This window comes from Pecten maximus, chromosome 3, assembly GCF_902652985.1.
Source record: "Pecten maximus chromosome 3, xPecMax1.1, whole genome shotgun sequence".
In the NCBI taxonomy this organism is placed as follows: Eukaryota; Metazoa; Mollusca; class Bivalvia; order Pectinida; family Pectinidae; genus Pecten; species Pecten maximus.
The window spans coordinates 30,304,566-30,448,744 of NC_047017.1; the positions used below are offsets into that span (position 1 = coordinate 30,304,566).

Consider the following 144,179-nt stretch of genomic DNA (forward strand, 5'->3'; position numbering starts at 1 on the left):
TGATCCTATTTAACCCCATACATCTATGACTGTTCTAGGCTGTGTCTGGGCCCTTCCACGTCGTCCATCTCTCAACGCACATACAAACCTAAACAGCTCCTTTCACATTTATTGCAATGTAATCCTTCTCGAAATCTCAAGCAAACAATTTACGATTTTATTTGATTACATTGTGGGTATCAAAGACGGAGATCCGAACACGGCGTGGTGATTTGCAGTGGTCATGCAGTGATAAACCTCTTGTTAGCTAAGGTCAAGAATCTTATAGTGTTCACAGCCAGACCGTAATGCCATCACATTGGTCGACAATGCTAGCGTATGTGGACAGTACCATTGACCCCATCTGAAATTTACCTTTTCGACATCGCCTCACAGTTATAGATACATCTATTACGTCGCCAATGACAACACAAATATAGTGGTATAACAGTCGTACAGAGCGATGCTGTGGCAATCTACCGGTAGTTATGGTTTTATGGTCGTATATATAGGGCTACAACAGATGATGTCATACTTTATCGACAATAGAACGAGGCAACGACAGCATTTAAATGAAACAACAAGAGCTTGGTGGAAATGAAAATACTGCGTTAGTTGATTTGTACCTTATGTAATACTTGTAACTCAACGAAATAAAATAACTCTGTCTTCTATATAAAATATTGGTTACGCTTCATCAACCTTTAACATTGTATTGCACAAAAACTGTTTTCAACTCAATTATTATTTGGGAGAGAATCCCCAGTATTACTGTCGTCTGTCAGGCGTTTACCAATAGATGTCCCCAGGCGGACACACATGGATAGAGCTACATATCATGCTGGCATTTGTGTCACCTCTGGCTTGATTTAGACCCATAGTTTACTGTGACGAAATCCTCCTATCAAATTACCGAGAGGCATGTACAGAGCCGCGTCTGTGACTGTTCCCGGAGACAGAACAACCGCCCTGTCATATGAATATATTGTATCTATATGAATAAAGATGAAGACGCGATTTCCACTATCGCTCCCCAGATCACGGTATCAGCGAAGTGGAAATGGAAGCCTTAAACGAGGATGAAAGAGCTATAAAACGAAATGAGTCTGAATTTTTATGAGTTTGGAAATACGCATTGGCATATATGGCGTCGTTGTAGGTCAGAACGAGGCTACAGGCACGACATTGTGTACGGTTAACGAGTGATGTAGGTGTACCTAGGGAATACGTACTGTGGTTTAGGACACCCCAGACGATCCGCATGTTTATGTACTGTACATTTACATTTGTGTTGTTTCTGATTTGTACATCCGAGATAATTAGGGCTTAGGATGTTCTCGTTCTGTCTCCAGAAATGTGATGGGGTTACTGTATCCTGCTCGTAAACATGTCCGTACCGCATGCCAAGAACTCCTTATTCAATTGTTTTCAATTTATTCCATCAGAGCAGTAGTAAAACAATACTATTTATGTGGAGAAGGAATACCAACGATCTTTAGGATCTGGTTTCTGTCCAATGGAGACTTAGAATAGGTATATTCCTCTACGACTGTATGTCTGCCAATGCTCCTAGTACAGTACCAAGCACATTACGAACATTCATAATGGGTTCACGATTTTGCGAATGCAAATCTATACAACAACAACAACAACAACAACAACAACAACAACAACAACAACAAAAACAGCCGTGAGCTGTTCATCACCAAACTATGAATAAAGGCACCATTTCCCGAGAAGACACCTCCTCTTTAGGTTTGCCGGATAGTCAAACGTACATTACAGTCGTGCGTGACTTAGAAGGTGTGACAACCTTGTGTCGAACACGGGTGTCTTGAAGGAATGAACAGAAGAAAAATACACCGGAAGTGAAGAGCAGACAGGACAGAAAATAAAAAGTTCCTGCGTGATACAATGGGACAGTGGATCAATATTGGTCTCATAGAAGGAACAACAACCGATTAAACAGGGATTCCCTCATTAAACGTCTATAACGATACACTGTAACGGGATACAGTCGTATTATTGATGTCTAAGCCAACCCAGTCTCCGTCTACTGTGATCTTACAGCATACAGCGACTTTTAAACAGATATGTCCCTTCCCACTGTTTTATGGGTTTAAGAGACTACATAAAGTAACTGATGAAGTCACGAAATAGACTTTAATTCTACTATAAGCTCAAGTAATTCGACATAGTGTAATAAAAGTTGAATTTGCCAATGTGGGTTAGAGGGACGGAATTCAAATTCTTTATTGCATTTAGCTTTACAGCTCATTTGCATTGTACAGATGTAATAGTACAAAATTCAGTTGGCGTACATACGGGACACTGCACATATAATTATATCAATTAATTAGAGAATGGACAACATCATTACATCAGAGATTTTCTCAAATTATTTGCGTCGTACACAAATTTACTTAAAAGATTTAGCTCTTTTACATTTGTTGTGCTTAATAGTTGGACAAGCTTAAATACACATGGCTTTTTCCAATAATATTTTTTTTTATAAATTTCTGCCTTAGATATTGATAAACTGGACATACAAGGAAAAAATCATTCTCATGATCACGATTAGGATCACAAAATTTACAGATACGTTCACTCCTAACTATATTAGAATAACGCCCTGACTCAATACACAAGTTATGTGCTGATAACCTCATTTTTGTCAATACAATACGATTTTTCTTTGGTATATATTTAGTCAAATAACTTTGTAATACAACATCACTTACCAAGTGTCGATATAAATGGCACTTAGGCGAATTTTCTAAAATAACAGATAATTCTTGATGTGCTATGTCATTAATCCTTTGCTTGATCAAAGGTAAGATATTTGAATTTATTGAATGTTGGTTTATCCATACTTCACCATAACCAAGACTGAACAACATATCTTTGACACATTCAACCCAGTTAAATACAGTATTTGATTTTGGTAAATTCAATAAAACATCATATGCGGTTTTCAAAATACAGTTATTAGAATTTATAATTTTGAACCGGTATTTTATCATTCGATATTTTCTGGTATAAAAATAATATCCTTTTACAAAATTCTAGGTGTATCTTTTCAATATCTGGCGCTTTACAGCCACCCCAGACTTCAGATGCATAACTTAATACACTGTTCACATATGTATCAAATAAATTCAAAAGTGTAACATAATTCAATTGCATAGATTTACATTTTGAAAAAAGGGCAAATACTGCCTTTCGCCCTTGTTCAGACAACTTTTTTTGTAATGTATTAAATTTATTATTAAATCTAAAAACAACTCCCAAATATGTAAATTGGTCTACAACTTTCAACTGTTTACCATCGTAAAACCAACAATCATCTTTATGTAATTTGCCACTTTTTCTAAATACAATTATTTTTGTTTTTTCCACATTTACAGTTAGACTCCATGTCTGAGAGTAGTCATATAGGTTATCTAACATATTTTGCAAATCACTCGCAGACTCAGCAAAAAGGACCAAGTCATCCGCATACATCATGAGAAAGAGGCTTAACTCCCCAAATTGGTAGTCATTTGTTCCTTGTTCAATAAAATAATTTTCAAAGACGTTGACGTATAACGAAAACATAATTGGGGACATAATTTCCCCTTGGGCGAGGCCCATATTGTTTACAAAAAAATCTGAACATCTTCCATCGACAGTAACACATGATTTCACCTGTCTATATGTCACACGAGTATTATAAATATGTGGATTATCTTCTTAAATTATGCACCAACGATGTTTAACATTTAAAACAGTTTATTGGACATAAAAACAGACACACACGGAGACAGTGACCTGAAATAAAAAGAACAATACCTAAAATACATACGGACACGTGTAAACGATGCCGACAATTACATTATTTAATACTTAACGCATTAAATATTCATTTAGGTATATTTTATATGTTTATATTATATTCTATTTTATTCCATAGTTACACTTTTACAATAAACAATTATAATACATTATTTTTACAATAGCTTTGACCCTATGGAGCCCGACCACGTGTATGTCATATGTTAAATATTTTAACATATTAAGGGCAAGATATTTAAAATGCAAATATATTAGGTCAATGTATTTTATATATCAAATAGCTAAAATACATTAAATATGTATTTATATTATTATTTTAAATTAAATAAACTTACCTAGAAGCACTGTGGCCATAAAGCACACAGGCTTATACCGGACGTGTGGCTTGTGTGGGGTCTATAGCCGTTGTGGCTGCACTCACCTGGGCAAGGCCCAGGTAAGGTTTTCCACGTGCACGGGTATAGTGTCATGCAGGGTCAAAGTGACACACTCAACCAATCCTTGCGCTCACCTCTCATACGTCACCATAACAACTATATACACAGGTACATAGGACATTATATGACACAGGGACTTGTACAAACATTATACACGATACACAGCGCAAGTATCTATACACACTTTACATGTACAGGTGTTGGTCAGACTATTAAAGTTTGACCACCGTGACATTCTCCCCTGCAAAGGAAAATGACTCCTGGCATTTAAACTAATATATCAACCACAATGGTTGAATCTACTAATAATATAAAAGAATGAGCAGCTAATTATCTAATATCCAAGTGATTGGGGCAATCCCTACCTACGAGGAATACAAGATAACTGCTCATATAACACTATAGAATGAAAAATCTAAAATTAACATCTGTATAAAATGAAATTATCACCTTGGCCAGTGTCCCAAGGTAATATAATTATATATTCCATAACTACTTAGAGATTTTCTCCTCTGCCATGTGGAACAAAGCTTTCCTGATGTGAATATTAATCTTTTACTTTTTAATTGAATGTAAATTACAATTATGCTTCAGTTTCTACTTATTTAATGGTAAACCATAAGGTAATACACACAAGTAGCTGTAGAGATTAAATATTAATTTCACAATTTGAAGTAAACTTTGTCCACCACGACATTCTCCCACTGCTCTGAGTATCTAGACGTAGACCTCAGCTCCAGAATTGGACGGTACCAAGGTTCCCATGAGCCATTCCCCATACAAGTTAGGAGATTTACAGACTCGCCTGGGCCTTGCAGCTGGTATCGAGTCTTGTGTCTGACCTTCACTGCCTGCAGTGTTGGAATTTCGACACACACCCTTATTACCCTGTTTCGGAGAATCCCCTGAACCAACAGTATGTGGTTGCACTGGCTGTCGCGACTCAGCAACAGTGCGTCTGGGTCTCCTAGCAGGAATAACATATCTGGGTGTTTGACTCCCATCCTCATCTGAGCTATCAGAGTCAGTAGTTGAGGAGCAACTCTCAACTAACTCTATTCCGGCATTCTGATGATTTCGGGTTGTCTCCCTTGGTTCCTGGGCACCCGCTGTTCTGGGTAACCACATGAAAGGGAGGAGCAGGTTCCTATGTACAGTTTTTATAGGTCCCTTTCCCTATCATACCTATCTTTGTACCGCTTACCCTTCCTTTCACTTTCAGCCGAGGCAGCTTTGTAGGCAAAGTCTAACCGACGCTTAAGTTTCTGGGCATAATTCTGACGACTCCCTACAGTCTCAGAACTGGTATCGATGCCAAGAAATGCATCTACACCAAGTCTCGGGTGCCAACCAAACATTAAGTAATGAGGAGAATATCCTGTGGTCTCATGTTTTGTTGCATTGTATGCATGAACAAGAGGAGCCACATAGGATTTCCAACTGGATTTTTGTTCTTCCTCCATAGTACCTAACATTTTCAACAGTGTTTGGTTGAACCGTTCGACCATGCCATTGCCCATAGGATGGTAAGGGGTAGTTCTGGTTTTCTCCACTCCAGCTATCTTGCAAAGTTCTTTGATAACTTTGCTTTCAAAATTCCTGCCCTGGTCACTATGAATACGGGCAGGAAAGCTGTAGTGGACCATAAATTGTTCGTACAACACCCTGGCGGTGGTACTCGCTAATTGGTTCCTGGTTGGAATTGCTTGGGCATAGCGGGTGAAATGGTCAGTGATAACAAGCACGTTTTCGTAGCCCCCCTTTGACCTTTCCAAGGTCAAATAGTCAATGCAGAGAAGCTCCATTGGACGGGAACTTTGGATATTGACTAACTCTGCACTTGGGACAGTAGGGGTTTTTCTACGAACACACCTACCACAGCTTTCAACCCAACTATTCACCTCAGCATCAAGGCCTGGCCAGAAAAACCTTCGCCTTGCCAACCAGTTTCTACGGTCACGTCCCTGATGACCGACATCTTCATGCACTCCCCTGAGGACTTTCTCCCTATATGCCTTGGGAACGACTAACTGTTGAACAGGGTCACCATCTACTGTGGTGTTTCTATACAGAACACCCTTAAGTAGCCTCAACAGCCGCCACTCCCGCATATATTGACACACCTCCTCAGGTTCGTGTTTCAATATCTTTTTATCAGGTCGAACCCCCTCCCTGACAAAATCTATCACCCTCCTAAGATGTTTATCTAAGGACTGTTGTTTTTCCCAATCCACACCAGAGAGTTTTACATTCCCTATATTTAGGGTGTTGTTCTCCGGTTCTAGGGATGATGTATTTGAGAGTACCACAGTTTCTGCTAAAGGCAACTCCTCTCTAGTGGACAAAGAAGCACAGGTAACTGCTCTCACTACATCTGGGAAAACTTCCTCTTGCTGATACGGTCGTCTTGACAACCCGTCAGCATCCCCATTGAGACGGCCCGCTCTATAAACTAATTTAAAGTTATAGTTTGAGAGTGAGGCTAACCACCTATGACCTGCTGCGTCCAGCTTCGCTGTGGTCGTCACATAGGTTAGAGGGTTGTTATCTGTACGTACCTCAAAAGTGTTGCCATACAAGTAATCATGGAACTTGTCAGTGAGTGCCCATTTGAGACAAAGAAATTCCAACTTATGAGCTGGGTAGTTTCTTTCACTCGGACGTAAACCTCGACTGGCAAACGCAATCACCCTTTCATGGCCCCCTTGATTCTGGTACAGCACAGCACCTAAACCTTCTACAGAGGCATCTGTGTTAACAATGAAAGGCTTGGTGAAGTCTGCATATGCTAACACAGGTGGAGAAGCTAGAAGACTGACTATGGTATCGAAAGCCTTCTGCTGACTATCCCCCCATACCCAGGGAATCTTTTTCTTTGGCCCCTTCACATTTTTGTGGGTACAGTGTCCAACAAGAAGATCATTTAAAGGTTTTATGATTTTTGCATAATCCTTAATGAACCTCCTGTAGTACCCTGTGAAACCTAGAAATGAGCGTAGCGTCTTGACATTGACAGGTTCTGGCCATGTCTTCAACGCCGCAAGTTTATCTGGGTCAGTTTGAATTCCTTCCTCAGAAACAATGTGCCCCAGATAGCACACTTGAGACTTAAAGAATTCACATTTGGAGGGCTTTAGCTTTAAGCCGTGTTTTTCAAGCCGTTCAAACACACCCTCCAGTCTTTTGAGGTGTTCCTCAAAGGTGTCTGAAAATATGAGAATGTCATCCAGGAAAATTAAACATTCCTTAAGATGGCTTTCACCCATACAAGCTTGCATCAATCTTTGAAAAGTTGCTGGCGCATTAGTTAGACCAAATGCCACGCGGTTACATTCAAAGAAACCTAGTGGTCCGACAGAAAAAGCTGTCTTTGCCTTGTCCTCCTCCTTGATCTCGACTTGCCAGTATCCAGACCTCAGGTCCAGCTTACTGAAGTATCTTGATCCAATTAAGGAGTCCAAGGTTTCCTCCACCCTAGGTAGGGTGTAGGCATCCTTAATGGTTTTCCCATTGAGTTTACGCAAATCAATGCAAAATCTTAGGGACCCATCTTTCTTTCGAACGAGGACCACATTCGAACAGTAGGGACTGTGAGACTCTCTGATAGCGTCAGACTCCATCATCTCCTTAAGATGTTGTCTCACTTCCTCATACATCCCTGGTGGAATACGACGATATGGTTCCTTAAATGGAACATCGTCCGAGAGTTTTATCTCGTGTTGCACCAAGTCTGTCTTTCCCAAATCCTTTGAGGATGTGGAGAAAATATGCTGCCACTTGCCCAGTATCTGGTATGCTCTCTCCAACTGTTCAGGAGAGAGGTTGTCCTTGTTTACTGAGACCCCCAGTTTGTCCCACCATTCCCCCTCCACCTGATCCTTAGAGGATTCAGTATCATCTTTGTCAGAGGGTTCTGGGGACCACCTGTCCATTACCTTTACATCTGTTAGAGTACACAAAGGTGATTTTGGAGAGATAGTAATTGACTCTGTAGACAGATTACAGATCCGGACTGGTATACGTTTGAGTCTACCAGGTGCGCATTCCAGCGACACTACCCTTGGACATACCACCAGGTTCCCGGATTGCAGTGAGCTGTCCTGTTCTGTCACAGCTGTACTAAAGTTCCCCACCTTGCGTACCAACCCCTGGACAGTCTTTACCTGGTTTGGACCTATGGACACTGGGTATGTATTGGCAGATTTCACCACCATGGGATTATTGACACACAAACTGTCAACAGCAGACTGCCAAGCATCTGGAAAAGTAGAATCAGAGCTAGCCTGTTGTATATCCCTACACATACGTATAATATTTGTGCCAACAATAACAGGAACTTGTCTGTTATAGTTGGTCATCGGTGTTACCAATATAGGTACACACATCACGCAATCAGACAGAAATGGAATACTGACATCTGCCTCAATATATCCCAAGTATGGTAACTTGGACCCACCTGCTCCGAATACCTGAAGATCAAAATCTTTGATATCCATCAGAACAGGCCTGGGGTTCAGAGATTTATAACAATTCTCCGAAATGCAAGTGATCATAGAGCCACTATCAATGAGAGCAGAATGTGTCTTCCCCCCTATTATGATCTGGTCAATATTTGAGCTACCAACCATTCGTTCATACAGGGTACTGTCTGTAGCGGTATTGTTACTTGGGCCATTCCTACCTTCACCACCCCCCATTTGCCCTACAACAGGGGAGGTTACTCTTTTGGCTCAGACTTACCTGTTGAGGACTTCTGGGTATTACCATTTTTTTGTTTCTGGTAAGTATTGCCGCGTCCAGCATTACCTTTATCTTGGTATGCCCCAGACTTACCAGTACCCTCAAGTTTCTTTTCGAGAGACTTAATTTTGCTCATCAAGGCACTTACCTGCTCACTGAGCTTGTCAAGCTTTTTATCACTCTCCGAAACTTGTATAGGGCTGTGTTGGGCTTTAGCCTTTGTAGGCTTATTGGCCGCTTTCTGTGCTGGGTTGAGCTCTAGGTCTACCGCTCTAACCTCCCTCAACAGCAAGTCGTATGACTTAATAGAGTCATACTTGTGACGCGTCTGGCCTTTCAATCTGTCGCAGCGCAAGCCAGTCCAAAATTTGGATCGGATCATGTCATCCCTGGCTGAAGGGCTTACATGTCCACTGTTTATGGCAAGCTGCAACAGTGCCTCTAGTCTGCACCCGAATGCGGTGACAGATTCACCTTCTTTCTGTGTAGCAGAATAGAACTGCTGTAATACAACTTCATTAGAAGCTACATTACCAAAGAAGGTGTCCAACGTTTTCAGAACTTCATCCAAAGTTGCCATAGGACCTAAAGGTATAAGAGTCTGACGAGCGATACCCCTGAGTGATTTCCTTATAGCCTGAAGAACAAGCTCTTCGGACAGGGTGCTGTCAGATGCTAGACACCTGACCTCATATCGCCATCCCTCATATGTGGTTTCACCACGTTGAGGTGACTCATCTCCTGAAAATGAGGAGATTTTCGGAACCAGGGTAAAAGGTGTGTATTCCTATTCAGCGATGGAGTTAGAGGAACCCCATATCCTCCCCCAGACCCGAAAATGGAGAATCATTAGATATAGGAGGTAAAGGAGTACTGGTATTCCCCCCATCCCCAAGTCCAGCGAAATCAAATTTTAATGAACCTTGGGCCCCTACCATACCTTTGTCACTGCTCGCAGATTTAACATTAACAGGAGCTTGTGACACAGCAGGAGTTTTGATAGAGCCAGGATCTCTTACACTCAGCATGCTATCATACTCCATTTTGGTAAATAGGACATAGTCACTATTCAGGCTAGCCATGAGGTCATAGTCTGCCTGCTCCAAGTTGGAGGTTCCTGCTGGTGGCTTTGAGTCTGCCATCTCAGACTAAATACAAATATAAAAACTACAAATTAATATATGTAAACAATGAACTAAGCAGTGAATATATCAAGTATCCAAGTGATTGGGACAATCCCTACCTACGAGGAATACAAGACAACTGCATACAAGTATATCACCAGTAAACTCAAGTATGTAGAATTGTATGTATGATATTTACACACAATAAGTACAAATTGAAACAACAAGTCTTTTCATCCAACACCTAGCTAGTAGAGGACTAGGATGGATCCCATCCTTGTACAGACTAAAATTCAATGAGATCCGGGACTTATCCTGGTTTCTCGACTTCCTGTACCTAACTAAGTCTAACCTAAGATGAGGTGAACAGACTTGAGATCTAGTATTGACCTCTGTCAGGAAGCTGTTCAATTCCAACACTCTCTCATTTAGAATGAGATCTTGAGTTTGGAATGAATCAGGGTTTGGATGCCCCTTGGATTTATTCCACTCTTGTATAGAGTATGAGGGGATTTCCAAAAATAATAACTGTACAGTAGGAAATTGGGACACTATGGAAATAAACTTGTTAATTTCAAACTGCAAATCCGAACTAGCAGATATAGAAGTCTGATGTCGTAAACTAATGAATTTCCCTTGCTTTACTGTGAGGTCACATGTACCTAACCACACATATAAAACAATATTTGGATATGAACTAACCCTAATTGGAAGTTCAGTTTCCAACCAGCGAAGGAAATGTATAAAGCGACCACCTGGTTGGCAATGGAACTCAAGACTACAGTCTAAGTGCTGTAGCAAATCCAAATGCCTTTTCAGGTAAAATCCCTTACTACTAGTAAGAAGTATAGGTTTCTTCCTTATAGTAACATTAGGAACAGCTTTATCAATAAATTTCTGGAGCTTACTACAACTCATAACCTATTGCGGTTTCAGAGTATAAGAATACAAAATGATATTAAACCTACAACTGTAACTGCAACATACAAAAATAGTATGAGTAGGGACAATATCTAAGTTATTAGAATATAAAATACACTGCGCTGACATAAAACACAAAGGACACACACACACGGAGACAGTGACCTAGAAGCACTGTGGCCATAAAGCGCACAGGCTTATACCGGACGTGTGGCTTGTGTGGGGTCTATAGCCGTTGTGGCTGCACTCACCTGGGCAAGGCCCAGGTAAGGTTTTCCACGTGCACGGGTATAGTGTCATGCAGGGTCAAAGTGACACACTCAACCAATCCTTGCGCTCACCTCTCATACGTCACCATAACAACTATATACACAGGTACATAGGACATTATATGACACAGGGACTTGTACAAACATTATACACGATACACAGCGCAAGTATCTATACACACTTTACATGTACAGGTGTTGGTCAGACTATTAAAGTTTGACCACCGTGACATATACATTGACTTAATAGTTTTAAGTAATTTTCCTTTAATCCCAAGTCGGGATAATTTAAAACACAAATTATATCTATCTATAGAGTCAAAGGCTCTTTTAAAATCTACAAAGCAACAAAATAATCGTTTCTTATCATTAAAAGATTTGGTAATTATAGCATGAAGTGCAAAAATTGCATCGACTGTGCTTACACCAGGACGAAACCCAAACTGGGCATCCGTAACCACACTGTTTAGTTCAGACCATTGTATAAGACGGTTGTTTAAGATTGACGTAAAAAGTTTTGCCATACAGCTAAGCAGGCTAATACCCCTATAGTTGGTAGGGTCACTACGGTCCCCTTTCTTATGAACAGGAATAATAACAGCTGTTGACCAAGCTTCAGGAAAAATACCTGAATTTAACACATTATTGAAAATTTTCATTAAAACAGGGTTCAAATATGTACTGCATTCAATAAAGTATTCATTAATAATACCATCTAAACCATGAGATTTCCCTCTTTTTAGCCCACTAATGGCTTTTTTAATTTCCTGAACGGTAATTAGTTGGTCTAATTCATCAAACACAGTATCTTTATCCTCATGTTCATCTATTTGCTGTACTTGAACATTATTATTAACAGAGATTTCTTTAAAATGATTATAAAAATCGGACATTGTTGCTACAGGTTTGACTCTATTTCTAGAAGACATTTTTTTTATAGAAATATCTAGGGTTATGCTTTCTTAGAAAGAAGAGAGGGGGAGGGAGGGAGACACCCGCTATACAGATCTAAGTCAATACCGAGTTCAGTCACAATCACTCGTCACATCAACAACCATTAAAAACAAAGAATATTTTAAATGCTTTCCATGACTTATATCAACCTGCAACTCTCAAACCTTGCGTTGTTATTTTCGTCAGTAGTCAACATCTGTGACGGAAACCATGATAATAGAAACAACTCCTTGGATATCGAATGGTAGGGAAAGCAGGGATATTATCTATATATATAGAACGATATAAGCGGGCTGATGTTAAATTGTCGAGGATGACACACTGCCATTTTTATACAACAATACTCCTTTCATTTCTTACAGTAACTGTAAAATCGTTGCTTCCAGCTTTTCAATAATGGACAAACACTGTAACAGTTCGGTAGATATTGGACTACTGCTCTGTAGCATATTAAGTCCAGTTCTTCTCCATAAACGACGGCTTATCTAAACATGCAATAACCGACCCCATAAACATTTCCGAATTTAAAACTGCCAAAACTTCCAGGAAGGGTTCAGAGTATCGACAGCTTCCAAATAGATGGCGTATTCTGAGAAAGGCTATGAGAGATTGAGGGCTGGATTAGATCTACTTTTGGAACGAGTTAAATCAATGTCTGAAGTCCTAAGTGAAAACCTACCAAAGGCATATGTCTATACCTTACCCCGGTGTTGTAAAACCAGTTAGCGATGTGTATGTATAAGGAGTATGTTGTAATATGTGCTGAAAATCCTCGATTTTTTTTCTCATATTTGCGTAAAACCCCTATTACATTTCTAGGTTGCAAAAATATTTAGCTGGCGTGACTAACAAAAAAAACTTTATATCTTTTCGAAAGAAGGTTAATCTTTCAATCTTTCATAATCACATTTGATAAGAATATGTACTTGATAAAGCTGTCCACCTTCTTACTGTCGTTCTGGGAACACCACAGGTTATTGTAGTAATGCGATACTGTGTCATCAGTAATTGGAAATAATTGAGTATAGTTTACGAAGTCGCCTTCTTTTCCTTGTAATGATAATGTATCTTCCAAGCAAAGCGATTTATGGCCGAGAACTACACTTAGGAAGAAACACAAAAAGTGCAAAGCCGATGTAAAGTAAGAGAATTTTTCAATGGTTGGTTTTTTAATATCTTTTGTTGCGATTGTTAGCAATATTTTCCGAACAATCTGTGAGACTTGTTGACTTGCTAGACTTTGCTTCCATGTAATGCTGATTATTGTACAATATAACTCCTCGCTATTGTCTTTTACATGTTTATTTAGTAACATTTTTAATAGTTGAATTTTTCCTTAACTGTATTATGAAGATATCAATAATCAATCTCTAATTCAAAACAAAGAAAAAAATAATTATACACTATTACGAACTCATATTTAACATAAAAAGGGTTGCTCGATACCCAGGGTAACTCTCCAACACATATCAGTTTAGTTTGTATATAAAATACTGAGCAATCATTACAGTATTGCAGTCTTTTGAAATTCCGGAGTGTGAGTATCCGGATCTACCTCGTTAATACTGGATTTCTAAACATAATAAGAATCCTGATAAACACCGTTTTATTACTGGCTTGAGAAGTTGTGCAAATAAACCTTTATCCAAACTTCTTACTACAACTTTTTTCTAAGAAAGGCGAACGACGTTATATTAAGGGCATTGCTGTGAGCAATATGGGAACATATTTCCTAAAAATTACGACAAGGTCCAGCTGAAAATGCATTGAAATATAAGATGAAATCGTAAGAATGGTTGAATTTCTGATTGACAACATTGGTTTCGTTTCGTTTTGTACTGATTAACGTCCTATCATCAGCTAAGGTCATTTAAGGACGGCCTCCAACAGATTCATGTGTCTGGTGACTATATGTGTGTTTATCGTGACTGTGGTATATTCTTGTTTCGTCTCCTTGTATAGTGCTACCTCACTGAAGCATACTGCAGAAAACACCCACCAGGACACATCATCCTGTTACATTATACAGACAACAGGTGAGCCAATCTTCCCACTCCAAAAATGCTGAACTTTTAGAAGGAGTAGCAACTACTCTTTTTATAGACTCTGGTATGTCTCGGCCAGGAAACAGAACCCCAAGCCTTCCTCACACCGAACGCTCAACTAAAGGCCAAACGTTAGGCAGTGCCAAGGGAGACAAAAGAAAGAAAGAGAAGATCACAAATTCAGTCGCCTCTTACGATCGTGCCATGGGGGCAGTAGATACAATGCTTACGTCCTACCTACAGGGCGGTATCTTCGTTAAGTTTGGTTATCAGATCTTCCAACAGACTATTTACATATCCATGGAAATAACATGTCCGTCTTTTGGCTGACTTATTTAGTTTTATACAAAGCTGATTTTATTGAAGAGCTAATCAGGACATTAAACGGGGAATTTGCAATATCCTTCAGTTCCACTTATATATGTACATATAGAATTTGAAAATTAACAATTGTGAAATTAAAATCACCACGGTTATCATACAGCTTAGTTATGGGATATCCCTGTTAGTTACGTTGTAAGTAAAGATCGAGTTTAGCGGCCGATCAAAACGGCCAATGAAGTTTTTAAAGATACCACATCGTCATTAAATATATTCACAATTGTTAGTTTTCAAATTCTAGATAGTAACATCTACTTCCCCTTCCTGTGGTGTTTAATTGTACCAGTCGATATACACGTTGGGTTTTTTTTCATAATCACGGTTTTTATGACAGATGTAGACTAAAAACAGAAAAATCGAGACATGCAGGTTGGTTCTATGGCGACATCGTGATCTCCTGGTGTGTCCACATACGTGTTCGATTCGTGTTGAAATGTGTTGCAGCTCCGTTGTCATCACCCCTGTTCTTATTTTGCGAATGGGACTTAGCCCTGATTTGACCTAGATTTGTATGATTGGTGTTGTCGTGACCTGGATTTGTATGGTGGGTGTCGTCGTGACCTTGATTTGTATGATGGGTGACGTCGTGACCCAAATTTGTATGATGGGTCTTGTCGTGACCTAGATTTGTATGATGGGGGTTGTCGTGACCTAGATTTGTATGACGGTTGTCGTCGTGACCTAGATTTGTATGACGGGTGTCGTCGTGACCTAAATTTGTATGACGGGTGTCGTCGTGACCTAAATTTGTATGATGGTTGTCGTCGTGACCTAGATTTGTATGATGGGTGTCGTCGTGGCCTAAATTTGTATGATGGTTGTCGTCGTGACCTAGATTTGTATGACGGGTGTCGTCGTGACGTAAATTTGTATGACGGATGTCGTCGTGAACTAGATTTGTATGACGGATGTCGCTGATGAAGCAGAAGACGCTTTTTCTAACGGAACACCTGGTCGTATATCTTTGTACTCTTTGCAATATGCATGTACTATATACAAAAAAACTCCTTATAACGAATAACGGGGATGTCATTTTACTGATTTTTAATCTAGCTATAATTTATTGTACAATATATTGAAAACGATGTATTTAGTGGACCGTGACAGTTGTTACTATTCCTTCCAGGAACAAAGACTTAGCCTATAAATAACCATATCCTAATATCCTGTACAATTTCCTATAGATTCTGTTAGATCATTAAATCTATATGACAGTGTTAAGACTGATGTTTCTGTCTGAGGTACACTAAGTCGTTAGAAGGATGATTAATTTACTCTAAAGTAGACAGAACAGAAAGGCCAGAGAGGATAAAATATAAACATCGATATCGGATCACTGCCGACGGATGACCAGTGTTCCTTGTCGAGACTGGTCTTTGGACACTATATATTGAACCACACAAGACACAATCAATATCACAGACATGGGATGTTTTTTCTTTTCTGATCTTTTCATCGCCTACTTGCTATCGCGTGTCTTTATCGTCATCATTCCATACTTTATACCTTTTTAGTCAGTAAGCCTGGAAGTATGATAACAATGCGTTTAAATAAAGCGGATTTCACGAGCAATTCTCTTAATATTTCAGTGAATGCTACATATGAATTTTCCACATTTCTGTGAATGATGCAGAGACCATTTCCAAACACATGTTATGTTAAAATGGGGCCGCGGTGGCCTATGTTTATTAAGGCACCTCTTGAATTTGAAAAAAAGAAATTTTCACACTTCTTAGACTTTCCACTATTGCACTTATGGAACTTTCCCTACTTCGTTACTGTTGTAAAGGGGCGTTTGTCATGCCTCTGGAGGTTTGAATACGAAACTTTTCCATATCTCTTAGGCTGTTTTATGCAAAAAAAATCTTCTTTTTTGTTCTTAACCAGAAGTGATCGAGCGAATACAAAATAAATATGAAATAAATATTTCTGAAAGACTTCCGTTTATCGAAGACACCCTTCATGCAAATCTATGTCAAATCTAGGTTTTGTCACATTCCCGACATGAAAACATGGGCGGTGACAAAATAACAGTGCGTATGACGTCATATTGCACAAGTAAGCAAAATATCTCACAATGAGACCATAATGTCGATATATAAAATAAATCCCCATGACCTTTACTAACCCGCATCTCCCGAAACCCTGCGTTGACATCTTGAATAGACGTCGTGGTTTTGGGAACAAATCCTTAAATTTTGAATCAACCGTGACGTTTAGGCACTGTAGGTAGTGGACGTTACTGTTACTATCCAGAAATAGTAAGCGACAAGAGAGTACGAAGGGGACATTTTCAGTTTTTAACGAGGAATATAAAATAACAACTTTCTCCACGCTAGGAATTGTTCCACGTGTCTTAAGACTGTTTTATAATGATAAATCCCACGCGCTAGTGAATGCTGTTCCAGAAATGTTCACGCACTCCTACACGTTAAGTATAAGGACAGTTTCCACACCGTATGTTATATGTGCCTTGTATGAGGTAAATTAAATTTTGTGAAGCCAAATTCGCGCCTTTAAAGCATGTTGGTACATTTGACTTCAATACAAGGCCAAAGTAATATCGCTACTTTACATGCGACAGGAAATAATCACGGAAGCCTGTTGTAATGAGGATCTCGGTCTACACAGCGGCTTTGGCCGCAAACAATAAAAAAAAGAAAACAATGAATGTGTTTATGAATATGTAAAAATAGCCTGACCAAAGACAATTACTGTTGTTTTTACAACATCAACCGTCTTCGTTTGCGGAGAGAGGTACATATCTCATCCCATTCGGTTGTATAACAGCGGTCCGTTACCTGCCCCTCTTGGGAACAGAAACAGGTCCCCCTCGCGCGGGTTTGGGTCTCTAGCACGCAGCCATTAATACGCCCGTACATCTTTATAACCCTTACTCTTTGTTGTCACGCTCCAGTGCCAAATCTCTCCCGGAAAAGAATAGTGATAATCGACGGGGGTAATTAGATCTTAGTGACGAGGTTAATTCATCACGCAAAGCCCTGTCTACAAGTGATACTGGGTGTGGACTTCCAGTGATTGTCCTTGTAGGCCGCGTACCTTTCAATTACACATTACCCAATCCCTCCTCATTACACACTGCTAGTCCAACGGAACGCCTGACATTTCTTTATTAAAACACCGGTCCTATTCAAATCTGAATACACAATAAACTACTGTAACAACAACAAACAAACCCGTAAGTATCTCAGGATCGATCCAATATCACACGGACAATATACAATAGAAAAGGTTAAGGATTTGAATTCAGGGAAATGAATGGAGTTAATAAGACCAGACGTTAATCTTCACATTCACAAACATCATCCGCCTTCCCAACCTAGATTAAACCGGACTAACATTGCGTTCTTAATAACAGTGAATACCAACAAGTGAATGAAAATGTAATTTTCACTACAAAACAAAACAAAATATGAACAAGTAGAGAATAGTATGGAGAACCATGACAACGTGTATTAAGAATACATCCATGTGTTTCGGAATGATAAGTGCCCCTTCCTTGGTAGGCGACATCCATCGTTGGTAATTCTTACTCTGGAATTTCATAAAATGAGACACAAGGGTAGGAGTCCTCAGTTTTACTGCTGACACCAATTTATCAATATTTACCATTGTATGGCACTGCCACTATATAACCCTACCAATTCAGTTGCGGGTTCACCAGCTTTTGAACTACCAACTGAAATTTGAATTTGAAAATTAAAAAAAAAAAATCGCACGACAAATAAAAAATCGCAGATGGTAAATATAAGCATTGAACGGCTTTCAGTTGGCATTCATAGTCAATATGAATGCCAACTGAAAGCCGTTCAATGCTTAAATGTCATCTAAAGCGTCTCCTTAAACATGTTTCTTTCTACTCAGTATATCTAGGTCAATTGGTATACTACTCAGTATATCTAGGTAAATTGGTATGCTACTCAGTATATCTAGGTAAATTGGTATGCTACTCAGTACATCTATGTCAATTGGTATAATACTCAGTACATCTAGGTCAGTTGGTATAATACTCAGTACATCTAGGTCAACTGGTATACTACTCAGTACATCTAGGTCAATTGGTATACTACTCAGTATATCTAGGTCAGTTTGTCAACTTCTCAGTATATCTAGGTCAGTTTGTCTACTTCTCAGTTAATCTAGGTCTAGTTGGCAACTTATTTACTTGTGATCTCCGTATCATCCAAAATGATCAACTAAGGAAGGTTTTAATGAAATGTCCAAATTATGGAGATACTAGATCCATCAAGTAGAATACGAAATCCAGGACAGGTATGGATTCTGTCGAAGAATATGTTGGAGGGTGGGTGAAACAAGCCGTACAGGATTCATTGTCAGAGTGGGTTGAATCCATTAATGAATTAGAAGCTTCAAATACGGATGAAAACAAAACACAAATCTTTATCCCGATTCCAAAAACCCACTAAAAGATTAAGACAGATTAGCGGTTGTGCATGCAGATAAGGCATCTATTACTTGACCATTGTCTGCAAACACTATTACATTTCCTGTTTGTGAATGGATAACAAGGCAAACCCTACCTACACGATATATATTTATCACTAAAGACGAAATTCAGGCCAATCATTCTTCAGTATTGCAATCTTTGAAAATATCGGCTAATTATATAGGATCAATAAACTTACAATCCTTATAAACACAGTTCTATTGCTGACTCGAGATGTCGCTGCACTAACACTTTATTTCAACTTCTTACTAACATTCTTAGTGTTGTTAAGTCAGGACTGAAGGCCCATTGAGATACTATTGAGATACTATTAATAAATTGAACGTGGATTTTTACTGACAGAAAAGTAACAACACAAAGTGTCATGTCGATGACGACTGAACCCAGATTAGATTTACATCGCGGGTGTGGACGACGAAGCAGAAGACGTTTACCCTCCCGAAACAGCTGGTTATAATTTTCTTGTATTTTGTCCAGTATACCAATCTTTTTTTTTTTCGTACTTGCCCTTGTCATGTCAAATTTTAAGTTAGAATAATGGTTTAGTTTTAATGCGAGGATTCTCCATTGTATTTAAACCCGAGTTATGTCATGTCCTCAAAACAAAAACCAAGGTGGCGACAACAGAACCGGGCACCATGTCTGTCGTCATATCACCGAACATCACGCCAGTCGTCATATCACCGAACATCACGTCAGTCGTCATATCACCGAACATCACGTCAGTCGTCATATCACCGAACATCACGTCAGTCGTCATAACACCGAACATCACGTCAGTCGTCATATCACCAAACATCACGTCAGTCGTCATATCACCGAACATCACGCCAGTCGTCATATCACCAAACATCACGTCAGTCGTCAAATCACCGAACATCACGTCAGTCGTCATAACACCGAACATCACGTCAGTCGTCATATCACCAAACATCACGCCAGTCGTCATATCACCGAACATCACGTCAGTCGTCATATCACCAAACATCACGTCAGTCGTCATATCACCGAACATCACGTCAGTCGTCATATCACCGAACATCACGTCAGTCGTCATATCACCAAACATCACGTCAGTCGTCATATCAACGATCATCACGTCAGTCGTCATATCACCGAACATCACGCCAGTCGTCATATCACCGAACATCACGTCAGTCGTCATATCACCAAACATCACGCCAGTCGTCATATCACCGAACATCACGTCAGTCGTCATATCACCAAACATCACGTCAGTCGTCATATCATGTCACCAAACATCACGTCAGTCGTCATATCACCGAACATCACGTCAGTCGTCATATCACCAAACATCACGCCAGTCGTCATATCACCAAACATCACGCCAGTCGTCATATCACCAAACATCACGTCAGTCGTCATATCACCAAACATCACGTCAGTCGTCATATCACCAAACATCACGTCAGTCGTCATATCACCGATATCTAGATAATATCACTGTGCGTTTTATCGATATCTAGATAATATCACTGTGCGTTTGACCGATATCTAGATAGTTACACAGTGCGTGTTATCGACATCTAGATAATATCACAGTGCGTTTTATCGATATCTAGATAATATCACTGTGCGTTTTATCGATATCTAGATAATATCACTGTGCGTTTGACCGATATCTAGATAGATTCACTGTGCGTTTTAGCGATATCCAGATAGTTCCACGGTAAGTTTTATCGATATCTAGATACTGTCACGGTACGTTTTTTATATCTATATAGTTTAACGGTGCGTTTTACCGATATCTAGATAGTTCCACGGTGCGTTTTAGCGATATCTAGATAGTTCCACGGTAAGTTTTATCGATATCTAGATACTGTCACGGTACGTTTTTTTTATATCTATATAGTTTAACGGTGCGTTTTACCGATATCTAGATAGTTCCACGGTGCGTTTTAGCGATATCTAGATAGTTCCATGGTAAGTTTAACCGAAATCTAGATATTACATGTATCACGGTGCGTTTTCACGTAGTTATTTACTTGTATTTGGCAGAACAATTGTATCAATTGACTACACTCAAATATCAGACCACGCTCTAAATTTTTGTCAGCACCTATCCTTTTAATAAAGACAATAATAGCCACGGTATCATACATCAATGAAAACGTATTGTTGTTAGAAGGGAGACAACTATTAGCAGAACTTCTCAAAATACTGCATCAACTTAATGTCATCGTAGTTATCGTTCTTGTTAAAATACAACTGATTACTCTTTATTTTTATGGTTTGGTGGAACATTGTTTGCTTTGCCGCTTACTCGGCTCCTCATATTGCCGCCTACTCGGCTCCTCATATTGCCGCTTACTCGGCTCCTCATATTGCCGTTTTGTGTCAAATGTTGAATCCTGGTTTCCTGAAGTCCGATTTAAATCTATTTAATGGAAAGTGCATGAAAAGTTGAAGTGAAAAATAAGTCCGACTGCCATAGGAATTATTCAGCATTCGGAATTACATAGAGGATATCTAACAGTGTCTTCAGTAATACCAAATATACTTGGTATTAGTAATAGATACATAATGGGTACGAGTGATGTATCGGATATATCACACGAGTGCGTAGCACGAGCACGAGTGTGATATATGCGATACGTCACGAGTACCCATTTTGTATCTGTTTTATCCAATGACAGCCGAGGTTTTGTCACCCACGTGCCTAGGGGTGGAGCTATAAAATTGATCAGAACCTGTCACTGTGATATGTTTCCCGCCAATTTCTGACACGTTTTGTTTTCTGTCACAGTAGCCCATTAATTTCTAGTGAGACTGTCAACCATGACGGATCAGGTACTGATCACTGATGTCGATGTGTTCACTGACCTCGACGATATAACATTATCACAGGCCGTAGACAAGTATGAGTATGAACTGGAAGATAGTGACACGGTAGCTACTGACATTGGATTATTTGATACCAAGGAATTAACTCAACCAATTGGTGTAAATAAACTGAATGGTAATGTGTAAAACATGTGAAAGACTGCAGGATTCGAGGGAAATTACACAAACCGCTCCGGAAAGAGGACCTGCGCTACTTCCCTTTACCAAGCAGGTAAGTCTAAAATCATATCGTTTGAACAAATTGTGAAATGAAATATTTTTCGTAAATTTCGACGTTGACAATGTCACAAAATCCTTTCAAAATCTGTGAAATTATTTAAATACATCGATGAATCGGTTAATCGGTATTTTTAGCCACTCGTCCTGTTATCATTTTCATCACTATTTTGTTTATGGTAAGATTTTTGTGCAACGAAAGTATATTGTTACATTTGGCGTAATCTGTATAACCATTTTTTTTAAATGACTGAAATTTTATAATATGTATCATGTAATGTATGCGGTTTTTTTACTGATCTGTTAAAAATATATATTCTACTTAATAAAATATGAACAGGGTTTTATATTCTGTTTTATCAGGTTTTTATGAACAACTCATTATGGACAGAACGGTACATCGCAGCAGGGCTGTACATGCATACAAGGTGAAGAAAGAAGACAGAAAAAATTTAAACGGCACTCGTATTTCATTAAATTTTGTTTGAAATGCATTTCCTGTCTTTGTTCGATCATTTGTCACGCTACATTTGAAATTGGCCCCGCCTCAAGACTGAGGCATGGACCAATCAGAAATGCCATGTGATATTTCAGATATCACATATGTGATATTTGAAATATCACATAGTATGCAATATATCGCCAACAAAAGATCAAAGAAAAACCGAGGCGTCATTGGATAACTGAAGATACTGTTAGATATTCTGTTTATTACATTGTATAACAAAATATACCGAGGCAGCTCAATCTCTCCCAGAATTCATTGCGGTCCCTTCAACGTCTCACAAATATACGCCAAATCGTGACGGTATGTATTTTATCTTAGTCAAATCAGAAGAAGGTGATATTTTTCACTAGTACAATATGACTTTTAAAGAATGAATAATTTTAGATATTTCACTGGTAAAAATGTAATAAATGTTTATATCGTATATATATATTTAATGTAATAGGCCTATTAGTGGACGCGGGCATTGCTGCCTCTATATTCGTGTCAATATACAATCACAGGCGTTTGAAGTTCTGACTGCAAACTGAGATATAATACCATATAAAAGATAAGGGTATTTACTATAAAAAATATTTTTTATAGTAAATACCCTTATTTTTTATATGGTATTATATCTCAGTTTGCAGTCAGAACTTCAAACGCCTGTGATACTATATAATTTGAAATACAATTGGCTGTGGTGCATTTGTTACAAATGGAATAGTATTAGTCTGTTGGGACATCTTTCAGAAGTTGCTCAGTACGTTTCAAAATAACATTATATTGCTGCTAGTCAGTTTCATAAAATGTCATTGTGTTGCCACTTTTAGAAGCAGAAACAGCAGTTTTGCTGAACAAGCAGCAGGAAGTGATATGAAGCGGACTCAATGAAAGGTCAAATCCAACGAGAGGTCATTCTGTATTCGAGGACAGATTTGTAAACTTTGAAACCTAATCGCTAAAGAGTACCAATGGAGGCAATATTACCGACATTACCAATACACAATACATCATTTTGTCAGACTCGGGACTCACAGGCGCAGATACACAACACTTCGGGAATAAAGTATATAGCACCATGTTTATCTACAGAGAAGAGTTAATAGATTAAGATGGTATTTGTAACAAAAGTGTGTTACAAACGCATTTTAAGGCGAAAAACACAAGACCGCTTGTTACTGAGCATATTTTATTGTCAAGAAAAAACGTTTCCATGAAGACTACCACCAAAATAAACTTCAGTTTAACACATACAATGATTAAGTCGTTAATTTTAATTCACGAGACAAGTTTGTTTTAAAAAAATACTGCGTTAAAACATGCAAAACACATCCATACAACAGTCACACATCTAACAGGACAAGCCACACATATAGAGAAGTATGATAAAATGTATTCCTATTGTTTAGATCTGTGCTTCTGGCGTCAGTAACAAGGTCAACAAGCTAGTCTGATACATGGATGGTGTAATGGTACACAAAGTTACACTATGTGTATCCTGCTATAAAAGATTACGACTTAAAAATAGCAGCGCTTGAGGTTGGAAATACATAGAGTGCAGCACCATCGACCTGCTGCATCAAGACAATAAAAAGTAAACTGATGCTATCACAATGGTCTAGAATTTGAAATGTGTTACATCTATAACTGCAAAAACTATCCTTTTCACAGAGCTATAAACCATATTATGTCCTTTATCCTCAATATATAACAGCCACGGGCATCTTTTGGTCCGTGCCCTTTTGGTGCTGGCACCAGAGTTTCTGACGGATCACGTGTGACTTCCGGTGAACCAACACTCTCCCATCACCCTTATTAGCTTTAGAGACTTTGGTTAAATAACAGACTATAAAAATACAAATCAAAATTAAAGCTCTCACACTAAAATAATTAAAAACAGTAGTTAAAGCAGTCTTACTCTTGATATAGTGTATAAGAAAATGTACATAGGTGGGTGTTAAGTACAATGACAGAGAGATATGTAAAATTGACAAAACTCACTATCACCACAGAACTTACCTGTAATTAACTTGTCCAGGTATACAGTTTAATAACATTAACACTCACAAGTCCTATAGTTTACAAAAACATGTCCAAATTCATGTTATTGTGTACATCATGCAAATCTCCCAAAATTTGATGATATGTGGAACAAAACAGTTTTAGAAGGTGCATAAGGCTGATATTATAGTGAATTGTAAAAATTTAATCAAGGGAGACAATCGTCTTTACCTATAAACATGTAAACATGCAACACATAGATGACTCACTGCTGCATCAATCATTCTCTTAATAGGTAAAACAATATTACAGCCAGTTAGTGATGACAAGTAACAGACCTACAGGGTTACATATGATAATACTGTATAATTAACACCAACAAATAACAGCAGCATCCTCATAATGATCAATATTTATAAAAACGAAAGTTAAATACAAAATATAGAGACTGGCTTTAATAGACTTTATTTGCAATGCAATTATTATTTATTCAATTTAAATTCAAAACATCAAATTAGAAGCTCAAATGTTTAATGTCTTTATATCGTAATGTATGCAACATTTGGTATAAAACATATTAGCTTTTTCGTTTTTTCAATGATCACAATTACTGTCTGTTGGAGATATAGCTTCTCTGAATAATATTGTGTTTGACCTTTGGGCTAAATTTATTCTAATGTGCAAAATAATTGCTAACTCTTATTTGAAGCTTCAAACAGGCCCCAGGTCCATCAATATTCAGCATTGCAGAATGGAAAGAAAGTTCCTTAGCAAAGATATTTCAGTAAATCCAATGGAAACTTTTATGGACCAAAACAGTTACCCTGCGATGAATGTTTATCAAGCATACAAGTAAAAGGCAAAGACACATAATGGCATGGAATCCATGTTACATACCATTAGGTCCCTCAGGGCACCTGTTACACTCTATCTTACTGTCAATACAGCTTGAGAAGTCAGCAAAAAATCATAATTCAATTAAGTTTGGTATTCTGTTTTCTTTAAACCATACGTTGATATTAAAGATAAAACCTTTCATACATTTCATTCATAATTAGAAATTCTTGACATTTTCAATACTTTTATCATTTCTAATATTTTTTTTTTTTTACTCTTCATGTGTGTTGTGCTGGCTTTAATATATTATAGGGATTAAATATGATATATTAGTGAACTGAAATGTCCATTATCTTAAAGGTTATCTATCTACTGGTGATCTACTAGTAGCAGCTGATAAACATCACAGCCTGCTGATTATTCACAAACAACCTCCACTACTAATAAAACATACATATGTTTAGATTTAACAACACATACTATTTCGTTAATCTAATTAAATCATATCTATTTTCAAGTAAAAATAAAACTATCCTGAAAATAAATTATATAATTAATAAACAACTTAATATAAAGTTAAACATCTAGGGGAGGTAATACTAGGAATGCTAAGGACACAAGGTATAACATTGGGTTTACATTGGGCATTAGTTAGACTTTCAAACATGTACGTGACCTTGATATGACATTTCCCCCTCCTCTCCAAACACACTGTTTATGAATTCTTTTGTGAAAGGTTATGTTCCTATCAGGAAATTCATTTTCAGAAAGTCTCTTTTCAACATTTTTAATAATATCTAACAAACAAAAATTATATAAGTGGGCACTTACAGGGTATATGTTATCTGTGTTATTGGTTTTTACTCAACAGAAGCTAAATTAAAATTCTTACGATATTCTCCGATATATATACAAATAAAACCAAAACGAAATGGAAATCAATCCTAATTACTAGATAAAATCTGTGAAATATGAAGTGTGAGTTGCACAAAGAATATTCATTTGGTCTCGGGTAATTTTCACATGAAAACACTTAAATATGGTTTGAATTCCTTGCTAATCTTCTTTTCAGTTTTTTATCTTGGAGTAAATTAAGTTTTTTGTACATTGCTTTTCTTTTGTTTGATACTGAGTTAGTCACTTCAAAATCTTCAAAATTGTATGCATCAATGACAATACACATACATTGATGCTGGGGGCAGATAAAATTGTTGTCTTCCTTTATAATGCATCAAAAGAATACACAATAAAAAAAATTAAAACCAAATTTCAAAAAAAAAAAAAAAAAAATTACTGAAACATGTTCAACCCCTGACAAAATCTACAAACTTCCATCAACAGACAGCATAACCATTTAAGTTCGTTGTAGGGATGGGGATATAAACACATCTGTATTGACTAATCATAGATAACCAACATTAATAATTACTATATGGTAAATGCCAAACTGCAGTAACGAGCAAACAACCTAAATATATTTATGATTGTCAAGCTAAAATTATAACATGCCACTTGGTCCTGGCTTCAGTTTGACCACAGGATTGATAATGGATCGCCAATAGACAATTTGACCAAAGGATTGATAATGGATCGCCAATACACAATTTGACCAAAGGATTGATAATGGATCGTCTATAGCCAATCACCTACTTTTTTATGAACTGTTTGATACAATCACTAAAACGCCTCCAGTTCCTAGAAACATACTGAGCAATGTTTTATAAAAATGAATAGGGATATGTCAGTAATGATGATTTGTTTACCCTCCATCACACAGGTATAACCGAGTCGGCCAGTTTGGCGTGACCAACTGTAAAATTGATGATGGTTTACAAGGTTGTGTAGAAAATGGAAATGTATTAATCCTTTTGGTTCCAAAGTGATTAATAACTTAATTATGGAATATGAGGGATCAGGATGTATGATTATAAAATTGGTCCTAGATTTGTTACTCAACATTAATGTGAATTCGATACAATGAAAGACCACACTCTGATAATGCCCATTCCTCCTCACAAGATATATCAATAGATATCTGTGTTCTTTCTACTAATGCACTACTACACAACTTAAATTACTCGACTAGCCATCAGATCTAATTATTTATTGTAGTATCCCCTTTCTCCAAATCATTAGGCAATGCCTTGCAAATTGAGCATCTTCTAAATAGCTGTACAATGAAGTTTAGCCTATAGCAACATAATATTTCAAACTGGAACACAACTGATTGCTAATTCCAATACTGTTTGTGTCCTATAGTAATGAAACGTTTATACAGTATTCCCAATCACACTTTAATCACATTTTGTTGAATCCATGGAAACTGTTAACCACTATCTAATACCTTGATTATGGCATCATTTACACAATGGGTGCAGCATTAGACCGTAGGATAATATATTTTATTCTATATCACTTTTACAAACATTGATACGTCCCAAAACTCCTGCACAGCAGGGATTGAAGTCCAGCTTTAAAATCACATGGAACAAACACCAGTGTCTGGTAAATCTCGTAGTTCTTCCTCAATAAATACTGCTACTGGCCATGGTAAAAATACGGATTTGTACTAAACTCTGCCTGTGTTTCGTATTTGTTATGTGCATAAGTGTGCCATACACATAATTACTATGGATTTTGTATTTGATAGAGAGGAGGAGAAGTTACAAAGTCATCTTTTGATGCAATGAAAGAGGAAGACAAGTAGAGATCTCCCTATGTAGATCTATCTATGCTATGTGAGGGAGGAGACAGGGAGACAACTGGAGATCTAACTATGATGTGTAACGGGGAGACAACCACAGATTTGTTTATGCTAAGGGGAGGGGGATGGACAACTGGACATTTTCCAATGAATTGTAAAGGGGAGACAACTGGATATTTACCTATGATTTATCAGGGGAGGACAACTGAAGATTTACAATATGGGAGGGGGGGCAACTGGAGATTTACCTATGCTATGTAAGGGGGACACAACTGGACATTTACTAATTCTATGTTAGGGTAGACAACTGGACACTTGCCAATATATTGTTAGGGGGAGACAACTGGACATTTGCCAATGTATTGTTAGGGGAGACAACCAGACCTTTACCAATTCTATGTAAGGGGGAGACAACTGGACATTTACCAATAGTATGTGAGGGGGAGATAACTTGAGATTTACCAGACAAGCTACATATAACACAGGACCCTGAGATGTAGTAAAGCTGTAACACACAATTATGGCAAAACCTGGAAAATTGATACAACTTGGATTTCATTTGACTTTTTGGCAGACCTTATCACATTTAAAGCTTTAGACTGCCGCGACATTGGTCCTCAGTTCCTGGAAACCTGGAAGCTCCACCGCTGTGAGGAGGATTCTGTATCACACTTGTTGGCAGTGAGCCCCTTACTCTTTGTCTGTACTTCTCGACTGTCCAGACATAGATCCAGGTGTTTACTCTTCAGCATCGCATCTTCATTGAACCGCATCCACACCTATAGTACATAAATTTTGAAAAATAAACATACAACAAATCTCCTGTCTTATAATTGTAAATTTTGTTTTTTAAGTTTGCATGATAATGACTAGTGTTATTATTTGATTGAGAGGAGTGTTTCATTGTTTATCTTGGCTATAGGAGGTTGTTCTATCAATTAACTTCAGTAAATTTTTGACTTACCTGTAAATTGTTGTTTTCCTGACACTGATAGAGTTTGATGGTATTGCCATCTGATGTTGATGTCAAGGTCAAACAGAGGTCAAGATGTCGGATCATTCCATCTTTGCCAAGTGAAAATTCCTGTAATCATTTAATCCATATAGTTTTAGCATTGTATAATGATAAAGACAATGCATATATACACCGTTAGAAAGCTACAATACCAAAGGCCCATATCTTTTATGATGAAATAATTAGTGTCCATTATTGTAATTCTGAGAATGACTTGATGCAAACTTAGAAACAATAGGTAATCTGAGTAAACCGTCATACCTCGAAAATTTGTTACATAGACAGTGTAAGTACAAAAGCTGATATTTCAACACTTCCTTTTTTATCATAGCCAAGCCAGTGCCCCAGTGTCTGAGGTAGAAGGGCTAGGCATGGCCATGTCTGGTGTAAATAAGAAACCTCAGTGTGACATGGCCATGTCTGGTGTAACTACAAAATCTAAATGTGGCATGGCCAAGTCTGGTGTAAATAAGAAATCTCAGTGTGGCATGGCCATGTCTGGTGTAAATAAGAAACCTGAGTGTGGCATGGCTATGTCTGGTGTAACTAAGAAACCTCAGTGTGGCATGGCCATGTCTGGTGTAACTACAAAATCTAAATGTGGCATGGCCAAGTCTGGTGTAAATAAGAAACCTCAGTGTGGCATGGCCATGTCTGGTGTAAATAAGAAACCTAAGTGTGGCATGGCCATGTCTGGTGTAAATAAGAAACCTCAGTGTGGCATGGCCATGTCTGGTGTAAATAAGAAACCTCAGTGTGGCATGGCCATGTCTGGTGTAACTAAGAAACCTCAGTGTGGCATGGCCATGTCTGGTGTAACTAAGAAACCTCAGTGCGGCATGGCCATGTCTGGTGTAAATAAGAAACCTCAGTGTGGCATGGCCATGTCTGGTGTAAATAAGAAACCTTAGTGTGGCATGGCCATGCCTGGTGTAAATAAGAAACCTAAGTATGGCATGGCCATGTCTGGTGTAAATAAGAAACCTCAGTGTGGCATGGCCATGCCTGGTGTAACTAAGAAACCTCAGTGTGACATGGCCATGCCTGGTGTAACTAAGAAACCTCAGTGTGGCATGGCCATGCCTGGTGTAAATAAGAAACATCGGTGTGGCATGGCCATGCCTGGTGTAAATAAGAAACCTAAGTGTGACATGGCCATGCCTGGTGTAATTAAGAAACCTCAGTGTGGCATGGCCATGTCTGGTGTAACTAAGAAACCTCAGTGTGGCATGGCCATGCCTGGTGTAAATAAGAAACATCGGTGTGGCATGGCCATGTCTGGTGTAAATAAGAAACCTAAGTGTGGCATGGCCATGCCTGGTGTAACTAAGAAACCTCAGTGTGGCATGGCCATGTCTGGTGTAATTAAGAAACCTCAGTGTGGCATGGCCATGTCTGGTGTAAATAAGAAACCTCAGTGTGGCATGGCCATGCCTGGTGTAATTAAGAAACCTCAGTGTGGCATGGCCATGTCTGGTGTAAATAAGAAACCTCAGTGTGGCATGGCCATGTCTGGTGTAAATAAGAAACCTCAGTGTGGCATGGCCATGTCTGGTGTAAATAAGAAACCTCAGAGTGGCATGGCCATAGCTGGTGTAAATAAGAAACCTAAGTGTGGCATGGCCATGCCTGGTGTAACTAAGAAACCTCAGTGTGGCATGGCCATGTCTGGTGTAATTAAGAAACCTCAGTGTGGCATGGCCATGTCTGGTGTAAATAAGAAACCTCAGTGTGGCATGGCCATGTCTGGTGTAAATAAGAAACCTCAGTGTGGCATGGCCATGTCTGGTGTAACTAAGAAACCTCAGTGTGGCATGGCCATGTCTGGTGTAAATAAGAAACATCGGTGTGGCATGGCCATGACTGGTGTAAATAAGAAACCTCAGTGTGGCATGGCCATCCCTGGTGTAATTAAGAAACCTCAGTGTGGCATGGCCATGTCTGGTGTAAATAAGAAACCTCAGTGTGGCATGGCCATGTCTGGTGTAAATAAGAAACCTCAGTGTGGCATGGCCATGTCTGGTGTAAATAAGAAACCTCAGAGTGGCATGGTCATAGCTGGTGTAAATAAGAAACCTAAGTGTGGCATGGCCATGCCTGGTGTAATTAAGAAACCTCAGTGTGGCATGGCCATGCCTGGTGTACAATGTGGCTAGAAAACTCTTTTTTTTCTGTAATTATACAACTGATCTATTTACAGAGAATGTTGATAGTAAGACACCAAGGGGACATGAAATAAAGACAATTACCTGGTTTCCTCCAGCAAAGTGACAAGGGAAGACACCGAGTGTGCCATCAGCAAAATTGCCCAACGTGTCGACACACATGGTATCCTGCTGGATACAGCCAAACGCCACATCCTGGGTGTTTGGTACCCTGTAACATACACACATTTAACGTCTGAAATTTGATTTCTTTTACTGTATAGTAATCCTAATTTCATAATGGAAAACTTAATCAATCACACTGAATTAAGATAGGTTTGGTATACAGCACCAAGTACGAATAAGAATATAAACTCTTCAGTGGTATTTTAAAGTAACATTACTTTCCATCGATTACTGTCCCAGTATCTAACATCTGACTACTAGTAATTAACAGGATATTATTATTAACTTATGTCAAATAACCATAATTCAACTGAAGTATATAGAGCATTATATTATGTTCACTGTCATATCAAGATCCCCAGTTTATCTGCATACGTAAGTAAATTTGATTCACAACAGTTACAGTTTCCAAACTGCCTTATAACCACTGTTCCTCGACCTAGTTCCATCTATGCATCAAACAATTTCTGTTCTGTTCATGGCTGAATCAATTAAATGCAGGAGCACATCTTTTAGTTTGTAATGACTTCATCAACAAAGTTTTAAATGGTTTACATAAAAACTGTAGGAGTTGTATGGACAAAATCATGTCTACAAACAAAGGAAAAGGGGCATAACTACCATTACAAAAATGCACAGATCATAAAAAGTAAATGCAGGTGCACAGGATCAGTGTGTGCTGACTACATCAGTGAAGGTTCAAAATGTTTTGGTAAAAACAGTGATAAGCAGGAGTTGTGTAGATATTATTTAGTCTACAATAATAACTAAAGGGGCATAGCTGCTTTCAAAATGGGTGGACCAAAAATATAAGACCAACTTCAGTATGTGAAGACTACATCTACAAAGTTTCAAAATGATTTGATGAAAACTTTGTTTCAGCAGGTATAATGAATACTTTGCTTGTGTGTGTGTGTGTGCATGTGCATGCATGTGCGTATGGAATCCTCTTAACAAGTACACTAGGTAGTGCAGGACCTACTTGAGCTCTGGGTAAACATTCTCCAGGAACCACTTGAAAGAATGACATTGCAGGTTTTCTCTCAGCTTCAACCTCTCTGAGATGCTGAAAAGGAAAAGCAATCATACCCTGTAATATATTGACATACTGTACACCTGTAAATGTCTAATGATCAATCTGAATCTAGAATTGACCAGAGGGGATTAGATTGACTCACTATACCACCAATTACGGTATTAACAAAAGATCAAATGTTTGTCATTGTCTACACTTTAATATGTGATGAATGTTAATTCAACAATTCATACCATTAGGATTTTTAAATTGAAATATAAAGTTATATAATATGAAAATTTATATAATTGTATGAATATGAATCGAAGCAATCAAGAGACTTGCATCAAGTGTTTATGTGTTGATGTTACCATAGTAACGAATGGCAATTTTTTTTTGTAAGAATGCTTGTAGCAGACATGTGTCTAGTGGGAGTTGTTGCCAGCCAAACATACGCTATTTTTTTTATTTATCCTATTTTTATGTTAAACCCCATTACGAATTTCCACATAACTTTTTCAGATTATTATCATTATATTTGTATCCTCCATAACCTAATCAATTAGTTTCATTATTGAATTGTTTTCTTATGTTCTCTATTTTATTAATTAGAATTTATAACCAACCAAAAAACAAAAAGCATCAACATTTCTTAGTTTTGTGTGAATGAAAATCCAAATGGAATTTAAATAAAAAGTAATATTGATAAAAAGTATGTGATATTAAAACACTTATAAACACTGAGTACATGGGTAGAAACTCACTCTCCAAAGGAAACCATGCGAGCCGAGGGCACAGCTGCGTAGTAGAACTCCTTATACTCATCCATCCACACCTCAGCTGCTCGCCGGGTGTTCCTGTGACAAAAACAATAGTGATGTCTCCTAATCGTAACAACTAGTCTTTATAATCAATGTTGTCTATCTTCCTTTGACGAATTAAATCCCCCTTTTAATAATACTGATAAAGATATCCAACATACTTAAGTCTGAACTGCATTACAATCCTGATGCTTATGTTGTAAAAAAGGACAAAAAAATGTTCTTTTCTTTCTCAAGGTGGTTTCTCATTTTTCAAAATATGATATTTTGTTTCATCAAATCATGGAACAGGCATTTTTGCAGAAACACATGGTGTTTCCATGGTTACTGTTTATATGAAGTGATAACAAACTGTTAAAAAAAAAGACCTCAAACCAGGTTCTATCAGATTACTAAACTAGGTACAGTTACATGCACATTCATGTATATACAATTAATGCCTGGCTATTCTGTAAATCACTTTGTATTTGCAGTAAAAATTTGTTGCACCAAGGACAAAATAGTGTCCATTGTTACCTAGCAAACACATTGCCACTTCCTCCTGGGAAGGTGTATGGGTGTTGTTTCCTGAAAACATGTCCAACTCGACTACAGGGTATGATCTCCAGTGATCCATGGCACTGCCACACTCGAAAGGATATCTCTACAATGATAAAAAGTAATGATGTCATTCATAGAAATACACAAAGTAATGATGTCATCCGTACAAATTATAAACAGTGACAGTGTCCTCCATAAAATACAAAGTAATGATGTCATTCACAGAGAATACACAAAGTGATGATGTCATTCACAGAGAATACACAAAGTGATGATGCCATTCATAGAGAATACATTAAGTAATGATGTCATCAATAAGGGAATACACAAAGTGATGATTTTATATACTATGAAAATACACAGCATGATGATCGAGGTCACAGTTCCAAATGATTAATATCTTTTACATTAGTCAACCCAATCAAAGAAAATTATGGACTTTCAGTTTCAGATTCAACTTCATAGAAATACCTAAGTACGACCATGCATAGTCAAACAGTCCTGATGTTTTCAAAAGGATTGTATTGGTAACATTTACCATAGTTATTATAATATATGTAGGAAATTGAATTGCACAATTGATAATGATGATGAAATCTCACAAAAAACAAAATTGTCATTATGTCTTCGACAGAAGTTACACACAGGAACCATGCCATTCTTTGTTAATCCCTAGCTAACATGTATAGATATTAAATAGATTAGATATTGTTTTACTGTTTTAGCTTAATTATACCATGTAGGAAGCAAACCTTAACTACATTTTCTACAATCTTCATTTCTGAGATCTTAATTAAAATACAACACAAACCTAGATTTTCACCACCCCAAACATCCATTTTCATGTCATATTTTCCAAGCTCATCAAACCAACTCTTTTCAATAGTGAACAAGCCTCCAGCTATCATTGGCGTTCTGTAAGTTACAAAGTACCATGATTATAAATCTCAGTAAATTGTATCTTTAATCTAATGCATGTTAAACAGAAGAAATAAATGAAAAACAGGAAGCATGAATATAAATTCAGTGTAAGGAACTGTTAAGTTTATATTAAGGTATCTGCTTTTATAATTAAAGTTGTACATGTATATTATATTTTTCTTAGGTTTACACATGTGATAGAATGTTAGTTTTGTAAGAACAAACCTGATTGGCTGTATATAGGTTTTAAGTACCTACCTGATTGGCTGTATAGGTTTTAAGTACCTACCTGATTGGCTGTATAGGTTTTAAGTACCTACCTGATTGGCTGTATAGGTTTTAAGTACCTACCTGATTGGCTGTATAGGTTTTAAGTATACCTACCTGATTGGCTGTATAGGTTTTAAGTACCTACCTGATTGGCTGTATAGGTTTTAAGTACCTACCTGATTGGCTGTATAGGTTTTAAGTACCTACCTGATTGGCTATATAGGTTTTAAGTACCTACCTGATTGGCTGTATATAGGTTTTAAGTACCTACCTGATTGGCTGTATATAGGTTTTAAGTACCTACCTGATTGGCTGTATAGGTTTTAAGTACCTACCTAATTGGCTGTATAGGTTTTAAGTACATACCTGATTGGCTGTATAGGTTTAAGTACCTACCTGATTGGCTGTATAGGTTTTAAGTACCTACCTGATTGGCTGTATAGGTTTTAAGTACCTACCTGATTGGCCCTATGGGATTGCTGTTCCTCTTGTTTCTTTCTTCATATGTCATATAGTCCCATTTAAAAACAAGATTCCAGTCAAAACCTACAAAACATTTACAAGGTACTTTTAAAAAAAATTCTCTAATAACAAAACTTGTCACAGAAGATGGTACACATCTTTATAAATATTCAATTTGGTCATGACAGGTCAATTCCACATTTCCAATATTTGTATAGGAAGATCTAAACTAAAGTTCAACCATTATAAACAATAAGAAAAACATGGAGTGTTACACCCTACACACACAACACACATTGTTTTTTACTTGTATGTGCTATACAGTATGTATTAAAAGTTCCTTTATTATGAAAGATGTGCAAGCAAGGACACATTGTCAATACAATAAGAAATCAAAAGGGTCATGAAACTAAAGAAAACATGGAACAAAGAAATAGAAATAAAAAAGAAATAAAAATGAATGAATGAATGAATGAATGAATGAATGAATGAATGAATGAAATGCCATCCTTCCTACGACTGCATTATACGCCTTTGTGACCATATCCAATGGGTTTTTTTTTTGGTTTTGTTTGATATTCAAAGTATTCTAAATAGACTTGGACTTGGTAATAATTATCCCAAAAAAGTAGACCACAATGGGGTAGAATAGTGAAACATGTCCAAAATTTCAAAATACAGAAATCATTTTCCAAAATAAAAGCCATGTTTTCGTTAGACCCACATGAATAGTTTGGCCAAAAATTAGAACAAGCTAGAAGACATGATCTAAATATATTGTAGACCACTGAAGATTTGCACCTAAACTTTAATCAATCTGCTGGATAGACAGACAGACAGACGCAGACACTTAATAAAAAGTTAAAGGAATAAATTATAAAAAGACTGAAGTGAAGCTACATGTGTATAAGATAATATCGTTATATAACCATAATTTCAAATGTACAATTCATTTTAATTTAAATTCCCCAATTTAAATTTACCTATTTGCATTTTTGATTGTTTTACATGTAAATAATAATCATACAGAATTTAATTTATTTATAATATATTATATCATTTAATGCTAAAAGGCAATGGAATACCATAAGATGACCATAAAATATATTCCTCATGCAGTTGATAAAACAAAGGCAATCCCCAGCATTAGTATATACCTCATCATTCAAAATATAGGCAAGACCATAAAAATCCCACAGCCGAGGGTTAAAGAGCAAATGGGGGTAAAAAGTACAAGAAACACAACATACCTGCTCATAGGATCTTATATACCTACAGAGATGACCTTGTTGAAAATTAAAACTGGAGATCTGATTTTGAATCTGACTACATATATTCATATAATCAAATAATGTCCGGATCTCCATAAACGCATTGGATCTAGCCTTCACAAAAACATCATAATTTTTAATTGATATTACTATATATTGTGTAACGCAAAAACGTATGAAACTTAATTTAACCTTAAATATTATGCAAAAAACAGGAATTTCATCTAATAGTATCAAAAATCGGTAGGTAATTATTATTGGTATGCCAAAAAGTGGAATGAAACTACGCCCACATTCATGTGAAATCAAACGCACCTAGTAAGCATGACCAAAGATGTCAACAAAAACCACAAGGCAGTGGTCATACCAGGGGATATAGGATCAAACTGTATATAAATTCGACAATTTTGTTGCTGACAGATCAAGCTCCCTCTCTGTCATATGCCTATCTGATTTTCTGTCAAAACAAATTGAAACTAAGGACGCAGTAATAAACATCTGTATAGAGGATATGTACTGTGTTGAAATGGACTATGTTTTGTAGCATTCTTGTGTGTACAGGTGTACATCCAAAACATCTTGGTATCTTTTGTTCAAGAAATGTTCTGGTAAGATATCCAGCTAACACTGTATCACATGTATTTGCATCAGTTGAATATTTTAGCAGGTATTTATACTGTATGTTTCTTAACAATCATGTGTCAAGTGAAAATGTTTATCCATTGTTTCATGACAAGAAATGATCATATTTGTTTAAAGCACATTTTAGTGTAAATTACACTTGTGGTCACCTCTGAATTTAAGCAGGTCCAGCTATCAATTTTAGGTTAGTGCTTTGCTTTTGGGATATCGTTGATAATAGATGCATAATCAATTAGCTTTGATTTCATTCAACTAAAAATATTTCTTCAATTCAATATGATAATGTAGGTGAAAGTAAATTACTGTAAGGTATTTTTTATTAATTTATTCAACCTGAAAGTATTTTCCCTAAATACAGAACATCATTTTCACACATGATTATTACAGATGTTAATAATGATATGCCTTAATCACAAATAAACAAAAACAGTAAAGTGGCACAGAAAAATACAGGGACCTAATTTACATAAAACATTATCAATATCTCCTTAACAACAGATACTCAAACCACTGTCTGTAACCTTATTCAATATAGAAAGTCACTGACAGGTCAGTGTGGTTTGAACTTTGACCACTCTTATCATTGAACTCGAAGTTGATGCCCCTTCAGATAATTTCCCTCCCACCTTGATTCCCTTAAAAGTTAAAATGCATTTTGTTACAACACTGTTACTTACCTCCCTTGAGATCAGCTGATGCTCCAATGTATTCAAAGTTATCCATGTTGATTACATCAATGATTGGACTTACTACGCGATGTTTATCCTGTAAACAGACACAAAACCTATAATGAGCGGACTTACTACGCGATGTTTATCCTGTAAACAGACACAAAAACTATAATGAGCGGACTTACTACGCGATGTTTATCCTGTAAACAGACAAACATTATATAGCTACAAGAAATGTATCCTGCAAAGAGACACAAACACTATACGAAGAATGATTTAAAAGCTCAACATAAAATGTGATTACACATGATATATCATTAAGACATCGGCTTTGGAGCCAGAACAACATTATCATTTTTTGTTTGTTCTTTAATTGACTGCATTGAATCAATGCTGGAACCCTATAGGAACCACTATGCCATATATTAGCATCTTATTACAAATAAATAATATAAAGATTAATCTCATGCACATGAGCATTTAACTGACCTCGGCCACACGCTCCAAAAGTGGCTCCAGCCACTTCTCGTTACATTCGCAATGGCTGTCAAGGAAAGTCAGCACAGTTGCAGAGGCAGCATCAGCACCCTTGATTCTTGACCTCATCAGCCCTTCTCTCTTGTTGTTACGAATCAACTTCACCTTCTTGATCTTCTCCACTTCCAAGCCATCAGATGCTGTAGAATAGGGCAAGGAAATATTCAGAATATAGCATTATATATATAGACAAAGATTGCATACTTACATGCGTTTCAATTTAAAATATTGAGGTCATAAAATTTTATTAGCATACATAATGGCAATCATTAGTAAATTTGTATCAGGTTCAAGGAAAACCTGGAATGTAAAAAAGACTCCTGATTGGAGCACTGTGATGCCATTGAATTGTTCCAGCTGTTACTGGAGGCCACCCCTGGTGTCCCATGACCTCTATCTCCATTACTTACTATCCTCACTAAACTTAATGGAGGTTACCCCTGGTGTCCCCTTGTCCCCGACCTCTCTCTCCATTACTAACTATCATCACTAAAGTTACTGGAGGTTACCCCTGTCACCCTGTCCTCTGTCTCCATTACTTACTATCATCACTTAAGTTACTGGAGGTTGCCCCTCGTGTCCCCCTGTCACCCTGTCCTCTCTCTCAATTACTTACTATCATCACTAAACTTACTGGAGGTTGCCCCTCGTGTCCCCCTGTCACCCTGACCTCTTTCTCCATTACTAATTATCACTAAAGTTACTGGAGGTTACCCCTCGTGTCCCCTTGTCCCCGACCTCTCTCTCAATTACTTACTATCATCACTAAAGTTACTGGAGGTTACCCCTGTTGTCCCCCTGCCCCCCTGACCTCTATCTTCATTACTTACTATCATCACTAAAGTCATCCACTAGTATAATCTCTGTGATGAGATGAGCCGGACTTTTGTTGAAAACACTGTAAAAACACCAGATTAACTAATTAATTATAAGCAAAATTTTAAAAATTAACATGATTATGACTTTGGTAGTATGGTTTTCATATAAATGTTTATGCCTTTTGGTTAAAGACATATCAAAAGACCCTGGCTGTTCACGGGGCGATAAACCCAAACCCAGCCATGCAGTAAAAAACATATCAGAGGTGTAAATGTTCTATCTCCAATACTTGCTTTACTGCAGGCAATTTTTTCTTTGAAAAATCAGTTGAACTATGCAGACTATCAAACTTAATATTTTCTCTAGTCCAAATGAATCTCTTTAACAACGTTGCTGTAATTTTATCTAATTTCATCAAACATCTATCATTTGATTATATTGTTAACTGACAGCAAATGGAAAATGTAACCATGGTCAGATTTTTAGAATGATTATTTCAAATAATCTTATTCATGAACCATTGAGTAGATCAGTATGTTTAGGCTTCTAAAAAAAATTATACATTTTACAAACAATCAAGAATCTGTTGTTTCCATATTACTATTCTCACATTTTTTTTAACTCTTATTGGGTTTGCGAAAACCTATATGGAACACCAAATGAACATACCTGAAGATAGTACGGATGAGAGTGGACCTGGCCTCGTTATGGAAGGTGATGATGACTGTAGTGGGGGGTAGGTCTGTGGCGAAGTCAGCAGATTTACACCTGTATCAACAGTAAACACAGATAAACACCTGTATTACATCAACGGTAAACACAGATTTACACCTGTATTACATCAACAGTAAACACAGATTTACACCTGTATTACATCAACAATAAACACAGGTAAACACCTGTATTACATCAACAGTAAACACAGATTTACACCTGTATTACATCAACAGTAAACACAGATAAACACCTGTATTACACCAACAGTAAACACAGATAAACACCTGTTTTACATCAACAGTAAACACAGATAAACACCTGTATTACATCAACAGTAAACACAAATAATCACCTGTACTACATCAACAGTAAACACAGATAAACACCTGTATTACATCAACAGTAAACACAGATAAACACCTGTACTACATCAACAATAAACACAGATTTACACCTGTATCCACAGTAAATGCCAGTTGTATATTCTATGATGTGTACTCTCTGTTTAGATTTTAACTGGTTTTTACTTTTGCATGATCAACAAGCTCTATCTACATTTACATACCAGTATTTAAGATTAACATGGAGTGGTGTCTTATTTCACAGTTACCTATTCCATGATACATTCAGAGTGACATCTGTCCATTACAAAATAATTAGTCCACAGCTCTATATTATTACTTACATGGAGTGGCGTGTGTCCATTCACACATAATAATAAGTCCACAGCTCTATATTATAACTTACATGGAGTGGCGTGTGTCCATTACATGACGACTACTCTTGACATTGTCACTGGCCAGTTGATTGAATTTGTTTGCAGAGTAACAGTCCTGCCCTGCCGTACAACGTTTCTTGTCAATGTATGCCTTGTCATCGAAATCTTGCCAATCTACATCATTAGGGCTGTCACTGAGCATCAGGTTGCCACCCTGTGACTGCTTCGCCCTGTGACCTACGATAGGTGGTTTGATCTTTTTGGGCATATCTGGTGTTTTGAACCCCATATCCATCTCAATATGGTTCTGTTTCTCGTCAAAAACTCCATCGAAATCTCGCACCTCCCTGGACTTCTGCAACAACCATATCACAAACACTATAATTTCACAACAGACAATAGACCACAACACAAATTATATGATAAAATGCAAAGGAAATGACGGCTCACATAGATATAACACACTCCCCACCTCCCTTATCAATAAGATAATTGATGTCCTGAGGTTTTTATTTTTATCTTTTCTTAAGTGGTCAAGTGAAATTATTGACCTTTAACCTTGACTGATGACCACCAAAATCTAGTCAGGTTTACTTCATGGTGTGATGGTATGATGTGAATCTGAGATACCTGGTACATCAGCTTTACATAAACAGATGAACAGACAAAATGATAACTACACATGTACAGTAATTTCAAATCACTTAGATTTCAGAAACAACTTACAAATAACCCTTTTCAGATATATTCCCAAATACAATGTATATGGTTTAGCAAATGCTGATTTAAGAATGACTTCAAATTTGTGAATGATGAGCTGTTAGAAACATGGATTCATCAGATTATCTGCCCCTATGGAATTTTCTCTATAGTACATAAATACGAGAGTTTTTGTGTCAGTGTCCCCATATATATAGAATCAACTGGAGCTAAGCAAAGAAAGATCCTATGGATACCGACGATGACATTGACTACGCAAGACTCCTATATCCATAACAGGTTGCTTCATATTAGCCCCCATTTTTTTTTTTTTGAGTCATGTGACCTGAAAAGTAACGTGATTCAGTTGTGTAATCCATACCCGAGTACTGGCTAGTTACACTTGTTACTCACAAAAACCATATAATAGATACATTTCGTACATAAACATGTAAACCTATGAATGAAAATGCTCCAATTATGCTTTTATTTTATGGTTGGAGATAGAGGCAAGTTGTTTTCAAAGTAAATAAAACAGCTGGCCATTGAAACAACCCCTGGAAGATGACAGGACTCCAATCGCAGACATGTTTATGCAGTGTTTAATGCTATGCTTGTTTATATTGATAACTTAGTATACAGTAATCGTCTCAGCAGCCTTTGGCGGTTTTCCTACTGCTTATTTTGTAATTCAATAAAATATTTTGCATGTAATAAACTCTCTGACTGTTATTATAACTTTTTTTAATAAGCAACTTTGCAATACAAAACTAGCATCAGAGTATTCTAACACATGTACTCGATCTTTGACCTATAGGCTAGCTGTACAATATGTAGGATGCCATTTTGTGAAGTTCTGCCATCAGTAATATGGATGGGGATGTCATTCAAAAGATGCCTAGATTTGAAGGTAATATGTATGATATGGTATACTTAAAATCAATGGAAATTTCTATAAGAGCAAGTTGTGATAATGAAGGAGTCAACATAAATGCCATCTAGAATTGTTCTTTTCATACAAACAATTGTGAAGGATTTGAATTCATAATTGACTCGATCTCCTCACAAATTAACGCAAAAATAAACCTCACATGAAATATAAGTAGTTCAGAGTATACATTCTCCTTTCCTAAGCTGGCGGTATAAATATGACCCCTACAGTCAAGAATCACTCTTTTATCGGTATGACAACTGCTGCACGACATGTATGACAGTCTGGCCTCTCCATCCGACAGTTAGGCTGGAGTTGTGGGTTCAATCCTAAATGGAGGTAAACTACTTGTCAACCTATTACAGACTTTATTCACATACAAGATTTTCAGGGAATCACTTAGAGTACCAACATGAAATACATTTACGATAAGTTATTATGATAACATGATATTTAAGAGACACCTAAAGTAAACTTACACCAGCTGTATGTATGATAGTCCCTGTCAGCCCTACCTATATCTGGTCCAATAACAATCTTATCTTTGATAACACTGCATATTTTCTGAGAAAAAAAAAATCAATTTTCAAAATAGAATTACGGACGTGTGTCAATCAAATACATATAATTAACTATGATGTATCAGAAAGTAAGCTGCTGTTAAACATATCTAATGGGTTTAATCACTTATCTCTGCTTAACTGTCAAATGTACAAATTATTGCCCCGACAGGTAAAACATTAATCATGCTGAGTATCAAAGCCGCCAGGTAAAACAGATATAGGAGATAGCACTAAGGGAAACGTTTAGCTGGAGGCTATACATCTCACCCACACATCGACATGGTGAGCTAAGCCTGACCTATAGGGAGGGGTTTTAATTCTTCTCATTAACATCAATTAATCAGGTGTATTACTTTGCCATAAAAGTAGCAAAAAACCTCTTTGATCGTACATCACGTTTTCTGTAATTAATGAAATAATGAATAAGGTTTACACTGACATTAATCTTATTGATACAATATACACCTTTTATTTTTAGAAATATATTTGATATCCTTCATACACTTAAAAGCTAGTCTTAAGAGGTCAGTCATATTTTAGCCCTAAAAATTGTCTTATTCAGAGATTATAGTATAGATGTATAAGGCTGATTCATTTGTACAACCAAAACTCTTCTAACTACATGTATTTTTGTTGTATTTATGAATGTGCTTTTTTTCATAAAAAATTTCACATATGTGAAGACTGTTTGTTTGAAGTATATGACTGTATTGGTGACTTCATATTGTGTTTTATTACATTTTTACCAGTGAAATATCAAAAATTATTCATTCTATAAATATCATATTTTTCACTAGTGAAAATATCACTTTTGCTGATTTGACCAATCAAATTAATGATTAGAAAATACCAAAATAATTGACCAATCAGAAAGCCCGACATATATGTCAGCACCTGGACAGGGGAAACTACTTTTTTTGTATGCAAACTTTTGCTGTAGGCCTAGTTAGCATACGGGGTAGGTTTTTCGTTGATAAAAAATGTAATAAACAGAATATCTGCGCACTCGTGAAAAATATCAAAATATTAGCCCCACTCGTGAAATATATTTGGTATTACTGAAGACACTGTTAGATATCCTCTATACCATGATATGTAGACCTACATTACTGAGCTAGCAAAATTATGTGTAAAGCATCTGGGGATTTAAGAATTTTACTGATTATTATGTGAGATAATTAAATCTAAATTATCTTTTTACAGAAAGCTATATTTTCTGTATATGTTTGATTTCAGTACATCAGTCCGAGAAAACTCTTAATATCATAAACAGGGAGTTAACATTTTACAGAACTCTTAATAGCACAAACATGGAATTTACACTTTACAGAACTCTTACTATCAGAACTCTTACTATCATAAAACAGCAGGTAAGTGTGACTAAATAATTGTGATGTATGAGTGACATTTGATGGTTAATGCACGTTAACAGTCATATATCAAGATAAATGAGCCCCAACCTGTCTCAGGTGTTTAATTAATTTCGTGTAGCATATGTCATGCTGTGCGTGCATGTACCTGGAAGTACAATTTGACAAAATGCAAATCTGACAATTTGAGGGCGAGGTGTTGGTCATTTATAATTTTCACTGAAAGCATAAATTTTGATTTTCATGATGATAATATATAACACAGTCATCCTCATATAGTCTAGATAAGATTCACCAGGTAAATCACAAATCATGTGTTCAGTCAGTACAATTAGAACACAGATACAGGTACAGCACTACCAGGTATAATACCAGGGTATCATATCATATAGAACTCATTATTTGCCTACAATTCCATATAAAGTATGATGCATTTTTCTAAGATGAACATGAACTGGACATTTTTATTATGCACTCCGACACACAGTCTGTCGCGCCTATTATCAGCCTATATGTCACTAAAGCCTTCCGCAGGGAAGTATTACACATTTTTATACACTCACCAATGGCAGCCAGCTATATGTGCACCAGCTGTAAGTGTCAAAAAGGTAAAAAAAATACCAATTGTACAGGACCTAGCCATAAGAACCTCCCCCAGGATACAAGATTGACCAAGCCACAGAAATACTAGACCTCACCCAGGTCAGGATACAAGACCTAACCAGAAACACTGGACCTCACCCAGGATACAAGATACAAGACCTAGCTACAGAAACACTGGAGTGGACCTCACCCAGGATACAATACCTAGCTACAGAAACACTGGACCTCACCCAGGTCAGGATATGTATACAAGACCTAACCAGAAACACTGGACCTCACCCAGGATACAAGACCTAGCTACAGAAACACTGGACCTCACCCAGGATACAAGACCTAGCTACAGAAACACTGGACCTCACCCAGGATACAAGACCTAGCTACAGAAACACTGGACCTCACCCAGGATACATGACCTAGCTACAGAAACACTGGACCTCACCCAGGATACAAGACCTAGCTACAGAAACACTGGACCTCACCCAGGATACAAGACCTAGCTACAGAAACACTGGACCTCACCCAGGATACAAGACCTAGCTACAGAAACACTGGACCTCGCCCAGGTCAGGATACAAGACCTCGCCCAGGAAACAGGACTGTACAAATCCAGACCACAAGTCCTATATCCAGTAATAATAGCTGCCATGGACACAGGACCTCACCCCAGGATACAAGACCTAGCCAAGGATATGAGAAAAAGGAAAACAGGTCCTTGCCAGTAGCCATGTCTATAAAAGACCTAGCCATTAGGATACAGGGCCTTATAAATTCAGGATACAGCATAGCCATGCATGGGTACAGGACCTCATCCAACAGATTCAAGGTCCTGTAAAGAAAGGTTGCCAGACTAAAATTCCTGACACACAATATTAATTAGAAATATCCTTATTGAGACTTCCACCTAACACCCTATACTATTATAAATATCCTTATTGAGACTTCCCCCTAACAGCCTATACTATTAGAAATATCCTTATTGAGACTTCCACCTAACAGCCTATACTATTAGAAATATCCTTATTGAGACTTCCACCTAACAGCCTATACTATTAGAAATACACCTAACAGCCTATACTATTAGAAATATCCTTATTGAGACTTCCCCCTAACAGCCTTTGGTTGGTCTGGTTTATTTTGTTTAACGTCCTATTAACATGCAGCTAAGGTCATTTAAGTACGACCTGTGACCCGTGTGTGCGACATGCATGCGTGTGGTGAGTGCGTATGTGTGTTTTGGGAGGCTGCAGTATGTGCGTATTAAGTCTCCTTGTGATAGGCCGGAACTTTTGCCGATTTATAGTGCTACCTCACTGAAGCATACTGCCGAAGACACCCAGCAGGACACCCCACCCAGTCACATTATACTGACAATGGGTGAACCAGTCGTCCCACTCCAAGTATGCTAAGCGCTAAGCAAGAGTAGCAACTACCATTTTTAAAGACTCTGGTATGTCTCGGCCAGGGGACAGAACCCAAAGCCTTCCTCACAGGGGTGAATGCTCAACTAAAGGCCAAATGTGAGGCATTGTCAAGGGAGACATTAGGAAGAAGAAAGCTGTTAAGAAAAAAGAGAAAAAATAATATCCCAAATTTAGTCGCCTCTTACAATCATGCAATGGGGGCAGCAGGTACAATTCTTACGCCCTACCTGCAGGGCAGCTTTATTGAGACATTCCCCTACATACTATAGTACCAGTATTAGAACTTTTTTATTGAAACATCCCCCTGACAAACACACTTTATCGGAAATATATATACACCTCGAGCAATAATTCTTCGTCAATACAAGTGCTAATAAGACAGCATTTCTAAAGAAGAAAAGGCATCACAGCATCCGGAACTGCTCTGAATAATTCAGGACAATCACATAATCATCTGTACTGAATTTGGTAGTGAAGACATCGAAAATGTATTTATAGTAAACACTGACATAAGTTTTGATCGAAGGTGGTTGAAATGCTTTGTACAAGATATGATGGTTATGATGGTTGGGAAAATGAGCTAGTTTATACAAAGCTTATCAGCAAGGGCCCCACGCGCACTGTGTGGCTGTGTGGCCCCATAATTAAGAAGCCATCTGTCTATTTCACTGAGGTTGACGATTGACATTTAAACTTTGCAAACATTTGCAAGGAAGCAGAACATTATATATGTACTATGATGTGACTCTTGTTTCCTTCCAACCATATTTCCTGGGCTAAACAGAAATGTAAGTACCAATACAATGCTCGTTAATTTTGTTAGCTTTGTTTTGTTTAATTAAAACTTCAAATATCTTTCCCACTAACAGCAAGCTTTAAGGGTCTCATTGTCAGAAATCCACTATGTCATAGACCTTTGGACCCAAATGACCTTGATCATTGACCACATGACCTTGAGCATAGGTCAAATGCCTCACTGGTTAATTCCAACCAATTTTTCTTTGTCGTCATAGCTTTTAACAGAATTTTAATCAGTGAACAAACTAAATCTCACCTTGACATTTAACTTGGTGACCTTGACCTATGGTCAGCTGATTCCATGTTTAATTTCAACCAACTGATTCATATCTTAACAAAATGTTCATCAACGAAGATATACGAAATTTTACCTTGACCTTTGACCCAGCTACCTGGACCTCTCTGACCCAGTGACCTTGACCATTCTTGAGTTCATTGTTTAATTACGACCACCTACTTCATTATGTCATATCAAAATGTTCATCTTTGAAAAGATAAAAAATTGACTTGACCTTTGATCCAGTGACCTCGATCTCTGAGCATTTGACTCCCTAATATAACTTAATTTGGCCAACTTTGCTTCATCATACTATTATAAAATGTTGATCAGTAAAGAGATTCTACTCTTACTTTGACCTTTAGGCCTAATGACCTGACATTATACCTAATTTCACTCCTACTCCCACTGGGACTCAAACTATTGACCCTAGCTTTACAGTTAGCTGTCCAAATTGCTATCAGAAATTTCCTATAACATAAAGATTAAAGGTACTGTTGTCAGAATATCCTATTTAAATTTCAAAACAAGCTGATATCAGATGTTAAAAATAAGTAATAATATCGATCATGAAAAAGGGATAAAGTTTTGTTATTGTGTAAAAACAGGTAAACATTCTTGCTAAGCTCTGTGACAGCTTCCCATCGGGAATCAAACAATCTCTCTCCACCTAATAATCAACACGCTCGCCAAACATCCAATATGCCATGCTGTATGTCCAATTTGCTGTTAGCACAACTAAAGGACATAGTGGTGGTAGGCATTTAATCAACATAAAATGAAATGTTACATAAACATATGTAGATTCACATAAAACAATGGACAAAACGTGACAAAAACTTTGTACAGAATATAGCCTATCACCAAATTCAACTTGCTCGCCCAGGAAAAACCGGGTCCTTGACTCGGAAACCTGTGTCCAAAAGCAAGAAATAATATTAAGACCCAAGCACAAGCCAGATTACTCCTGACTGACAGATTGGACTACTGTCATACTACACTCAAATACTCTACGAAGGAAATTCTGGTAACCAAAAAAAAAAAAAAAAACATATCCCATAATCTACAAAAAAAGAAGAAGGTGTTAATGTTACAGGAAAAATCTACGTGTCTCCACAAAGCCTGTTATACGGACGTCTACATTCTGTATAGTTATCTCCTCCTGATAGAACCATGTACTGGTTGAGGAACTGTTGAGGATGGGTCAGCATAGTAACCTTTTTGTGATATTTACTTAATTCTCAACATTTAATGTCGGGTTTAAATCCACACCTCAAACATGGATACTAATAGGGCAGTTTACAAAGGTCAAGAGTTATCCTTAAGAATAACATGGACAAATACATTTATTATCCTACTTCTCTAGTGATTAGTCCCCAGCTGACAGGTACTTCTACCGAGCTCTAACAAATAGTCCTCTTTGACTGGGGACCAATAAGATACTACATTGTATTAACTCCCCAGGTAACTCACTACTAATACATACTCTTGCTATTAAACTCTCGAACATTACGTGATTGCTCTCATTTAATAAAAAATTGGTTAATTTTTCCCGGGTGTAATGTTTAGGCATTACGAAATGATACCCAATTACTGTTCAAATCACGACTTCATCATTTGTTCAATTAGGAGGTTTACATCCTCATGGACAGCATGGTCAGGGTTTATAAAAAAAAATCTACAGGAGGACACCAACAGAGGAAAACAAAGAAGAGACAGGAAGACATGAAAATCCTAAGTATTGCAGGGGGAGGCAACAGATCAGTTTCTTCAAAGATCACCTAGATAGACTTTAGTGGGCATAGGGAGAAACCCTGGGTTCTCTGAGACACACACCCCTTCCAATCATCTCCTTTGATCAGCATGCAGTAAAATGTAGTATGTCCTATTTCTGAGTAGACTAAGTCATACTGGGACCAGTACATGCATGGCTTGACCCCCAAATCAGTAATTTCTTAGTTCTCTCAACATGCTGCAAGAAAGTGCAGGACTACTACATTGGTTTCCATGAGAAACTACATGTACATATTAATCAATTTATCTCTGTATTCTACTGACAAATGTAAGTCACATGATCATTTTGACATCTGACTGAACTTTAGTACTGATTTACAAAGCTAGATCTCATTTCTTATTTTGGAAAATCTTGTTTATTAACGATTTAACACCTTTGCTCCACAAACAAATCATTATTACTTAAATTATAAACAATATCCACTATGAACGGGAATGATTGCCACAGTATCATCTAAATGCTCAAAGAACTTTAAATTTCTTTTTATTATATAACACTACAAGGTTTCCACCCATCTACCAAAAGTTGATTCTCCTAAAACCTAGATAAGCTTGTTCCTGCTTTAATGCAGCCTCCAAAAATTCTGTTGTATCCTGTATTTAGAAATGGTATGGTAAAATCCTAAAATTTTGGAAAAACAAGAATATAATATACAACTTGCATCTCAGAGCTGTTAAAAGTAGCTTAACTTCACATGGACCATGGAACCAGCACCTGACTTTGAGGACATCATTTAAATCTCTTACTATTATCACGGACTGTTAAAGACAAAATAAGCCTGTCCTTCTGTTGTTGGTATGAGGAGTAATCTCTAATGAGTAAGATCTGTATAATGTGACACCACTTATAATTTCTTTGAGAATGTCAGGTCCCCACCTGTGCTAATGTAGGCCATCTTCTACCTAATTTGATTCCCATTAAATCCTTGTTCCACTTAGCCCAGGAGATGACCTTCTTTTTTATTTGATGAGTCTTGGTTATATACAGATCTATATTGTCAGCTTACTAGATATTTATGTCCACATATAACATATCACCAGGAAATATATTCGTAAGCAAGTAACTTCATAACCACTTGTTACATTTCCATAAGACTAAATCTAAGTATGCAAACACAAACTTGACTGAGAAAACAAAGTACAACTTTCAGATTTAAGTTTGAAGTGAAATGTAATAAAAGTTAATGAATTCATTAAGATGCTGTAGTGAATCAGATTATGTCAGAATAGGACTTTAAATGATCCTTTCATTTTTCAGAATGATTGACAGAGCTATGTATAGCTATAGGCCTGTCTTACAGGATCACATAAATCACTTGTACCTTATACGATTCTCTGTAGGAATGAATGTCTATGTACAAGTTTGTCGATACTGGTCAAGACATACAACAGAAAACATGATGGTAACAGCCTCTATGTTATCAACAATACGTGTAGTCAGAAAGTTCTACTGAAAATTCTGCAATGTTAGTGTCGACGTGGCCAGTTTTGACAAGGCCTTCCTACACAGGTGAACACAAATATGCTTACCTGGATAGAGATAAGGGTATAGATACAATCAGGTGTTCACCGACAAGAGCTATTTTGCCAACTTAAGAACTGTATGAGACTCAGTTGATAGCTAATGTAGTGTAGATCTAGTGGGGGATTTATTTTATATACTTATAGTCCCTCTACGTCAGGTTACTGTAATTACTATCTACATCCAAATACAGGTACCAATAATTATTGTCTAATAATAAAGACTATAGTAATATGTTCAGTATAAACATACACGGCAGCTTCAACCCCACATCTTACTACCCTCATTCCCTCAACTTACACCTTTGAAATGAATTACTCTGGCTTGAAACAGTGAACTCTATTTCCCCCAGTTACTATCCTGTAGCTTCAAACAGTAGGTCTCACTAGATTGATCTCAAATTTTAAGCAAATTCAAGGTACTACCTATTATTAAGCATATCTGTAATGTCTGTCTGCCAGACAGCATACTGGTCATGATACTTATTATCTATTATGAATGAATGTAAAATTTTGTTCAAAACTTTAGTTTTTGTTGAGATATTGCAGCTTAGAAAAATATCACAATTTCTCAATTTTTATTAATCAGTCTTCTTAATTTAGAATATTACACCTGCAGCAAATGACTGATATCAATTTCATTTATTAAGAAAACGTGAAGAAGTTAATGAATACTTCAATGTTAAGTGACTGGGGCTGTCAACAAGGCTAGCCCATGTAAGGTATCAAACAATATTACTCCAACGTTAATTAATAAATGGGTCAAAATGTTCATGCTGTCTGACACATAAAATCAGGAACAGACTTATGAGCATGTACCTGACATTTATTATCTTAACATGTCTCCATCAAATTCATGTCCAATAAGTATAACACTATCTATCACCAATGTATAGTCATTCATTATTACTGCCAGTAACCTGTCAAAATTTTATTTTTCTCTTTCCACATCAAAAAAATTGATAAGAAACAGCAAATTTTATACACATTTATATACTTAAAGATGATTATTGTTATAATTATAACTTGATAGATTAAACCATATACATGTACAGCTGTAATAAAATAAATATTTTTGTTTAATACACCTACATCCACCTGATTCTCAAAATGTCTTCTCATATATACTGTATAATCCCTGTGTATGACAACTCACAAATCCGTAAAAGTATTATCAGGGTTTGCTCTGGGTGTTTTATCAATGGGATCCTTTTCAGATCATATGGTATGTGTCCTCAGTATGCATATATAAGTTTAAATGAATAAATAAGTGGCAAACTTTATATTTTCCTTACTTCAAAAGGCTTATATAGGGACAGCTCCAATGCTATTTCTGAACATGTTATACTTCTAGACTGACATTAGGATAAATGAATCAAAGCATATACAGCTACTTCTGTATTTACAAATTATGTAAAAGAGTATTTTGTGCTGTGTGGACGCCCGTAATTGTGGGGATGACATTAACTAAGCATTACTGACCACTATTTGTATTTTATACATGATACAATAATAAATGTATTCAGAGATTCTTTATTGTTATACTGGTCATAACAAAATGAAATATGATGTTTGCTTCTGGAATTAAATACTGCACTAGAACTAAGATTGCAAAAACTCATCAATTCAGGAGAAGAATAATTGTTTATATAATGTAATTTCAGTCTAGAGTGATTTATGCATGGTACATGTTAATGCTATATAAAATTAATTATCATACAGACTTTTATTATATAAGTATTACTTCTCATTTCTGGAGATTATTCAGCAGAACATGATTTTAATTCTGAACATGAATGTACATTGTGCATTTTGACATCCAACAACATATCAAGTATTATAATTATACATGCATAATTATGAACGGCTGACTTCTGGCAACACTGCGGTGAATGTTCTTTCAGAAGAGGTGTGTGAAAAGAGAGTTTACCGATATTCCAAACCTTTGGGAAATATCTTGTCAAGATCAATAAATGTTTTGTTTATTTCTGAAAACCTCTAGGCATTAAAAACTAAAGAGGAAAATATCCTAACCAATTATGATGGTACTAGTAAGCTGGGGTATACATTTCGTACAGAGTAATTTGTATTCAGAAAAATTATGTACAGTACCTTAATTAAATCTTCACTGGATGACAGACATACATGTGTTTCAATTTTGTGTATATGATTATGGTAAATTTTGCATTTAAATAAGGTTCTCCCTATCCACATGTGAAATACAATGACTCAATTAATGATACTGTTTCACTAAAGGATTTTGCTGGCCTTGTAATAAATAAAGTATACAAATTTTACTTTGAGGCAATTCAATGATATTTTCGAAAAGTGTTCAAGATATGGGCGGTGGGTCAAAACCACTGAAGATATTTTAATTGAACACTGAGAAGCACTCGTTTAATGGGTGCATATGGTATTCTAAATTGAATTCTACAACAATTACTAAAAATTAGGTAATTTCATGGTGAGAAACTTTTGATGGGCAGTTGGCATCAGCCATAATAAGGATATATGTATATTGCCAGAGACATTTAGCTAGCTGAAGAAGGAACATATGTAACATTGTGAGATATTGCAATAAAAGTCCTAAAACAATTATTCACTTTGACATGTTTTTCATATTTCTTTTTTTTTATAATTATTATCATTTTCAGTGGCCTGAAAGAAATGCATCAGTCAGAAACGATTCATAATTTGGAATTGCAACTGTGTAAAATCGTATCTAAGTAGACAACCCAAACTTTTTGCCTACTTTGATCTTTTAGCTATATAACTACTTTAGTCATTGGACGACGCTACGGCCAGATAAATTATTATGTTATTTACTATCATAAATTGACAGCATGATTGACAGTTAAATAACATATATCTAGTGAATCAGATTGGTGTCCCTCGGAGCTGTGTCAGTATGTGTCTGGCCAGTGTGATGATATCTTACCCACAGGGGAACTCCTGTGTGGGACAGTTCACACCTGTCACCGGTCCTTCATAGTAAACTAATAACATGAATGTGTTTTACTATAGAATGGAGAAGAAAGAGTATAGAGATTTATGAAAGGTCTGGCAACAGTCGCTGTATACTTACCGGGCTGTTGTAGGATTTAAATGCATAAATAACAATCCCTACTATCCATATCGTCCCGAGGAACAGCACAAACCGATACTTTCGTCGCAACATCGAGGTGGTGTCCTGTTTTACTTCATCATGTAAGGGCTTCCGCTGCTCAAAGTATATTGACCAATCAAAATTGTCGCTGTTCATAAGTGCGCCGTATGTCAACATTGGTTGCCACGTGCTTCCGGTTTGTGCTGTCAAACTTTGTCACGCTTACAGCAGGAGATACCATATAATAATGTCTCATCACTCATTAAACACTATATGTAACAAGCGATACTTCAGACGAGTGCAGCATTGAAATACCGATTTGTCAATTACTGTATTCATAATAAAAGCATATCGTGAATCACGTGACTTAAAAGTTGGCGAGTTACATCGAATACAAAAAATACCCACGGGTGTGCTTCTCGGGTTAGTATAAAGAAAACAAATACTTTAATAGGAAAAAATATTTTAGTAGAAGTGAGAGTAGGGGGCTATTGTTTGTTTTCTATAAATTATAACCAGATGCAGACACATGTGAATTAGCCACTGAATGTTATATATTATTTTCAGTCTTTTTGGATACGGCGAAATATAACATTATTCAATTTGACTTTTTTTTCGCTATTCAATATTTTTTAACGATTTACATTTTATTGGCGTCAAACATAAATAAATGGGATTATTAACTGTGTTCGGTCTATATTTCACTGCAAACGGTGATATATGATTAAGTTGGAGTAATGGAGGGAGGGGGTTGAATTCAAGATATCATAATTTGGTGTTTTATTTCGGCCGTCTTGAGATGTCTGACAATGTGACAATTTGCCAACTGATATGCAATATAAATATTTAGTCGTGTTATGCTGGCTGATTATACCGTTTCGTTGTATATAAATTTCACGCCGAAAGATCATTTGTATGACGTTAATATACTACTTGAAACTTGAGCAGATCATTCAGATATAATTCCGCAATGTTTCATAAGTTTCTAAATACAAAATAACAAATAAAAGGGCTAAGTGGATGGATCATTATATGCCACGTCGATAAAGAATATTATTACATTTACCTTATCTCCCAATAATGTGGTTCTGGCCACATTTCTACTATTCTCCCTGCAGAGGACCAAGTAGAGATGTAGCCGGCTATATATAAACTACCCGATCTGTAGATCCCATTATTAATTACCAGGAAGATATAAGTTTAAATAAAAGTATTGGGTGTAGTGTGGTTCATTGTAAACTCTAGTCTGTTCTCCTCGGTCTCTTATTGTAAATCAGCCGACATATCTTTCAGATCAAATCAAAATGGTTGATTCTGATAAAACAGATTCAGAGTAAAATGGATAAATAGTCTCTCTCCCTGATCTAAATGATGACCTAGCCGATTTAAAAAAATACTGCTGACAACAACACCACATAGTACAGCCCACGCTACTTTAAATACAAGTACTATATATATATTACGGTGCAAGAATGTGTGAGCGACAAACTTAAAACTAAGACGGGACAAAAAAGGTCAAAGTTAACTGAAGGGGGGGGGGGGGGGGGGGGGGGGGGCTTTAATACAAGCTGAGATCCAATTTTTTTCTCTTGATAGAGAAATTGATGACACCGACCAAGATGAAGAAAAATAAATGAATCAAATTTTGCTCGTAAATTCCATGATATTCCAGATCCTGACTATAGACAATATTAATGTTGGTCTTTCCTAAAATTCGGTAATAAAGCATAATCTGAACAACTACGTATTTTATGACTAACCGTGCTATAGCTAGATATTCAAAATATAACTGACAATTATTTGAGCATAAATTAAAAAAAGCTGCCAAAGGCTCGAAATGTGGTAAAAACCACAGGGACTTGAGAATTATTTACAGTCTGTAGACATGTATTTGGACCTTCCCTAGTGTGTATAGCACATTTTGAGACGCTCAAAATGTGCTATACACACTAGGAAGGTCCAAATACATGAAGACTGTAACTAATTATCAATTGAGATCCAATTTTTTTCTCTTGATAGAGAAATTGATGACACCGACCAAGATGAAGAAAAATAAATGAATCAAATTTTGCTCGTAAATTCCATGATATTCCAGATCCTGACTATAGACAATATTAATGTTGGTCTTTCCTAAAATTCGGTAATAAAGCATAATCTGAACAACTACGTATTTTATGACTAACCGTGCTATAGCTAGATATTCAAAATATAACTGACAATTATTTGAGCATAAATTAAAAAAAGCTGCCAAAGGCTCGAAATGTGGTAAAAACCACAGGGACTTGATAATTATTTACAGTCTGTAGACATGTATTTGGACCTTCCCTAGTGTGTATAGCACATTTTGAGACGCTCAAAATGTGCTATACACACTAGGAAGGTCCAAATACATGAAGACTGTAACTAATTATCAAGTCCCTGTACCTGAAAGCTGTTTATCGCTTATAAATGCGAACTTTTAAGTGTTTTATGCAAGAAGGGGTGTTATTACATATTGAAATACCATTTCTATAAAAAAAAAATGTAGATGATGTATTCTTAGCTCGATAAATGGGTCACTAATCGAACCGACAAACACGGCGGCCCTGACTTTGATGGGGATCAAGTGGACCTGTTTTGTGGACCTGAACGGAAAAGCTGTGTCTTATAGAAATTTTGTGTAATGTTTTAGTGTTAAATGCAAGTCGGGACGTTATTACATATTAAATTATCATTCTTACTAAAAACATAAAATAATTGTGTATCTTAAAGCTCGATAAATGGGCCGCTAATTGAACCGACAAACACCTATGGCAAGGGTGAATTCAACTCTAGAAAATCAGTTTCCAACAATATATGTATTTCAGGATATTTTACTAGCTCCAACAAAAATGATGATGGATCATAGAAAACAGTACTATGTTCAAACCAACATATTTTCCTTCTTGTCAAATGCACCATAATGGTAGAGGTGACCGGGTAACATCTGTTCAGGCATCAGAAATTGTTTATGTTACAAAACTAAGTACAACTCACTTTCAGATTCTCTTCAAATTCCGTGTTGTCTTTAGATGAAAAAGGTAAAAAAATATTATTTACTGTAGCATTGCTAGGAAGACATGATAGGCTGTGATTGGAGCAAATGGAAGGAGGGGGGGGGGGGGGGTTGTAAAAATTTGGAAACCTATAATATATCTACAGGTGTTAACTTATCTTTGTATTCAGCACTGTTTGGTATCACTGAATGTTACAATGACCGACAAGTGAGGTTTTCATCAGCAGCCTGCCTTGTGCGTATTAAATGCTCGGATGATGTTTGTTTGTTTTCTGTTTAACGTCCTATTAACAGCCAGGGTCATTTAAGGACGTGCCAGGTTTTAGAGGTGGAGGAAAGCCGGAGTACCCGGAGAAAAACCACCGGCCCACGGTCAGTACCTGGCAACTGCTCCACTTAGGTTTCGAACTCGCAACCCAGAGGTGCAGGGCTAGTGATAAAGTGTCGGGACACCTTAACCACTCGGCCACCGCGGCCCCTGCTCGGATGATAGATGTTCATTAGTGCTTATCTATAAACGGTTTTCATCTACAGCCTTCCTTTTTAATTCTCATGCTTACCACTTAACAGGTTATTAGGGCTAGACTGCAATAGTGCAATTATGTAACATTGTCCACATCCTTACTGTAAACTTTATTTCGTTTCCTTTGTTAGGGTATATGACAGCATTTTTGTATCAACAAACAGAAACAGGATATGGAAACAAGCTTGAAAGCTTATACTAGTCCACCTCCTTCAATTGGAATTTACATTTTTGAAATGGACAGCAGTAAACGAAATCTGAGGGGGAAAAAAAGATGTGGTCATATGTAAACCTTAATATTGTCTACTAGAAGGAGAGGGTGTGTGCAGGGAAGAGGGGATAGGTGAACGTGCAGTGGGCTTGCCAGCTTAATTATCAACAATACAAAATCTTTCATGATTATAATTTCTCCATTTAGAAAAAAAAAAGAAAGAAAAAAATACAAGGTACCAAATGATTCGTTAACTGAGGTAGTAATTTCCAAAGTGATGAAAGTAACGAACATATTATGTATGAAATCAAAAGCGTTTAGTATCAATTATAAACTTTTTAATACATGTAAACAATTCCTTATTTTCTTCGAAAGAGAGGTTTTCATCTCCAAATAGTAACATCCTTTCAGTTAAGTGATACTGATTGTTCGGATTAAAGTATGGCGTGAGGTGATTAATGTATAGTGAGCATCGCAAAAGATAGTGGACCTTTCGAGTAAAGGTGGCTATTTCGAGGGAGCTACATTCCATTCTTAGTCTCGCATGGAGGATCTGACCTTGTCTGCTTCCAGAGGTGAAATATAATGGTACTTTGGTGGAAGGTCCATGCAAGTGTTTCTTAAGTTTTCGCATTGATGGCTTCGTTTTAACATCAGACGGAAGAGAGTTCCAACATTTTAAGACAGAGGGAAAGAAAGAATTTTGAAACAAAGAAGTATGACAAAGAAGAGGACGAAAATTTTCTCCGTCTCTAGTAGCATGAGTATGTACATCGGAATTTCTATTTCGGAGGATGTCTTGTAATACTATGAACAATTTTATGAAACTGTATAAGTTTATGCGTCTGACGTCTTTTTTCAAGAGTGTCCCACCCCGTTTCGTTGTACAACGTAAATCTACTCGAAAGCTTTGTCCCTCCTGTTGCAGTTCTAGCGGCCTCTAAATTTAAACTTTCTAAAATATTTGTTTGGGCTACTGTAAGATTATCCCACACAATGTCGGCGTATTCTAAAACTGGACGAATGAAGGAAAAATACAGAGTTTGAAGTGATTGCTGATCAAGAGAAAATTTAAATTTCCTTAGGGGATTAAGCTTAGAGGATGCTTTGTCAATTACATTATGAACATGGTCTTTCCATGTGCCGTTGTCCAATATGTACACATCGAGATGTTTGTGGAGACTGACTTCATTAATAGGAATGCTATTCATGTAGACCGGAGGATGAGCTACACGTACGCCTTTTCTACTGACTGTTATGGAATCTGAATTAATTAATTCTAATTGTCAAAGTTATCAGTTGCAGGTGATTAACCTGTTCATTTTAATGTACGCTGACGATACTGTCCTGTTTTCAGAAAACATCTTCAAAAAAGACCTTCAAAACATGCTAGACTTTTTGCATTCGTATTCTTCGCGATGGGATTTAGAGGTAAACCTGGATAAAACTAAAATTGTTGTGTTCAGGAAAAGAAAAAAGAATTTATCCTATTGAACGTTGGACATACAATGGTATGCCAATTGAGTTGGTAGATCAATTTTGTTACCTTGGTCTGATTTTTAATTATAATGGTAAATTTACTGTTGCTTTGAATAACTTTGCTATGCAAGACAGAAAAGCTTACTTCTTGTTAAACAGGAAAATGAAAAGATTCATGTTAAATTGTGAAACCAAATTGTCATTATTTGATACATATATCTCATGTTTACTGAACTATGGATGTGAAGTTTGGGGATGTTGTCCGGCACCACAGTTAGAGAAAGTACACTTACTGTTCTTAAAAAATGTACTTGATATAAACAGAGACCTATATACTATAGTATATAGGTCTCTGATATAAAAAAAAAAGACCGCCAATTCTTCCATGGTCTACTCTGAGCTTGGGCGTTTCCCTTTACAAATTAGTCGCAAGATTTCTGTTCTAAAATATTGGATTAAACTTCTGAACACGGATAATTGTGTTTTAAAATCATGTTATAATGAACTTGTAGAGATTAACGTAACAAAGCCAAGATGTAAAATCTCATGTATCATGTAAAGCATGAGCTTAGTAGTTTCGGATTCTATGACGTCTGGTTGTCCAAGTGTGTTCCTAATGAAAAACATTTTTTGCTGTTATACACACAACGGGTGCATGATATTTTTATCCAAGAGTTGAGAAACAATTTCGAAAATTCTTCTAAATGTATTTTGTATCAGCATATTGTAGATCGATTTGAATTGCAGTTGTATCTCACGAAGTCTTTTAAATTTAGAAATGTACTTACTAAGTATAGGATACAAGCACACGCTTTAAGTGTTGAAACTGGTAGGTACCAAGGTATTCCCAGAGCCCAAAGACTGTGTGTATTATGTAATAGAAGGGAAGTTGAAGATGAAACTCATTTTATATTATTATGTCCAGTTTAGAAGTGTATACATCAAGACGTATTTTTATCGCCGCCCTTCTGTATTCAAGTTAACTGAATTATATGCAAGAAAAATGTTAAAACTTTAAGAAATTTCAGTAAATATCTAATGCATGCTTCGTCCAAAGAATATCTCTACTCAATAACTGAATTTTGCGTTAGATAGTATTTGTCAAGTTTCGTTATTTTGCTTGCTTTAGAGAGTGTGTTATATACATGTGTGTAATGGTATGAATTATAATTATATCGGTTGTGTTCTCCGCCATCTTGTTCAAATGAATTTTGTTTTTTGTTTTTGTTTTTGTTTTTTGTTGTTTTTTTTTGGGGGGGGGGGGGGGGGGGGGGATTAAAATCAACTAGCCATCTCTTTGACCGAGAATAAATTTTAACGAGGTCTCTATTAATAAGATCTGCACTTGTTCCTGGAGTGTCAACAAATGTGTACAGTGAAGTATCATCAGCGAATAGTTTAATAATAGCCTCTATGTCATTTACTATATCGTTAATATAAATCAAGAACATCAAAGGGCCTAGAATTGATCCCTGTGGTACACTAGCTGATATATTACGCCAATTTGACTTTTTACCATTTATAACAGTTCTCTGGGTACGGTGTGATAAGTAATGTTTAAACCATTTCAATGAATTTCCACAAATGCCAAAACTAGATAATTTTAAAACTAAACCACTGTGCCAAACTCTGTCGAAGGCCTTGCTGATATCGCAGAAGACCATACGAATATCTTTGCCTATATCTAACGCTGATGTAATATCATGAATGATAGAGAGAAATTGGATTTTGGGCGAGTCCCCAGTTCTAAAGCCAGACTGATGTGGTGATAGAAGAGAATTTTCAAGAAGAAAGTTGTATACGTATTTGTAAACACATCTTTCCATAATTTTACCAATTATAGAGAGTAGGGATATAGGTCTGTAATTCGATGGAGATGATTGATCACCTTTCCTTAAACAGGTCCACATCCTTGTCTACTTACATGTAAAGGGCTACTTTCATGATGTTAGGAATGGTAAAAATGGGAATGGCTTATCATATGTAATATTGAATATTTGTGTATTTTAGAAATAAAATCAATGATTTCTGAAAGTCTTGCATTACATAAAGCTGACAAAATGAAACGTCATAATTTAAAAACGTGTATTATTGAACATAAGACATTTTTGTCATTTGATCATCAATAAGTTTTGACTCAAAATTATTACCTACTAAAATTAGTTCGACTCATTGTAGAACCACGTCCTCGTCGTTAATTGAGTCTGGGAACATTTCTTATGGCCAAGAGCTCTATATTTTTATTTAAGATTTTAGATTTTATTTATTTGTTGAAAACTCAGCTTTAAAAAAATCATTTACTTAACTGCCATCATACTTTGACTGGGGTAAGCCCTTAGGGTGACCACTGGTCAAAACGGTATAAGTTACATTATACTGATCAGTGACAGTGACAACTGGTACACATAAGACTTAAACATCGACCCATATATCTATGGGGTGTCGTTTTAGTATTTATCTACAAAATATGATATTATTAATTCGAATTGTTGATATCGTTAATTCGAATAATTGATGTCATTGATTTGAATTATTGATATCACTAATTCGAATTATTGATAATAATCATTTAAATCAATGATATCAATAAATATTTAATGATATCAAAAACACTTTATATCAATATTTCAAATTATCGATATAGTTAATTCATTTATTCATATTGGAATAATTAGTATAAACTCTATTTCGTTTCATACAGACAAGACAAAATACAACAAATATCACTTCAAGACTGAACAGGATATGGAAACAAGCTGTAAAGCTTATTAAACCACTTCCCTTCAATTGAAATATACAATATCCAGATGGACAAGATCAGCAATAAAACAAAATGTGAAAAAAAAGATTTGATTAAATTATAAAACCCGTAAGTTTGATTCGTCTACTGATTATTCATCTATAGGAGGAGGAGGGTGTGCAGGGAAGGGGGACAAGTGGGTTGGTGGTGAGCCTGCCTGATTAATTATTTCTTGATGGTTTTCAACCTAATCAAAGCTTTAATGATTATGCATGTCTTCAAATTGACTAAGAAAGAATAAACAGGATAATAAAATGATTTTGTCCTCAAGCACGTGATTTAATTCCAAAGTGATGTTAGTATCATATCAGAAATCAGAAACGTTTAGTAGCTATGATAAACTTTTGAACAAAGCTGAACACTTCACTATTTTCTTAGAAGGAAAGGTCAACATCTCCAAGTAGTAACATTCTCTCTGTAAGGTTATACATGTAATGAGATATTGGATTGAAGTAAGTCGTGCGGAGATTATCGTATAATGGGCATCGCAAAAGATAGTGGAAGTTTGTAATCCGCATGAGCAGAGAGGACTATCAATCAAGCCTTTCGAGTAGAGGTAACTATTCAAGGAGCTGCATTCCATTCCGAGTCTTGCATGTAGAATCTGACCATGTCTACTTCCAGAGGAGAAGTACATTTTTTTGTATAATGGAACTTTCATGGAAGGTCAATGTAAATGAACATTGGAAGGAAGAGAGTCCCAGGAGTTTAAGACCGATGGAATGAAAGAATTCTGAAATAAATTAAAGAAGTATGACAAATCGGAAGAATGCCTTGTAAGTAAGGGGAACTATACCATGAACCATTTTATGAAACTGCATGAGTTTGTTCGTCTGACGTCTTTTTTTCAAGTGTTCCCGACCCTTTTTCATTGTACAATATTTAAATCTACTCGTAAGCTTTGTCCCTTCCGTTACAATTCCAACGGCCTCTGATTCTAAATTTTCTAATATATTTGTTTAGGCAACTGTAAGATTGTCCCATACAATGTCAGAATATTTCTAATAATGGACAAATGAAAGAAAAGTACAGTGTTTGGAGTGATTGCCGCTCTAGAGAAAACTTCAATTTCCTCAGGAATTAAGCTTAGATGATACTTTGTCAATCATGTAATGAATATGTTTTTTCCATGTGCCGTTGTTGGAATTGTATACACCTAGATGTTTGTGGAAACGGACTTCGTTTATAAGAATGTTGTTCATGTAAAGCGGAGGAAGAGCTACACATCAACTTTTCCTACTGACTGTTAAAATTTCGTGTTTAAGGGATTAAAACCAACCATCTTTGTGACCATGAATAAATTGTTTGAAGGTCTCTTAATTCGAATTATTCATATCATTAATTCGAATTACTGATAATAATATTAAAATTAATAATATCAATAAATATTTAATGATATCAAAAATACTTTTATATCAATAATTCAAATTATTGATATCAATAAAACTCTTATTTATATCACTAATTGGAATAATTGATATAATTAATTCCGTGTATTAAATGATATCACTAAATGAATTAATGATATCACTAATTCAATTTATTGATATCTAATTCCAGGAATAAGTGATATCATTAATTCGATTTACCGATATAATCAATTTATTAAGTGATATCATTAATTAAATCGAATTAGTGATATCAGAGACCTATATACTATATAGGTCTCTGGTGATATCATATATATTCAGCAGATAAATACTAAAACGTTGCCCCATATATATCAAGCTCGAAATACGAATATATGAAATCGTTGATTGTGTTATCAATTATTCATTTAATGATATAGCTAATTACTTATTCGAATTAGTTAACAGGAATGTACTAAATCAATATTTCGGAGAATATAACCCCACCCTGGCCACTCCCCATCCTTCCCTAGATCACGGCTACCGAGACACTTACTTTGAATTAGTTACTTCCCTTCCTTCGAACTCTTCTGTCAAGAAGGAGAAATAAGTGTTTCGAATAAACATAGGAAAGTCATCAACTCTCATCAGGTTTATGATGTTTTTATATCTAACGGCAACACCCAGATGCTATTTGACTAAGCGACCTGAAAGGAAACCCTAAAAATGTCCTGTTATGGATGTGGTTCCGGCTTTGGCTTATTTTCAAAGGAGGTACGCTTAATGAAAGAAGGAAGGGGGGGGGGGGGGGGTAATATTAAGTATTGCATTAATTTTGGGTACTTTCTAACGTGCCAATATTTTTCATTTTTGTATTTGTATGATGTTTCATGTCTAAATAAATGTGACTTGGACAAACATTTTGAAAAGTTAAGTTTCAGTTGATTTTGACTATTTTTAGTAACAAATCTTCAGCTCATATAAGTTATAACAGGCAAGTTTGGGTCACAAGTTCATGGTTTTCCACAACCTTTTGTAGGCAGATTTGGCTATAATGATATAATCAAATCGACCACGATCCCCCAAACGATTTCATATATTCATATTTCGAATTAATACTGGTAGTTAGTAGTGTCATTAATATAACTGGCTTTGTGTTACGTGTAAAAATTGTATGCTATATATAGTCCATACGCAGGAGCACATGACAAATGATTCAGTATACACCATGTCAACAAACTTCCAGGTAGATTTTCCTTGTTCCAGAACATTTGAATATGCATTGAGCATTGTAAGTTAATTAGTGTTTATGAAGAACCAGAATTTTAAAACTGATAAAATTTGACTCACTGTTTACTCCTTCATTTCAGCATGGATGCAAACAATGTGGATATGCATTTTGCGGAAAATGTTTGACGAAAAAGACTGCCATCCCTAAACTTAAAAATGAAAAACACCATGTGTGTAACAAGTGCTTCAACATCCTCACTGGGTATGATGGTATTAATTTGATAAACAAGATCTCAATAAAATCCCTCCTGGATATGATGAATATCAAATTGATAAATAAAAAAAAATAATTGATAAGCATTACAATACTGTAATACTTCATCCATGTAAAATTATTGAATTGTTCAATAAATTCCACACTCATTTTTTGCAGTAAAGTGAAAGACTCCTCACAGAACAGTGCAGCCAAGTTTTCTCCTCCAGAAGCCTACAAAAAGTATGTTAGTGTATCAATAATACATATCTTCTTTCTATAGAGTGTATTTTGAATTTGGTCTCACCTGCGATGACGTCGCGATGGGAGACTGTATATGGTACATGTACAGTATTTACTTTTCTGACAGCAGGTGCATCGACATTTCACTTTAGAAGTTTGTGTTTAGATCTGCTACTCAAAAAGTATATGTCCAACTTTAACCAAACTTAACAGTTCAACACAGCCTTCATTTACATAATATTATCCCGAGTTTGTGGTGCAGTGTGACTTAAGTAAAATATTGGATGCTGGGAATATGGACTTTAAAGTTTTGTGTTTACTGGTAGCTTAGTTTCTCAAAAAGAATCAATGTTATTTCATCCAAACCTAGAATATAGTAATTACTTTGTAATATGGAAATCTCAAACACACCCTACATATTTTATTTTGCTGCATCTTTTGGTTTAAAACTTTAGATTTTATGAAATTGATATAAAATCATTATTACTTCTCCGTTCCATTTGGTTTACAAATTTGTGTATATAGTTAATTGGAAGGAATTTTATCATATATCAGTTGTTTTTTTGTCTAACTTTTCAGAGAATGTGATTTTGGAAGTAAAAATGACATATTTAAATTAAGTGAATTTTGTAAATTATTGATTTTGTGATATTTGATAATTGTTTTGCAATTGCAATGCATCAATATTTACCCATCTATATTATAATAATATACATGGTGCTTTCATAATATTATGTGGAGGTTTTTTGGTTGTTTTGAAAAAAATAAACTGAAATTCCCACTAGCCTGAGGTATTAAGGTGAACTATACATTTCACTTGTACACATATATTTACAAATTATTCCTGGTAAGACAGACAAGGTTCTGCATAATGTTATGGCAGGCTTCCACAGAATATTTGAAAAAAAAATGTTTTAGTTGCATCGAGTATTAATCGCCAGTATCGCCACAAACTTTCTGATGGAAACCTTAATTATTCCTTAAAATACAAATAATACTTCTAATATCAACTAATATATGTCTTATATATCAGTGTTCATTTAGTCAGAGGAACTGAGTACATGTATATATCATAAAGTTATCTTCTGTTACAATGTACTTTACAGACGAGTGGCGGCCTTACAAGAACGAGAATTACAGGGGTCTGGTTCATCACATTCCAAGCCTGTCGGTAAAGGTCAGACAAAGGCGCAGTATAAGGGCCTCACGGCAGCTGAAAGGGACATAGCAGAGCGGCTGGATAAACTCAAGGAAAAACCACCAGGGATTGGTAAGGAATAGGTAGCAAATGGAAAAGTGATGAGTTAACCTTTAGATAGAGAGAAATATACTTGAATTGGATAGCATGGGCGTGTTTCAGGAATAGGCATAAAATATATGTAACCCCACAACTAATTTAGAAATATACAAAGTTAAAAGAAACTCTCAATTTACCAGTCATTATTTGTTCACAGAATCTGTACCAAAGGCAACAGAGGAGGAGATGAAGGAACGGCTGGCTAGGTTAAAGGGTCAGGACCCAGCAGTAATGGCCGCCCCTACCAAGCTGGTAAGTTGTGTATATACTATATATCAGTGTACTAGGATGTGTTTATGTTTTGACACCTCTATCTGTCATCTTATCCTCCCAAAATGAAACAAATTTCAACTAAATGTTAGTATAACAATCTACTCATGCGGATAAGATTAAAAATGGTTATCATTCTTTGGAGCTCTCCTCCCAAACTATAGCTACATGTACTTTCCATATTTCATCAATGTCTGTAAACTTAATTTAAAATTGACAGGCAATTCATGTTCCTGTACCAGACATAACGCCATGTCTAGAACATTTACATATAACAATCTTATTCACTCTTTATTATTGGTGCTGTGTGACTGTTGAATTCCCACATTTCAGACTTTCATGGCCCCAGAACGACGTACACAGCAGGCCCAAATAGATGACATACTGGATGAGATCGCAGCTGAGGTAGAAATAGACTCGCACATGCCTGATCCTGTCAAGAAGGTTGAAGAGCGCCTGGCTAACTTGAAAGGTCAAGGACAAGGTGATATTGGTAAACTCACATCATCTATGCCTGTCTTTGTAGTGATTATTTTGTCTGAAAGATCTGTTGTATACAAAATTAAGTGTTGAGAACCTTAATAAAGTTAATGAGGTAATGCGGACTGTTCCGGTAAAATAGATATCCAATGGGAGGACTCCAGAACTAAAGAATTTCTATGCATGGTTGGTGCTAGAAAAAGTGCCTTATTATATGACACTGTTTTAATTAAATCACTTCTGTTGGTGTTTCCTGTTTGAAAAATCTGAAGAACTCCTGTTGGGTAGATATTTTACTGGAATAGCCCTGAATATTTGTGAGTTATGATGGTAATTAAAACACTTTGATGTACATTGTAAATTGTACAGTTACACCTCATGGAGTATAACTTATGAAAATGTCTCTGACTGGCACTTATTCTTATCACATTGTTGTAGGTCAGCCTTCACCAACTGGTAATCAACAAAATAATTTGAACAGCAGTTTAACAGACAACACTCGGCCATATGTGCAGAACATTGCGTCGCCCTCAGAAGGGTCTGCAGCAGGTAAGGATAAGGATGACATCAGTGTGGAGGAGATGCATCGGCTGATAGCTGAAGCATCACAGGAAGTGGAGGCAGATGCAAACAAAGCACTAGAAGGTCTTCAGAAGGACAAGGAGATCATGAAGAGACTGCAAGATTACAAGGGCAAAAGTAAAGAGGACATCAACAAAGGTAACTACATCCTAGACAAGTCAAGTCTCTCTGAAAATTAACTCTTCAACAGAAAGAAATACAACACTTGATGGATAGATATGTTTTTGACCCTTAAAATTTCTGATATGACACCTGACATTACTAAATGTCAAAGATTAACCATTACTAAATGCATACTTATACTGATAATGTTATATTGCAGGTGTATTAACAGTTGTCCAGTGTTTAAAATGTGAATGCGAGTGTTAGATATGTCACATGTTTGAGATGTGAATACATGCATGGGTAATGGAGTCACATGTTTTGAGATGTGAATGAATGGGTGAGGGATGTCACATGTTTAAGATGTGAATACATGTGTGAGGGATATCACATGTTTGAAATGTGAATACATTGTACATGAGTGAGAGACGTCATATATTTGAGATGTGAATATATGGATGAGGGATATCACATGTTTGAAATGTGAATATATGGATGAGGGATTTCACATGTTTGAGATGTGAATACATGAGTGAGGGATGTCACATGTTTGATATGTGAATATATGGATGAGGGATATCACATTGTTGAGATGTAAATACTAGAGTAGCTATTGTTTTTATATGTTGATATATTTCAGACAATGCCCAAGGAGAGGACATAGATGATTCTGACAGTGACAATGAAAATGAGGATGAACTGGCTGCAAATCTGATCAAAAGGGTAACATGATATGTTGTTAGTTTGTCTTACTATATTCAAGGAAGAAAATTGAGACAAAGGCTTATAATTTGTTTTCTGGTGGTATTGGCATCATTCATACCTCAGGGTTAGAAGTTTAGTTTAGCTCAGATTCTCAAAAAGTACAACTTACTCTGTAAGTACGATTCTAAACCTAATTTGCTGTATAGTTAAACCATAGGATTCACAATTTGAGTTAGGATCCAAAAAAGATATTTGCAATTTTTTAATCCAATATTGAGTTAAGAATTATTGAAATTTTGTGAATTTTAAGAATTGACAGTTTATACCTTCAATAATATATTAAGTGATTTTTAATTTTGTATACATCTTGACAGTAGCCATACTTGTACTTAGAAATATCTAAACCTGTATGTACATTGTATAAAGCAAGCTTTCAATCAATCCAACACAATTTTTCTCTGATCTTTAGGTATTGCAATCGCCTTTTGTCCGGCGTCGTGCGTCGTGCGTCGTGCGTCGTGCGGTGTGTGTCGTGCGTCGTGCGTCGTAAACAATTTACATTTTCAACTTCTTCTTAAAAACTGCTGAACTAAATTCAATGAAATTTTACAGGAAGCTTCCATGGCTGAGGGTGAACCAAAATTGTGAATTATATGGTCCCCACCCCCCAGGGGCCTGAGGGGCGGGGCCAAAAAGGGTCAAATTGACTAAAACTTCAAAAATCTTCTTCTCTACTCTCAGATAAGCTGGAATCAAACACTCTTCATAGATGAAAGGGTCTTAAGGTGCTTTACCAAAATTGTGAATTTCATGACCCTGGGGTCTCATGTTTGCCCCTGGGGAGGGGGTAAACTTTACTATAGTTTATATAGGGAAATCACATTTTTGACTATTATTTGTTGGATTTGTATTGGAATTCATTCTAACTTGTATCAAATTATCAGCATGGGATGACAGTTTGATGGTATGTACATGTTGGCCCTAGTTGACCCCCAGGGGCTGGTGGGCGGGGCCAAAAACGGTCAAATTGACAAAAATTTCAAAAATCTTCTTCTCTACTCTCAGATATGGTAGAATCAAATACTCTTCATAGATGGAAGGGTCTTAAGGTGCTTTACCAAAATTGTGAATTTCATGACCCTGGGATCTCTTGTTTGCCCCTGGGGAGGGAGTAAACTTTACTATAGTTTATATAGGGAAATCACATTTTTGACTATTATTTGTTGGATTTGTATTGGAATTCATTCTAACTTGTATCAAATTATCAGCATGGGATGACAGTTTGATGGTATGTACATGTTGGCCCTAGTTGACCCCCAGGGGCTGGTTGGCGGGGCCAAAAAGGGTAAAATTTACAAAAATTTCAAAAATCTTCTTCTCTACTCTTAGATATGGTAGAATCAAATACTCTTCATAGATGGAAGGATCTTAAGGTGCTTTACCAAAATTGTGAATTTCATGACCCTGGGGTCTCACGTTTGCCCCTGGGGAGGGGGTAAACTTTACTATAATTTATATAGGGAAATCACATTTTTGACTATTATTTGTTGGATTTGTATTGGAATTAATTCTAACTTGTATCGAATTATCAGCATGGGATGACACTTTGATGGTATGTACTGGTTGGCCCTAGTTGACCCCCAGGGGCTGGTTGGCGGGGCCAAAAAGGGTAAAATTTACAAAAATTTCAAAAATCTTCTTCTCTACTCTCAGATATGGTAGAATCAAATACTCTTCATAGATGGAAGGATCTTAAGGTGCTTTACCAAAATTGTGAATTTCATGACCCTGGGGTCTCACGTTTGCCCCTGGGGAGGGGGTAAACTTTACTATAATTTATATAGGGAAATCACATTTTTGACTATTATTTGTTGGATTTGTATTGGAATTCATTCTAACTTGTATCGAATTATCAGCATGGGATGACACTTTGATGGTATGTACTGGTTGGCCCTAGTTGACCCCCAGGGGCTGATGGGCGGGGCCAAAAAGGGTCAAAATGACTAAAATTTCAAAAATCTTCTTCTCTACTCTCAGATAAGGTAGAATCAAATACTCTACATAGATGGAAGGATCTTAAGGTGCTTTACCAAAATTGTGAATTTCGTGACCCTAGGGTCTCATGTTTGCCCCTGGGGAGGGGGTAAACTTTACTATAGTTTATATAGGGAAATCACATTTTTGACTATTATTTGTTGAATTTTTATTGGAATTCATTCTAACTTCGTTAACATTATCAGCTTGGGATGACAGTTTGATGGTATGTACATGTTGGCCCTGACTGACCCCCAGGGGCCTGAGGGGCGGGGCCAAAAAGGGTCAAATTAACAGAAATTTTAAAAATCTTCTTCTTACAGCCCAAATAAGGTAGAATTAAATACTCTTCACAGATCGAAGGGTCTTAAGGTGCTTTACCATAATTGTGAATTTCCTAGCCCTGGGGTCTTGCGTTTGCCCCATGGGAGGGGATAAACTTTACTATAGTTATAGGGAAATCACATTTTTGACTATCATTTGTTTTATTTGTTTTGAAATTCATTCTTTCATTCAAGTTTACTGAAATATTTCAAAAATCAGGTGACCGTTAAGGCCCATGGGCCTCTTGTTATTTCTTTATTAGGGCCCTGCACAAAAGTGGGGGTGCCCTTAAGTAATCACTGTTTGTCGGTCTGTCTGTCTGTCAGTCAGCCTATCCATGTAATAGGGGTTTAAACAAACCTAAGGTCAAGGTTACTAAATATAAAACACACAATATAGTGAATATACTGTCAAAAAGTATCAGGTAAGGCTCTGTACAGAAGTTCAAATTTTCTGAAATTTCACATGATAATACAAGATGAAATGCTGATGCACACTATGTGTTTAGAAACTTCATTAAGGTCAAAGTTGCTTTTACTAAAAATATAACCAGGAAATACTTTAAAGGACATCATATCAGGCCCTTACAGAAGGCAAAATGTTCTGAAATATCACATGCATAATGATAATCTGTGAAATACAGAATCTGATGTACAATAGGAATTCAAAAAGTTGCTCATGTTAAAGGGACAATTTAGTCAAGTTTGTTTACTTTTTTATCATTTCACACATTATTTCATGATAGTGTAATTCAGTTCTCCTTATGAACTATCCTTGGTCATATATTGATACAAGTTTATGTTTTCCATGCATTTTTTTAATTATTGTAAGGGGGATCCTAATCGTATAACCATACGATTTATATGCAAATGAGCAAGTCGTCTCTAGTCTCTCTACACACTTTGTACACATGTGTGCAAGGACAGCCCCGTCTCGTGACTGTAAACAACATTGGTTTGCATTTGAAGCTGTTAACGGATATTTTAACTATAGGTTGCAGGTCTCGTACCAAACGAAGACAGTGAATGGAAAAACAAAATATATGGAGAATTACTGTTAGGTCATGAATATAACAAATGTGAGTTTTTCAAACGGTTGCGACAACAATGAAGAAGTTCATACAGTTGCGAGCGAGTTTGCCAAGACTTGACCTAGATCGGCCTACGGAGTTATGTTGAGTCCGATATTTTTGTTCTGTACAACTTTCATTATCATAATTCCATTCGTACTTGTTATAAGTATTGTTCTGATAACATCATGGATTACATGAACACGAATTCCCGTTCGGTGATCCTGGAATAAACCTGTGTTTGGTCGATTTGAATTGTCAAAACAATAAATCATCATTGAATCTATTAATTATAATCCATGTAACAACTGTCTGCCACGCATGTTGTTAAATCGAAATCCAAAGAAATAAGTATACATCGGATCTACCGTGTCGTCACTTACAACCAACTCTGTTCCCACCAGAGGGCGCAACAAGTTGCACTATATTTGGAGCATAGCTATATTTGACGTGGGCTTTCCCAACACTTAAACTGACCATAATGGACATTGGCTACGTAGCAGATAACTGTTGACCGCAGATTATTTAGTCTGGGTATATGTTTTATCGATTCTGCTTGAATTATAAAAAGGATGCTTGACTAAATTGTCCCTTTAAGATCAAAGACATAGACTTGTAAGTTTAATTTGTATATTTGCAGCAATTATATGTCATTGTATGACAGAAACATTTCGGGGCCCTTACTGACATGTCAGTAATCTATTTTAATCAGGACTTCTCAAATTTCTTTTGTGTGCTTAATCAAAATTTTGCTCTAAATCTTTATTCTTTATTTTATCAGACTTTTTGCTGAATTCATGGCTTACCTTGTCATCTTTTAAGAGAATCAATTGAAAGCTTGGACCATGAGACATATAATTCCACAGAATTCTTGTGGATTTTTAATTCTTAACTTCTTTAGCAGGGATATCCAGATGATCAAAAAAAAAACTTACGGCTATGGGTCATGTCAATTCACACATTTTTTATGAATATGCCAGTTACACATCCTGTAAAATATGCATTGAACGTTTATTTCTAAGGCTTGATAAGATAAAATGATAACAAGATTTGAAAAAGATATTCTTTTCTCCTTCACTTAAATTTCTATCAACTTTATGTAAAGTGTACAACATCTTGCTTTAAGAGTATGAGATTCTTGATTTAATGCAGATATCTTTAATAACGTTTGTAATCAATTTTCAGTTAATGGAGGAGCAAAAACTTGATGAAGCAGCAGGCAGGGACAATATAGATGTCAACAGTGTTGGAGTGAGGAGATCACAGATTAGGTCTAATGAGGAAAGGTCACAGGTAAGGTTTAAGAATAAAGGTCACAGGTAAGGTTTAAAAATAAAGGTCACAGGTAAGGTTTAAAAATAAAGGTCACGGGTAAGATTTAAAAATATAGGTCACAGGTAAGGTTTAAAAATAAGGGTCACAGGTAAGGTTTAAAAATAAAGGTCACAGGTAAGGTTTGAAAATGTAAAGGAAAGTGATTGAAATGAAAAGATTAATGTAATAAAAAAACCTCTGAGAGGGCAATAACTGGAACAGATCAATTATAGTAAATATTCTTATTACACTTCCATACAGATGCCATGAATTCAGCACATGACAGCTAAAAGATAAAAAGTGATCCAATTTTATCGGAAATGAATATCATCGAAGAAAAGTATACATCTCCTGTTAAAGAAATATTCCTCACAAGTTGGGAAATTGTTGACTGTTCTGTGTGTACTTAAGACTATTGTCAGTACTTTATGATTTGTTAGTAATGAATTATTTTGTTACACTGTTTACAAATCTATTGTTATACATATGGTAACAGGAGGATGAGGATGAACTACCCTACTGTTCTATCTGTACTGAGGATGCCATGGTTCGCTGTCATGGTTGTGATATGGATCTTTACTGTAGTCAGTGTTGGAAGTAAGTACACTTAGTAGTAATCAAATAGATACTCGAGAATAGTAGTAATCAAATAGATACTCGAGAATAGTAGTAATCAAATAGATACTCGAGAATAGTAGTAATCAAATAGATACTCGGGAATAGTAGTAATCAAATAGATACTCGGGAATAGTAGTAATCAAATAGATACTCGGGAATAGTAGTAATCAAATAGATTCTCGGGATTCACTGCCATCGTTTATTCTAGACAAAGACTGACAGCTTAAATCAAAGTAAAATTTGAACATTACTATTACGACACACACAGCGGTTTTTGTCTTGCCTGTGACGAAAAGTTGTGAAAGCGGTCTATGGTGTTACTTTTCCAGCAAGAATGGCATCTTCATCAACATTTCACTTTTAAAAGTTTTGCATTGAGATTATTTTGTTGCTCAGAAAGTATGTATTATTATATGAACATCTTAACACCTCCTGCTAATTATGTGAACTTTAATTTTTGGCTGTATTCTGGCATTTAAAAACCTTAAATGTTAAATTAACACAGGATATTTATTGCTTCTCTATCAGACTTATAAATGAGTTTATAGTCAAATTAAAACATGTTCTATTACAGTAATATCATAAAACTATATCTTTTGCAATACATGTATCAATACTATGTCTCATACATGTTTTGTAATTGCTTTTGGAAAAAAATACAAAAATTTTATTCAATTATGGAGTTTGCTTAAATCATAGTTTGTTTACAAAGAGGGACAGACGAGACATATAGTCATGTATAACCCTTCTGCTGGCTGATTGGGTGATAGTTTGTATAACCCTTCTGTTGGCTGATTGGGTAATAGTTTGTATAACCCTTCTGTTTGCTGATTGGGTAATAGTTTGTATAACCCTTCTGCTGGCTGATTGGGTGATAGTTTGTATAATCCTTCTGTTGGCGGATTGGGTGATAGTTTGTATAACCCTTCTGTTGGCTGATTGGGTAATAGTTTGTATAACCCTTCTGTTGGCTGATTGGGTGATAGTTTGTATAACCCTTCTGTTGGCTGATTGGGTAATAGTTTGTATAACCCTTCTGTTGGCTGATTGGGTAATAGTTTGTATAATCCTTCTGTTGGCTGATTGGGTGATAGTTTTATAACCCTTCTGTTGGCTGATTGAGTAATAGTTTTATAACCCTTCTGTTGGGGCTGATTGGGTGATAGTTTGTATAATCCTTCTGTTGGCTGATTGGGTAATAGTTTGTATAATCCTTCTGTTGGCTGATTGGGTAATAGTTTGTATAACCCTTCTGCTGGCTGATTGGGTAATAGTTTGTATAACCCTTCTGTTGGCGGATTGGGTGATATTTTGTATAACCCTTCTGCTGGCTGATTGGGTGATAGTTTGTATAACTCTTCTGCTGGCTGATTGGGTAAAAGTTTGTATAATCCTTCTGTTGGCTGATTGGGTAATAGTTTTATAACCCTTCTGTTGGCTGATTGGGTAATAGTTTGTATAACCCTTCTGTTGGCTGATTGGGTAATAGTTTGTATAACCATTCTGTTGGCTGATTGGGTAATAGTTTGTATAACCCTTCTGTTGGCTGATTGGGTAATAGTTTTATAACCCTTCTGTTGGCTGATTGGGTAATAGTTTGTATAACCCTTCTGTTGGCTGATTGGGTAATAGTTTGTATAACCATTCTGTTGGCTGATTGGGTAATAGTTTGTATAACCCTTCTGCTGGCTGATTGGGTAATAGTTTTATAACCCTTCTGTTGGCTGATTGGGTAATAGTTTGTATAACCCTTCTGCTGGCTGATTGGGTGATAGTTTGTATAACCCTTCTGTTGGCTGATTGGGTGATAGTTTGTATAACCCTTCTGTTGGCTGATTGGGTGATAGTTTGTATAACCCTTCTGTTGGCTGATTGGGTAATAGTTTGTATAACTCTTCTGCTGGCTGATTGGGTGATAGTTTGTATAACCTTTCTGTTGACTGATTGGGTGATAGTTTGTATAACCCTTCTGTTGGCTGATTGGGTAATAGTTTGTATAACCCTTCTGCTGGCTGATTGGGTAATAGTTTTATAACCCTTCTGTTGGCTGATTGGGTAATAGTTTGTATAACTCTTCTGTTGGCTGATTGGGTAATAGTTTGTATAACCCTTCTGTTGGCTGATTGAGTAATAGTTTTATAACCCTTCTGTTGGGGCTGATTGGGTGATAGTTTGTATAACCCTTCTGCTGGCTGATTGGGTAATAGTTTGTATAACCCTTCTGCTGGCTGATTGGGTAATATTTTGTATAACCCTTCTGTTGGCGGATTGGGTGATATTTTGTATAACCCTTCTGCTGGCTGATTGGGTGATAGTTTGTATAACTCTTCTGCTGGCTGATTGGGTAATAGTTTGTATAATCCTTCTGTTGGCTGATTGGGTAATAGTTTTATAACCCTTCTGTTGGCTGATTGGGTAATAGTTTGTATAACCCTTCTGTTGGCTGATTGGGTAATAGTTTGTATAACCATTCTGTTGGCTGATTGGGTAATAGTTTGTATAACCCTTCTGTTGGCTGATTGGGTAATAGTTTTATAACCCTTCTGTTGGCTGATTGGGTAATAGTTTGTATAACCCTTCTGTTGGCTGATTGGGTAATAGTTTGTATAACCATTCTGTTGGCTGATTGGGTAATAGTTTGTATAACCCTTCTGTTGGCTGATTGGGTAATAGTTTGTATAACCCTTCTGTTGGCGGATTGGGTAATAGTTTGTATAACCCTTCTGTTGGCTGATTGGGTAATAGTTTGTATAATCCTTCTGTTGGCTGATTGGGTAATAGTTTGTATAACCCTTCTGCTGGCTGATTGGGTGATAGTTTGTATAACCCTTCTATTGGCTGATTGGGTGATAGTTTGTATAACCCTTCTGTTGGCTGATTGGGTAATAGTTTGTATAACCCTTCTGCTGGCTGATTGGGTAATAGTTTGTATAACCCTTCTGTTGGCTGATTGGGTAATAGTTTGTATAACCCTTCTGCTGGCGGATTGGGTGATAGTTTGTATAACCCTTCTGTTGGCTGATTGGGTGATAGTTTGTATAACCCTTCTGTTGGCTGATTGGGTAATAGTTTGTATAACCCTTCTGCTGGCTGATTGGGTAATAGTTTGTATAACCCTTCTGTTGGCTGATTGGGTAATAGTTTGTATAACCCTTCTGCTGGCTGATTGGGTAATAGTTTGTATAATCCTTCTGTTGGCTGATTGGGTGATAGTTTTATAACCCTTCTGTTGGCTGATTGGGTAATAGTTTGTATAACCCTTCTGTTGGCTGATTGGGTGATAGTTTTATAACCCTTCTGTTGGCTGATTGGGTAATAGTTTGTATAACCCTTCTGCTGGCTGATTGGGTAATAGTTTGTATAACCCTTCTGTTGGCTGATTGGGTAATAGTTTGTATAACCCTTCTGCTGGCTGATTGGGTAATAGTTTTATAACCCTTCTGTTGGCTGACTGGGTAATAGTTTGTATAACTCTTCTGCTGGCTGATTGGGTGATAGTTTGTATAACCCTTCTGTTTGCTGATTGGGTGATAGTTTGTATAACCCTTCTGCTGGCTGATTGGGTGATAGTTTGTATAACCCTTCTGTTGGCGGATTGGGTGATAGTTTGTATAACCCTTCTGTTTGCTGATTGGGTAATAGTTTGTATAACCCTTCTGTTGGCTGATTGGGTAATAGTTTGTATAACCCTTCTGCTGGCTGATTGGGTAATAGTTTGTATAACCCTTCTGTTGGCTGATTGGGTAATAGTTTGTATAACCCTTCTGCTGGCGGATTGGGTGATAGTTTGTATAACCCTTCTGTTGGCTGATTGGGTGATAGTTTGTATAACCCTTCTGTTGGCGGATTGGGTGATAGTTTGTATAACCCTTCTGCTGGCTGATTGGGTAATAGTTTGTATAACCCTTCTGTTGGCGGATTGGGTGATAGTTTGTATAACCCTTCTGCTGGCTGATTGGGTAATAGTTTGTATAACCCTTCTGTTGGCTGATTGGGTAATAGTTTGTATAACCCTTCTGCTGGCTGATTGGGTGATAGTTTGTATAACCCTTCTGTTGGCTGATTGGGTAATAGTTTGTATAACCCTTCTGTTGGCTGATTGGGTGATAGTTTGTATAACCCTTCTGTTCGCTGATTCGGTAATAGTTTGTATAACCCTTCTGTTGGCTGATTGGGTAATAGTTTGTATAACCCTTCTGTTGGCTGATTGGGTGATAGTTTGTATAACCCTTCTGTTCGCTGATTGGGTAATAGTTTGTATAACCCTTCTGTTGGCTGATTGGGTAATAGTTTGTATAACCCTTCTGTTGGCTGATTGGGTAATAGTTTTATAACCCTTCTGTTGGCTGATTGGGTAATAGTTGGACTTATTACATGGGACATAACTCTTACATAAGGACAGACAGATTATATTGACAGAAAATAGATTAATGCATATTAAATATTTATCATGGCATTTTAATTGGAATTCAAAGTTCGTTAAACCAGTATCACAGCCAGGGAGAGTTATGTCATTCAGTGACTTTTTTTTATATATATATTGCTAAGCTTAGCAGGTCCAGTTTCCAAAATGGACCATGTTTTGATCCTTTATATTGTAGAATCTATCATTATTAACAAGGTAAAATTGTATTGATTACAGTGGACAATATTTTAATTATTCTATATCATAAATTAAATAACTTATACAATTATAGCAAGTGTCTTGTTTGTTTCTTTTTCAGTAAAAGCCACAAAGACTTCCAAATGGAAGACCATGTCACATCAAAATACATAGCCCCCAAGGGGATTACTTGATTGATGGCAAAAGGTCTTTTCTTCAAGCCAAGAGACAATATTACATTGTATCTATACTACATGGGAATCACTTGATTGATGGCAAAGAACTTTTCTTTAACCCCGGACTCTTACCTTACTAGAGGAGGAAGTATTTGATCAGTAGCATAGTCATGAATTAACCATTATCTACACCGGAATTTAATCCTCTCCGAAGGAGTTACTGTTGTGTAAGCTAGAATTAATGGACTTTTCCCTTATCAACATGTAAGCCAGAAATTAATATTCTCCACGCAACAATTTAGCAATAAATATTCTCAAAGGAAGAATTCAGCAGTTATTACCCGGTGGCATGCTCAAAGAAGTTTGTGGCTATTAAATAAATATTCTCAATGGAAGATTGATGTTACCAATTAATATTCACAAAAAGAAGAATTTAGTGTTTATAATTGTGCTCAAAAGAAAAAGATACCAATTCATATTCTCAAAGGAATAAGTTAGTGATTTCTTTGCCATAATTGTGTATTTCAAATGCCAGAAGATAAGTTTTGCTTCCAATTTTATGTGTTTATATTATACAGCATTGTTAAACCTGTTTATTAATAAGCTTTTATATATGTTGTTGACACATTGTGTGTATATGTCGCTCACAGTGGTCCAAGGATCAGGAACTAACCACGGTAGTAAATACAGAATTCACGTTTTATTTGCCTTGATGTAAGGAATAAATTATTATTGATGACAAAAATTCAGTTGTTTTAATTTTACAAAGAAGCAAAGCAAGTGTGATTCTGTACATTTTAATCATTGTAGTAAGATGACTTTAGTAAGGTTAGTTTATACCAGTGGTTAAAACAGTTTTAATATGACTGATTTATAATTATAGTAAGGTTAGTTTATACCAGTGGTTAAATCATATAGTTAAGACCAACTAATAGTAAGGTCATTTTATACCCATGGTTAAATCATACTGTAACAGTTTTCATATGACTAATTAATAATAGTAAGGTTAGTTTATACCTGTGGCTAAATCATACTGTAACAGTTTTCATATGACTAATTAATAATAGTAAGGTTAGTTTATACCTGTGGTTAAAACATGCAGTTAAGAGTAACTAATAGTAAGGTTATTTTATACCTGTGGTTGAAATATTGTAAGACATAACAACTGCTAGAAGAACCTAGTAGAACCTGACTAGTTAGGACTCTATCTGTCCATCCCATCTGATGTTTTACAAATTATCTTTTCAGTCATGTCTTCAGATTAATGAGCTAAAACTTTGCATCAAATGAGACTTTGTGATAATATGTCACAGATAAGATTTTTAGGTCAGCTGAGACAAAGTCTCAAGTGACCTATTCTAATTGCCTTTGTCCGTCGTCGTGCGTCGTGCGTCCGTAAACAATTTACATTTCCGACTTTTTCTCCAAAACCCCAAAACCAAATTCAATGAAATTTGGCAGGAAGCTTTTATGGCTAAAGGTCAACCAAAATTGTGAATTATATGGTCCCCACCCCCAAGGGGCCTGAGGGGCGGGGCTAAAAAGGGTCAAATTCACTAAAGCTTCAAAAATCTTCTTCTCTACTCTCAGATATGGTGGAATCAAACACTCTTCATAGACTGAAAGGTCTTAAGGTGCTTTATCAAAATTGTGAATTTCATGACCCAGGGGTCTCACGTTTGCCCCTGGGGAGGGGGTAAACTTTACTATAGTTTATACAGGGAAATCTCATTTTTGACTATTATTTGTTTGATTTCTATTGGAATTCATTCTAATTTGGTTAGCATTATCAGCATTGGATGTCAGTTTAATGGTATGCACATGTTGGCCCTGACTGACCCCCAGGGGCTGATGGGCGGGGCTAAAAAGGGTAAAATTGACTGAAATTTAAAAATCTTCTTTTCAAGACCCAATTAAGATATAATATACTCTTGATAGGTGGAAGGGTCTTATGGTGCTTTACTAATGTTATGAATTTCATGACCCTGGGGTCACAAATTTGCCCCTGGGGAGGGGGTAAATTTTACTATAGTTTATATAGGTAAATCACGTTTTTGACAATTATTTGTTTGATTTCTATTGGAATTCATTCTAACTTTGTTAACATTATCAGCATTGGATGACAGCTTAATGGTATACACCTGTTGGTGCTGACTGACCCCTAGGGGCTGATGGGTGGGCTCAAAAGGGTCAATTAGATTAACTGAAATACTTCAAATCTCAGGTGACCGTTAAGGCCCATGGGCCTCTTGTTCCCTTTTCTTTCTTTACCACACATGTGGATAATGAGTTGAAATTTGGTAGAGCTTGAAATTTATTCATTTCTAAGTCAAGTTCGAGTTTCAGGGTTATTGGATCAAAGGTCTAAGTCACTGTAACTATTTTTAGAAAATCATTTTCAGTGCTCTAAATGTTTCATTCCTTGAAGGATTTGGATCGAACAGATACTTGTAAATGACAATAATTGCTAGTGGGTCTGGCAGGGGACATGTATTGCTATTTATGTTTGTTAATTTATCTTTTATGATGTTGACATGTACTATTCAAATTAAAAACTAGAGGCCCAATAGGTCTGTATCTCTCACCTGCTTCTAATGCAAAATGAGTTGATTAAGGTCATTTATGCACTCAGATACTAAGCTGATTACCACTTAATTCACATTTTAGAATTGGCTAAGTTTATTCAATTAAATACATTTTGTAGCCCTTCATTGCAGCACACTGACTACTAGCCGTATATTGTGGCAATTGGTCATCAAGAAATCACTGTTTAAAGATTTTAGACTACTTGACCCCTGCGACCTTGAATGTAGGTCAAGGTAATTTATTTGAAGGAACTCGATAGCCCTACAGCCCAATATCAATTTTGTTGAGCCTTTTGGTTATTGAGAAGTTGTTAAGGGAAAAGTTGATACCTAATGGATGTCACACCTAAGCTTTAAGCAGTTCACTTCTCCTTTGGGCAGGTAAACTGAAAATATATCTACATTGTACATGTATTTGAAACACCATGCAATTTCAGTCCTTTTGTAAAAGAAGAGATAAAAGACCTTTTACAAGACAATCATTTTATTGTATAATTACTCCAGTACATAGAGCTGTGTACAAAAACAATAACTTGGCTTGTCAAACTTCTCACTTATAGAGCTGCAAACTGACCATGAATAATTTACATCCTAAATCAAATAAATAAGCTACAGTCAGTTTATGCAAAAAACATATATGAAACATTTTCTGATAATTAGTATATCTCGGCCTCCAAATTAGGACACGATTTAAAAACAAATAGTTAACTAACCACAAAGCAAATTTAAGATCATGCTGTTTACATTAAATACCAAATATTAAATCTGTTACTTGTATCGTGAATTAATTGGGTTGTAAACATAAACTTAAATACAAAAAAATATAGATGCACTGAAGGTTTGTAACTTCACCACAATGAGCACATTCATGTAAAAACAACACTAACAGGTTTAAATGCACTCCAATTCACACTTTAGTGCTGAGTAAACGTGTGTTCCTGTTAACTGAATCAGGTGTTCATCATAAACAAATGTACTCCTAAAACTGATGCATGCCATAAATTTTATTTAATACTTCCTAAATTGACAGTATGGATACCAAGTACTCCCTAAATTTGTGTTCTCTGTAAAATGATGCCTTTGTCGTAACTGGTATAGTGGTGTACTTGGTAAATATATATACAGTGTTCTCACTTAATTGATTTAATTAATATTCTGTACTCCGTCAACTGACTGGATAAACAGGTTCAGTAGCAACACTCTACTTCATGGTTGAAGAAATAAACCTTATACAGTATCGGTAAAGATCTTTGAGCACAATTAACTATTAAATCTGTACATACAGGACTATATGTATACAGGATACTTTCACATATCATATTCTGTATCTATACAGGATACTTTCACATATCATATTTGTATTGATACAGGATACTTTCACATATCATATTTGTATTGATACAGGATACTTTCACATACCATATTCTGTATTGATACAGGATACTTTCACATATCATATTTGTATTGATACAGGATACTTTCACATATCATATTTGTATTGATACAGGATACTTTCACATATCATATTTGTATTGATACAGGATACTTTCACATATCATATTTGTATTGATACAGGATACTTTCACATATCATATTCTGTATTGATACAGGATACTTTCACATATCATATTTGTATTGATACAGGATACTTTCACATTTCATATTCTGTATCTATACAGGATACTTTCACATATCATATTTGTATTGATACAGGATACTTTCACATATCATACTCTGTATCTATACAGGATACTTTCACATATCATACTCTGTATCTATACAGGATACTTTCACATGTAATGGACGGCATCATTAACTCCAATCTAAAAATTGTTCAACATTGGGATAATTTCAACAAATTTGATAATATTACATGTGTTTATTGTGAGGTTTCTTTTCCACTATTAATTTCCTGAACTAATCATATCCAGAGAAATGTTAATGTACAAAATTAATCTTTTACAGTGATAATCAAGACCAGGGTATCTCTTGAAAATCATATTTCAAAAATGTTTTTCACTCGCAGAATACAGTACAAGAAAGGTTATTCTGTCAGAGCCTGAGGTGGATATATTGAGTCGTAAACATAGCCTAAAGGGTATCAAGCCTAAAGGGTATCAAGCCTACAGGGTATCAAGCCTAAAGGGTATCAAGCCTAAAGGGTATCAAGCCTACAGGGTATCAAGCCTAAAGGGTATCAAGCCTACAGGGTATCAAGCCTAAAGGGTATCAAGCCTACAGGGTATCAAGCCTACAGGGTATCAAGCCTAAAGGGTATCAAGCCTACAGGGTATCAAGCCTAAAGGGTATCAAGCCTACAGGGTATCAAGCCTAAAGGGTATCAAGCCTACAGGGTATCAAGCCTAAAGAGTATCAAACAGAAACATGAGATATCCAATGAAACATAATTCTAAATTTCATACAAGGATATCTGGAACGAGATATTCAGCTATACAATGTCAGCTGATATATCTAGATCTAAAATGAGATATTCAGCTACACCATGTTGGAAAATATATATCTGGATCTAAAATGAGATATTCAGCTATACCATGTTGGGAGATATATCTGGATCTAAAAGGAGATATTCAGCTATACCATGTTGGGAGATATATCTGGATCTAAAATGAGATATTCAGCTGTACCATGTTGGGAGATATATCTGGATCTAAAATGAGATATTCAGCTATACCATGTTGGGAGATATATCTGGATCTAAAAGGAGATATTCAGCTATACCATGTTGGGAGATATATCTGGATCTAAAATGAGATATTCAGCTGTACCATGTTGGGAGATATATCTGGATCTAAAATGAGATATTCAGCTATACCATGCTGGGAGATATATCTGGATCTAAAATGAGAAATTCAGCTCTATTACATCAGGAGATATATCTGGATCTAGAACAAGAGATATTCAGCTATACCATGTTGGGAGATATATCTGGATCTAAAATGAGATATTCAGCTATACCATGCTGGGAGATTTATCTGGATCTAAAATGAGAAATTCAGCTCTATTACATCAGGAGATATATCTGGATCTAGAACCAGAGATATTCAGCTATACCATGTTGGGAGATATATCTGGATCTAAAAGGAGATACTCAGCTATACCATGTTGGGAGATATATCTGGATCTAAAATGAGATATTCAGCTATACCATGCTGGGAGATATATCTGAAATGAGATATTCAGCTATACCATGCTGGAAGATATATCTGGATCTAGAACAAGAGATATTCAGCTATACCATGTTGGGAGATATATCTGGATCTAGAAGGAGATATTCAGCTATACCACATCGGGAGATATATCTAGAAGAGGAAATATTCAGCTGTGACAAACAGAAATATTCCTCTGCAACAAAACAATATACCCACATCTAGCTGCAACAGAATATCAAGTCATGTACGGTGGGTAGCTGGAGTTGGTTCCATCTGAACATTTTCATTTTGACAAAGGACTTATATAGAGTCACTTGAATGTGCTGTCACACTATTTGAAATGAACATTCCTTCATTGTGCAGTCAAATTATAGATAATGACAAAAACTACTTATCATAAAATCCTTTCTCAAATGCATAACATTGATCACATTCACTAGATTTAAAAATAAATGATGAGTACGGTAAAACACTGACAACAATTTTTGACATTTTTATGAAGCGATTACAAGGACCAATTTACCACTCACTACACAAATAATAAATAATGGTAGCAAATTTAATATTTCATATTATTTTCATGTAAAGTCATAAAACAGAGAGCAGATCTGGTAGGTGGGGTTGGGGGTGGGGTAATACAGCTGTATACCAGTAAATCCTCTACCTATGGCAGCAGAGCACATAGGTACATAACCACAAACAATAATAAATAAATCAATCAATAAACAACCATAAAAGATATAAATAATTATGTAAATTATCACAGACAACATTATGTCATGAAGACATTACTACAGCGATTTAATACAATAGATCTAGGTGAATCTCACGCCAAGCCTCAACATACTTCAACATTAACTTACATTTAGAGAGTATACTGAGATTACATAATACAAATATTAAGAATGTTTAAAGTGGGCATGTTTACAAATTCAAATTAAAGTTCTGTACAGTGGTATAAAACTATTTATAGCAAAAAAAAAAGTGATATGTTTTAATAATTTACCGATCAGAGAATAAAAATGAAACGGACATTCCATGTACTTTGTACTTTGGGAACCTGAACTACAGGGATTACAGGAATATTGTTGTCTTAAGTTTAATTATTGATTTTCATGATACACACCTACTAAGTTAATAGATCTCCTTGAATTCCATTTATCTTCCTACATTATTTAAATATTTAGGGCCTTGCAGTGAGAATATGGTGTCTCATATCAGTCACCCTGGTGCTCTCTTAAGATTTTGTCTCTACATCACATTTGAAATACGGTAATCATTTGATTTCCTACAAATGTATTGAACAAATAATTGCCATGATCCCATGTAATACCATTGAAAATCATGCAAAATGTCCGTTTTGCTCTTTTCCATGCACACAAATGGTGCTCTCCTAAACTGTGGCTTCCTCTTGCATTATGATTATAAGAGATAAACACACATAAGCAGAGCCACTCAGATTTTCACATGGATTTTAAATGAAAGTTCACAACCTAAAAACTTGTAGGAAACAACAGTTCTGATGATAAAGACATTAAGATGAGATTATTTTCTGGAGTTCAGTGTTCTGTTCATATAAAGAAAGTTTGATGATCAACTGTTGAACATTCATTCTATCCAAAAGACCACTTTTCTAAGCAGGTCCCTAAAACAAAGAGTGATATGCTGTTATTTGGATATGTAATCCTTGGGCTGATATGTTGTAAACCTAAAACATTTATTATGTAAATCTAAAACTAATATAATTGATCAGATTGGAAGTTCATTGTATTTCTTTCTGAAAAATAATGTTTGATATATATAATAATTCTGTAATAATTCACAAAAAGAAACAGTTTATGAACACTATGCAGAAATTCAATGACAACATAGTCAATTTTCAAAAAATAAAAGTATATTCGAAAGAAATCAGTACTGTATGTCACTTTACAGCAAATTATTATTTCTTCAACATATTGTGTTATTCATTAAATAGCTTCTGAATGTTTTGCATGTCACCAAAATTATTAAATACAAATATAATGTTATTATCATAATGGCACATAATACTGACATAGTTTCTCTACGGTGCATTAGTTGTGATTTTGTCAATAGTCAGTCACAGAAGGCTAAAATCTCATTACGACTGATTTTACACGAAAAATTATGCAACATCTTATTACCAACGGAAACCTTTGTCACTAAGATTTCAACACTACATTCATTTCCTTTAAAGTAGCACTAGAGCTGAGGTTAGCATTATCAAATAAGACATCAACACTCTCACAATACATACAGGGAGAACAGGGAGGCTCATTATTCACAGTACATACAGGGAGAACAGGGAGGTTTATTACTCACGGTACATACAGGGAGAACAGGGAGGTTCACTACTCATGGTACATACAGGGAGAACAGGGAGGTTCATTACTCATGGTACATATAGGGAGAACAGGGAGGTTCACTACTCATGGTACATACAGAGAGAACAGGGAGGTTCATTACTCATGGTACATACAGGGAGAACAGGGAGGTTCACTACTCACAATACATACAGGGAGAACAGGGAGGCTCACTACTCACAATACATACAGGGAGAACAGGGAAGTTCATTAATCATGGTACATACAGGGAGAACAGGGAGGTTCACTACTCATGTTACATACAGGGAGAACATGGAGGTTCATTACTCATGGTACATACAGGGAGGACAGGGAGGTTTATTACTCACGGTACATACAGGGAGGACAGGGAGGTTCACTACTTACAGTACATACAGAGAGGTTCACTACTCACGGTACATACAGGAGAGACAGGGAGGTTCACTACTCACGGTACATACAGGAAGAACAGGGATATTCATTACTCATGGTACATACAGGGAGAACAGGGATATTCATTACTCATGATACATACAGTGAGGACAGGGAGGTTCACTACTCACAAGACATACAGGGAGAACAGGTAGGCTGTTTTGTTACCTGCCTACCTATTTTGTTACCTGTACAGGTAACCATATAATTAGATATCTCATCAAATAAAACTGATACATGTATCTACAATAATTACTCTGGAATGTCTTGGAGACCTTACTATTGAATCAACCTTTTTTTTGAGCAAATTAGAGCAATGTAAGACATAGGATCGGTGCTATACAGTAGTTCAACATAGACTAGAGCTATACAAAGCATGTGCTTCAAATTGATACATAGATATCAATAGAAATATGTAACAAAATGGTCCGCTGAGGGTTTAAAAGATACAAATCTCAATTTACAAATATTTCAGTGCTAGCTAACGGGTGATGAAATGTTGGTAACCAACTGACCATCCTGACCATTGTAGGGGGAGGTGGAATAACTCTGCTGTGATCTTCATGATACATGTATACAATGTACTGTCACCGAATTCACAATAAGATAAGATATCTCTATTGCATAACAGTTAAACACAATTACTTTTGGTTGTTTAAAGGGTAGGTCACTCTGTCGTGGAATAGACTAGTGATGTCACTCACATTCAAAATGAGACAGAATTTAATAAACCGTTTTACAATCCTTATAAACATTTCAAATTTTCAAATCACGATTCCTTGTTACCAACACATTAGTACCATCATGATAGAATGGTTATGCTACCTTAATAATGAACCAGGTATATTTCTGTACAATCAATATGACTAACCAAAAATAGTGACATGAATTGTGACATAATTCATATAATATTGTATCATGTGTTTCCCAAACAGTAGTTTATAATATTTCAACTCCAACCATTGCATCCTAACATAATCATAGTAATTAAAACTAGCCTAAATCCATTGCTGAGGCTGCTGACATTTCCCTTTGAGATGGTGGAGATGCCTCATAGATGGTGTATATGATGATTGGCTGAACAGATTTTGAACTGATCTTTGACCTCTCAGACGGTTGGGATGCTGATGGGTTGAGGGTCATCTTTGTTGAGCTTTGACCCCGCAGATAGTGGGGATGCTGATAGGTTGAGGTCATCTATGTTGATCTTTGACCTCTCAGACGGTTGGGATGCTGATGGGTTGAGGGTCATCTATGTTGATCTTTGACCCCTAGATGGTGGGGATGCTGATGGGTTGAGGGTCATTTATGTTGATCTTTGACCCCTCAGATAGTAGGAATGCTGATTGGAGGAGATGAAAAGATAGGATAGCCTAGAGGTGGGTCTGCTGACTGTACAGTGAGGTTCCTGAGAACTGTGGGGTGGGCTTGGATACTGTAGCGCTCCTCATCATCGTTAGTGAAATACAACAACTCCAGGCTAAGATTTGCCCACTGTCCCCGGACTACCTCTGTGTTGAGTCGGCCTATATGGGCCGCCACTTCTTGCAATGACAACACTCGACTTGTGTACGTCCCCTTCAATGAAAAATGAAAAGTGAATTGTAAATTCCCTTCATTAAGTAAAAATGAACTGTTAAAAACTCCCATCAATGAAAACTAAATATAAATTTTCCATTTGGTTACTCTACACTTACCTGGTAATTTGCATTCTGACTTAATAAATGATTATTATTCATACTTTATAATTAATTTGACATACTGTTTATTTTATCTTCTTGTTCCACAGATTTTCCTACTCACTATTACCTAAATATTACAATGAGTGTACAAACAATACTGTTGATGACTGAGATATCATACAATACTGTTGATGGCTGAGATATCATACAATACTGTTGATGGCTGAGATATCATACAATACTGTTGATGACTATGAGATTTCATACAATACTGTTGATGACTGAGATATCATACAATACTGTTGGTGACCGAGATATCATACAATACTGTTGATGACTGTGAGATATCATACAATACTGTTGATGGCTGAGATATCATACAATACTGTTGATGGCTGAGATATCATACAATACTGTTGACTGTGAGATATCATACAATACTGTTGATGACTATGAGATATCATACAATACTGTTGATGGCTGAGAAATCATACAATACTGTTGATGACTGAGATATCATACAATACTGTTGATGACTGTGAGATATCATACAATACTGTTGATGACTGTGAGATATCATACAATACTGTTGATGGCTGAGATATCTTACAATACTGTTGATGACTGTGAGATATCATACAATACTGTTGATGACTGAGATATCATACAATACTGTTGATGGCTGAGATATCATACAATACTGTTGATGACTGTGAGATATCATACAATACTGTTGATGACTATGAGATATCATACAATACTGCTGATGACTGTGAGATATCATACAATATTGTTGATGACTATGAGATATCATACAATACTGCTGATGACTGTGAGATATCATACGATACTGTTGATGACTGAGATATCATACAATACTGTTGATGACTGTGAGATATCATACAATAATGTTGATGACTGAGATATCATACAATACTGTTGATGACTGACATATCATACAATACTGTTGATGACTGTGAGATATCATACAATACTGTTGATGACTGTGAGATATCATACAATACTGTTGATGACTGAGATATCATACAATACTGTTGATGACTGAGATATCATACAATACTGTTGATGACTGAGATATCATACAATACTGTTGATGACTATGAGATATCATACAATACTGTTGGTGACTGAGATATCATACAATACTGTTGATGACTGAGATATCATACAATACTGTTGATGACTGAGATATCATACAATACTGTTGATGACTGTGAGATATCATACAATACTGTTGATGATTGTGAGATATCATACGATACTGTTGGTAACTGAGATATCATACAATACTGTTGATGACTGTGAGATATCATACAATACTGTTGATGACCGAGATATCATACAATACTGTTGGTAACTGAGATATCATACGATACTGTTGATGACTATGATATATCATACAATACTGTTGACTGTGAGATATCATACAATACTGTTGATGACTGTGATATCATACAATACTGTTGATGACTGTGAGATATCATACAATACTGTTGATGACTGAGATATCATACAATACTGTTGATGACTGAGATATCATACAATACTGTTGATGACTGTGAGATATACAATATTGTTGATGATTGTGAGGTATCATACAATACTGTTGATGATTGTGAGGTATCATACTGTACATGTACTACAAGTGACAAGTCACTAGAGTGTAGTACCTGTTAATTATAATGAGATATTACTACTATGTGATACAATTCACTGGATTAGACACATACAACAGTATTGATGATAACTAAAGATGTTCTATAACAATGAGATATGGTTTTGTAGTACCTGTTGATTGTTATGACCAAGAGAGAAGAGATTTGGTTTGCTGGCCAGTACAGCAGACTTCCATTGGTCATCTGATTCCAGTCCTATGTACCAATCACGGTCATATTCCTCCATATATTCCTGTAATTCCTCGGATGAAGTCACCTCTCCCAATAACATCTGATCCAACATCAGCTTAAACCCATACCTACAGACACAAACAAGTAAAGATACAATACATATCACCCACAGGTACAAACAACTAAAGATACAATACACATCACCCACAGGTACAAACAAGTAAAGATACAATACATATCACCCACAGGTACAAACAGGTAAATATTCAATACACATTACCCACAGGTACAAACAAGTAAATATACAATACATATCACCCACAGGTACAAACAAGTAAAGATACAATACACATCACGCACAGGTACAAACAACTAAAGATACAATACAGATCACCCACAGGTACAAACAACTAAAGATACAATACATATCACCCACAGGTACAAACAAGTAAAGATACAATACATATCACCCACAGGTACAAACAAGTAAAGATACAATACATATCACACACAGATACAACCATAGAAAGATACAATAAACATCACCCTAACAAGTAGGTTTTGCCACTTAAACATATTCAACTCAGGACAATAATTTGAAACTTTCTAATTATTGGTCAAATACATCTATGAATTAGGAACCATATTGAATATCTACATTATACAGTAATGACTTCAGTTTTCTTAACACTTTATTTATAAAAGATAAGAATCCTAAATTAACAAGAGGCCCATGGGCCTTAACGGTCACCTGAAATTTGAAATATTTCAGTTAATTTAATTCACAATTTTTGCCCCAGGGGCAAAGGTGAGACCCCTGGGTCATAAAATTCACAATTTTGGTAAAGCACCTTAAGACCTTTTTTTTTATTTATGAAGAGTATTTGATTCCACCATATAGAGTAGAGAAGAAGATTTTTGAAATTTCAGTCAATTTGACCCTTTTTAGCCCCGCCCATTATCCCCTGGGGGTCAGTCAGGGCCAACATGTGCATGCCATCAAACTGTCATCATATGCTGATAATGTTAACCAAGTTAGAATGAATTCCAATTGTAATCAAACAAATTATACATTATGTAGTCAAAGATGTGATTTCCCTATATAAACTATAGTAAAGTTTACCCCCTCCCCAGGGGCAAACATGAGACCCCTGGGTCATAAGATTCACAATTTTGGTAAAGCACCTTAAGACCCTTTTTATTTATGAAGAGTATTTGATTCCACCATATCTGAGAGTAGAGAAGAAGATTTTTGAAATTTCAGTCAATTTGACCCCTTTTAGCCCTGCCCATCAGCCCCTGTGGGTCAGTCAGGGCAAACATGTGCATGCCATCAAACTGTCATCATATGCTGATAATGTTAACCAAGTTAGAATGAATTCCAATCGAAATCAAACAAATTATAGTCAAAAATGTGATTTCCCTATATAAACTATAGTAAAGTTTACCCCCTCCCCAGGGGCAAACATGAGACCCCTGGGTCATGAAATTCACAATTTTGGTAAAGCACCTTAAGACCCTTCCATCTATGAAGAGTATTTGATTCCACCTGAGAGTAGAGAAGAAGATTTTTGAATTTTAGTCAATTTGACCCATTTTAGCCCCGCCCCTCAGGCCCCTGGGGGGTGGGGACCATATAATTCACAATTTTGGTTGACCTTTAGCCATAGAAGCTTCCAGCCAAATTTCATTGAATTTGGTTTAGGGGTTTTGGAGAAGAAGTCGAAAATGCAAATTGTTTACGGACGAACGACGCACGACGACGGACAAAAGGGAATTAGAATAGGTCACATGAGACTTTGTCTCAGGTGACCTAAAAGGTATCATTGCTATCATAATTTGTTCACCATCTAAATGTGAATCATTGCTTTGTTTGCAATAGCCTTCAGCTGTAGCCAGATAAAAAAATGATCTATGCTTTTATATACATGTACGAACATAATTAAACTGATGACAATTTTTTTTATAAAATGAACTAGTCTATATCTTTCATACACTGTTAAAACATTAAGAAGTTAATATTTAAGGTTCGTACCTAAAGCACTTGAGGACAAGTGTGTACAGCTCCTTGTCCTCTGACAACCAGTCCAACATGGCGTTCCAAGGGAGATCACCAGTGTAATACTTGTAGAGAGTGCTGGCAGGGCTGTATGACACTGGACAAAACAGCATACATGTTACACTTGCTTCTGATAATATTATAACTTTATTGTTTCTGATATTACACAATTATGACTCTTTGTTTTGATTGATTTGATGATTTATGGAGCGTAGATAACCAATATCAATCTTGGCGTCTGGCCTCTGTCGATATTGGTTATCTGAGTTCCATAAATCATCATACCAATAAAAACAAAGAGCTATAACTGGTTTATTACCATTTCCGTATCAAAATCAGAGTACACAATGCTTACAGTATGATTCCTTGCCATCTAAATCACATCTTATTCCACCGTATTCATCACAGAGTCGTAAATACCAAAAATCTATAAAACATCATATTACACTAATTGTGCAACTTAGCAGACATGTGTCTGACAGATCTGATTGGCTAAAATTATGCGAAATCACAGAAAACTTGCACAAGCGTTTTGTATCACTATCACAGCTAAAGTGCAACTCAATGTTAAATGGAATGGCATGTGACTGGATGTAGACCAATCAGCATGTGATAAAAACTAAAAATGCAATAAATAAATGTGATTTATTGTCCTATTAATATTTCCTGCACATAATGAAGAAATAAACAAACAACATGAAAAAGTTGTTTTAAACTTGAACTTACCTTGAGCATCAAATATGGAGTAACATGCCATCACTAACTGTGCATAGCAGTTCATAAGTGTATCATCCTGACCAACGTCTAGAGCCACTTTCTCCCTGGACTGTCCCGTAACTGACCAGTCAAGTGTTCCCAGGACAAAGCGGTACCACTCCCTAGGGAACTGGTCTAGGTACCGAGAAAGCTGAGAATATTCAACAGGCAGCTCTCGCCAGCGTGCAGGCACACTGATGTGGAATGAATGAGGACACTTGAAGTCCGGGGAACCTGCCAGATTTGTTACAGGTTTGTATATAGTATTGCCCATGGCTCCATTTTTAGAGTAGGACTTCATGGTTTTAAATGTTGGCTGTAACACTTGTTTTGGCTTGGTAATATCTGATGCAGGTAAACCAAAATCTAACTCCTCAAACAAATCATCTAAATCATCCTTATCACTGGAAAGTTTATTTTTACTCTTGGAGTTATCTACAGATGGATAAGCTTGAACTTTGGACCTCTGTAAAGTGTTTTTGTTGGTCCTACTATCTAGGATTCCATCATCTGACCACAAACTGTCAGCAAAACTGTCTATAGACGCCCATGATGACTGACGTTTGACTACTGGTGGTTTATTTACCGTAACAACTGTATCCACAGTTTTCATGCCCACCCTGGAGCTGGCCCCGACCACTCTCCGTGAGGCTGAAGGGGGCGATAGGTTGTTATTCATAGTCTCTTGGTTATGGTTAATTTCCTCCATCTCCATTTTCTCCTTACCTTCTGACGAATCACAACCACTATCACTGTCCCGGTCTACAAACGGTGGGGCAGTGCTGCATTTTGTACGATTAATATGATGCAGTAAAACCCAGACAAGACTTTTAGAGAAAGCTGTCATTGTGGTCTGGTAACTACCAGGACTGTCTATGATTCCTGTAAGCACGTTTCTGGCATCAGAGTAAGTGTGGACATATGCAGCGTCCACTGGAGTGAGGGTGTGTAAGGGGTACTGGTTCAGTGATCCAAGAGCAAACCCATGCTCCCGCTCAAATGCCTCCTCAAAGATGTCGTCAAGTCTGGCAGCCTCGGCTGTGTGACAGGATGTCTCCTGTAGCTCTAGACCCTTGATGTTGACTGTACAGTAGCCACATCCTCGCTCTAGGACCTGTACCCAGGCCAGACGGTCCTGGAACCTCACCAGGTAGTGGTTACCAGGCACAGGCTCACCTACAACAATAAAGGTAAACTATGAACATTATTTCATGACTACCTATACAGTTCAAACAATTAAGTGGTTATTATTTCGATTTCTGGAAGAAGAATTAACAATTGATGTTGATCCATTATCTCATTCAAATATATCAGGATATATAATATTGCTATATTCAAATTTGGGATTTATTCTTGTGAATAAAAATCAAAATCAAAAACTTTTATTTATAAGTGAAAAAAGCTCTGATTTAATCAATGAAATACAAAATGTAGAAAGCTGATATCTGGTCAAGTTTATACTTTGGACTAAGAAGCATCTGCAATGCTTTGTAATTAATATAAAGACAATTATATCATACATTGTAATTAGAAATAAAAATTATTCTGATATTAATTATATGAATAACTTCCACTTTTAATAGAGTGATAGTATGAAAGCATATTGTATACATTATAGACATATGTAAATATAATAATTGTGCATTGTATCTAGGTAAAAAAAAATTCGCAACAACACTAAAACACTACTTCTCAAAATTCACTTATTATTATAATACATTATGACATTTTGACCCCAAATATAACTTTCTGAAAATGAAAAGAAATTACAAATGTTATGTTATAGAATGTACATGTATTTATTTTTGACCATAAACTGATTCGAATGCCAAATGGAGAAGCAAAAAAGATTTAATATCAATTTTAAAGATCTAAGGTTAAAAGCAAAAAACAAGAAAACAAACTAAACTCGTATAATGTATGGGTTTGTTGATCTGTCCATACTACAATGCAACAATCTATCAAGTTTGGTTGGAATTTAACATTCATACTTTTTGAGAAACTGAACTGAACACAAAATTCAAAAGTACAGATTCTGGCATGCCTAATTTCCCAGATCTAAATGCAAAATTTTGAAGTGTAATGTTGACGAGGACGCTGTCACCATCACTGCACTAGCTGCCAGAAAAGTAACACCAAAGTCTTGCTTTTGTGACTTTGGTAAAATATAACATATAAATGATTTCTAATCGAATACCAAACACATTCTACTGATTAAATTGAAAATACATGTATTGGTATTTAGCCACTGTCAGGGATAGCTGTTAGAAATCCCCAAAACATAGATTACCTAGACTTCCATCTGCAAATGCTGTTCTCAAGACTTCTGCAAATTTGGGAGCGAACTGTCGGTAAAACATGGAATCAGCACATACATTCGCTGAGGCTCCAACTGCTTCAGGCCAGAATTTACAGGGGCGTGGAAAGGTAATAAAAAATACTGGCAAAGTAAATAGAGGTAAGAGTGGAGCAGACAAAGCTGTAGCCACCAGTATAATACCAAGCACCACAGGGAAAAGGACAATGGACAGAAAAATGATTAAGGCCGTCGACCCTCGGCGCTGTTTCTTGTCCGTCCAGGAGGATATTAAAAGAGATACACAAAAATATAACTTATTCAAGAACTGGAAAAATCTGTCTCTGCAGAGGCCTATGATTAGAGAAAGAATGGGTAATCCAAACTCTATGACGGTCGAATTGGTGCTGAGGGTGACTAGGATGAGATGAGTAATGGATAATTCCAGTAATGAGTTGGGTGTGCTCTGCCAGACCTACAACAGAAGATTTAAAAAAAATTACAATACAATTCAAAACAACTTAACATTTGGTAACAGAGGACCAGGAAATGGAGATCAACTGCTGTTAGTTTCTAACTTAAGGTAACTTTCCCAATTTATAATTTGCATTGCTTATTTGAAAGTAAAATGTTATTTTCTTGATATAAACTTTAAGAGAGATATCTATTTCAACTTTAGATCTACCAAACATTACTTCAAAGAAATACTAGAATGTTTTTCTTTTAAATTATTTTGGGCTTCATATACAACAATGTAAGTTGTAGAGTTTCAAACATATACATACACAACAAACTCACAGCTGAAGAGATTTTATCAAATATTGTTGACAACACATGGATTTTAAGAAATATAAATGACTGTATACACACCCAACGGAACACTCGGACCACACCAAAGATGTACCATACTGATGTATAAGTAGATAGATTTGATCGCAGGGACTTGTTGGCTGGGTCAGTAGTTGTCACCAGTAATGAGCAATAGGCTAGCATGACCAGGGGAGCAACTGAAAAGAAAAAATGATAAATTGTACTGGATCTGTGTTCACATATATAATGTACTGGGGAACAACTGAAAGTAATACTGATACATTTTACTGGGTCTATCTGTGAAGGGGACAACGGAAATAAAGTAATACAACTGTACTAACATAATTGTGTTATACTGGGTCTGCATACATATATACTGGAAATAACCTGGACTTGGTTGTATACTGTTTCAGTAGTATACATAGAAAGCATTCATCATTGTATACTGTTTCAGTAGTATACATAGAAAGCATTCATCATTTCATCATAAGGGTCTGTAGCTCATCAAACCACCCTATTCAATCCTTGTATATTTCACATAATAGTAATATTCATGTATTCTACTCATTCTGAAAAAACTGACTCTGTGTAGAATAAAAGATAGTGTGTATGAAAGAACAAACCCAAATATCTGTCCTAACTGAACAGTTCCAATGACACATTGTCAAATAACTGAACTTGTCGCAGGAACTACTTACCCCAGCTTACAATTATCCGGCGAAGAACACCTAATGGTTTTAATTTTCTTTTTCTGTCCTTAAACAAGTTTGTTCGAGTGGCTGTTGGTGGAAATAACATATTTCTCCACAAACCTAACACAATGTATACACCCTGAATATCTCTCAGGATTTTCTCTGTCACACACAATCCAATAATCACATATCCCAGAATCCTCCAAATGCTGTCATCATTAGTCACATTGTAATTAACAAGTCCTGATAAAACACCTACAACAGCCAACATGATAAAATGGTAGAGAAACTCCAATGGCCGCCATTTCCACAGAAACTGACATCGGTAGTTTGTATTGTTGGGATCATGACTCGCCGAGGCAACCTTGTTTCGAGTGAGTATGAAGGTATGTATCTGGTCCCCTAGACCGCCCAGATCTGTGCTGAGGAGATATCCACATATCGCTGACAACAATACCGACCCCAGACTAGCTGAGAAGAAGTAGGCACCAAGGTACACTCCCAGGGACATGGTCAACAGCACCACAAGTCTGAAAGGACAGAGTATTCACAAAACACTTACATACAGATGATATTTTGGAATTAAGGGGATATAACGTGGTTAGGAAATGATCATTGCAGCACCATTTGCTTTGCTGCAAGAAATTGCTTTGCCTTTCCAAGCCAATTTTCTTGATATTTAGACTTTTTGTACAAATAAGGATGAAATACTGCCACAATTCTCTATAAATGTTTAATGGTTTCAGGGAGAATCGTTTTGTAGCTGAGAAACTTAACCTTCAAGTAATGATTTTATTTTGGGTGCATTTCTATTTCTGCAAATTATGGAAATTTGAACATCTTTTTCAAAAAAACATTTTTGTCATCATATAAACTTTCTTGCAGTGAAACGTTATAGAAGAATAAAAACATGAACCTACCATGAAAATAAAAATAATACAACACATTACTGTCTTTTTATCAGACAGAAGAGTTATCTCCCCTTTAAATTTCATCATGTTGATCTGTCTTTTTTTATTTTGGTGCAACAAACCAACATGGATCCTGACTACATCTGGCCCTTGTTCGTTTATGCTGACAAAGTGGTTTGTCAGCTTTTAAATGTAATATGATTTTAAATATATATTGCAAATGTTAATACAGTCCTTGAAAGTCTTTGTCCATCTGAAAACTTTCTGAATATGAAATCACCAGGTCCATCTTTATTCATAAGCGAACAACACCGGTCCGACTGGTCCAACCGTTTAGACCGCAAAAATGAAAATGGCCTTGGATATGTATAAGTGCTCACAGGGGGAATAACTATTAAGAACTGTAGCTAGTACCCAAACCTAGGTCTGAAGTTTTACTGGAAATCTTTTACTTAGGAGGTTATTTCATATCGCATTAATACACAAAATATTTTCTTTGAAAAAATATTGCCCATTTTACATGGTTATTACAAATGAACGTACAAAATTACCCCAGAATACATGTCAGTCACTCAAACATTTTGGAATTGCAAACTGTAGGTCTGTTAACCATGTCAATGCTAGCTATACAAAATATTCAAGAGGCCAAATGGACCTGCATTGCTCACATCCTTTGAATGCACACAACCAAACCAACATTAGATCTCTGGGACTCATATGGTTATTGAAAAGTTGGCGTTTCAAGATTTTAACACATTTGACCTATATGAATTTGAAAACAACCCAAGGCCATTCATATGAACAATATGATAGCCCTTCACAACAGCATGCTACAGGCCCAATATTAGGTCTCTGGGCCTCTTGGTTATTAAGAAGAAGTTGCTTACATAGAAAAATTGACAACAGACGGACAACAGACAATGTATGCTGCACCACAACCTTTAGGCCAGGTGAGCTAATTATTTGACTTTGTTACTGCATACTCTTCCTTACAGCTTACCTGCATATTAAAATGTAACTCACCTTACACCAGATGCACTAGTTGAACCACCAAGGAGGTGTACATGTGCTTGTTCAAATAGCCAGTAGAAGACAGCATCTAAGGGAGGTAATATCCCAAACATCCACAGCAGTGGCAGGAAAGAGAATAGAACATGGAGACTTTGGTCTGTGGACAAGAACACTGTGGATAGGAACCTGAAAAGAAACAACAAAATGATTCGTAAGGACTCCCTCAGGCTCTAAACTTTAATTTGGTTTAAGAATGTGGCAGGTTTTATCTGATACTCACTTCTAAGCATTTGCACATATGTATTACAGGTCTGCATTTCACACGTTTGTCCCACTGATCAAATTTTGATGATAAATGACACAAAAGAGAAAATCATGGTCTTTATTTAAAATGCCTCTGTGTATCTGTTACATTCAGCAGAGATACACTATTCCACAGTGGATTTATTTAGAGAACCATTAATTTAAAAAAAGTACAGCTAAAAGTACACAGGTAGATTTTTTCACCATAAAATTGATAAATCCATGGTGTGGGTATTGGAAAATTGAACACTCATATTCAAATTTGTAGCATCAAGACTTACCTGTAGAGAAGATGAAACGTGATACACAAAAACACATAAAATGGTCGCATCAGAGGAGACAACTCCCAGCTATCTAAGGTCCTGTAAGTGGCAGGCTCCGGTGGTGCAGCAACGGTGAGGGGGTACTGGGCCACACAAAGCGTGATCCAGCCGAAGGTGTAGAGTATAACCGTTACACCAGTATTATAACTGTACAGACCCCCTAATGTTGTTGGCAGTAGGTACCATAAGGCAAACCCACACATACAGCCCCCTACCAATGAATGCAACACAATGTTTATCATGAATTTTTTCTTCGGTGCCACAAATTCAAATGTTTCCACACCACAACAGGAGAAAAAATCCACCTCGTCATCTTCAGCAAGCAGATTTTTTTTCTTTGTGGGAAGAGTTAATTCTGATGAGTTCTGCAGTTGGACAGCAGTAGATATGATCTGTGTTACCAGCACAAAGGTAAAGATAAGGCATCCATACACAATCACAGCTATGTAATCTGTTACTGTGCCTAGCTCCACCAACAGGGTAAATACACCTCCTATCAAAAACGGGATGATAAACAACAACACTTGGTTCAGATAAACATATACCGGTGCCTCGTATCCAAGCTTCAACTTGGGACCTCCCAGAATGGTCTGAGGGAGACGCTTGTAGAAAAAGTCTCGCTTGTATTCATTCAGTAAAGGAATTCCTGTACCCATTTTGATTTAATTTTTCAGTTACGATGACTACAATAGTGGTTCCTGGTAGTTATGTTGGATTGTGAAAATAGGTCACAAAATATCTACAGATATCAGGGGGCAAGACCCGTTGTATCAGTTCCTCCATTATGTTGATAGATCAAGATCATCTGCCTGAAAAAAAGCAGTGTCATAACAGAATACAATTTAGAAAGTTAGATGTAGTTGATGTTTTCATAGCATAGTTTTATTTGAATTGACAACCTGTTTTGTACAGTTGTTAACAAATGAAATAACAACCTGCATTTCTTTTAGCATATTTCAACATTTAAAAAAAAATGAGAGCAATGCATGGGAAGCTTAGAATTTTCAGTTTATTGTCTTTATCTATAAATCAATCTGATCTAATTTTGTTATTCTAAATATAATATTTTCATATCATAAATGCAGATGCCAAAATGAAAATTATGAGGATGGTCCATGGAAAGGTGTTACTATTGTACGTGAATAGATAGACAATACTGACCACTCATGGACATTATATAATGATTGTTTGTTGTTTTGTTTGGGAGTTGGGTTTTATCACCCCTAGAACAGCCAGGGTCATTTTGAGACAGAGTCTCCAAGCAGGGCCGTCCTAGCAACTGACTTCACTACACAATATATGAGGCCTGCCCCATGGCATCCAGAGATAATTAAAAGTGTACATGTCTTGACCAAGGATTATCAACACAAAGCAGTCGGTTTCTCACCTTCCTGAGAAACACGAACCGCCATTGACCAGTACATCTAAATAATCTTTGATCTTCATCTGAGGTTATGTAAAAACAGTTTACTACAATACAAAATTTAATGATTTTAAGAGGTGCAAAAATAAAATGGATATTAGATGAATTAGCTTGCACCGAGATGTCTTTGGGAAGGATGTAAATTTAATACAGATTATTTTAATGTATGCGTCTCCTTCTTTTCAATGTTCTGTTCGATTCTCGTCAATCCAATAATAAGCTTAAGATTGTTCTTTTTTTGGAGAGTCATTAAAATTGCTCTCAGACTCCAATCAATTCTCAATTATTTTTTAAGAGTAAGTCTTATTTCTAAAACTGTCAATGATCAGTCAAACATGTGTCAATTCCGAATTTAATCGGACAAATATTAAGCGTAAGAAGTAGTCCTAGCATTCACGGATTTAGAATATCGCCATAGCATGACATCCTTTCATTGTTTATGTTGACAACATAACAGCATTTTGACAACCACACCATTTACCTGTTAGTTTTTCAGGCAGTCGGTAACGTAAAATACAAAAATGAAAGTCGTGTGTGAGAGCGAACAGCTATGACGTCGGCTGGCATCAAAACACTGGACCCATAACCATTTCTTGACACTGACATTTGACACACATTCCAATCCTGATCGCCATTAGGTTGCACTAACAATAGAACCCGGAAAAGTGAAAATCCGGATTTAGATTATATGTTTTCAATTTTTAAGGTTACATGGTATAAAGACTACCATAATCTATAGACAAAATTGAGGCTATGTTTAATGGCATATATTAAGTATGTAAAAATTGTAGTCTACTGTGTAAAGCAATAAAAAAATGAAGTTGTGTGAACGAAAGAAAAAATAGTATTTAGTTTCGTACACGATTGTTTATTCAGTCGAGATTCTAATAAAGACTTAGCAACCTTTCATCAGATTCATTTTTTTAATAAATCAACTGCAGTTTTGTTATTCTGATTTGTAAAACTTCTCGTTCGAAAATAGTTTCTCTATTTGCACCTAGCTTTTTATATTGAAAAATATGGCGGCTGCTGGAGTCAACATTTGCGTTGAAGCCGTACAAGAAAACCAAATTCAAGAATGTCGAGTTGTGGAGAGAACAGATGGAGAGGGCCAGGAGATACAAGAAGTATACGTTCAGTGCGTAACTAAGAATGGGTCACATGTCTGATGTAGGGCTGTTTATTGCGTCATTGATGGACTAATTAGCGGCTTCGCAACAAAGCACAATACAAGTATATTAGTAAATATCCGATACACAAACAGTTAAACACATTATATTCCTCTAAAAGTATTGATCATAGCCATAAGTGTTGGACATACTCAGATTTGATGTTCATCCTTTGATGTGTACCAACTGTCCAGCACCTCTGATGGTACAGCTACTAGCGAATTCATCAGAAGTGTCAAATAAATTGTACAGATGTCACATGTACAGTAGCCCGAGTTTCCTCTGGCCCAGACACCATGCATATGTCTGGTGTAGGGCTACAGCGCATTAAATAAAAGCGTGGACTTCACCAACCGAGGTTCTAAAGTTAACTTTTTTTTTTAATTGTCAAAGTCGCATTTATTTAGTCATGAAACATCATACAAATGCAAAAATAATTCCGGTAATTATATATATATATAACTCATATATGTAACATCAAGTTTTTAGGTAGACAACGCTTTCATTAAACATGTTTTAGCAAAATATTTTGTCGTAAATTAAATCACCATCAAGAAATATATTTCAAAATTTTGTGTTTAATCGATTTGGTCTATTTCTTTTTTGGCAGTTTTCCCCAACAAAAACATGTATGTATACATAAGATATTTATTTACCTATTTACCTCACAACACCTATTTAGTCCTATCAGTGTTATATTCCGTCTGTATAAACCATGCTGGTCTTTTGAAACACACTCCTGAAGCCATCTGTGTTGGCGAGTAGCTTAATAAACAAAACAATCATGCATAATATGATATTCATTTCTTTAAATTGAGAAACAATGAAAGTATGAAACCAATATTTAGATATTTGTTTTCTGACTTGAAATGAAAACTAGATCATGATGTATGGTTAATGAGACATTATATATCAAACAAATGAAGATAATGAGTACCGGTAAACACAATAGTCTGATAATAATTCTGTTTATGTATCCTGACTCAAGTATTGAGATATATTTTTCATTGAATGGTATCATCACTACCCTTGAGATACACAGCACTACTTGTCATAAATTAATGAGACTTTAAGTAATATCAGGAGTTTAAAAATCTACTTTAGGCTACTTAACCCTTTCACTGCCATTTTTTTGAATTTGCTAAAAATGACGTTAAAATTGATGACGCCAATAATCTGTGACGTGGCACAATCTGTCCCGCTGATAGTAAGTACGTCAAAGATATTGACGTACGTTTTGGAGGCGCTGTTTTCACCTAAGCTGACTCTGGGTGCGATGTAAAGTAGGTCGGCAACGTTTAGTGAACAAACGACTTTAACACAAGGATTCATAATCAGTAGTGATGAAGTTATTTATTCTATACTTATTTTATTGCATCATAACAAACAGATGAACACAAGCTTTAGAAATACATGTACGATTACAATCTGTTAATTCTTCTCACTACAGTTTAACGACAACAATAACATTTTTCTTGTGTTATTTCTCATAAACATTTAAGCGTAGAGAATACACTAACCCTTCCAGCACCACCTTATTCGTTAGTAACAATACAATGTACAGTAGAATTGTGTTATTGTTCATTACATAGTACTGCGTGCCTCGTTAGACAGTGCCTGTGGACTCCACGTTTGCATATTGAGCAAACTGTCCTACTTCGCCTCCTAATACCCCCCGCAGCTCGTTTGGAACAAACACAACAGTCTTTTTCCCTTCGCCCTGGGAGCAAATCCAGCCTCTGCCTTGGACGTCGATTTCTTGGTAACGCATTTATATGTCCTAAATCAGCAAGTGACTCGACAACAAGCTGAATAAATTTTAATCGGGACATTACGGGGCGATCTGAAGTATTTTGACTGTAAAGAATGTACGCGTTCAGCATGATTCTGTGAAATAAATTCAGTACAATCTTTTTCCACACCTTTTTGTTTTTCCTTTGATAACAGTAAGAACTCATGAGAGCATCATCTAAATCTACAGCGCCCATATACCTATTGTAACTTTGGACAATCCGTGGCCTTCCGGTAGGTAGCTGCTGAGCTGGGATAAGTGTACTTAGTAACCTAGTAGGTTTCTTGTCATCATTGTCTCGATAAACGAGACATAACATTTGACCATTTCTCATGTATATAGGTGTCTCAGGATTAGGATTTCCATTCCTTATGGTAAGCGGCATCGGTCTGTTTTTCCTGAGAGTACCTGTAAGTTGGTGTAAAAGAATTTCCTTATAATATCCACATGTTATAAAAGACAACAGAAATGGAAATATTTCTATCAATATATTGTATATGACTCGGTTGACACGTACGTTGGAATATTAAGTCACTGTAAAAATATTTAACGTGTACGTACAACTTAGTATTTTGTACGCACAACTCAGTATATCGTACGCACAACTTAGTATCTTGTACAATGTACGTACTTCTCAGTATCTTGCACGTACAGCTTAGTGTCTTACGTACAACTTAGAATTCTGTACGTGTAACTTAGTATTCTGTACGTACAACTTAGTATTCTGTACGTACAACTTGGTATTCTGTACGTACAACTTAGAATCTTGTACGTACAGGCTCAGTATCTTGTACGCACAACTGTATAACTATTGTACGTATAAATTAGTGTCTTGTGTATCCAGCTTAGCACCATGAATGTACAACTTAATAGCTTGTACGCACGTCTCATTGTATTGTATGTACAACTCAGTAAATCATAAATATTTGGCAGTGGACCTAATACGCCGCCGTAGACATGTGCCGTTAAGTATCCCAATCTACTATTTAATGATAGTTATTACCAAAATATGCAAGTTTTTATATAGTAATATTTTGACTAGCATGATTTTTTTCTTTGTTTTTTTTTTTTTCAATTTTAATTTAAAAAACAGAGAACATATACATGCACTGTTAAATCAACCTTTGATAGACGTGATGAGAACTGTTAAGGGTAAGTTATGTATAACTACCTGTTAGATAGGTTCTGCATCTCAGAAGAGCTGTTCCTAGATGTATGGAGCAAAAGAAACTGTCGCAGAAGACATGGTAACCTTTATTTAGAAGTTCTGACGCACTCAGCAGGTCATGAACAACATTAGTGCCTTGAAGCTCGCCTCTTGGTGTCGGGTCAAACTCTTTTCCTCTATAGACAAACATCTGCATAATGTAACCTGTAGCGGCTTCACATAACATCCAAAACTTAACGCCATATTTAGATGCTTTAGATGGAATATACTGTCGCATGACACTGTGACCTCTACTTCCAACTAACGTTTCATCGACACATAGTTCTCTTTTAGGGACAACGTATCGTCTGAACTAGTTGTTGATGAATGATAATAAGGGCCGAAACCTGGAGGCTGGATCATATGCTGGGTGCTGGAAATGAAAATATGTCTATACACATTCAGTTATTATTTCTGTACACGAAACAGTGGCCGAGGTATTGTCTGAGATTTTTTTATCTAAACTCGAAGTTTGAAAGGTCAAGTGAGTTCACAAGGACGCTATTTTTGACAATTTATGTGTCTTTACAATAGCAGTATATGACTGCACAATTTAAATATAAATACAGCTTACTACCCCACTATGCTTATGTTATAAAAAGAATTTGAAAAATAGGACGAGGCAAACAACCGCGAGGTAAATAATTAAAACGTTTTGCAGTGTCTTTATTTTATTTAAAAGATTGCAATTACAACAGGAAATTCAAATCTTTACCCTTTGGATCAACAACAAATAGTGCAAATGACACAGCATGTTAATATCTAAATATGTAACATACAAAGAAGAAAGACAATTTTATGACTCATGCACTGACCGGGCCTCGAACTCACGATCTTAATATAATGGTAAGCTGCAGATATTTCGGGCTAGATGACCGGGTGTTGTTGATCGCATGTTCGAGGCTCGATCATGGCACAAATCATAAAAAGACTCTTTTTTTTGTCATTTGTATTAGATTTATACATTTTCAGTTACCTGTCTCGGAACCATCCTTTGAAAATCTGCTACATGAAGAAATTTCATAATGATTTGGAACCTGTTCCTTGACAGAACTTTCCTGAACCAAACAGATGCTTGGCTTGGTAGCAAAACGTTCCAATATTCTGCGATGGACAACTTCTTAAGAAGACACATGTTGAAGAAAATTGCTAGGAAGGATCGGAAATCCTTCATCCCAAGGGGTTTCCATGTTCTTGAACGCGAATGTCTTCCAATTATGTCCCTATATGTTGATAAATGATTACGGGCATATCTAAAAGGAAACAATAAATAGTTTGTACCCTTTATTAACCATTTTTGTTGCTTTTACCCAAAATAAAAATCTTTTTGCAAAAGACTTCTATATATGTAACAAAAGGGGATGTATACGTATTGAGAGTCCCCTTAGCATTGCTCATGATACTATGATACCTCAGAGATCATAAATAGAATATCTACTGTATATGGTATTATTTGGATATATCTGTACCCCCCTATCCAACACCGAGAGGGTTTGATTCCCTTGGAGTCATGGAGGCACAATACTTTCCATTAACATATGACCAACTTTTTTATCCTTACTTTTTATGTTATAGTATTGTATGTGCTTATATTGATAATGGACACGATACGATGTACATTTTTAATGTATGGGTGTGTACACGTATAGATATTTGGTGTACACGTATAAATATATGGTGTATACACGTATAAATATATGGTGTGTACACGTATAAATATATGGTGTATACACGTATAAATATATGGTGTATACACGTATAAATATATGGTGTGTACACGTATAAATATTGTGTGTACACGTATAAATATATGGTGTGTGTACACGTATAAATATAATGGTGTGTATACACGTATAAATATATGGTGTACACACGTATAAATATATGGTGTATACACGTATAGATATTTGGTGTACACGTATAAATATATGGTGTATACACGTATAAATATATGGTGTGTACACGTATAAATATATGGTGTGTACACGTATAAATATTGTGTGTACACGTATAAATATATGGTGTGTATACACGTATAAATATATGGTGTACACACGTATAAATATATGGTGTGTGTACACGTATAAATATATGGTGTGTACACGTATGAATATATGGTGTGTATACACGTATAAATATATGGTGTGTATACACGTATAAATATATGGTGTGTATACACGTATAAATATATGGTGTGTACACGTGTAAATATACGTAATTACAAGAATAATTCATGATGATTTTTTAAGGATATAATAAAGATCAAAAAAATTATTTCCAGACAGTAATTTTCGAGTATATTTACAAATATTCTCTGGACTGGAAGTACATATTTGGTACATGTGTACCATGATACATACATACATGACATACATATATTCGCATGATGTCTATATTTTATTTAATTATCTTAATCAATAGAATTAATCTCCCGTGGTTTTAGATTCTATTTCATTGGTAAAATGTAACATTTACAGTAGCAGTACAGAATAGCAAAAAATATGGCGAAAGTACCTGTTTGTTCGCCGAATGATTTCCTTCATCAAACCAACTGTAAACAGCAAATTGAAATAAGTGATCGGCGAAGCATTCCTTGCTGGCATATGTCGCAAGCCCGGTCTTTCCGTAAACTGTGTTCTTCTCGCGGGTTCTGGCGGAAACGCCTGTACCCATATGCCTACCATCTTTTTTTTTGTGAACATTACAGTATGACATATTACGATGACGTTTATGACGTCATGTTTGACGTCATAAAATGACGTTGGTTGTAAAGATTTTGCAGACTTTCTGTTAGCGGTCATATGTACGAATTGCTATTCAATTATAAAAACGTTTACTTTGAATAATCCTGAAAGAATATTGATATCCGTATAATCGGCCCAATCGGCCCTCTGGCACTCTGGAAACCAGAAGATCGGCCCAATCGGCCCTCTGGCACTCTGGAAACAAGGAGATCGGCCCTAATCGGCCCTACGGCACTATAAGGGTTAAAAAGCTTATAAAAATCTACTTTACTTAAAAAGCTTATGCAAAAGTTTAATTAGTTAATTAACTTAATTAATTTTCCGATTTTTCACAATACTTGTTGGGCTGTTGTCGAATTTTATTTTGAATTTTGGTATATTTTATTGAAAACCACACTTCTTTTGCTTTATCATTAACAACTTTTGTTTTGAATGATGGTCCTTTAAGAGGAGTATAATGATAATGTGAAGCTGAGATCATGAACTATTCTGTGCTGGTTCCGCCATTGTCAGCGTAATGTGACCAGCTGCGTCCTTCGGGGTGTCCTTGAGTGTGATAGCACTATATAAACTCTGTATCAGCATCACAATCATTACCACAAGGAGAAAAATACAAACATACCATAGCCTCAAAAAAACACATAATATGTACTTGCCACATGTATCTCACACACACTGTCACAGGGGATACTGTACTTAAATGACCATAGCTATTGATAGGACGTTGAACAAAACCAAACCAATCTGGATAATATGCAACAGGTGTCCTGTATATATTTACTTAGGTAAAAATCAGCTGCTATGTATACAAGGATGTTCTGCCATGGCTGTTCATGGAATGTTAAACCCAACAAACAATTTAAAGAGGATTCTGTATATTTTCCAGGCCGCTGTCCATGTCAGAGAACTTAAGTAAACTTGCCCACAAGATAGACTTTTACAAAGATGAATCTGATGACAAGAAAGGATCGTCGGGTGACATTGACAAGGAAAGTGATGATAAGAATGCTACATCATTCCAGCCATCACTTTGGCCCTGGGACTCCGTCAGGAACAAAATCAAGTGAGTGAAATGTTCAGACTTTTTAAATCTGTAAGCTTTTGCTGAACCTCTGTAGAATTATCCGGACATTTGCAATGGTGTGTTTGACACAGACAACTTTGTTATATAATATCATAAATATATATTAATGTGAGTCAGGGTATTTGGATATTAATAGTGCCAGAGCAGTGGCTACTAGAGACAATTCTCATGAAACACTGCTGTACTAGCATCCATGATAAATGTCTACTCAAATAATGTAACAACAGAATACATGCAGGATCCTTTGAGGATGCAAATTGTATTAAAATATTGTTAACCTGTTATACTCCATGCCACGTACAGTGTACAATCCATTCTGGCTTCCCTCATTGTCATAGGACCATCATTATCATATCTCATGAGATTTGTGTGTTTGTTTCTGCATACATATATAAAAAATAATGTACATGTAGTAAGTTGTTTAGAGACTTAAGTTTTTTGACTAATTAGGGGCTCCCTGACGGAGATGAGTGTACTTCTGGATGTTCTCAATATTACCAAGGAGAAGCGCTATATGATCCTAGACCAGGTGTCCCAGCCTTCACCTGATCCCAAACCTCAACTTCAACTCCAACTCCTCTCCAAGAAATCGGTATGCAGAGTCTTTAGTTTGTATTACACTAATTACCCTTTCATTTCTTTCTACAATTCATACTGTTTGATAATAAAGTTTCACAATATTTACTGTTTATAATTTTGGGTTTCATAGTTTAAAACATCACATTATGAAAGATTTAATTTATTCACACACATAAAAGAAGAAATGTGGATTTAAAAAAAAAAAAATTTATCAGAGATATGGTTGGAGGATTTTTTTTAATACATGTCTATTAGCTACTAGTGTATTTTGATCTAAATGAGTAAAGAATGCAGATCTAAAGAGCTGTTAATCTATGATGTGACTGTAAAGCATTAGGCCTTACGTTGATCTTCTCTTACTGTATGATATGCTCTAGACAAAAATATCTTTCAAAAACCATTGTGTTTTGAGCAATGCGGAGGTTCATTTGTTAATTGTAAACTGTATTTGCGATGATCAATTGTTATCTTTATCATTTCTGTTTAATTCGATTTGGTACATACCATTTACAGGCCCTCAATGAGGCGACAAACGTCTTGTTAAGTGGGGCGGAAAGATTACGACGATCACAGTCTGAGATGGGTAGTAAACCACAGGGAGATTTCCACATGGAGCTGCTCAAACTCCGACAGAACTGGCGACTGAAGAAGGCTGGCAAGTTGATACTGGGGGACCTCAGCTACAAATCAGGTCAGTGAGACAACAGGAGTCTCATGCTTCAGATTCTACTTATGTCCGGCATGAAATATAATATAATAATGTTATCGGAACTGATAGGGTGATCCTATCTGAACTGTCCATGATTCCTTGTCCTTCATGACTTGTGTGTGACTTGTCCATGTGGCCTGTTCTTGTGACTTTTCTCAGTAGCTTATCCATGGTAAATTATGAGATTTTGATTAAAGATGGTAGTGAAAAAATGCGATTACAAAAATAAAATATCTCTACAAGTCAAAGAAGGGTCAATAGTGCATTTAGCTTCCATTTTTAGTCTTCAATGTGTCCCAAGTAACTCATTGTTTACTGGTTATCTCCCTTTATACCAACAAAACGGGCAGTTTCAATAGATTCATCTTGTGTTTCATTATCTCAATAGCTGGATCACGATACTGGCAGGGAGGAACATTTGAGGTGGTCAAGAGTACTACTGTTGGCGAGGGATCTGAATCTGGGGCCATGCTACCTAAGGGCAGTCTAGAGGTCATAATTCCTAGTGAACTGGAGGGTGTTGCATACATTCAAGTGGAGGTCAAGGTGGTCCCAGGTAAGACAAAACAGTTTAATCATACAGACTGTAACACTGGTTTATATAAGTTACAGTGTTGAATATGTAACTAAACTGATAGTTCACTGTTACAGAGGCCATGGACTTGATGAGTGCCATTCTGAAGATCTCCTCTGGCCTTGGCACCATACCTACTGATGCTTACTGGAAGCAGAAACTCGAGGTGGCACAGAACGTCCTCTTCTGTAAAGAAATTTTTGCACAGGTGAATTCAGTGATGTTGTTACATGTTTTGTGTTTTAGTTTAGTATTAGTTTTGCAAACAAGCATTTAAATTTTCAGTCCACCATCTGATCCATCATCTGATGGAGGGCTATTCAAATGGCCCTACATTGTTGACTGTTCATCTATAAAGAAATATTTATTTTAGTATTAGAAGGGTATTTCTCAAACCTCTGATGTAAATTCCCCTTAGTTCCTATTGGTGCCATTCCAATTTTGAATCTGATCAGGAAAACAAAATGGCTGACAGGTGGCCATCTTGGGCTTTGACAGTTAAAGTTTGTTATCACTATTTCTTGACAAGTACTGGAAAGAAGTTTATATATAGGCTCCCTTTGGTCCCTAGTTGTGCCTGTTTGATTTTATGACTGATTAGAAAAACAACATGGCCAACAGCCAGCATCTTGTATTTTGACTCTTAAAGTTTGTTATCGATATTTCCCATAAAGTTCTTCTTGGAATTTTTTCAAATTTCATAAATAGATTCTCCTTGTATTGTTTGAAGCTATTATCCTTATTCCTCGCAGAGTTCTTGATGGATCTTTCTCAGATTTCATAATATTATATAGGTTTATGTTATTTTCAATGAAGAGGAAGATGACAAAAGTAGAGAAGAGATTAGTCTTACATGTACATCCAATAGTCTTGTATTATATTATAGTTACTTATTGTTGTATTTATTTCACAGTTGGCCCGAGAAGCAGTCCAAAGTAAATCGTCAGTACCTCATCTAGTCGTGGGCAACCAAATCATCACAAATGTAAGTTATATTTTGTTCACCTACCAGTCTGTATACTCTTACGCTATTTACTACCCATGTTTTCTAGTGAACACCATCTTGAGTTCCTGAGTAATATTTCTATAGTCTACAAAATTCAAGTGACATATTTGTTATGTATTTTTATTTCACTGCATTTATATCAACAAAGAAGTCCAGCAATAGCAATATTCTATAAATTCTACACTAGTATACTGGATTGCAGTTTGACAATGTGTTGAGACCAAAGACAAAGGAAATAAACAATGTGTTTTACAGTAGACGTTTTCATACATGCCATACTTTTTGGAGACCAATAAGGGAGATGGGTGACATTATTTCAATAGATTTTTGCCAGAAATAGAGGAGATTTGTGCACAACATAAATCACAATATTTTACTCAATTTTAAATCAATAAATTAATTTTGATAATTTTAAATCAATAAATTGATTTTGAAAATTATGATAAAGAATATTGATATTCATTGGAGATATCAATCATATTATATGAAAACAACAATAAGTTATATAGGATAAAAATGCAATTAGTATAATATTTTTTGATAATCTAGAATTATTATTCATCTTTTTATACATAAAAAGTTTCTCAGTTTTGTGCATATTACTGTACATAAAAGCATTTAAAAGGGAAACATGTAGTTTAAAAGACAAGCCAGTTCATTTATCAGCTTGGATTTTCCTTGAAATGTAAAAGCTTCTCTCTGAGGCAACAAATCAGATGTAAAAATTGCCATAAAATTCCTTTCCTGTGGGGTCCCTAATGGTGGATCGTTAAATCTAAAAATATTCCAAGTGTAAGTAGTCTTGAGAGCTGAATGACGATGATTGTGGTGGGAGTCTTTATAACCCATTGCTACAGTAAATGTTATCACAAAAATCCCGGATTCTGTATATTGTCTCTGTCAGGGAAGGTACAGTCAGTGTAAACATTATGATTGACCATTAAGACCAACACATGTACTAGTTTTTTTTAGTGTTATGAAATAAATGAAATAGATGATGTTTTATATGAAAACACATGTGATTTTGTGGTCTGACGAAGCTTTGAATCGCTGATTGTAAACAAAGTTTCATCCTTGATGATCAAAGAATAATTTAAGTCTGTTAACTAACAGATTTATAGTTTGTAAGCAACTTACCTTTAATTCATGTCGATAGATATTCTAGCGAGAGCCATCACACTAGCCAGAGCTTAGTGGGAATCCTGAGTCCATTAAGCACCATTTTGACTGAGTGATCACATGAATGCTGAATTTAGCCAAATCTCAAAATCTTGAGGAAAAACTACAGAGAGAGATATAAATAAAAATGGCAATGGCCAAAATACTTGAGGGAATTATGAAATATAGGAATTTAGGCTCTTTTCCTGGGAGGTAATAAATAACATGAAAATAAGGGAGATTTTGTCTCCCACCAGGAGGTATATGCGTTCTCCTATTTTACACTTGCTGAATTACTAATATGGATTTTCTATTTTTTTAGATATTCCCTGGTATTCAACTTTCCATTGTACTGTGCCATTCTCCTGGGAAAGAGAAAGAGAAAAAGGTAAATCCTTAAGATGAATTTAAAATTTTTAGAGAAATAAATGAAAATTGTGCAGAAAAGTGTTGTGTAACTACCTAACTGATGACAAACCCCATATATATGCAAGACATGTGTATTTTATCAAGTATAATTTACTAGTTTTTTCTAGTTTCTTTTTTAAGTCTATTCTATCTGATGTTTTAGCAGTCATCAACGCCTCACAAATTGGACCACAATCACGTTTTAGAGCACTCCCTCCATCAGCTATTACGTGAGCTCCACTTCAAAAATATCCACTTCTCGCCACCACATCCTGTCACAGCAGTCATCGGCATCTCAAAGAAACGGCGACTTGCAGGACCCAATGCCCTGTCACGCTCAGAACTGACTGAAATGATTGAAAAGTGAGTCAAGATGATTTTAATTAAGTGGAACAGTGCAAAAGAGATTCACTTATTATCATTTGTAGCCAATTAGTGTAATGATATAATGATAATGTAGGTGACTTAAGTTTTGTTTACCTACCTTGTTACGTAATTAACCCTGGCCAACTTGAAATGGTTAAACAGATTTTTAAATCAACATATATTACATAATTATATACCTATTGTTAGATTATTAAGCTTTTCAAGAACAAAAATCTAATCAAAATATGAGGTATTTATTTTTGTTTAAAAAGTGATTACAATTATATTTCAAATGAAGATTGAATGATATTCATCATTCTTTTGCTTCAGTGAAAGTTTACTGCATCAGATCATCAAGCAGACAAAGCACAGTGTTTTACGCCTCAGGTAGGTAGTCTCCTGTTTGTTCATCGTCATGTACTAAGTATGGTATCATCAGGTGTCAATGTTTCTCACCTGACGTAGGTAGTCAGCCTACTGTTTGTTCATCGTCATGTACTAAGTGTGATGTCATCAGGTGTCAACGTTTATCACCTAAGGTAAGTAGTCAGCCTACTATTTGTTCATCGTCATGTACTAAGTATTGTATCATCAGGTGTTAATGTTTCTCACCTGACGTAGGTAGTCAGCCTACTGTTTGTTCATCGTCATCTAAATATGATGTCATCAGGTGTCAATGTTTCTCACCTAAGGTAGGTAGTCAGCCTACTTGAATTTCATTGTCTCAATTGAACCCTTCAGACATTAAGGTTGCATGTTATAACTTGATGTTACAGAACCATGAAGACAATAGATCGCTATGCTTCCTCACAGAAGGATCCTAACTTAGCAACACACTGGAACTGTACCAACAACAGTTTAGAGGCAAGCTGTCGGGTAGTTATCACATCCCAGGGATATGATCTGCGGTACGTCATCTCACTCAATCTCATATCTACATCTTCCCTCCTTTATGGAGTTAAACTTATTGTTTTTCATGTTAATAACATCAATAGTTGACAATAACATCATTGATATACAGCAGGCACATGATGTATGTATTACGATCCTAAACAAGACAGGGAAATTCTTTTCTGGTTGTCTACTGTGTATTTCCTATATACCGGTAACAGCTCCCTTATAAAGCCTTCACAGTTGACAGGACCAGTTCAGAAGGTAAAAGTGATTTGTAAGACCCCTTTTTCACTTTTTTAGTCAATATTTCAGGTCTGATGTTTGCTGGAAAACATCTTGACCTTTATGGGTTTTTTTTAACTAATTTTTGTTTCTGGGCGATATCTCGGAACAGTACAAGTTCTTTTTAGCCCACCATCATCAGATGGTGGGCTATTCAAATCGCCCTGCGTCCGTGGTCCGTCGTCCGTCCGTCCGTCCGTAAACAATTCTTGTTATCGCTAATCCTCAGAAAGTACTGAAGGGATCTTTCTTAAATTTCATATGTAGGTTCCCCTTGGTGCCTAGTTATGCATATTGCATTTTGGGACTGATCGGAAAACAACATGGCCGACAGGCAGCCATCTTGGATTTTGACCATTGAAGTTTGTTATCGCTATTTCTCAGAAAGAACTGAAGGGATCTTTCTCAAATTTCATATGTAGGTTTCCCTTGGTGCCTAGTTATGCATATTGCATTTTGGGACCGATCGGAAAACAACATGGCCGACAGGCAGCCATCTTGGATTTTGACCATTGAAGTTTGTTATCGCTATTTCTGAGAAAGTACTGAAGGGATCTTTCTCATATTTCATATGAAGGTTCCCCTTAGTGCCTAGTTATGCATATTGCATTTTGGGACCGATCGGAAAACAACATGGCCGACAGGCAGCCATCTTGGATTTTGACCATTGAAGTTTGTTATCACTATTTCTGAGAAAGGACTGAAGGGATCTTTCTCAAATTTCATATGTAGGTTCCCCTTAGTGCCTAGTTATGCATATTGCATTTTGGGACCGATCGGAAAAAAACATGGCCGACAGGCAGCCATCTTGGATTTTGACCATTGAAGTTTGTTATCGCTATTTCTGAGAAAGTACTGAAGGGATCTTTCTCAAATTTCATATGTAGGTTCCCCTTAGTGCCTAGTTATGCATATTGCATTTTGGGACCGATCGGAAAACAACATGGCCGACAGGCAGCCATCTTGGATTTTGACCATTGAAGTTTGTTATCACTATTTCTGAGAAAGTACTGAAGGGATCTTTCTCAAATTTCATATGTGGGTTTCCCTTGGTGCCTAGTTATGCATATTTCATTTTGGGACCGATCGGTAAACAACATGGCCGACAGGCAGCCATCTTGGATTTTGACCATTGAAGTTTGTTATCGCTATTTCTGAGAAAGTACTGAAGAGATCTTTCTCAAATTTCATATGTAGGTTCCCCTTGGTGCCTTGTTATGCATATTGTATTTTGGGACCGATCGGAAAACAACATGACCGACAGGCAGCCATCTTGGATTTTGACCATTGAAGTTTGTAATCGCTATTTCTGAGAAAGAACTGAAGAGATCTTTCTCAAATTTCATATGTGGGTTTCCCTTAGTGCCTAGTTATGCATATTGCATATTTGGACCGATCGGAAAACAACATGGCCGACAGGCAGCCATCTTGGAATTTGACCATTGAAGTTTGTTATCGCTATTTCTGAGAGCGTACTGAAGGGATCTTTCTCAAATTTCATATGTAGGTTTCCCTTGGTGCTTAGTTATGCATATTGCATTTTGGGACTGATCGGTAAACAACATGGCCGACAGGCAGCCATCTTGGATTTTGACAATTGAAGTTTGTTATCGCTATTTCTGAGAAAGTACTGAAGGGATCTTTCTCAAATTTCATATGTAGGTTCCCCTTGGTGCCTAGTCATGCATATTGCATTTTGAGACTAATCAGAAAACAACATGGCCGACAGGTAGCCATCTTGGAATTTCGAAAATTGAAACTGGTTATCGCTATTTCTAAGAAACTAATGAAGGGATCTTCCTGAAATTTCACATGTAGGCTCCCCCAGGTGCCTATAGTTATGCATATTGCATTTTGAGACCAATCGGAAAACAACATGGCCGACAGGCAGCCATTTTGGATTTTGACCATTGAAGTTTGTTATCGCTATTTCTCAGAAAGTACTGAAGGAATCTTTCTCAAATTCCATATATAGGTTCCCCTTGGTGCCTAAATCTTAAATTTTATATACAGGTTTCCCTTGTTTGAAAAGTACTAGAGGTTTCTTCTGAATTTACACAGATTAGTAAGACTTAGAAGAAGAGAAAAGTAGAGAAAAGATCAATCTGACATGGAACCTATGAAGAACATTCAATGGTGGGCGCCAAGATCCCTCTGGGATCTCTTGTTTCTAAGTGACATCTCCGAACAGTACAAGTTTTTGTTCACTAAAAGCATAGATTCCTCACATTTTTCTGTATGTTCCTGTAGGGTATGGCACAGTTTTGTGTTGAACATCGGAGTGGACATGGTAAAGGCTGTCACACGTGAGGGGCGTGTCTACACATTTTCCTATGAGGAGCGGGAACTGGAAGATTTCATCATGTGGCAGGTATACCTACCAGATAAGATAAATAACATGTAGACATGATACCCTACATTTAGTTATAATGCACCACATTTACAGATAATTTGATGATACATCAGAACATACAAATCAACTGTTTCATACCTTATATAGTCAACGACAAGGGGAATCAGTTCATTGGGTTAGTCCTAACACTGAGTTGGTCCTAATACTGGTCATCAATCGTGACTTTCAATCATTACAATTTTCTAGTAATTTTCCTGATAAACTGTCAAAATACTTAGTTTGCATTTATGGAGCAAGTCGGGTTACAATTCTTTTTGTGTTTTTAAAAGCATAGTCAGTATGAGTCTGTAAAATGTCGTGTTTCAAAGAAATAGTAGAATTTGGATAATTTAAGTATAATTGTAATCCAAGAGGTGCTCTGTCATAGATATTTATATACACTGTTTGTGTCTATATGGTACTTACTGTATAGAGGTTGTAGGTAGTTGTCTGGTTAACTCAGCATGTTTCTACTCTGTTAAATATATGCTGTTCTATAAAGTGTGTTGTATAAATATAAGCTGTTCTATAAAGTGTGTTGTATAAATATAAGCTGTTCTATACAGTGTTGTATAAATATAAGCTGTTCTATAAAGTGTGTTGTATAAATATAAGCTGTTCTATAAAGTGTGTTGTATAAATATAAGCTGTTCTATAAAGAGTGTTGTATAAATATATGCTGTTCTATAAAGTGTGTTGTATAAATATAAGCTGTTCTATAAAGAGTGTTTTATCAATATAAGCTGTTCTATAACGTTTGTTGTATAAATATAAGCTGTTCTATAAAGTGTGTTGTATTAATATAAGCTGTTCTACAAAGTGTGTTGTATAAATATAAGCTGTTCTATACAGTGTTGTTTAAATATAAGCTGTTCTATAAAGTGTGTTGTATATATTGTTACATTTTACAGATATCTCAGCACCAGTTAAGTGTTTCCCAGAACCTAGCCCGAATGATGGGATGGCAGATGCTCAGTACCAGTACTGCCCTTGGTGTGGGGGACATGGAGGATGTGAGCACAGCCTCATCACTAGTACTAGCTTCACCAAACCATGATAGGTATGCATCTGATTTACATGTAAAATCATTTTCACCTCTTCAATTTATTCTCTTTTTTATTTTCGATAAAACTTTTCAATCTGAAAAGAAATTGTGATAGTATACAATATCTGTCTACTTATTAGGGTACTGGCAATCAAGAGTGGGCCAAGTAGTGGTGTAAAGGTCTTCCTCCAGTGCCATTCCAAAGATCACAACAGCAAGAACAGGGCTGTATTAAAGGACATTAAATGGCAAAGCATTGGTACAGACTTTCAGTCTGTTGACCTTGAACGGTTTGATGGACGTAGTTTTGCATCAAAGTTTGAACTCTTGTTGGCAGTGCTCACACGATCATCAAAGTGATAGCTATAAATATGTATTTATAGTCTATTTTTTGTGACATATGGAGGTATGCTGGAGAAGAAGTTTTAATTGGAGGAATTGTATGATGCTTCAAATTATAAATGCATGATGGTCACAGAAATGTGAGCTGAATGTCTGATCTGACAAACAATAGGCTAGTAGATTGTTCTCTGACAAACATGGCCCCAAGTAGATCACCTGACAAACAGTTGACAAAGGAATTGCTGTCTAATTAGTAGGACGTCCATTGCATCATGGGATAAACATATGCCAGTGGAGCATTAGATAACGGATGCCCAGTGGAGCATTAGTTAACGGATGCCCAGTGGAGCATTAGATAAACAGATGCCCAGTGGAGCATTAGATAAACAGATGCCCAGTGGAGCATTATATAAACGGATGCCCAGTGGAGCATTAGATAAACGGATGCCCAGTGGAGCATTAGATAAACAGATGCCCAGTGGAGCATTAGATAAACAGATGCCCTGTGGAGCATTAGATAAACAGATGCCCAGTGGAGCATTAGATAAACAGATGCCCAGTGGAGCATTAGATAAACACATGCCCAGTGGAGCATTAGATAAACACATGCCCAGTGGAGCATTAGATAAACGGATGCCCAGTGGAGCATTAGATAAACAAACGCCCAGTGGAGCATTAGATAAACGGATACCCAGTGGAGCATTAGATAAACACATGCCCAGTGGAGCATTAGATAAACACATGCCCAGTGGAGCATTAGATAAACACATGCCCAGTGAAGCATGGCATAAACTATTGCATGCTCTCAATGAATTGTCTATCAAGCAGGCAGCCTAAAATATATAGTTGTCCTACATTCATGAGTTTAACTGTTTTTTTTATACCAATTTCAGCCCATCACATGGTTCAGTGATCGGGTGCCTACTTTTAATTAGTAATGTTTTTTTATAAGCAAACCGCTATCTTTCAAACAAAACATCATAACTCATCTTTCATTCATTTGATTATAGACAGATTTGTTAAATGTAGGTTTATTTCGACTAGAAACACTTCCAAACATCATCTCTTTGACATGTATGTATGACACTGATGTCTTATACTAGAGATAGACATACCTACGCTGCGTTTATATCATCAGCTCACTTGTCAACACAACTAAATGTATTTCTGTCGAATTGGAGTACTCTGCCAAGGATAATAAGATATCACTTTATAAAGCCCAGTGCTCTTTGTTAGTTGTGTTAAGACATTGATGATGAATGAAGCCTGTTAAAAAAGTCATATACATTTTGTATTTCTTATTGAAGATAAGAATTTTACATCCGAAAGTTATTTCACAGAAATTGTGGATTGTGTACAATAAAATGATATTGATTATTATGTTGTTTGGGTCATTATTGTTAGAAAATGTTCTTTGTTTGAATTCCTTTTGAGTTCACCATTATCAGATAGTGGGCTATTCAAGTCAGTCCTTCCGTCCATCTGGCGTCAATTATTGTCGGATTTCATTGGTAGGTTCTCCCTGAGCTAGTTGGGCATATTCAATTTTGGAACTGATCAGAACTCAAAATGGCAAGTTTGTTATGTACTGTGCCTCCTAAGCCTATAACAGCCCTCCACACACCAGTATCCTTACCTACTAGGCCTATAACAGCCCTCCACACACCAGTATCATTACCTACTAGACCTATAACAGTCCTCCACACACCAATATCGTCCTCCACACCAGTATCGTTATCTACTAGACCTATAACAGTCCTCCACACACCAATATCGTTATCTACTAGGCCTATAACAGTCCTCCACACACCAGTATCGTTATCTACTAGGCCTATATCAGCCCTCCACACACCAGTATCGTTATCTACTAGGCCTATAACAGTCCTCCACACACCAGTATCTTTATCTACTAGACCTATAGCAGCCCTCCACACACCAGTATCGTTACCTACTAGGCCTATATCAGCTCTCCACACACCAGTATCGTTACCTACTAGACCTATAACAGTCCTCCACACACCAGTATCGTCCTCCACACCAGTATCGTTATCTACTAGACCTATAACAGTCCTCCACACACCAATATCGTTATCTACTAGGCCTATAACAGTCCTCCACACACCAGTATCGTTATCTACTAGGCCTATATCAGCCCTCCACACACCAGTATCGTTAACTACTAGGCCTATAACAGTCCTCCACACACCAGTATCTTTATCTACTAGACCTATAGCAGCCCTCCACACACCAGTATCGTTACCTACTAGGCCTATATCAGCTCTCCACACACCAGTATCGTTACCTACTAGACCTATAACAGTCCTCCACACACCAGTATCGTCCTCCACACCAGTATCGTTATCTACTAGACCTATAACAGTCCTCCACACACCAATATCGTTATCTACTAGGCCTATAACAGTCCTCCACACACCAGTATCGTTATCTACTAGGCCTATAACAGTCCTCCACACACCAGTATCGTTATCTACTAGGCCTATAACAGTCCTCAGCACATCAATATCCTTACCTACTAGGCCTATAACAGCCCTCCACACACCAGTATCGTTATCTACTAGGCCTATAACAGCCCTCCACACACCAGTATCGTTATCTACTAGACCTATAACAGCCCTCCACACACCAGTATCCTTACCTACTAGGCCTATAATAGTCCTCCACACACCAGTATCCTTACCTACTAGGCCTATAGCAGCCCTCCACACACCAGTATCCTTACCTACTAGGCCTATATCAGACCTCCACACACCAATATCATTATCTACTAGACCTATACCAGTCCTCCACACACCAGTATCCTTACCTACTAGGCCTATAATAGTCCTCCACACACCAGTAGCATTACCTACTAGGCCTATATCAGACCTCCACACACCAATATCGTTATCTACTAGGCCTATAACAGTCCTCCACACACCAATATCGTTATCTACTAGACCTATAGCAGCCTACCACACACCAGTATCGTAACCTACTAGGCCTATATCAGCCCTCCACACACCAGTATCCTTACCTACATGTACTAGGCCTATATCAGCCCTCCACACACCAGTATCCTTACCTACATGTACTAGGCCTATAACAGCCCTCCACACACCAGTATCCTTACCTACTAGGCCTATAACAGTCCTCCACACACCAGTATCGTTATCTACTAGGCCTATAACAGCCCCCCACACACCAGTATCGTTATCTACTAGACCTATAACAGCCCTCCACACACCAGTATCCTTACCTACTAGGCCTATAATAGTCCTCCACACACCAGTATCCTTACCTACTAGGCCTATAGCAGCCCTCCACACACCAGTATCCTTACCTACTAGGCCTATATCAGACCTCCACACACCAATATCATTATCTACTAGACCTATACCAGTCCTCCACACACCAGTATCCTTACCTACTAGGCCTATAATAGTCCTCCACACACCAGTAGCATTACCTACTAGGCCTATATCAGACCTCCACACACCAATATCGTTATCTACTAGGCCTATAACAGTCCTCCACACACCAATATCGTTATCTACTAGACCTATAGCAGCCTACCACACACCAGTATCGTAACCTACTAGGCCTATATCAGCCCTCCACACACCAGTATCCTTACCTACATGTACTAGGCCTATATCAGCCCTCCACACACCAGTATCCTTACCTACATGTACTAGGCCTATAACAGCCCTCCACACACCAGTATCCTTACCTACTAGGCCTATAACAGTCCTCCACACACCAGTATCCTTACCTACTAGACCTATATCAGCCCTCCACACACCAATATCATTATCTACTAGACCTATACCAGTCCTCCACACACCAATATCGTTATCTACTAGGCCTATAACAGTCCTCCACACACCAATATCGTTATCTACTAGACCTATAGCAGCCCTCCACACACCAGTATCGTTACCTACTAGGCCTATATCAGCTCTCCACACACCAGTATCCTTACCTACATGTACTAGGCCTATAACAGCCCTCCACACACCAGAATCCTTACCTACTAGGCCTATAACAGTCCTCCACACACCAGTATCCTTACCTACTAGGCCTATAACAGCCCTCCACACACCAGTATCATTACCTACTAGACCTATAACAGTCCTCCACACACCAATATCGTCCTCCACACCAGTATCGTTATCTACTAGACCTATAACAGTCCTCCACACACCAATATCGTTATCTACTAGGCCTATAACAGTCCTCCACACACCAGTATCGTTATCTACTAGGCCTATATCAGCCCTCCACACACCAGTATCGTTATCTACTAGGCCTATAACAGTCCTCCACACACCAGTATCGTTATCTACTAGACCTATAGCAGCCCTCCACACACCAGTATCGTTACCTACTAGGCCTATATCAGCTCTCCACACACCAGTATCGTTACCTACTAGACCTATAACAGTCCTCCACACACCAGTATCGTCCTCCACAGCAGTATCGTTATCTACTAGACCTATAACAGTCCTCCACACACCAATATCGTTATCTACTAGGCCTATAACAGTCCTCCACACACCAGTATCGTTATCTACTAGGCCTATAACAGTCCTCAACACATCAATATCCTTACCTACTAGGCCTATAACAGCCCTCCACACACCAGTATCGTTATCTACTAGGCCTATAACAGCCCTCCACACACCAGTATCGTTATCTACTAGACCTATAACAGCCCTCCACACACCAGTATCCTTACCTACTAGGCCTATAACAGTCCTCCACACACCAGTATCCTTACCTACTAGGCCTATAACAGCCCTCCACACACCAGTATCCTTACCTACTAGGCCTATATCAGACCTCCACACACCAATATCATTATCTACTAGACCTATACCAGTCCTCCACACACCAGTATCCTTACCTACTAGGCCTATAATAGTCCTCCACACACCAGTAGCATTACCTACTAGGCCTATATCAGACCTCCACACACCAATATCGTTATCTACTAGGCCTATAACAGTCCTCCACACACCAATATCGTTATCTACTAGACCTATAGCAGCCTACCACACACCAGTATCGTAACCTACTAGGCCTATATCAGCCCTCCGCATACCAGTATCCTTACCTACATGTACTAGGCCTATATCAGCCCTCCACACACCAGTATCCTTACCTACATGTACTAGGCCTATAACAGCCCTCCACACACCAGTATCCTTACCTACTAGGCCTATAACAGTTCTCCACACACCAGTATCCTTACCTACTAGACCTATATCAGCCCTCCACACACCAATATCATTATCTACTAGACCTATACCAGTCCTCCACACACCAATATCGTTATCTACTAGGCCTATAACAGTCCTCCACATACCAATATCGTTATCTACTAGACCTATAGCAGCCCTCCACACACCAGTATCGTTACCTACTAGGCCTATATCAGCTCTCCACACACCAGTATCCTTACCTACATGTACTAGGCCTATAACAGCCCTCCACACACCAGAATCCTTACCTACTAGGCCTATAACAGTCCTCCACACACCAGTATCCTTACCTACTAGACCTATATCAGCCCTCCACACACCAGTATCCTTACCTACTAGACCTATATCAGCCCTCCACACACCAATATCATTATCTACTAGACCTATACCAGTCCTCCACACACCAATATCGTTATCTACTAGACCTATAACAGTCCTCCACACACCAGTATCCTTACCTACTAGGCCTATAACAGTCCTCCACACACCAGTATCCTTACCTACATGTACTAGGCCTATAACAGTCCTCCACACACCAGTATCGTTAACTACTAGGCCTATAACAGTCCACCACACACCAGTATCCTTATCTACTGGGCCTATAACAGTCCTCCACACACCAGTATCCTTACCTACATGTACTAGGCCTATATCAGCCCTCCACACACCAGTATCGTTACCTTCTAGACCTATATCAGCCCTCCACACACCAGTATCGTTAACTACTAGGCCTATAACAGTCCTCCACACAACAGTATCTTTATCTACTAGGCCTATAACGGTCCTCAGCACATCAATATCCTTACCTACTAGTTCTATAACAGCCCTCCACACACCAGTATCATTATCTACTAGGCCTATACCAGCCCTCCACACACCAGTATCGTTATCTACTAGGCCTATAACAGTCCTCCACACACCAGTATCCTTACCTACATGTACTAGGCCTATATCAGCCCTCCACACACCAGTATCCTTACCTTCTAGACCTATATCAGCCCTCCACACACCAGTATCGTTAACTACTAGGCCTATAACAGTCCTCCACACAACAGTATCTTTATCTACTAGGCCTATAACGGTCCTCAGCACATCAATATCCTTACCTACTAGGCCTATAACAGCCCTCCACACACCAGTATCATTATCTACTAGGCCTATACCAGCCCTCCACACACCAGTATCGTTATCTACTAGGCCTATAACAGCCCTCCACACACCAGTATCGTTATCTACTAGACCTATAACAGCCCTCCACACACCAGTATCCTTACCTACTAGGCCTATAATAGTCCTCCACACACCAGTATCCTTACCTACTAGGCCTATAGCAGCCCTCCACACACCAGTATCGTTACCTACTAGGCCTATATCAGACCTCCACACACCAATATCATTATCTACTAGACCTATACCAGTCCTCCACACACCAGTATCCTTACCTACTAGGCCTATAATAGTCCTCCACACACCAGTAGCATTACCTACTAGGCCTATATCAGACCTCCACACACCAATATCGTTATCTACTAGGCCTATAACAGTCCTCCACACACCAATATCGTTATCTACTAGACCTATAGCAGCCTGCCACACACCAGTATCGTTACCTACTAGGCCTATATCAGCCCTCCACACACCAGTATCCTTACCTACATGTACTAGGCCTATATCAGCCCTCCACACACCAGTATCCTTACCTACATGTACTAGGCCTATAACAGCCCTCCACACACCAGTATCCTTACCTACTAGGCCTATAACAGTCCTCCACACACCAGTATCCTTACCTACTAGACCTATATCAGCCCTCCACACACCAGTATCCTTACCTACTAGACCTATATCAGCCCTCCACACACCAATATCATTATCTACTAGACCTATACCAGTCCTCCACACACCAATATCGTTATCTACTAGGCCTATAACAGTCCTCCACACACCAATATCGTTATCTACTAGACCTATAGCAGCCCTCCACACACCAGTATCGTTACCTACTAGGCCTATATCAGCTCTCCACACACCAGTATCCTTACCTACATGTACTAGGCCTATAACAGTCCTCCACACACCAGTATCCTTACCTACTAGGCCTATATCAGCCCTCCACACACCAGTATCCTTACCTACATGTACTAGGCCTATAACAGCCCTCCACACACCAGTATCCTTACCTACTAGGCCTATAACAGTCCTCCATACACCAGTATCCTTACCTACTAGACCTATATCAGCCCTCCACACACCAGTATCCTTACCTACTAGACCCATATCAGCCCTCCACACACCAATATCATTATCTACTAGACCTATACCAGTCCTCCACACACCAATATCGTTATCTACTAGACCTATAACAGTCCTCCACACACCAGTATCCTTACCTACTAGGCCTATATCAGCCCTCCACACACCAGTATCGTTATCTACTAGGCCTATAACAGTCCTCCACACACCAGTATCCTTACCTACTAGGCCTATAATAGTCCTCCACACACCAGTAGCATTACCTACTAGGCCTATATCAGACCTCCACACACCAATAACGTTATCTACTAGGCCTATAACAGTCCTCCACACACCAATATCGTTATCTACTAGACCTATAGCAGCCTACCACACACCAGTATCGTAACCTACTAGGCCTATATCAGCCCTCCACACACCAGTATCCTTACCTACATGTACTAGGCCTATATCAGCCCTCCACACACCAGTATCCTTACCTACATGTACTAGGCCTATAACAGCCCTCCACACACCAGTATCCTTACCTACTAGGCCTATAACAGTCCTCCACACACCAGTATCGTTATCTACTAGGCCTATAACAGCCCTCCACACACCAGTATCGTTATCTACTAGACCTATAACAGCCCTCCACACACCAGTATCCTTACCTACTAGGCCTATAATAGTCCTCCACACACCAGTATCCTTACCTACTAGGCCTATAGCAGCCCTCCACACACCAGTATCCTTACCTACTAGGCCTATATCAGACCTCCACACACCAATATCATTATCTACTAGACCTATACCAGTCCTCCACACACCAGTATCCTTACCTACTAGGCCTATAATAGTCCTCCACATACCCGTATCCTTACCTACTAGGCCTATATCAGCCCCTCAACACACCAATATCGTTATCTACTAGGCCTATATCAGCCCTCCACACACTAGCGTCGTTATCTACTAGGCCTATAGCAGTCCACCACACACCAGTATCGTTATCTACTAGGCCTATATCAGCCCTCCACACACCAGTATCCTTACCTATGCTACTAGGCCTATATCAGCCCCTCCACACACCAATATCGTTATCTACTAGGCCTATAACAGCCCTCCACACACCAGTATCCTTACCTACTAGGCCTATAACAGTCCTCCACACACCAGTATCCTTACCTACTAGACCTATATCAGCCCTCCACACACCAATATCATTATCTACTAGGCCTATAACAGTCCTCCACACACCAATATCGTTATCTACTAGGCCTATAACAGTCCTCCACACACCAATATCGTTATCTACTAGACCTATAGCAGCCCTCCACACACCAGTATCGTTACCTACTAGGCCTATATCAGCTCTCCACACACCAGTATCCTTACCTACATGTACTAGGCCTATAACAGCCCTCCACACACCAGTATCCTTACCTACTAGGCCTATAACAGTCCTCCACACACCAGTATCCTTACCTACTAGGCCTATAACAGTCCTCCACACACCAATATCATTACCTACTAGACCTATAACAGTCCTCCACACACCAATATCGTCCTCCACACCAGTATCGTTATCTACTAGACCTATAACAGTCCTCCACACACCAGTATCGTTATCTACTAGGCCTATAACAGTCCTCCACACACCAGTATCGTTATCTACTAGGCCTATATCAGCCCTCCACACACCAGTATCGTTATCTACTAGGCCTATAACAGTCCTCCACACACCAGTATCGTTATCTACTAGACCTATAACAGTCCTCCACACACCAGTATCGTTACCTACTAGGCCTATATCAGCCCTCCACACACCAGTATCGTTACCTACTAGACCTATAACAGTCCTCCACACACCAGTATCGTCCTCCACAGCAGTATCGTTATCTACTAGACCTATAACAGTCCTCCACACACCAATATCGTTATCTACTAGGCCTATAACAGTCCTCCACACACCAGTATCGTTATCTACTAGGCCTATAACAGTCCTCAGCACACCAATATCCTTACCTACTAGGCCTATAACAGCCCTCCACACACCAGTATCGTTATCTACTAGGCCTATAACAGCCCTCCACACACCAGTATCGTTATCTACTAGACCTATAACAGCCCTCCACACACCAGTATCCTTACCTACTAGGCCTATAACAGTCCTCCACACACCAGTATCCTTACCTACTAGGCCTATAGCAGCCCTCCACACACCAGTATCCTTACCTACTAGGCCTATATCAGACCTCCACACACCAATATCATTATCTACTAGACCTATACCAGTCCTCCACACACCAGTATCCTTACCTACTAGGCCTATAATAGTCCTCCACACACCAGTAGCATTACCTACTAGGCCTATATCAGACCTCCACACACCAATATCGTTATCTACTAGGCCTATAACAGTCCTCCACACACCAATATCGTTATCTACTAGACCTATAGCAGCCTACCACACACCAGTATCGTAACCTACTAGGCCTATATCAGCCCTCCGCACACCAGTATCCTTACCTACATGTACTAGGCCTATATCAGCCCTCCACACACCAGTATCCTTACCTACATGTACTAGGCCTATAACAGCCCTCCACACACCAGTATCCTTACCTACTAGGCCTATAACAGTCCTCCACACACCAGTATCCTTACCTACTAGACCTATATCAGCCCTCCACACACCAATATCATTATCTACTAGACCTATACCAGTCCTCCACACACCAATATCGTTATCTACTAGGCCTATAACAGTCCTCCACATACCAATATCGTTATCTACTAGACCTATAGCAGCCCTCCACACACCAGTATCGTTACCTACTAGGCCTATATCAGCTCTCCACACACCAGTATCCTTACCTACATGTACTAGGCCTATAACAGCCCTCCACACACCAGAATCCTTACCTACTAGGCCTATAACAGTCCTCCACACACCAGTATCCTTACCTACTAGACCTATATCAGCCCTCCACACACCAGTATCCTTACCTACTAGACCTATATCAGCCCTCCACACACCAATATCATTATCTACTAGACCTATACCAGTCCTCCACAAACCAATATCGTTATCTACTAGACCTATAACAGTCCTCCACACACCAGTATCCTTACCTACTAGGCCTATAACAGTCCTCCACACACCAGTATCCTTACCTACATGTACTAGGCCTATAACAGTCCTCCACACACCAGTATCGTTAACTACTAGGCCTATAACAGTCCACCACACACCAGTATCCTTATCTACTAGGCCTATAACAGTCCTCCACACACCAGTATCCTTACCTACATGTACTAGGCCTATATCAGCCCTCCACACACCAGTATCGTTACCTTCTAGACCTATATCAGCCCTCCACACACCAGTATCGTTAACTACTAGGCCTATAACAGTCCTCCACACAACAGTATCTTTATCTACTAGGCCTATAACGGTCCTCAGCACATCAATATCCTTACCTACTAGTTCTATAACAGCCCTCCCACACACCAGTATCATTATCTACTAGGCCTATACCAGCCCTCCACACACCAGTATCGTTATCTACTAGGCCTATAACAGTCCTCCACCACCAGTATCCTTACCTACATGTACTAGGCCTATATCAGCCCTCCACACACCAGTATCGTTACCTTCTAGACCTATATCAGCCCTCCACACACCAGTATCGTTAACTACTAGGCCTATAACAGTCCTCCACACAACAGTATCTTTATCTACTAGGCCTATAACGGTCCCTCAGCACATCAATATCCTTACCTACTAGGCCTATAACAGCCCTCCACACACCAGTATCATTATCTACTAGGCCTATACCAGCCCTCCCACACACCAGTATCGTTATCTACTAGGCCTATAACAGCCCTCCACACACCAAGTTCGTTATCTACTAGACCTATAACAGCCCTCCACACACCAGTATCCTTACCTACTAGGCCTATAACAGTCCTCCACACACCAGTATCCTTACCTACTAGGCCTATAGCAGCCCTCCACACACCAGTATCGTTACCTACTAGGCCTATATCAGACCTCCACACACCAATATCATTATCTACTAGACCTATACCAGTCCTCCACACACCAGTATCCTTACCTACTAGGCCTATAATAGTCCTCCACACACCAGTAGCATTACCTACTAGGCCTATATCAGACCTCCACACACCAATATCGTTATCTACTAGGCCTATAACAGTCCTCCACACACCAATATCGTTATCTACTAGACCTATAGCAGCCTGCCACACACCAGTATCGTTACCTACTAGGCCTATATCAGCCCTCCACACACCAGTATCCTTACCTACATGTACTAGGCCTATATCAGCCCTCCACACTCCAGTATCCTTACCTACATGTACTAGGCCTATAACAGCCCTCCACACACCAGTATCCTTACCTACTAGGCCTATAACAGTCCTCCACACACCAGTATCCTTACCTACTAGACCTATATCAGCCCTCCACACACCAGTATCCTTACCTACTAGACCTATATCAGCCCTCCACACACCAATATCATTATCTACTAGACCTATACCAGTCCTCCACACACCAATATCGTTATCTACTAGGCCTATAACAGTCCTCCACACACCAATATCGTTATCTACTAGACCTATAGCAGCCCTCCACACACCAGTATCGTTACCTACTAGGCCTATATCAGCTCTCCACACACCAGTATCCTTACCTACATGTACTAGGCCTATAACAGTCCTCCACACACCAGTATCCTTACCTACTAGGCCTATATCAGCCCTCCACACACCAGTATCCTTACCTACATGTACTAGGCCTATAACAGCCCTCCACACACCAGTATCCTTACCTACTAGGCCTATAACAGTCCTCCACACACCAGTATCCTTACCTACTAGGCCTATATCAGCCCTCCACACACCAGTATCCTTACCTACATGTACTAGGCCTATAACAGCCCTCCACACACCAGTATCCTTACCTACTAGGCCTATAACAGTCCTCCATACACCAGTATCCTTACCTGCTAGACCTATATCAGCCCTCCACACACCAGTATCCTTACCTACTAGACCCATATCAGCCCTCCACACACCAATATCATTATCTACTAGACCTATACCAGTCCTCCACACACCAATATCGTTATCTACTAGACCTATAACAGTCCTCCACACACCAGTATCCTTACCTACTAGGCCTATAACAGTCCTCCACACACCAGTATCCTTACCTACATGTACTAGGCCTATAACAGTCCTCCACACACCAGTATCGTGCCTATAACAGTCCTCCACACACCAGTATCCTTACCTACATGTACTAGGCCTATAACAGTCCTCCACACACCAGTATCGTTAACTACTAGGCCTATAACAGTCCTCCACACATCAGTATCGTTATCTACTAGGACTATAACAGTCCTCCACACACCAGTATCGTTATATACTAGGTAACTACAAATGTACAAAGGGATTGTTTGTAATGACCGAATGTAAGTACAGAGAAGGAAACGGGAAGACAATAGTGGCAGTGGCACTTTGATGGCAGAGGGAGAGCATTTAACAACTTAATCCTTTTTATAGTACGATAGACTAGCTAGTGGATATGCATATACATGTAAAGGTTCATTCCAGTCAACATTTCTATTTTCACAGTAGTAGTAGTGGTAGTAAAATTGTTTTAGGTGTCGCCAAAATTCGTGATATACATTTCAAATGCATAAAAAATACATCGCAAATGCATAAAACATTACAAATGCATAAAAACGTTACAAATGCATAAAAAAACAAATACATACGGTACATCACAGAGGCATAAACTACACCACAGATGTATAAAATACATTGCAAATGCGTAAAATACATCACCATTATACATGCAAATAATACATTCAAAATTGAAATGCATAAAATACATTAAGGACAATATAAAACTTGGTGCCCTGCCACTAGAGCATGCGATACGCACGTACAAAGCAATATACATATACATTCATCTGGTCTTGACTAGAAAACATTTCACGAACACCCATGCATTCACACATAAATGTATATGCACACCCAATAACATACACGCATACCTACATACATGTGTGCATACACACGCACACACTCAATGTCTTATAAACTCTGAAGCAACTTTCATCAATTTCATCCATTGCATTGGGTTTCATTATAAAATCTTCATAAACAAATGTTAGTACTAACATTGTACAGATTTTCATATGATACCTTACAAGCATTATAAACTTCATCTGGATCAGTTAAAATATCACCAGATTAACTCAAGACTTCACATAATGAAATCCAATGCATAGGAACACGTGATTCTATCAAGTTGCTCTGTATTTGTAAACATAGGAGTGAATGGTCTGGTATTTTCTCACTGCCAGTCATATTCAAAATATTTACAATGTCATACATTAAACTAACCTCAGGATCTAGTATGGCACTCATCTATTCATGTGGTACAATAATATAGTCAGTAGCAGACTTACCCTTCTGGGAAATACATGTAAAATCGGTGAGCCAACTCGGCCATTTACCATACTTCAGTTACAATCTACTAAAAAATCTATAAACATTTTACCCTATCTATTTGTACATTGGTCTATAACTTCATGAGGACACACTTCATCAATACCTTTTATGAAATCAGTTTCATGTGGTACTCTATCTAGAATTAAAGTAGCATATAATAAAGTAATTGATTCTTTACCATTTGGCAAATTTATCCATAAAATATCTTCAACTGAGTCATCAAGCACATTAACTTTATATAGACTACAAGTTTCAGATTTAATGAAAATGCTAACACCACCTGATCAACGTTTGGCTTTCTGATTGACAATTTTTCTGTTATTACTAAAGAAATTATAACCATCTATTTGTAGTGTACTAAGTGGACTGAGAAAAGTCCCTACAACACATAAGATATCCAATATAGCATCGTCTGTACCGTAACCCAGTTTAAAACCAAACTGGGCGTCAGTTATGATATTGTAATGGTCAGACCATTTCAGTAATCTGTTATTAAGCACACTTGTAAACAGCTTGATAAACAACTTACCAACGTAATGCCTCTGTAGTTATTTGTATCGGTTCTTTTTTCGCCCTTTTTAAATAATGGGGAAAATTCTACCTTTCGACCAACTAGAAGGAAAAATTCCTTTTCCAAAAGTAGTATTAAACGGTAATGTAAGCAGTGGAGTAAAGACGTCTTTAAATTTCAGCAAAAACTAATTCAACAAATTATCAATACCCGGAGATTTACCAGATTTAACATCTTTCAAGACAGCTGTGACTTTGAAATATAGGTATACGTAATTCGTCATATACAGGTAAGTTATCGTCATTTAGCAAACATTCAAGATTATCAGTGACATCGCTACTACCAATATACTTAAATGATCATAAATTTCAGACAGACTTGACTTAAATCACTATTTCTATTGACAGTTTTTTTTTTTATATATATCTATGTTTGACTATACGTTAAAGACATTTATACTTTTAACCAGAGATAATCTATCAAATGGAGACCTATCAGCATTAAAGGAAAAGGGTACGTTTGTAAGAATTATACAGCCGTCTATACTTATCATCAAACCATGGCTTGTTCACACACCGACTCTTTTTCATATTTAATCGATGAGGAGTTTGTGGTATGCGACAAGGGCTAAACACCTAGCTTATTACAGAAGAAAATTCATTGATTCCAACATCACTAGTAAGACTGGATAACTGAATGCCATTTACTATTTCATTAACCTTTGTAAATCATTGTCTAGATAACTTTTCATTTGGTGTTCCTCGTCAACATTCCATTTGTAGATATGTGATTGGGCTGACTTACTAACATAATCTTTTGTCACATTGTTAGCAACAGAACTGCTAGACTCATCAGTTGTTGTAAATAACTTGAATACAATTGGGGCATGACCAGACCATTCGTTGAAATTGCACACCATTAGCTTATTAACTACCTCAAAGGATTTTTTTTGTACCAGAACATAGTAAGTAACAAATCCCAAACTGGTTGTTAAAAGTATACCTACCGGTACTGTCACCTACAGTTCTACTGTTACACACTCGTAACAAAGTATTTAGACATAATGGTAAGAGTCGGCGACCAAATCTATTAACAGTAGCATCAGCAGAAACACAACTCACAATCATTAATAAGCATATTAAATGACGGGGCCCGGTTGTTGTCTAATTCAATGTAATCTAATGAATTACCGATCCTGCTATTAAGGTTCCCTGCAATGACTACAGTGCCTAGTGGTGAGTAGTGTGATACCCCATTCAATATAACATTGAAAATGTCGACTTAATACAAATTGTAGTAAACATTATTATCATGAGGAATATAAGAAAAACAAATGTAAATGTCATCACATACAGACTAACTTACTTTAACCCAAATAAGTGTATCTCCTGCACAAGATACAATTGATACACCCAAGACGACCCTATATAGTAGGACAACACCTCCACCTTTATCCAATGTACGGGGTAACGTAAAAGACTTGAAATCTTCATGAAAAAGACCAAAATCCAAAACACTATCTTTAGAAACCCAAGATTCCGAAAGAAAAAATATGTCCGAACGGATTTCCTCAAATCCAGGATCAGTAATGAATTTCTCTAAATTGCTATAAACGTTCCATGAATTAATTTTAAGGATTTTACTCCCTGACACCCTAACTAAAACTCCTGTCCGCCCTGCTGGCCGTTCCAGGGGTGTAGAGGTGATAACGAATAATAGGTGTCGTACGACCACCCTTAACATCCCTGGAATGTCCAGAAAAGTCGTCAACATACAATTCACCGTCGATAAACAGTTTGTATCGGACAAGTTTAGCTCTTCCACCTGCTTTTTAAAGTTCTTTCATGATAGGGTAAAGAACTTAAATAATATGGTGAAGTCTTACGACTGATTGTTTAAATTATACCTGACTAAAATAACTTGTGATATGAATTACATATTTTTTATATGCATTTTGTTTATAAATCGATAATATCGATAAGTAAATATTTCAGATACAATATAGCTGTGGTGGTTTAGAATAATATTTATATATATTTTGAATGATATATATGTAAGTCGTAATAACTGTGATACAGAATGTTACTAAATTATTAATAAATTATTTGTAACTGGTAAATTAAAACATATTGGAAACCTATACAAAATGTGGTGACTTCCTTCTCTTCTGTGTCTACTTGAGCTGTCAGTGTTTTTAAAATAAGTACTGGTGTTGTTTTCGTAAAATACAGCTTTTTCACTATTGCCAACATTTTCCTCTACCTATTTCTCACCTAAAATCTCAAATGTTGGCAAGACTGCAAGACACCGCTGTAAACAGGGCGTGTAAGTTATAATGACCTTGGTCCTTTATTGGGTGTATTGGTAGACAAGGCTAGTTCATGTGATTGAAACTACACGTTGAAAACATTACCTAAATATAGAAGAATACATTAGAACTAATCAATCTCAATACGTGTTTACAAAACTGCACACTTCGTGACTATGATTTATATAATCATAAATATTAGCTAATACATATAGAGTTGCGTATGCATAAAAGATTGATAGGGATTAGTCAGAATTATCATAAATAACATGTTAATGACGATAGGAGAAACGAATGACATTGTTAACTTTCAAAAGTCTATATGTCACATGTTTACTTATTAAATCTTATAGATATAGAATACGTAAGAATAATAAATCTTATGTATTGTCAGCATACAAGGAAGTAACTATCATATGCTGAATCAAGTTATTATATAGTTGTTAAATTATTCGATATTTTCTGATTTCATACAGAAGTATCCAAAGTAGATTTTCTTTTACTGTAAAGGACATTACTCTACATATCTACAGTAAAAACAAACAATAGTTTGGTAGCTACATGTATCATTGATAAATAACGCATAGCTTTAATACCTTATCGAATGGTAAAGTATTAATAGGTTTTATACACCAGTGGTATATTGCGAGTTTTTTCATTGTTTCACTAGGAGTTATTATGTTAAAAAACACAAGATTCATATCAGGGCATGTTTTTCATGTTGCAATGCGACATGGTCATATGTACAGTATACGTGTAAAAAGTCAAAGTGAAAATTTATCTTTGATGCATATTTAGTTTAGTATTGACTTATAACTTCATAATTTACATTTATATGAGCGTATTAGCGAATATGTTTATTTTATAAATCGATAAATATTCTTTAAGAAATATCAAATATACCTTATTTAAATATTGATCGTAAGAAGAATCTCCAGATCGAAGGATATGCATAGTCATCATCATACACTTGATTATGGCAAGTGATTTGCATTATATATCATCTATATAACACCTAAAACTGGAAATTGTAATTAACTTTGAAATATGCATTATAGGGATAATGAATCTACCGTATGAATTATGTAGTATTCACACTTTCAGTGTTGTATCATAGATGCTCATCGTTTTTACCAACTTTGGGTTTTTATTCTAACTGACAACTGACATAAACAATATTATTAATATAAGACGGTCGTTTTCCGCTTATTCTGGCCTAGTTATAGGCCACGTACAGCGATACAGGTAAAATATCACGTGACCTATTGTGGTGCGTTGTGCATTATGAACGGAATAAGAAAACATTCGGATTAATAAGCGGTGGTTCTACCATAAGCTCACACGGTCTTATTGAAAAATGAAGTTACTATTATCATTCATATTTCATCAACGGCGTTTCTTCAATTTTTCAATATTTAATCAATATTTAAGAATACGATTTATTTCAAGGTCACTGTGGCCAAGGCCAAGGTCATGTTTTTATCTTTTCCTCGATGAACACTTTGACAATGACATTTTGAAGCAAAGTCTGCCAGAATGAAATAAGGAATGAAATTTGTCATGACATGATGACGTAATGTTGTTCTGAAGTAAATAAGCAGTCAACTGACCAAAGCTCAAGGCCATGTTGTCAGAGATTTAAGTCACTGGGTCAAAAGTCAAGGTTATATTTGGTATGTTATCACTGATTAGTATTTTATGTTGACATTATGAAGCAAAAGTTAGCCGGAATTAAACAAGAAGTCACCTTTCCAAAGACTAATGTCACTTTGTCAAAGGTAAAAGACATTTGGTTCTTAAGGTCAGGCAAAAAGAGGATGTCTGAATATAACCCTGGTATTTCTTCGGGGAGGAAATTATGATTTTAATAAAACAAATCAAATCCAACAAAAGAGTTTTATACCGGTATTTTCCAGTAACTATTTTGCTCTCATGCCCTACGACGGGGCCCTTTCTGACCTGTCATTGTTGTTGTTTGAAATTGGGTATGATCCAGTAAACAAAATGACTGACAGATGAAGTTTAGCTTTGCTACTTTTATTCACAAAGACTTCTTCTCTAAGATCTCTCTTAGATTGAGCATGTGTGTTCTCCTTGTTAGTAGATCAGTAAAGTAGAGAATAGATCATATATGAACTAAATAAAGGACATTTAATGGTGGACACCACGATCGCTTTTAGATCTCTTGTTACCTGTAAATTGACATTTGTATCTAGTCATCTCTATTTTTCATGGATCTTTTTCCAATGCATACATGTATTTGTTATATCAATAATCTGTATTCGGATCACCCATTGATGGTTTTTGCTGTGAATTGCCTGTGAGGGCTTGAAAGGGATTTATTTTTTGTACATTTGTCCATTCTTCGCACGAGTTTTCAAATAATGCTATTGGGTATTTATCAATATTTTTTCTTCAGAAATTAAAACTTCACGTATAATATTATATTCAAATACCTAATTTAAAAAAATCACCATCAAGATTTTTATTTTAGAGAATACGAGGATCAATATAAGCAAAAGTCTCATCCAGGAAAATAAGCGATTTTATGTTGGTTCTGGTAATGGATAAAAACAATCTTGGTATCTTGATCAAGGCTATTACAAATTATATCATATTTAGTGAATCATCGTAGTCATGGAAACAATGTACGTTGGAAAAGCTGGAATGCTACTATCTAGAAATGGATACTGTATGAAAGAATCATGTTTATCCTTTAGCTAAGTTTCAAGCTGTCCCCGTTGATTACTCACCCTTTAAACATGATGGAACCTGTAAGAAAATCACCAGTGAGGTTCATGAGAGACGAAAATTAGAAATATGTGGAACAAGTGGAATCTTGTGTCTAAAGGTATTTTGAGACCAAACAGTCACTCGCGCAGGTCCAAAATTTCTTATTGACAAATTAAAAAAAACCACTTCTATACACTATTGGCCATACAGATGATCTTCCAGCTCACAATACAATTGTATACTTTAGCAGCCCGAAATTGATAAAATACGAGCAATAGATGCTGAAACAGTGCTGGGAAATGTCCTCGTTGGAGAAAAATCAGTTCAAAGTGGTATTCCAAAAGGAGTATCCTTTCATTGTCCTAAATCAAAAGCCCACATTCTAATTGCTCTTATATATTACAATGTATGTGTGTACCGCACGGTAGAACGAAGCTGACGATCCTTTATATCAGTATTGTATGAGGTTCAGTAGGGCTTAGATTGACACGGACTTGAGCACGCACGCGCTAAGGCAAGTCAAGTTGACATTTAATATCCTATTTCTTTATAAGATATCTTATATATGGTATCTCATACAAGATATGACATCTGAAACAGTTTTCTTTATAAGATATCTTGTTTATTATAAAAGATAGCTTACATAATTCGGTTGATTTACTGGATCAACATTGCTCCATGAATAAATGATAACTTGGCTTGCCATAGCGTGCCGTTCCCTTGTCCTACCGAGGTGGTATGAATGACATTACTAAAAACACAAGAGTAATGTGTGACTGTAGCGGGTTTTTTGTATGTGGGTTTTTGTGACAAGATACAACATACAAGATGCAAGAAACTTTGTTTTACGTCGATACACAATAGAGTAACGTAAGCTCGTATTTCGACAAACCTGGATTAAAACAGATATAAAAACGACAACATAAATATATATCATAGCACTAATTTTGATAGTTACAATCATAGATGTAGATTTAACTAACATCACAGATTAATGTATTAAGAAAACAAAGATCTAAAAATGAACACAATCATCAATGTAGATTTAACTAACATCACAGATTAATGTATTAAGAAAACAAAGATCTAAAAATGAACACCATAGACAGTGTTACTAAAATTTTAATCAAAACACTATAGAAAAGTGTAATATACATATATGCTAATGTAGCAAAAAGCAAAATTTCCAGAATACACACTAATATAGTTTACATTAAAGAAAAATATCGCCAGAGTAATTTAAATTAATGAAATTAAACTGAATTAAAGAAGAATAAAATTAAGACTTGAGGCAAATATACGAGACACGAGCATAAAATATTCAGAGCAGAACATCACAAGTCACATCTCTGAAAGCACACATACAAAGTGTTTGGAAATACTGACGACTGGTTTGTGTAAGTGGCTAGCTGTGTACAAGTGTGTATGATGATGATCCGCCAGTAATCGCTAATGAATAAATTAATTAACAAATAAATATATGCCCGTGTAACTGAATTTATGTGTAATTGATACATGTATTAAGCACACGCCTACTCGCCTCCGACTGCCCAAAATTTTACATGATAGACAGTTTTCGACTGATAGCCTTTACATAGTTTGATACATAGACAGATTGTTGAGTAAATTACAAATATAGATGTCTTTACAATGTTATCTTTATTGCACTATAGAGTATTTTGTATTTTCTATGCAAATACAATGTGTTTTGTAAACTATATCGTTCGAATTAGGCAAATACGCAATACTATAATGAATTTACCAATATTAAATGTAAAGAAATACATCTTAATATTGAGTCAGTCAATTTGTACCATAAAGCTACATGTACACACCATTACGGGTCGTTTCTCAATCACTGGTACATTTTACAGTTTACATAGGGTTGTAGGACTATCATATGTAGGTCGTGTATAATGCTATGCGTCTTAAGTACATTTTATGTTACGAAAACTTAGTTTATGGTGATAATCCGGCAATAATCGTCAATAAATGTACATGTTTGATTTTGGTTGTTTAATGAGATAAAAAGTCTTAATGACTCTTAATTTAATTGTAGTATAAGTTAACAAACTATACAGATATAGTGTCATCGCGAGTACAATAGGATACTCTATAGCATTTTTTAATTGTCTATTTGATTGACATGCAGGCTTGATATATTTTGTAATTTATATATAGGCTGTGAAACAGGAAAATCATTTTACTGATTTATGCTTTTAGAGTTCTAATCAGTGCACACTACACGCACATTGTATGTACACGTATATATGAAGTTTTTTTCTTTCTCTTTTTACATTAAAAAACTATCGGTAACCTAACTGTATAATATGTATGTGGTAACGGTAACAATATTTTCCAACTTAACTGTGTAATAAGTAATTCAAGTGAAACACTTTAGTGTCCGAACCTGCACCTGCCTCTTATGTAATGTTTAGAAGAAACTGAATATGAAAATTATTTGTTTTACACAGTTATAAATGAAATGCGTATGTTGCATGCCTAGTCCTTTACACAGAGTTGTCGTTCCGTGTAAGGTTCGACAACTCGTGAGAGTGACACTGATTCCTATTATACTGTAGAATTGAGTGCTAAATATTTTTGTACTATTTTAAAGTAAATTAATTGTTGCGAAGATAAATTTCAGTTTGTTCTTAAATCCCCATATTCTGATATACGTAAGAATATTTTGAAAGTTATATTTTAAAAAAGCTAAGCATGTTTTTATTGATAGTTATTCAATTGACAAAATACAAAAGATTTAGAAAAAATGGTCAAATATATCAAAGTGGCTAATTGATTATACTCTCCGAGTGAATTGCTTCTTGTACGTGTTTATTATTTTTTGATATCGTCAATGTTAATATTATGAAAATGTGTATGTCATGTATATGTGTGATACTAATGAGTCGGAAGATTCAACGTTAATTAAGAACTTGCACTTGTTTAGATCCATTAATCAATCTTTAGAGATCAGAATATGTCAATTAGTCAGCGCCATGGATTAATTAAATATATTTCGAAACAAAGGAAATCAAAATTGTTTCTAAACACATTGACTATAAAATTACATCATCGTGTATTTCCAGCAGAACAAAGTCTTGTTGATATTATAAGTCCGAGTCAGGTGTGATTTGTCATAAAGGAATAAAACAGGATAATTAATGACATTTTTGAAATATCGGAAGAAAATTATAAATCTGTTATTGTGCTAATATTAGAGTTTGAAAAGGCATTTGATTCCATTAAGTGGCAATTCATAGAAAAGAAGTTTGCGTTTGTTTAAACGACCTCTTGTCAACTGTTTTAAAACTGTATACTCACATATATCCGGCTCTCTGGAAAACAATGGTAAATTCTCCACTTTTTTCCAAGTAATATGATTTTTTATTAGCACTCAGGCCCACTATTATGTGCGACAAGAGGTCAACAAAAAATACAACAGCATAATACAATATGTAATTTTGTACAGAATAGTGAAACACATATTTCTCATACATTTAGACAAAGTTTGTAGTATACACTGCATAGAAGTTCGTTCAATACTGGATGATATATTTAACCATACAATAGCACTTATGATATAATATACTATAGGCTTCGTATATTGTGTAACTCTTCATACATGTATGTTTTGGAACATATCAATTCAATGATTTTACAATATATATAATTTACAAATTGATGTTTTAAATTCACATATAATTTTTCAAATGTTTTTTCTAGTAATTGGATGAACATAAATATATTTATTAATACTCCAATATTGCATTATAATCCTTTCATTTTATGAATAGATGGGTTAGATGTATAATAACTTGATTGATTTGCATATATATTTGAGCATAAAATTTAATAATGATACTCTCATCCAACTCCAGTAAAACATAGCGGATAAATTATATTTTCACGTGACATTCCAGTCCATCGCCCTGTCTCTACTTGAAGAAATATATTACTGGCTCTGAATTTACATATAGTTATTCTATCGTTTTGCTTAAGCATAGTTAAACTTTTTTTTTTCATCCTGGAACTGATGTTTAAATATCGCATATGTTTTAAAATCAAAAGGATTGTACGCAAGTTATCACAACTTATCAATGTCCTCTCCGAAATATAATTATGAATATGCAAAACTTAGCAATGGCCTAATGATCAACAGCATATAATTCTATCATTTTATCTTAAACAGAGCAGAAACGAAAAGAAAATGTGTATGATAGGAGAAGAGAGAAAGAGAAAGAAAGATACTTGTAGGAAATGAGAATACATTGTAAAGATAACGAGCAGGCAGATGACATTATGAATATTAAACATGTATATTAAATTGTACACCTATATAAATCCTTCGCTATCAACAATAAAGTTTTAAACATGTTTACAAATAGCCTCGTTTGATTCTATATCTAAGGAATTATCACCATACATCAGGCTTTTGTATGTAATATTTCTATACCATGATATATGCCTAAACATTGTATTTCTTTGTACATTATATAATGGGCAATGAAAAATAAAATGTTCCCGTCCTCTATATTATGTCCATATCGACAGGACGGACTGTCAGTTAGGTTGACACGGAACAAATCATTATTAAGATTACAAACATTATTACGAATACGACAATGTAAAATGTTCACTCCTTTTCAGTTAGGTTGACACGGAACAAATCATTATTAAGATTACAAACATTATTACGAATACGACAATGTAAAATGTTCACTCCTTTTCAGTTAGGTTGACACGGAACAAATCATTATTAAGATTACAAACATTATTAGAATACGACAATGTAAAATGTTCACTCCTTTTCAGTTAGGTTGACACGGAACAAATCATTATTAAGATTACAAACATTATTACGAATACGACAATGTAAAATGTTCACTCCTTTTCAGTTAGGTTGACACGGAACAAATCATTATTAAGATTACAAACATTATTACGAATACGACAATGTAAAATGTTCACTCCTTTTCAGTTAGGTTGACACGGAACAAATCATTATTAAGATTACAAACATTATTACGAATACGACAATGTAAAATGTTCACTCCTTTTCAGTTAGGTTGACACGGAACAAATCATTATTAAGATTACAAACATTATTACGAATACGACAATGTAAAATGTTCACTCCTTTTCAGTTAGGTTGACACGGAACAAATCATTATTAAGATTACAAACATTATTAGAATACGACAATGTAAAATGTTCACTCCTTTTCAGTTAGGTTGACACGGAACAAATCATTATTAAGATTACAAACATTATTACGAATACGACAATGTAAAATGTTCACTCCTTTTCAGTTAGGTTGACACGGAACAAAT

The 144,179-nt window shown here is 36.6% G+C and overlaps 5 protein-coding genes across 8 annotated transcripts; 2 read left to right on the forward strand and 3 right to left on the reverse strand.

The window, feature by feature from the left end:
* Positions 1-19,762: 19,762 nt before the first annotated feature.
* On the reverse strand, positions 19,763-20,365 carry LOC117322706 (bifunctional hemolysin/adenylate cyclase-like). The gene has a single exon (XM_033877646.1). It carries the CDS (start codon positions 20,363-20,365, stop codon positions 19,763-19,765), a length of 603 nt encoding a protein of 200 aa, XP_033733537.1.
* A 3,551-nt stretch (positions 20,366-23,916) lies between these two features.
* LOC117323869 (polypeptide N-acetylgalactosaminyltransferase 2-like) lies at positions 23,917-54,225 on the reverse strand. Of its 2 annotated transcripts, XM_033879372.1 has the most exons (14): positions 54,098-54,225; positions 41,065-41,390; positions 40,270-40,368; positions 39,612-39,679; positions 38,734-38,921; positions 38,251-38,338; positions 35,657-35,744; positions 34,819-34,922; positions 33,984-34,110; positions 33,411-33,503; positions 32,614-32,697; positions 31,551-31,677; positions 29,251-29,370; positions 23,917-29,065 (listed from the first exon to the last, which is right to left on the reverse strand). In XM_033879372.1, exons 1-14 carry the CDS (start codon positions 54,188-54,190, stop codon positions 28,904-28,906), a joined length of 1,767 nt encoding a protein of 588 aa, XP_033735263.1. In that variant the 5' UTR covers positions 54,191-54,225; the 3' UTR covers positions 23,917-28,903. The 2 variants fall into 2 exon arrangements, with proteins under 2 accessions (XP_033735263.1, XP_033735264.1); XM_033879373.1 differs by lacking the exons at positions 41,065-41,390; positions 54,098-54,225 and adding an exon at positions 41,003-41,017.
* Positions 54,226-64,106: 9,881 nt separating this feature from the next.
* On the forward strand, positions 64,107-79,559 carry LOC117323878 (abscission/NoCut checkpoint regulator-like). Of its 2 annotated transcripts, none has more exons than XM_033879382.1 (11): positions 64,107-64,288; positions 64,885-65,006; positions 65,178-65,240; positions 66,347-66,510; positions 66,695-66,789; positions 67,141-67,300; positions 67,726-68,007; positions 68,612-68,694; positions 73,289-73,396; positions 73,914-74,014; positions 78,760-79,559. In XM_033879382.1, the coding sequence occupies exons 1-11, from the start codon at positions 64,241-64,243 to the stop codon at positions 78,830-78,832; spliced, it is 1,299 nt and encodes a 432-aa protein (XP_033735273.1). In that variant the 5' UTR covers positions 64,107-64,240; the 3' UTR covers positions 78,833-79,559. The 2 variants fall into 2 exon arrangements, with proteins under 2 accessions (XP_033735273.1, XP_033735274.1); XM_033879383.1 differs by having other exon boundaries at positions 67,141-67,291.
* Positions 79,560-81,865: 2,306 nt separating this feature from the next.
* On the reverse strand, positions 81,866-102,124 carry LOC117323871 (pecanex-like protein 4). 2 transcript variants are annotated; one of them, XR_004531842.1, is made up of 11 exons: positions 101,977-102,124; positions 100,031-100,881; positions 99,459-99,632; positions 97,531-98,054; positions 96,893-97,029; positions 96,017-96,497; positions 93,697-94,902; positions 92,947-93,067; positions 90,853-91,039; positions 83,779-88,939; positions 81,866-83,522 (listed from the first exon to the last, which is right to left on the reverse strand). XR_004531842.1 is itself a non-coding variant. In XM_033879375.1 (10 exons), the coding sequence occupies exons 2-10, from the start codon at positions 100,726-100,728 to the stop codon at positions 88,688-88,690; spliced, it is 3,780 nt and encodes a 1,259-aa protein (XP_033735266.1). In that variant the 5' UTR covers positions 100,729-100,881; positions 101,977-102,124; the 3' UTR covers positions 81,866-88,687. The 2 variants fall into 2 exon arrangements, 1 of the variants encoding a protein (XP_033735266.1); XM_033879375.1 differs by having other exon boundaries at positions 81,866-88,939.
* Positions 102,125-102,514: 390 nt separating this feature from the next.
* On the forward strand, positions 102,515-120,623 carry LOC117323875 (mediator of RNA polymerase II transcription subunit 17-like). Its single transcript, XM_033879378.1, has 14 exons — positions 102,515-102,633; positions 109,294-109,470; positions 109,942-110,083; positions 110,584-110,761; positions 111,168-111,335; positions 111,431-111,561; positions 112,267-112,338; positions 113,840-113,905; positions 114,089-114,288; positions 114,622-114,678; positions 115,068-115,199; positions 117,718-117,838; positions 118,771-118,919; positions 119,045-120,623. Exons 1-14 carry the CDS (start codon positions 102,515-102,517, stop codon positions 119,262-119,264), a joined length of 1,932 nt encoding a protein of 643 aa, XP_033735269.1. The 3' UTR covers positions 119,265-120,623.
* The last annotated feature ends 23,556 nt before the right edge of the window (positions 120,624-144,179 follow it).

Bases quoted from the DNA above. Each gene is read 5' to 3' on its own strand.
- LOC117323871 (XM_033879375.1), bottom strand. From the start codon at position 100,728: ATGGGTACAGGAATTCCTTTACTGAATGAATACAAGCGAGACTTTTTC. The intron at 98,055-99,458 runs GTGAGTTACATT...CTGTCCTTTCAG, and splicing joins ACTAGTGCATCTGGTGTAAG to ACTTGTGGTGCTGTTGACCA. The intron at 96,498-96,892 runs GTGTGTATACAG...CTTCTGTTGTAG, and splicing joins TGGTCCGAGTGTTCCGTTGG to GTCTGGCAGAGCACACCCAA.
- LOC117323869 (XM_033879372.1), bottom strand. From the start codon at position 54,190: ATGTTGCGACGAAAGTATCGGTTTGTGCTGTTCCTCGGGACGATATGG. The intron at 38,922-39,611 runs GTAAGTAATGAA...CCTATTCTACAG, and splicing joins GGATGACTTTAGTGATGATA to CATCTGATGGCTTGGAAGTG. The intron at 34,111-34,818 runs GTTTGTGTTGTA...TTATCATTGTAG, and splicing joins TTGGGGTGGTGAAAATCTAG to AGATATCCTTTCGAGTGTGG.
- LOC117322706 (XM_033877646.1), bottom strand. From the start codon at position 20,365: ATGACGACTGGCGTGATGTTTGGTGATATGACGACTGACGTGATGTTC.
- LOC117323878 (XM_033879382.1), top strand. From the start codon at position 64,241: ATGTCCTGTTATGGATGTGGTTCCGGCTTTGGCTTATTTTCAAAGGAG. The intron at 65,007-65,177 runs GTATGATGGTAT...CATTTTTTGCAG, and splicing joins TGCTTCAACATCCTCACTGG to TAAAGTGAAAGACTCCTCAC. The intron at 66,790-67,140 runs GTAAGTTGTGTA...CCCACATTTCAG, and splicing joins TGGCCGCCCCTACCAAGCTG to ACTTTCATGGCCCCAGAACG.
- LOC117323875 (XM_033879378.1), top strand. From the start codon at position 102,515: ATGGCGGCTGCTGGAGTCAACATTTGCGTTGAAGCCGTACAAGAAAAC. The intron at 111,336-111,430 runs GTAAGACAAAAC...TCACTGTTACAG, and splicing joins GGAGGTCAAGGTGGTCCCAG to AGGCCATGGACTTGATGAGT. The intron at 117,839-118,770 runs GTATACCTACCA...TACATTTTACAG, and splicing joins AAGATTTCATCATGTGGCAG to ATATCTCAGCACCAGTTAAG.